The following is a 144,179-nucleotide window of genomic DNA, read 5'->3' on the forward strand; positions in this document are numbered from 1 at the left end:
AGTGGCCATTTGCGCGGCTGTGCATTTCGCAGTTCCTCAATAGCGCAGATTACCATTTGTGCAAATTTTCCTATTTGCGCATTTTTGTTTCCGCAGTTTTCTCATTCGCGCAGTTCTCCATTTCCGCAGTCATAAATAACCGAGACGGCTTCCAAAGAAGAATGTTGTTCTGCCATATAAGCTCCTAAATGTGATTTCTATTAAGTCTTGTTTAAATATTTCAGTGAAAGGTTAGATTTTGATCGTTAATGCTAGGCCCCAAGAACAAAAGCAAAGGGAAGATAATAATAATACTTATTTGCTTCCCATACAGAGGGTCCCTTATAGATCAGGGAGGAACTTTTATGCAAAAAAATTCGCAAGCGCTGTTCACTTTAGATAAAAAAAACTAGAAGTTAATGCAAAAATTAGTATAAAATACAATTAAAATATTTGGATATAGTAACACATCACACAAAAATATCATCAACAGCAGAGCCGAGTGTCGAAGAAAGCTCCTTACGTCATCGTTAGCCCCCTTCAAAAGACGCTTCTTTGTTTCGGCTATTATTGACCAACTGTACGGTTGTACAAAACCCAAGCATTCGACCAAGCTAGCATCGTGTGGTGGGGCAAAGAAGATTTTATCACAGTTGAATAGTACGTGTTCAATATCTTCAGATAAAGATGCAGGTTTTAATTGTAAAATTGAGAATACCCTTGCTAGAACTCCCACAATAAACCTTGAAAATATCATAAGCGGGAATGGAAACGCTTTCGACTCAATTGCATCTCTCTAATATATATCGTTTAACATTTCGCCCCGAAAAAATCTACATTTTGAATATCGTTATTTACTAAACTTCTCGGAGTTTAGGAAAAAATCGAGCTTATTTTTTATATCTAAAGCAAAGAAAAACATTTAAAATATTCTCGATCAAATAAATAAATACGTCGTGTTACTAAAGATATATGCCATGTTAATTTCTATATACGTCATGTTTATAGAGAAATATGTTCCAACTGTTAATTGCGCGTTCATTGTGAAATAAAATAACCTAAAACTATTTAAAATCGTTTCAATAAAAAAATACAAAAATAGTCGTAGTTTTTTGTATGTTACAAGCCCTCCGTTATCAGCCGCATACATTCGAACACTGATGTATGTTTCAAAAAATTTGGCCAACCACGACCAAATTCCAAATATTTTTCATACTTTTATTATAAATTTTTTAATATAATATAATATAATATAATGTTAAATAAGATACTACCTAATAGACATCCATTGTTTTAGATTTTACATAAATAATCGTTTAAAATGGTATTATAGAAATTTTTTTCTGTTTTAAATCGCGAAGAAGTGTAAATTGGTGGTATGTGACATAAATAAAAATATTAAGATCGAACGCCAAAGGCCTTTCCTCTAAATGTTCGTTTCCCCTTAAGTAAGATTCGAATCAGTCTATACGCACGATACTGGCGGTACAAACATTTTATTATTAAAATTGGCTTACATACGTACGTGTTGTATAAATTCTACAACTCCCAGCGTAAGTTGAAATATACAAATTTAGTAAGATGTAAATATTAAGATAAAAGTCATAATTTTGCCGAAGCCCCTACTATATTAAAAAGGATATTTCCTTTAAAAACTCTACTACATGAAGAGATATTATTTTATTTTGTTTTATTATCACAAAAATTAATAGTGTTTTGCTTTCATTAGTCCTAATTTGCATATGGTTTGTAAATTTAGGGGTATTTACCTAATTTTTATCGACCAGGCCTTAAGGTTTATAAATAAAAAAGCAGAATACACAAACAATCAATGATAGATAAAACTTTCTCCTATAAACAGTCATTAAGTGTCTGTTTTATACTCCTGCTCCACGGTATATAAAAATATCCATACTACAGGAGTTATAAATTACTAATAGGAGAAGTACAAAGGCCAATAAAACGGCAAATTGAGAAGTACAGAAAAGATTACAGGAAAGAAAGCCAAAAGGCCGAAAGGGGAGGGCCAGGAGGACCCAGGTTCAAATGGGGAAACTAGAGAAAAGAAATAGAAGTAAAATGAGTTGAAGAGAGGGTTAGAATAAAAGCAGAAGAGAGAGTACCGGTAGTGGAGGTGTTACTCAGAGAGCTCCACATAGCCGGTACGTTATTTCCGGAGTTCCATCTCCCTTTTGTAAAGGGGGCAATTTGGGTAGATGGATTTGAAACCAGTTTTGAAGGAAGTGCCACGGGTCAGGTTGTTTTGATGGCAAGCACGACCACATTTAGTTGTGGCTTTACACTCTTTACAGCCATGATTTTCACCACATGACGTACAGAGCTGCTCGGGAGCAGTGCAAGATTTTTGCGTATGCCCCAAGAGGCAACACTTGAAACAACGAGGTACAAAAAAGTACTCCTTGAGCGGGCACATTGACCAATCGATGTGTATTTTCTGAAGTGCCATGAGGGTTTTATAGAGAGCCGGAGAGCACTCAAAAACCCAATTATGAGTTCCATTGCGACCCTGGAGGCAAAATTTTGCCTCCATTTCGTCATCGCCAAATGAGAGATTGTTTTGGTCGAGAATCAGAGAACTAACGTCCTCCTTTTTAATGTCTCCATCAACCCCAAAGATAATCACATTTGGTTTAGCCAAAGTCGGATGGCTAGTGCTGACCTTTTTGTTAAGAACTGGCAGCTTTCAGATTAGTGGCATCCGCCGCCGTAGGGCAACGGACCACCAACCCAGTACGTCCAGGGCGGATGGACTACACAGCGATACGCTCTTTCTAAGGTGAAATTTGGGAGCACAAGTTCTTTTGGAGTTCAGAAGTAGAAATTTTTGTATCCGTGGACTTAACCAGGATGACGTGGTCATTATTCAATAGACGAGTCTGGGGACCCTTAGGTTTAGCAGCCTTTGCGATAGTAGTGCTAACCGGGCCCTTGGCAGGGGCACCGGAACGACGAGCAACCTCGACAAAGCGTGGTTGGGGGAGTGAAATTAATTTGTCCACGAAGGACTCGTTTTCAGTATTTTTAGCAGCCAGGTTTGCGATTTTGCACTCCTGGGCTGCAACTATGTCAGCCATAGCATTAAAGTTCGACCGTATTTCACGGCGAAAGTCGACGGTAATACGGCCGTCTCGTTGTTCGAGAAGCAAATCAACAGTCTCACGAATGAGACTTAATTGAGCTATGTTAGAATGCAAATAAGGCGTTACACGAATGAAACATTTTGTTTAAAAAAAACTAACTTATTTGTTTTCAGCCAAAGCTAGCCAAAAACTTTGGCGGTTTTTGGGCTATTTTAGAAATATTATTTTTAAATTTCAAACGAATTTTTCTTTAAAATGCGCGGAGATCAACGCGTGAAAGTAATTACAACGTAATGTTGGGGTATTGTACTAGGAGACGTCGTTAAACTTTTGAAAAGGTACCTGCGGGTTTTTGAGAAAAACCTCTACCAACATGGACGAAAATGGGGTTTTTCACTTTTCTTACGGTGGCGGCAACAAATTGGGCAGTGGAAAAATTCTGAAAATTTTAAAAATGACTAGCCCGATGGCAAACTACAGATTGTGATAAGTGTTGTTGCGATATTCCGCCAGGGGGGCTAGTTTCGGCGCCAGGGGTCGCAGAGAATAGAAATTTCTGTGGGTGAAATCTGATTTTACACTGATTCATAATATGTAAAAAGTTTTTTTAAATATTCTATGGGGAATTTTAGCCGTTTTTTGGGCGTTTCGGAACATAGTGCACTGGCTCCGCACATTCGCTGATGTCGAGTCAAGATGCTGAAGGGGTTCTCAAGATGGATGCGTTGGAAACTAAATCATTTTCCGGTCACAAGATTGACGAAGTCACTGTATCGTACCACGGGCACGAAGAGATACTTCCAATTATCGTATCTAACAGACGCGGATCGATGCTCTGCGGTAGGTTATGTATATATTCGTCACTTACAATCCTCCAAGAAAGAATTCTTCCTCAAGCAAGCACGGTCAACAGTATTTCTAATCGGGATCAGTCGCTACAGGATATCTTGAACAAACACGAGTCCGACTTCAACCCGAAGCAAAGAGGGTGTTTAAAAGGTGTGTAGGTACATCTCCACCAAATACCTGACGCAGAACCCAGATTCTTCAAAGCAAGAACCATCCCGTATGCATATAAATACAAAGTCGAGCAGGAGCTTCCACAGTTGGAGAAATACAATATCATATCGCCATACCCTTGGCTGAGTTGGCTCCCACCGTTTCTGTGATGAAGTCTTATCAGAATCTTCTGAGATTTCAAAGTCACGGCCAATCGGCAGATCAAGAACAAGAAATGCCCACTCCCGCAGAATGTAAAGTGTTTGCCCGACTCGAGATGCGTGATGCTTATAGTCAGCTGGAACTGGACAATTTTTCAAAAGATCTTTTAGTCATCAAACACTTCAAGAGGGCTGTTCCAGTACAACTATTTACCATACGGAATATCACAGGGGCGTAGGAACGTTCTAGAAGTTGGAGGGGGCAAAAGAAACGAAAAGGGTCTGGAGAATATGGTTTTGAATGTAGCTTCTCCAAATGCATGTGTACTTTTTACCACTATGTAAATTGGCGGGAAAAGATTGAATTTTAAACACAGTTTAGGTTCTATAAGCTTTATATGCTTTTAAAATGATAATTTGAGCTTTTTGAAGATTTCAACTGACCAAAAAGTTGGAGGGGTCAATAACATTATTTGCCCCTCCCAGAAAAATTCTAGGGAGAGGAATTGCCTCCCCTACCCCTTTACCCCCGGTTCCTATGTTCCAGGAATATCATCCGCATCTGCTGTGTTTAAAAAACGCATGGGAGACTATGCTTCGAAATCAACAAGGCGTCATACCATTCCAGGACAACATACTGCTTGGAGGAACAGACAACAAAGATCATATAAAGAAAATGGACCAGATACTTCAATTCATTAAAGCTGTGACTTGAAAAGTGCCAATTTGTGAAGAAAGCTATAGACTTACATGGCTACCATCTAGATCACGAAGGGCTTCATCCACAAAAGACGAAAATGACTGCCATATCCAAAGCACCGGAGCCGAAGAGCGTGGAAAAACTAAAATCATTTATTAGTCTCCTAAACTACTACCCGAAGATTATACCCAACTACGCCTCGCATTTTACTCCACTGTATCGCCTAATAGAGATGGCTACCGAATGGACATGGAGACAAGAAGAAAGCCAGACTTTCAAGAAAGCCAGATTTTAAAGAAAGCCAGATTTTAAAGAAAGCCAGAGTTTCAAAAAAGCCAGACTTTCAAAAAAGCCAGACTTTCAAAAAAGCCAGTCTTTCAAAAAAGACCGACTTTCAAGAAAGCCAGTCTTTCAAAAAAGACCGACTTTCAAAAAAGCCAGTCTTTCAAAAAAGACCGACTTTCAAAAAAGCCAGTCTTTCAAAAAAGACCGACTTTCAAAAAAGCCAGACTTTCAAAAAAGCCAGTCTTTCAAAAAAGACCGACTTTCAAAAAAGCCAGTCTTTCAAAAAAGCCAGACTTTCAAAAAAGACCGACTTTCAAGAAAGCCAGTCTTTCAAAAAAGACCGACTTTCAAGAAAGCCAGTCTTTCAAAAAAGACCGACTTTCAAAAAAGCCAGACTTTCAAAAAAGACCGACTTTCAAGAAAGCCAGTCTTTCAAAAAAGACCGACTTTCAAAAAAGCCAGTCTTTCAAAAAAGCCAGACTTTCAAAAAAGACCGACTTTCAAAAAAGCCAGACTTTCAAAAAAGACCGACTTTCAAGAAAGCCAGTCTTTCAAAAAAGACCGACTTTCAAAAAAGCCAGTCTTTCAAAAAAGACCGACTTTCAAAAAAGCCAGACTTTCAAAAAAGCCAGTCTTTCAAAAAAGACCGACTTTCAAAAAAGCCAGACTTTCAAAAAAGCCAGTCTTTCAAAAAAGCCAGACTTTCAAAAAAGCCAGTCTTTCAAAAAAGCCAGACTTTCAAAAAAGCCAGACTTTCAAAAAAGCCAGTCTTTCAAAAAAGCCAGACTTTCAAAAAAGACCGACTTTCAAGAAAGCCAAAGACATGCGGATAAAACTTTCTTGCACATTTCTACCTAAGTAAGGAATTCCAACTAGCGTGCGTCGCTTCACTCGATGGGATCGGCAAAGTTATATCACACTCGATCGACGAGGAAGGGCGACCAATATCGTTCGCTTCCCGTACACTCTCTGCAGCCGAAAAGAACTATTCACAGTCGGAGAAAGAAGCGTTGTCGCTTGTCTACTGGATCACGAAATTCGGAGATTACCTACTGGGTCGACGTTTCAGTCTTCTCTCAGAAACTGTCGGAGAGGTTGCAGAGATGGGCACTATTGTTATCTACCAGATCGAGCATGAGAAGGGGAGTCTACATTCTAATGCAGACGCTTTGAGCTGTTTACCACTTCAAGTTCATCTCAACGAAGCACCGTTACCGACAAGGTACGTAGTACTCATTGATAAAATCAACAATAGCCCAACGACCGTTTCCGACATCAGAAGAGCCACACAAAATGTGAACAAGCTTCAAAGAATCATGTCATGGGAAATCAATGGATGCAGACGTGTAGACAGAGACGATCCGGAACTGAAATCGTATCATACCAGGTGCAACGAACTATCGACGATGCAAGGTGTACTTATGCTTGGTTTGAGAGTTTCCATAATATCCCTCAGAGTGAATACGTTGGAAGTCCCTTGCAAGATCTAGGTAATGTTTGCCTGGAATCGACCGAGATATTGAAGAATATAGCAAGTTATGCGCTACTTGTCAGTCAACTGCACCGGAACCACCGAAACAATTATCGCAATGGACCATCGCCACAACACCTTGGCAAAGACTCCACTTCGATTTAACCGGTCCCATCGATAATAAATGGTTATTCATCATCGTCAACGCCTATTCCAAATGGATTGAAGTAGAAGTCGTACCAACAACCTCAACAGATGAGTCTGAAAACTCGAACAACGATTGCCTCGGATTCTGATGTCCTACAGACGAACACCTCTAGCAAACGGCAAGTCAACCAAAGAACTCATCGCTCACCTAGAACTATGTCATCCTCGTAACCAGCTAACCATCAATGACACCACCTTTGTGCCAGACTGGTGACGCAGTCTTTGTTCTAAACTACTTACGTGGTTCTAAATGGATACTTGGTAACTTCAAACCAAAGATTGGCAAGGCCATGTACGAAATAATCCATTGAAACATATCCTACGTAAACATCGCAACCAACAAAAGCGACAGTAACGGATACTATACCAGGCGCAACTCTGAGAGACTTCGATGGGTTCCCTCCACCTGTTTCATAGACCACTACCCAGAACGACGCTGTTGCACCTGTATCATTAAGCACCACTAAAAATAATACAGTTGCACCAGTCATATTCACAACTCAGAACAACGCTGTTGCACCTGTATCATTAAGCACCACTAATAATAATACAGTTGCACCAGTCGTATTCACAACTCAGTCAAGCCAGTCTTCCACGAAAGAGACAAACCCAGAAGACATTCAACAACGACGCTCACAGCGACAACATTAACCAGTTATTTGACCTTATCTAAAACGAACTGTATAAATAGTCGTCTCCCTATTGTAACGCAAGTAACTTACCGAGCACTAGCATGTATAACTCTCTACTTCTAGAATAGATATAAAGTGTCATTAAATATATCATAATAATAATAAATGATTCTACTGATTATTTGTTTAACACAACAAAATTGTAAATATTTTAATGAGTTTAGAGATAGTTACGATATAGCGTTGTAAATTAATTGGAATGATGTCTTATAAACTGAGGCCTCTAGTTTATTGAACTTAACTATAACGTTAAGTATTTCACGTTCTATTCTCCCAACCAATTGTTTTACGTTAAAGTCTGTTTCGACATTGCCAACTTCATTTATCAAAGTTAAATCTCCGCGCGTTGTTACTAATTTTGGTAACTGCCAGGTACTAATGCCCGAGAAATCTCCGCCGCTGGCTTTTTTACAAGATCAACCAAGGCCTAGTCAAAATTTAAACTTTTAAAATCATGAATAGTAACATAAAAAGTACTATATAAAAAATCGCTTCGTTTCTGTCTGTAGAAAGTTTCGTATATGAGACTTAAACGAATTTTGCCTGTATTTTTTGGCCATCAAACTAATCGGGCAGTTATTCATCCAATAAAATTCGTAGGGCGTGTAGAGTTTTGGAAACTTCCGATTACGCGATCGCTTTGCGACAGACTGTCATCAAGCATATCGTTTAATCTAATTCATATAATTAATATGTTACTCATGATATTATTTTAAATTGCCTAAATAAAAAATAAAACGTATTAAAATAAACTAATAAGTAATAATATAGCTAGCCGACGGAGCAGTTTAAAAATGTCGTCTCTGTTTCATTGGTCTTGGGGTATGGTTCTCGCTTCGGGTGCGAGAGGCCCTGGGTTCAAATCCCGGACGAACCCAACGGTTTCGGTTTTTAACTTTTGAAATAGATTAAAATGCCGACGGAGCAGTTTAAAGATGTCGTCTCTCTTCCGTTGGTCTAGGGGTATGATACTCGATTCGGGTGCGAGAGGTCCCGGGTTCAAGTCCCAAAGGACACAACGGTTTCTGTTTTTAACTTTTGTTATAGATTAAAATGCCGACGGAGCATTTTTAATAGCACCATAGTGGTCCGTTGGTCTAGGGGTATGTTTCTCGCTTCGGGTGCGAGAGGTCCCGGGTTCAAATCACGGACGGACCCAACGGTTTCGGTTTTTATTTTTTGAAATAGATTAAAATGTCGACGGAGCAGTTTAAAGATGTCGTCTCTGTTCCGTTGGTCTAGGGGTATGATACTCGATTCGGGTGCGAGAGGTCCCGGGTTCAAATCCCGGATGAACAAAACGATTTCGGGTTTTAACTTTTGATATATATTTAAATGCCGACGGAGCAGTTTAAAAATGTCGGCTCTGTTCCGTTGGTCTAGGGGTATGATACTCGATTCGGGTGCGAGAGGCCCCGGGTTCAAATCCCGCACGGACCGAACGGTTTCGGTTTTTAACTTTTGATATAGATTAAAATGCCGACGGAGAATTTTAATAACTCCATTGTGGTCCATTGGTTTAGGGGTATGATTCTCGATTAGGGTACAAGAGGTCCCGGGTTCAAATCACGCACGGACCCAACGGTTTCTTTTTTTAACTTTTTGAAATAGATTAAAATGCCGACGGAGCATTTTAATTAACTATATAGTTGTCCGTTGGTCTAGGGGTATGATTCTCGCTTAGGGTGCGTGAGGTACCGGGTTCAAATCCCGGACGGACCGAACGGTTTCGGTTTTTAACTTTTGATATAGATTAAAATGCCGACGGAGAATTTTAATAACTCCATTGTGGTCCATTGGTTTAGGGGTATGATTCTCGATTAGGGTACAAGAGGTCCCGGGTTCAAATCACGCACGGACCCAACGGTTTCTTTTTTTAACTTTTTGAAATAGATTAAAATGCCGACGGAGCATTTTAAGTAACTATATAGTTGTCCGTTGGTCTAGGGGTATGATTCTCGCTTAGGGTGCGTGAGGTACCGGGTTCAAATCCCGGACGGACCCAACGATTTCGGGCTTAAACTTTTGATATAAATTAAAATATCGACGGAGCATTTGAAATAATTCCATAGTTGTCCGTTGGTCTAGGGGTATGATTTTCGCTTCCTGTGCGAGAGGTCCCGGGTTCTACCACAGAACCACCGACACTTGTTAGGCCTTATTGAAAATTAGACCTTCAGCTTTATCGGAAGCGTATTTAATAGAGTACGAAATTTTGGTTTCATTGAAATAGAATTGAAATTGAAATTATTGCATCGAAGAAATTCTAATTTAGCGTTTCTCTATTGATTAAAAACAAATGCGCCACCCAGGTTTCGAACCCAGACCATTCGGCTTGGCAGTCGAGCGCTCTACCACAGAACCACCGATAGCTCCTTAGGTTCACTGAAATTAAGACACGCATCGTAAGCATAATAGGTAATAAAGTCTTTTTTATTAATGAATTTATGAAGGCCTAATCTGGTTTTTTTAAAGGTTAAATCTTGTTTTAGCGCATTCAGCCGAGATAAGAGGGTTAAAGGGTAGACCCTGTGGGTGGTCCACTTTGTTAGTTTTTTTGTTATTTATTTACGGGTATTCTTAACGACCTATATATAGTTGTGTTAATTCAAAGGAGATAATTTAACGTTAATTGCTTTAAGAGCTGGCGGTTAGTCAAGTGGCTCTCTGTGCTTTGTTGATGGTAAGGTTTTTGCTTCTTGTAAATATATTTGGTGTGGATATTTGGATATCTACGATTTCTAACGCAGTCAATGATTTCCTGGGTGTGCGAGTCATTATATGATATTGGAAATTGGACGGCATTGGTCTTTTTCATGCGGTATGTGTCACAACGTCAACTGGAAGTCTACGAGTGTTGAAATAAAATGAGCGTTAAAGATGCGGCAAGTATTTCGTAAGCGAGAAAAGTACAATTACCATCTGTAGATATTTCTTTCATTAAAATTTGCTTAGTATCATATTCAACTGATAAACATGTACTGTAAAAAGGGTTAAATTCAATTGTGCATTGTTTTAGTAAGTCTAACTCGCTGTTGTAACTACTTAATTTATAATATTCTGAATAAATTAAACTCGATTGTTTCGTCTCAATTATTTAAATTAAAATTAAAATTTTTACCGGGCAGGGTTTGAACCGAGAATACGTTTTTCGTAAATAACTCTGAATTGCGGAGATATCTTTGGGGGTCGTGTCGAGAAATTAATACCACTAGGGACAATGCTTCCGAGGAGAGGTATATTTTGGCTTGCCAACTTGTTAACTTTTGATATAGATTAAAATGCCGACGGAGCAGTTATAAATGTCGTCTCTGTTTCGTTGGTCTTGGGGTATGGTTCTCGCTTCGGGTTCAAATCCCGGACGGACCCAAATTTGTAGGTTAATAATTTTGATATCGATTGCAATGACGACGCTTCAATTAAAATGATTTTTAGTGGACCGTTGGTATAGGGGTATGATTCTCACTTAGGGTGCGAGAGACCCCGGGTTCACGTCCCGGACGGACCCAAGGTGGTTGTTTTTCAACTTTTGAGTTAGATTAAAATACCGACGGAGCATTTTTAACAACTCCGTAGTAGTCCGTTGGTATAGGGGTGTGATTTTCGCTACGGGGGTGGCCGAGTGGCTCTCGGAGTGTGCAGGTCGTTCGATTTCGCTCTCCGTGTTTCGTCACGCTACGCCTAAGCTTGCTTTTTGCCGGTTTATTTGTTATCTGTTGTTATTCGTTAATTTAATTTAATTTACTAGTTGTTAATTTTTTAATCTCGTCAGCCCTCCTGGGTGTTTGTACCCAGGATGGACGCATTAAAACGGTCGGTTTTAATTGATTTTAAACGAAATCTACCGAGTTTTGAAGTTGTGTCTACGGCGGTTATTGCGAACTTTGGTACGGAGTGTGCTTCTTCTCTAGTTGCTACTGATGACGGGGGTTATATTCTGACCTTGAAGACTTTGGCTGATGTCGCTGGTGTTATAGATTCTGGCTTGGATATTGATGGTGAGATATATGAAATTTCAAGCGTTTCTGCGAAGACTTTGACTGTCGCTTTTTCGGATTTACCTGAGTTCGTGACTGATGACGCCATTCTCTCGAAGTTTACGTCGCTTGGCTGCGAAATTAAAGGTCCGCTCATTTGGCATAAAAAAGCATCTTTCTATTATGTAATGCGTACCGTTCGATTAACCTTACCTGAGGGTCTGTCTTCGTTACCGTATCGCCTGAAGGTAGCCGATGCTGTAGGTCGGGAAAAGTTTTACGCGGTACGGCACGATTCTCATTTAAAAATTTGTAATAAGTGTTATTCTCCTGACCATATTTATCGGCAATGTCCGGATTTCAAGTGCTTGAAGTGCCAGAAGCAGGGACATGTTGTTCGGGAGTGTCCATTATGGCCCCGGATGGCGTCTCGCGATTTAGAAGCGGCGTCTGGCGGTGATGGTGACGGTGAAGCGATGGTCGTCGATCCTGCCTCAATAGCTATTCCTCAAGGTTCTCCGGTCCGGGATGGTAGCGGTGACTCTTCCGTCGTCGGTGCCGGTCTCAAGTCTGATCCGCGTCGGAGTGCTAAGCATTCGTTGTCGTCTAGTGATGGTGATTTCGGTAAGGAGTTGTCTTCTAAATCTGGCTCTGCTTCGAAAGTTTCAAAGGTTCCCAATGCAATGCGTCTGTACCCTTTCGAGGGTCATCGCCGGCCTCCTTGGTGGCCCAAGGAGGTAGTTTGGCCTCCATCTTCGGAGAACGAATATACTGCTCGGTTGTGTCGGTATCAGGGGCAGCCTGTTACCAGTCCTCTGTATAAGGACTTTGTGATCCCGGACGATTACGGCTTTAAAATGTGAGACTTTCCTATTTCCTAAGTATTCTCGGTAGTTGCTTTTCTTGTCCGGATTATCGTTGTTCAATTGATTTATAGGCCATTTTTGTTTCTGCCATTTTTTGTTTTTTAAGTTATTGCACTACTTGTTTTTGCCTGCTGTTACTGTAACTATTTGCCTTTTCTGCTTTTTACTAATTTTTTTGGTTGTCGATAAATATTAATGTCCGTTTCGTTTTTTATATCCATTGTTCATTATTATTTCGGTTATTTTGTTACTTTACCCGCCATGCCAAGGGTCACGTTGCGATCATTGTACCCTTTCTAACCGTGGTAATTAAGTATATTTTTTTGGTTTTTTGTACGAAGACTATTTAATATTTCTATTAATTCTTGTTATTTATTTCGATTGTCTGTACCATACACTAACAGTGTACTTTTAATGAGATAGTTAAAAAAATTCTCGCTTCGGGTGCGAGAGGTCCCGGGTTCTAATCCCGGACAGACCTAACGTTGTCAGTTAACAACTTTTGAGTTAGATTTAAATACCAACGGAGCATTTTAAATAACTCCGAAGTGGTCCGTTGATCTAGGGGTATGATTCTCGCTAAAGGTGCAAGAGGTCCCGGGTTCAAATCCCGGACGGACCCAACGTTGTCGGTTTTCAACTTTTGAGTTAGATTAAAATACCGACGGAGCATTTTAAATGATTTTAGAGTGGTCTGTTGGTCTAGGGGTATGATTCTCGCTTCGGGTGCTAGAGGTACAGGGTTCAAATCCCTGACGAACTCAATGACTTTGGTTTTAAACTTTTGAAATAGATTAAAATGCCGACGGAGCATTTTAAAAAACCCCATGGTGGTCCGTTGGTCTAGGGGTATGATTCTCGCTTCGGTTACGAGAGGTCCCAGGTTTAAATACCGGAGGACCCAACGGTTACGGTTTTAAACTTTTGAAATAGATTACAATGCCGACGGAGCATTTTAAGTAACTTCATAGTGGGCCGTCGGTCTAGGGGTATGATTCTCGCGTAAGGTGCGAGAGGTCCCGGGTTCAAATCCCGGACGGACACGGCGACATCGGTTTTTAACTTTTGAAATAGATTAAAATGCCGACGGAGCATTTTAAATTATTCCATAATGGTCCGTTGGTCTAGGGGTATGATTCTCGCTTCGGTTACGAGAGGTCCCAGACGGACACAACGGTTTCTGTTTTTAACTTTTGTTATAGATTAAAATGCCGACGGAGCATTTTTAATAACACTATAGTCGTCCGTTGGTCTAGGGGTGTGATTCTTGCTTCGGGTGCGAGAGGTCCCTGGTTAAAATCCCAGACGGACCCAACGGTTTCGGTTTTTAACTTTTGAAATAGATTAAAATGCCGATGGAGAAGTTTAAAAATATCGTCTCTGTTGCGTTGGTCTAGGGGTATGATACTCGATTCGGGTGCGAGTGATCCCGGGTTCAAATCCCAGACGAACCCAACGATTTCGAGTTTTAACTTTTGATATCGATTAAAATACCGACGGAGCATTTTAAGTTGCTCCATAGCGGTCCGTTGGTCTAGGGGTATGATTTTCGCTTCGGGTGCGAGAGGTCCCGGGTTCAAATCCCGGACGGACCCAACGATTTCGGGTTTAAAGTTTTGATATAGATTAAAAAGCCGACGGAGAATTTTAACTAACTGCATAGTGGTCCGTTGGTCTAGGGGTATGATTCTCGCTTCGGGTGCGAGAGGTCCCGGGTTCAAATCCCGGACGGACCCTGCGGTTTCGGTTTTAAACTTTTGAAATACATTAAATACATTAAAATGCCGACGGAGCAGTTTAAAAATATCAACTCTGTTCCGTTGGTCTAGGGGTACGATACTCGCTTCGGGTGCGAGACGTCCCGGGTTCAAATCCCAGACGGACAAAACGGTTTCGGTTTTAAACTTTTGTTATAGATTAAAATGCCGACGGAGCAGTTTAAAAATGTCGTATCTGTTCCGTTGGTCTTAGGATATGGTTCTCGCTTTGGGTGCGAAAGGCCCCGGTTTCAAATCCCGGACGGACCCAACGGATTCGGTTTTTAACTTTTGATATAGATTAAAATGCCGACGGAGAATTTTAAATAACTGCATTGTGGTCCATTGGTCAAGGGGTATGGTTCTTGCTTGGGGTGCGAGAGGTACCGGGTACAAATCCAGAACGGACCCAACGTTTTCGGGTTTTAACTTTTGATATATATTAAAATACCGTCGGAGCAGTTTAACGAATGTCGTCTCTGTTACGTTGGTCTTGGGATATGGTTCTCGCTTCGGGTGCGTAAGGTCCCGTGTTCAAATCCCGGACGGACCAAACGATTTCGGGTTTAAACTTTTAATATAAATTAAAATATCGACGGAGCATTTGAAATACCCTGTAGTGTTCCGTTGGTTAAGGGGTATGATTCTCGCTTCGGGTGCGAGAGGTCCCGGGTTCAAATCCCGGACGGACCCAACGTTGTCAGTTTTCAACTTTTTAGTTAGATTTGAATACCGACGGAGCATTTAAAAAAACTCTACAGTGGTCTGTTGGTCTAGGGGTATGATACTCGCTTCGGGTGCGAGAAGTCCCGGGTTCAAATCCCGGACGGACCCAACGGTTTCGGGTTTTAACTTTTGATATATATTAAAATGCCGACGGAGCAGTTTAAAAATGTCGTCTCTGTTTCGTTGGTCTTAGGATATGGTTCTCGCTTTGGGTGCGATAGGCCCCGGTTTCAAATCCCGGACGGACCGAACGGATTCGGTTTTTAACTTTTGATATAGATTAAAATGCCGACGGAGAATTTTAAATAGCTGCATTGTGGTCCATTGGTCAAGGGGTATGATTCTTGCTTGGGGTGCGAGAGGTCCCGGGTACAAATCCCGAAAGGACCCAACGTTTTCGGGTTTTAACTTTTGATATATATTAAAATACCGTCGGAGCAGTTTAACGAATGTCGTCTCCGTTCCGTTGGTATTGGGATATGGTTCTCGCTTCGGGTGCGTAAGGTCCCGTGTTCAAATCCCAGACGGACCAAACGATTTCGGGTTTAAACTTTTAATATAAATTAAAATATCGATGGAGCATTTGAAATAATCTTGTAATGTTCCGTTGGTTAAGGGGTATGATTCTCGCTTCGCGTGCGAGTGGTCCCGGGTTCAAATCCCGGACGGACCCTACGTTGTCAGTTTTCAACTTTTTAGTTAGATTTGAATACCGACGGAGCATTTAAAAAAACTCCAAAGTGGTCTGTTGGTCTAGGGGTATGATACTCGCTTCGGGTGCGAGAAGTCCCGGGTTCAAATCCCGGACGGACACGGCAACATCGGTTTTTAACTTTTGAAATAGATTAAAATGCCGACGGAGCATTTTAAATAATTTAATATTGGTCCGTTGGTCTAGGGGTATGATTCTCGTTTCGGTTACGAGAGGTCCCAGGTTCAAGTCCCGGACGGACACAACGGTTTCTGTTTTTAACTTTTGTTATAGATTAAAATGCCGACGGAGCATTTTTATTATCACTATAGTGGTCCGTTGGTCTAGGGGTATGATTTTCGCTTCGGGTGCGAGAGGTCCCGGGTTCAAATCCCGGACGGACCCAACGATTTCGGGTTTAAAGTTTTGATATAGATTAAAAAGCCGACGGAGAATTTTAACTAACTCCATAGTGGTCCGTTGGTCTAGGGGTATGATTCTCGCTTCGGGTGCGAGAGGTCCCGGGTTAAAATCCCGGACGGACCCTACGGTTTCGGTTTTAAACTTTTGAAATACATTAAATACATTAAAATGCCGACGGAGCAGTTTAAAAATGTCAACTCTGTTCCGTTGGTCTAGGGGTACGATACTCGCTTCGGGTGCGAGACGTCCCGGGTTCAAATCCCAGACGGACCCAACGGATTCGGTTTTTAACTTTTGATATAGATTAAAATGCCGACGGAGAATTTTAAATAACTGCATTGTGGTCCATTGGTCAAGGGGTATGATTCTTGCTTGGGGTGCGAGAGGTCCCGGGTACAAATCCCGTACGGACCCAACGTTTTCGGGTTTTAACTTTTGATATATATTAAAATGCCGACGGAGCAGTTTAAAAATGTCGTCTCTGTTCCGTTGGTCTTAGGATATGGTTCTCGCTTTGGGTGCGAAAGGCCCCGGTTTCAAATCCCAGACGGACCCAACGGATTCGGTTTTTAACTTTTGATATAGATTAAAATGCCGACGGAGAATTTGAAATAACTGCATTGTGGTCCATTGGTCAAGGGGTATGATTCTTGCTTGGGGTGCGAGAGGTCCCGGGTACAAATCCCGTACGGACCCAACGTTTTCGGGTTTTAACTTTTGATATATATTAAAATGCCGACGGAGCAGTTTAAAAATGTCGTCTCTGTTCCGTTGGTCTTAGGATATGGTTCTCGCTTTGGGTGCGAAAGGCCCCGGTTTTAAATCCCGGACGGACCCAACGGAATCGGTTTTTAACTTTTGATATAGATTAAAATGCCGACGGAGAATTTTAAATAACTGCATTGTGGTCCATTGGTCAAGGGGTATGATTCTTGCTTGGGGTGCGAGAGGTCCCGGGTACAAATCCCGTACGGACCCAACGTTTTCGGGTTTTAACTTTTGATATATATTAAAATACCGTCGGAGCAGTTTAACGAACGTCGTCTCTGTTCCGTTGGTCTTGGGATATGGTTCTCGCTTCGGGTGCGTAAGGTCCCGTGTTCAAATCCCGGACGGACCAAACGATTTCGGGTTTAAACTTTTAATATAAATTAAAATATCGACGGAGCATTTGAAATAATCCTGTAGTGCTCCGTTGGTCTAGGGGTATGATACTCGCTTCGGGTGCGAGAAGTCCCGGGTTCAAATCCCGGACGGACCCAACGTTGTCAGTTTACAAATTTTGGGTTAGATTTGAATACCAACGGAGCATTTTAAAGAACTCCATAGTGGTACGTTGGTCTAGGGGTAAGATTCTCGCTTAGGGTGCGAGAGGTCCCGTGTTCAAATCCCGGACGGACCCAACGGTTTCGGTTTTTATATTTTGAAATAGATTAAAATGCCGACAGAGCAGTTTAAAAATATCGTCTCTGTTCCGTTGGTCTAGGGGTATGATACTCGATTCGGGTGCGAGAGGTCCCGGGTTCAAATCCCGGATGAACCCAAAGATTTCGAGTTTTAACTTTTGATATCGATTAAAATACCGACGGAGCATTTTAAGTTGGTCCATAGCAATCCGTTGGTCTAGGGGTATCATTTTCGCTTCGGGTGCGAGAAGTCCCGGGTTCAAATCCCGGACGGACCCAACGGTTTCGGGTTTTAACTTTTGATATATATTAAAATGCCGACGGAGCAGTTTAAAAATGTCGTCTCTGTTTCGTTGGTCTTAGGATATGGTTCTCGCTTCGGGTGCGAAAGGTCCCTGGTTCAAATCCCAGACGGACAAAACGGTTTCGGTTTTTAACTTTTGAAATACATTAAATACATTAAAATGCCGACGGAGCAGTTTAAAAATGTCAACTCTGTTCCGTTGGTCTAGGGGTACGATACTCGCTTTGGGTGCGAGAGGTCCCTGGTTCAAATCCCAGACGGACAAAACGGTTTCGGTTTTAAACTTTTGTTATAGATTAAAATGCCGACGGAGCATTTTTTATAAGATCATAGTGGTCCGTTGGACGATGGGTATGATTTTCGCTTCGGGTGCGAGAGGTTCCGGGTTCAAATCCCGGACGGACCCAACGTTTTCGGGTTTTAACTTTTGATATATATTAAAATGCCGACGGAGCAGTTTAAAAATATCGTCTCTGTTCCGTTGGTCTTAGGATATGGTTTTCGCTTTCGGTGCGAAAGGCCCCGGTTTCAAATCCCGGACAGACCCAACGGATTCGGTTTTTAACTTTTGATATAGATTAAAATGCCGACGGAGAATTTTAAATAACTGCATTGTGGTCCATTGGTCAAGGGGTATGAATCTTGCTTGGGGTGCGAGAGGCCCGGGTACAAATCTCGAACGGACCCAACGTTTTCGGGTTTTAACTTTTGATATATATTAAAATGCCGATGGAGCAGTTTAAAAATGTCGTCGGAGCAGTTTAGAAATATCGTTTCTGTTCCGTTGGTCTAGGGGTATGATACTCGATTCGGGTGCGAGTGATCCCGGGTTCAAATCCCGGACGGACCCAACGATTTCGGGTTTCAGTTTTGATATAGATTAAAATGCCGACGGATAATTTTAAATAACTCCATGGTGGTCCGTTGTTCTAGGGGTATGATTCTCGCTTAGGGTGCGAGAGGTTCCGGGTTTAAATCCCGCACGGACCCAACGGTTTCGGTGTTTAACTTTTGATATAAATTAAAATATCGACGGAGCATTTGAAATAACTCCATAGTGGTCCGTTGTTCTAGGGGTATGATTCTCGCTTCGGGTGCGAGAGGTCCCGGGTTCAAATCCCGGACGGACCCTACGGTTTCGGTTTTTAACTTTTGAAATACATTAAATACATTAAAATGCCGACGGAGCAGTTTAAAAATGTCAACTCTGTTCCGTTGGTCTAGGGGTACGATACTCGCTTCGGGTGCGAGAGGTCCCTGGTTCAAATCCCAGACGGACCAAACGGTTTCGGTTTTAAACTTTTGTTATAGATTAAAATGCCGTCGGAGCATTTTTTATAACATCACAGGGGTCCGTTGGTCTAGGGGTATGATTCTCGCTTAGGGTGCGAGAGGTTCCGGGTTTAAATCCCGCACGGACCCAACGGTTTCGGTGTTTAACTTTTGATATAAATTAAAATATCGACGGAGCATTTGAAATAACTCCATAGTGGTCCGTTGGTCTAGGGGTATGATTGTCGCTTCGGGTGCGAGAGGTCCCGGGTTTAAATCCCGCACGGACCCAACGTTTTCGGGTTTTAACTTTTGATATATATTAAAATACCGTCGGAGCAGTTTAACGAATGTCGTCTCTGTTCCGTTGGTCTTGGGATATGGTTCTCGCTTCGGGTGCGTAAGGTCCCGTGTTCAAATCCCGGACGGACCAAACGATTTCGGGTTTAAACTTTTAATATAAATTAAAATATCGACGGAGCATTTGAAATAATCCTGTAGTGTTCCGTTGGTCAAGGGGTATGATTCTCGCTTCGGGTGCGAGAGGTCCCGGGTCCAAATCCCGGACGGACCCAACGTTGTCAGTTTTCAACTTTTTAGTTAGATTTCAATACCGACGGAGCATTTAAAAAAAACTCCAAAGTGGTCTGTTGGTCTAGGGGTATGATACTCGCTTCGGGTGCGGGAAGTCCCGGGTTCAAATCCCGGACGGATCCAACATTGCCAGTTTTCAACTTTTGAGTTAGATTTGAATACCAACGGAGCATTTTAAAAAACTCCATAGTGGTCCGTTGGTCTAGGGGTATCATTTTCGCTTCGGGTGCGAGAAGTCCCGGGTTCAAATCCCGGACGGACCCAACGGTTTCGGGTTTTAACTTTTGATATATATTAAAATGCCGACGGAGCAGTTTAAAAATGTCGTCTCTGTTTCGTTGGTCTTAGGATATGGTTCTCGCTTCGGGTGCGAAAGGCCCCGGTTTCAAATCCCGGACGGACACAACAGTTTCTTTTTTTAACTTTTGAAATAGATTAAAATGCCGACGGAGCAGTTTAAAAATGTCGTTTCTGTTCCGTTGGTCTAGGGGTATGATTTTCAATCGGGTGCGAGAGGTCCCAGGTTCCAATCCCGGACGGACCCAACGTTTTCGATTTTTAACTTTTAATATATATTAAAATGCCGACGGGGCAGTTTAAAAGTGTCGTCTCTGTTCCGTTGGTCTTAGGATATGGTTCTCGCTTCGTGTGCGAAAGGCCCCGGGTTTAAATCCCGGACGAACCCAACGGTTTCGGTTTTTAACTTTTGAAATAGATTAAAATGCCGACGGAGCAGTTTAAAAATGTCGTCTCTCTTCCGTTGGTCTAGGGGTATGATACTCGATTCGGGTGCGAGAGGTCCCAGACGGACACAACGGTTTCTGTTTTTAACTTTTGTTATAGATTAAAATGCCGACGGAGCATTTTTAATAACACTATAGTGGTCCGTTGGTCTAGGGGTATGATTCTTGCTTCGGGTGCGAGTGGTCCCTGGTTCAAATCCCAGACGGGCCCAACGGTATTGGTTTTTAACTTTTGAAATAGATTAAAATTCCGACGGAGCAGTTTAAAAATATCGTCACTGTTCCGTTGGTCTAGGGGTATGATACTCGATTCGGGTGCGAGAGGTCCCTGTTTCAAATCCCAGACGGACAAAACGGTTTCGGTTTTTAACTTTTGAAATACATTAAATACATTAAAATGCCGACGGAGCAGTTTAAAAATGTCAACTCTGTTCCGTTGGTCTAGGGGTACGATACTCGCTTCGGGTGCGAGAGGTCCCTGATTCAAATCCCAGACGGACAAAACGGTTTCGGTTTTAAACTTTTGTTATAGATTAAAATGCCGACGGAGCATTTTTTATAACATCATAGTGGTCCGTTGGACGATGGGTATGATTTTCGCTTCGGGTGCGAGAGGTTCCGGGTTCAAATCCCGGACGGACCCAACGTTTTCGGGTTTTAACTTTTGATATATATTAAAATGCCGACGGAGCAGTTTAAAAATATCGTCTCTGTTCCGTTGGTCAAGGGGTATGATTCTCGCTTCGGGTGCGAGAGGTTCCGGGTTCAAATCCCGGACGGACCCAACGTTTTCGGTTTTTAACTTTTGAAATAGATTAAAATGCGGACGGAGCAGTTTAAAAATGTCGTCTCTCTTCCTTTGGTCAAGGGGTATGATTCTCGCTTCGGGTGCGAGAGGTCCCGGGTTCAAATCCCGGACGGACCCAACATTGTCAGTTTTCAACTTTTGAGTTAGATTTGAATACCGACGGAGCATTTCAAAAAACTCCATAGTGGTCCGTTGGTCTAGGGGTAAGATTCTCGCTTAGGGTGCGAGAGGTCCCGGGTTCAAATACCGGACAGACCCAACGGTTTCGGTTTTTATTTTTTGAAATAGATTAAAATGCCGACGGAGCAGTTTAAAAATGTCGTCTCTGTTCCGTTGGTCTAGGGGTATGATACTCGATTCGGGTGCGAGAGGTCCCGGGTTCAAATCCCGGACGAACCCAAGGATTTCGAGTTTTAACTTTTGATATCGATTAAAATGCCGACGGAGCATTTTTAATAACTCTATAGTGGACCGTTGGTCTAGGGGTATGATTCTCGCTTCGGGTGCGAGAGGTCCCGGGTTTAAATCCCGGACGTACCCAACGTTCTCAGTTTTCAACTTTTGAGTTAGATTAAAATGCCGACGGAGCATTTTTAATAACTCCAAAGTGGTCCGTTGGTCTAGGGATATGGTTCTCACTTCGGGTGCTAGCCAGGGTTCAAATCCCGGACGGAACCAATGGTTTCGGGTTTCGACTTTTGATATATATAGATTAAAATGCCGACGGAGCATTTTAAGTAATAATAATAATCAGCTAGGCTAATACCCAAGGCACCACCTTAGGCCGAAGTCATCGAGCGACTTTTAAAGCCTTTTAATTCAGGTGGCCGGGTTACAATGCGTAGGAGGGTGGTGGCAAGCCCTGCATGCCACGCGTTCGAGCCAACAGCTCCCTACACTAACTATTACCGTTAACCTCAACAAGTTTTTGTGGAAGGGGAAACCGAAGATCTCGGGGGAAAACCCCTTTAAGCCAGTGGGGATAGAACTTGCAAACTCTACGCAGAAGGAGTTGTTCCGAGTGTTCACCAAGTGCCACAAGCTGGGATCGAACCCGGCTCCTCTTGCTGCGAGGCGAAAGTGCTAACCACTCCGCCACTCCACCTTAAGTAGTGGTCCGTTGGTCTAGGGGTATGATTCTCGCTTAGGGTGCGAGAGGTCCCGGGGTCAAGTCCCGGACGGACCCAACGTTGTCGGTTCATAATTTTGTAATAAAATGAGCGAATAAGCAGATTAGTCCATTAAGAAGAGGGATAAAAAAGTTAAACACTAAACAAGTTTGAAGAAATTTAAAAACTTACAAATAGCTCGTACCGATAGGTCTTTGATCGAACAAAATGACGCGAAACTCGGACCAAATAGATCTTTGAGGGAAAAATTAAATGAAATAAAATAGCCAAAATTTCCAACGGTAGACCGGTTTCGTTCTATTTGGGACTTGTCAGTACCGTGCGGTAAGGCTGGCTTGCGACTTTTACATTTCATAACTTTGATATCGATTACAATGCCGACGGAGCATTTAAAATAACATATTCGTGGTCCGTTGGTCTAGGGGTATGATTCATGCTTCGGGTACGAGAGGTCCCGGGTTCAAATTCCGGACAGACTCAACGTTGTCGGTTTCTAATTTTGATATCGATTAAAATTCCAACGGATAATTTAAAATAATTTAATAGTGGTTCTTTGGTCTAGGGGTGAGATTCTCGCTTCGGGTGCTAGGGTTCCCGCCTCCCAGGTTGAAATCCGGAAAAGAAAACCGTTCTCGGTTCGAGTCGACTTACATGTACGCTATCTAGAAAGGTTAATCAACATGCCTTGGACTTTACAGAACGGAAAGTATAAATTGATAAAAAATTTACTATTTCAATTTAACTTTAATAAAGCTGAGGGAGACTTTATACAAACGAATTTGCTAAGAGCAATTTTGATTTCGTTTATACAAAATGGAAGGAATTTACAACGAAAGGCAATAAATTAATCATCCTCTTCTTCTTCATCACTGAAATACGCGCTTTTCCTAATTTTCTTTACAGGAATCGATGATGAGGCAATTTCGTAGTCGCCAGTTGCAACTTTCAGCCGATATTCTTCCTCGTCAACCTTTTGCTGTTGAAATTTAATGGCAGCGCTTAAGCTATCTATGTCTTCCTCGGAGGCCGCATCCTCGTCTTCTTCCTCTTCTTTGCATTCCTCCAACTGCTTCCTCTTCTTCTTTTCTTTCTTTTTGGGTTGCTCCCGTTCCCCCAACAAGTTTTTAGGACATTTATAACTTAAATGGCCAATTTCGCCACATTCGTAACATCGACTTTTATCAAAATAATCTTTCCTCTTAATGAACTCTTTCGCCCGGCCGTTGTCTTTCGCGATGTTGCATTTCAAAGTCCGCCCGCAAAACTCTTGGTTATTTAGAGCTTGAACGCATCTGTAGGCCGAAGTTCGTTCCAAATATAAAATAAAAGCGACTCCTTTACTTCTGCGCGTATCCCTGTCTTTCATAATAGTTACTTTGATAACTTTGCCATATTTCTCGAATACTTTATGCAAATCATTATTAGTTAATGAAAATGGCAAGTTACTAACGTAAACCGTACTTTTACTTGGAGCTAACCCTCCACTCATTGGACTGTGATGATAATATCCGCTAAATTTTCAAGCGTAAAATATCACACATTTCAACTTCATATTTTTAATGTCACTTTTGGTCATTTTGAATGACGCGTTCTCATTAATCATTGTCCAGGAAAACGTTCTTGCTAATGGTATCATTTGGTCACATCAAAGTTGGAAGAGAAAATTCTATTCCAGTCTGTAAGGGAAAAATAAATGTGGATTAATATAAATAATGTAATATTTTTAATGCTTAATTTGTTTTTGCACAAAAATATAGTGTGTATAAAGAAAATAGCATCATAACAGCATTGCCCCGTCTCAAATTTAGGCCAATCGCCAGATCGACACTGAGTCTTTATAATAGATAAAGCCATGAGCCTCAGATGAGATCATCATAATTTTCCGTAATGGGAGTTTACTCAGTTTTGACAATGTCAAATTCCCTTCACTCATAAAAATATCTTATAAGCTTTTTCAAAAATTACGTCACTACCAACTCCGTGACGAAAACTGTGTCATCAACATAATACAATCGCTAGTTTAGATCAACAGCCCAAGGAATACAAGAAATTTCAATTTTTGGGTCTACTAACAATTTAAGGTATGAGCCCCAAAAGAGCAAATCTAGTCTACTGTTGTAATTTATTTTGGTTCTAAATCATGTAAATTAAACAATAATAAATAATAATAATCAGCTAGGCTAATAACTAAGGCACCACCATAGGCCCAAGCAGTGGCGTAGCGTGGGCCATTGTCGCCCGGGGCGGAATCATAATAGGCCTTTCCATAAATTCGCTACGACTGCCCAACTTGTTCTTGAAATTGTGCAGTCAAACCTATGGACGAATTCATTAGCTCTCTTTAGTGGGAGAGATTGGGAAGCATTGTAGAAGTTAGAAAAATAGTAAACACGAAGGCCACGTTATTTTATGGAAAAGCCTATTTCAACGAGCATAGGACTAGAGGCGAAGTAGAAGGGATGAACGCGCCAAAATGATCCTTGTAAAAAGGGGCAATCTACTGGCTTATTTATAACTAAAAGAACCAAATAATTTCGTGGAAAAAGGATTGTAGTAAAAACAAATGACCAAATAAAAAATTCTATAATATTTATATATTTATATAATAAGCTCCTTTCCAATTCCAAAGTTCAAACTTCAGACATACATTCCTGAAAATTAACCCCGAAACATAACACCCCCGCCTTTATTTTTTACCTTCAACACTAATTCAAATAAGTCGACTACATACTTCTGAAATAAAAACAGGCAATTTTATCACTTTAAAATAATTTCAGGGTTATATCATGTTAAATTAATTTTATATATTTTTTCACATGAAGTACAGTTGCGTGGTTTATCTAGAAATAGTGTTAATCCCAAATCTAATTTTACTTAATTGATAAATGGTTTTCGGGCAAGAATTATTGAGGATGTATCCCTTACCAAAAAATAAGTTGGATTTCAGTTTGTATTTAGTTTGTATACACATTATTAGTTGATATTGAGTTGGTATTAAGTAGGCTCAAGTTGTCAGCATATTTCAAGTTACTATTAAAGGGGTAATAAGTTGTTTTTCAGTTGGTAGGAAAATACTGCTTTTGCTAAGTTTGTAATTAGTTGGTTTTTAGTAGTCAGGAAATTACATAATATTTTTAAGTTGGTTTTTCCCTAGTAGGATTTAAGTTGCTTTTAAGTAGTTAAATGTAAATGTTGATTCTGGTTTAGTTGGAAATAAGTTGATTAATAAAGAGGATTTAAGTTATTTTTAAGTAGGCATTTGTCCCAAATAGAAACTGAAAACCAAGTTGAAATACAAGTTGTCCTAAGTGGTTTTTAGCCAACTTATTTTTTGGTAAGGGTAATATTGCAGTTGTAGTTCTAAACATTAAATCCATTGCCAATTGACACTTTTGAAAGCTGTGAGGTAAAAACAATACATGAAGTGGTAAATTTTTACGGGGGTACGAGAGCAACGAACTTGGGCAAATTCATTAGTTCATTAACTTTAATGTCAAATAATTTTCATTACTACTTGTAATTGGGTTTGCTTTGAATTAGTATAGCTACAAACATTTTTGAACATTTTCATAAATACATTGAAGTATGATAGAATATTTAAATCAATGATATTTTTTTATAAATCAGGATTTAACTTAAAGCCATTATATGCTTGGAACTGTATCTGAAAAATATAAAGTATTTTGAAGAAATAATAATAATAAAAAGATTTATTAGGAACATCTCTTAAGTAGCTTACAATACTTTTTACAAATGAGTCCTGGGTGTACTTCCCTAATTACATTAAATTAACACCAACAATAAAATCAAAGTAAAAATGATAGAATTACGGTTTAAAATTTAAGAATAAAATAACTATTACAATATTTTCTAAAATAAAATAACACTCGTTTTTAAATTAAAGTTAACTTCTAATTAACTAACTTATAATAGCTAATACATTTTTCGTCCCACAACTAATTACATGGAATCAAAATGCCCAAATTTTAATATAGTATTTAATTTTCAGCACTTTGGAATTATTCCTTTTTAAGACTTTGGTGTTCTCAGTAAGATTTCTTAGCTTAGGAATATTCAAAAACCTTGTTGTTGTTAAAAATGAACCCAATTTAGAAAGGGTATGATGTCTAATTCCTTGTAGTTAAAAATGAAAATATTTAAACAGTATCTAATTTCCAATTACATGTAGGTAAAAATGAGCCAAATTAAAATAGGGTAAATGTATCTAATTTCTATAACCTGTTGTTAAAAATGGACAAAAATTAGATACAGTATCTATAATTACAAGTTCCTTGTAGTTAAAAATGTACAAAAATTAGATAAGCAGTATTATGCCACTTATGGCGGTATCTATAATTACTAGTTGTAAGTAACTTGTAGTTAAAAATGAACCAAACAATTAGGGCATTGAATATCGAATTCCCTGTAGTTGAAAATTTATAACATTTAGACAGGGTAGTCAACTTCCAATTCCCTTTAGTAAAAAATGAACCAATTTTAAATGATACTTAATTTCCAATTTCCTGTAGTTAAAAATTACTAAAATTTAAATAGGGTATCTAATTTCCAATTCCCTACAAAAGATTATAACCATTAATACAAAATAACTCATCCAGAAATATATTCAATTTTATATTTACCTTAACTTTAGCCCACATCCTAAAGACATGGGGTTTTATTACACCAAGTGTTAAGTTTCAATGTAGACTACAAATCTTTTTATTTAGCTATCTAATTTTTAAATTATCTACCATACTTCAGCAAGCCAATTTTTTTTATTTTACGTCTGGAGATAAATTATCACATTTGACCTTGGAAATAAAACGAACCTCAAAAACAGGCCCCTCTACATATCGAGAAAAAATTTCATTAATAATCTCTCTTCTGCTTTTAAAAATCTAGTGGCAAGAAGTCTCTATAAACTTCTACAATAAATATGGCTTTACCAATAAGTCAAATAATATATAAAATTGAAGTAAAAGATATAAGATTTCCAACATCTTTAAGTGCAGATGGATCAGATGCTATGGTAAATACCCAATAATTTACTTTTAAACTAGAGAAATGACAAAATTATGTACATGATTAATTGTAAGTGGAATATAAATTTGCATTTCGAGTAGGCTCCTGTATTTCTCAACGTAAGAACAAAATAAAAAAAGCAAGTCGCACATTCAAAATTAGCTCTACTAAATTTTCATTTACACCACAAGTGTAAAATTTCTCTACGAGAAATGTTTCCATCCAGGCCGTAGCAATAAAACATGTACCTGCGAAGGCCCAAGACAGTTTTCAATGGGAAAACATATCTTACCCATACACAGCATACAGAGCATCACAACTCTCTAAATGTACAGTAATGATGTAAAATGTCAAATTTAAATCCAGGATATTTACTTATCTATAACCCATTATTTTACTATCTTTTTTTTAAATAGTCAGTTTATGATGTATTTAGCTTCACACTATTTTCGTTTCTTCTGAAACTTACGTTGAAAAGTCTTCTACACATGTTTCAACCATATCAGAAGTTGGAACTCTAAGAGCTATATTTTATAGTTCTTTTTACAATAGTAGTAGAAGAATTGTGTACAAATTGTTTATCCATCTAGTCCATAACCGTAACTCAAAATGTACCTTTGCAGGTTATTATTCGGTGCAAATTTCTCACAGAATAAATCAGGAATTTAAATATATCACTTATATTACTGTAACGGCATAAAATGTAAAAACCACAGTGTACAATTTTTTTTAGATATAAATGTTTATAGTCATTATAGTATGTCTACAAAATATTAACGGAAGTAGGATCCAACTGAAAAATCATTTGGTAACATTCGCTACTACTGGTTTTTAATAAGCTAGCATCAGAAGTTTAGTATGTATCTCTTATTTTATCTATGGGCGAAACTAGCAGAATCTGTTAGGCCTAGTTTCTGCACTATTATGCCAGTTACAAGATGTAAAATGAAAAAAATTATCTGTGTAGGGATATATCTACCTATTGATAAACAATATTTTATTGAGGAAATAATATTAGAAAATCAATACATGACAGTCTTTGCACCACACTATTTTTCTTCCCTTCCCAAAACATTTTTTGAGAAATCAACAGGAGCTAGCGTAGATACATGTTTCAGGTGAATAACATCAGCAAGATAAGTAGGTGAATAATTAATTATCTCATAAGATATATATGATATATTTCTGCTAGCAAATATCACCCCTAGCTTCTGTTAAACCTAATTCCAGAAATTTTAATTTCTTTGACCCATCATAAATATGGAAGTTCATACTTCCTTTAACAGCAAAAAAATTATAATTTAAAAATGTTCAATAACGGAATATGAAAGGGAGCCATATTTAAGTTTGGTAATTTACCTTCAGAATTTGCCAAGCACACTATGGTAGATGTTTATTAAAATCTGGGACAGTCGCTATTTCATTTCTACTATTAGTACAGCCTGATTGGCAGGATGAAATTATATTCCTTTAATTCTTTGAGAGGTTATTTTCCCTTTAAGCAGTTAAATTATTTCGGCTGCCCCATGGCAAAACCTTATAACCAACAAATTTTTGAAAAATTAGATTTATACGCATCATTATTACTAAGGGATGTACAAAAGTACAGTAAAAGTTTCAGGTAAAAGTCATAAATATTTAACTTTTTATGACTTAAAAAATGGTTTTGGATTTTATAATTTTCGCATTAAAAACCACGTTAAAATCTTATAACTTAGGTTTTGAAAAAGTTAAATATCTCAAAATTACGATCGTGTTGGTTAAAAGGTTTTGCCATGGGACAGCCGTTTTGATAAAAGTTTTTCTTTTTGGGTTATTATCAACCCCAGTATATAAATATTTGTATTGAGAAAAATTATTTGTTTTAAAGTCACAATGACCATGTTGCCCAATTTTTAAGTTCTAGAATTACAAAAAGGATGCATAAATTTAAGGAGTTAAAGTGAGAGAAAAACATCTGTAACAAGAACATAATAGAGGGAGATAGTGTAATGTAGAAGAATATATAATAATAATTCTGAAAAACAAATATTTTGTAATATCGAGACTGTACTTTTTTATACTTAGAGAGAGTATAGGGATGATTATTAGAGTTGTTCCCAATCCTCCCTCTGATGCTCGAAAAGTAAGCTCCTTCAATTTAAAAAAATCTGATCAGCAAGGTATCTCATTGGTTCCCTAAAGAGGAATTCATATATACCAGAAAGAGACAAGAAAGCAATCTTAAGCGTTATAATTGGGTGTGATGGCTTTTATCAATTGCAAGGTGACAGGTTGACATTGCAGCTCTAATGAGATAATTAAAATTTTAAATTTTCATTTTTTAAACCTTTATTAAATTAACATAATTATGATGTTTTATCACAAATATTTCCTTAAAAATTATCAGTCCTTAACGGTTTTCAAACCCGCGCCATCTCATTAGACAGGAGCTTAGGCTTCAATGCACACATAACTTAGTTTGATTTTAAATTTTTGATGCTGTAATTATGAAATTTGGTTTGATACCAATACTTCCTAGAAAATTAATAATTTGAGTGTAGCAGTAATGTAAAAAAAATTTAAATTAATCATCATTAAAAATGATTAAATAGAAATGAAATTTTATTGAGTTTGCTCTGAATTGACAAAGCTAAATAACCTATATGTTCGTAAATTTTCATAAATACATAGAAGTAATAGGTGATTTAAATTAATTATACTATATAAAAATATTTGAAATTTATGTTACAATAATTACATTCAATATACTATCATAATCACTACCTTAGGCCCAAGTCATAGAGCGTCTTTTAATGCCTTTAAAAAGGTGGACAGGTTACAATGCGTAAGAGGGTGGCGCCAAGCCCTTCATGCCACGCGAGCCAACAGCTCCCTACACTTACTATTACCTTTAACTATTTGTCCCCGCTTGCTACAATGTGAGGGCACATCTGTACTATTATCAAAAGTAACAACTTATTTTTCTAACTATAAATATTAAATCTTTTAGCCATGGTTTATTTTAAATTGTTAAATTTTAAAAAAGCTGCTACTTCATGACTTATAAAGTTTTTTTTCTAAGTCATGAAGTAGCAGCTTTTTTAAAATTTAACAATTTATTTTTCTAACCCATTTTTAATGGCAGTCTGTTTTGTTAATGACTTTATAAAATGTATAATTTATATTATAAATCTAGCTAGGGAATACTGCTGAGATTTAAATAGTAATAACTTGCGGAGAGCTCCACAAGTTATTACTAGTCTTTAAAACTCTCAGGGTAAGGATTCCAGAGAAATCACTGCCACCAAAAATTTTGTACATCCCAAACTAGAAAAAAACTTATTTTAAAAAAATAATAAAGAATTGTTGAATTGGAATATAAAATTTATTATTTTAAACACTCATTTTAACACATAAAACTTATTTTTAAAAAATAATAAAGAATTGTTGAATTGGAATATAAAATTTATTATTTTAAACAGTCATTTTAACACATTTTAGCTCGTGTTTATCAAACAAACATGGAAGTAATTTTACCAAGGAAGAGAGTAACGAAGTTTCTTTTCCAAAATGTGCAATTATGCAATCACTCAATTTCAAACTATCACAATTGTCACACAGTTAAATTTCGTTAAAATCTAAATTTTTCTCTATTAAAAAAATTAAAATATAACCGATGGATAAACCTGTACACTATTTTTCCTTATTTAAAATATTGAAAAAAATACAATGACATGGTTCCTTTGAATTAAGAATATATCTCTTTAGCACACAGATCCTGACTACTCCGCAGCGTATGTAATTCTTTATGCTGGAAGTAATCTTAAGGGACATGGATTTACTTTCACTATAGGAAGGGGAACAGAAGTTGGTAAGATAAATACTTCGTTTCCATCGTAACTCTACCCTAATTGAAATCAGTTTTATAATAATTAACTTAAATTTTTAATAGTTGTTGAGGCTATTAAAGCATTAGCACCCATTTTTATGGGAAAAGATGTTAACAAAATATTTGACAAATTTGGCAAATTTTATCGGGAAGTAACCAGTGAAACACAACTAAGATGGGTGAGCCATATATATTTATGAACATAATAAAATAGGAATGCAAATCTGGAGGTTCCCTTCATTAGCACTTTGCCATACGCGTGAATCTATAACAGTGCTACACTGTTGTATCTCTCGTAGGAAAAAACATAGCTAGATACAAAGGTAATGCAGTAATAAATAAATTTCAGGTTGGACCAGAGAAAGGTGTAATTCACTTGGCCTCTGCAGCTCTTTTGAATGCGTTATGGGACATGTATGCTAAAAAGGAGAAAAAGCCTCTCTGGAAGTTACTTGTTGAAATGGTTAGATAACACATTTAAAAATTAATAAAAAGTTAAAATAATTTAAAATATCACTATAAAGGAACCTGAGAAGTTGGTTTCAATCATAGATTTTCGTTATATGTAAGTATTTCTTTTATAAATTTTTCTCTTGACTTGATTTTTTTATTAATAAAAAGCATTTTAGTGAAGATGTCTTGACGAAAGAAGAAGCCATTGGTACCATTAATTATCTCAATTTTATTTGAGCGTAATTGTTTGAAGTTTTTTATTTTTAATAGACATTTTAATTCAGAAGAGTAAAGATAAAGAAAAAAGAGGCATGTGACAGTGGAATCTCATTTAGATCTGATTCACTTGAAGAGAGATATTTTATATTTTTAGAAAAAGAAATTCTGAAAGTTGGTTATCCAGCATACACTACTCAAATTGGATGGTTGGGATACGGAGATGCTAAGTTGAGAAAGGTTAGATTCATTAGAGTTCCACCAGCCTCATAAGGAGAGAAACAAGTGCCGCCTCCCGAACCTCTACGAAGAGGGAAAACCAAAAGAGAATGGAGGAATACAAAGTGACATTTTCCATTAACAGGAAAAACCTAAACAAACATACAGATTGGCTGAGGGTGGACGCGTGTTTCTCCCCTATCGTGTTTAGTGGATCCATTTATCCCCATATTAAATTATAATGTACTTAACTTTTAATAAATCTATTTGCTCAAATCAGCTTTGTAAGCAATTTCTAGCTGAGGGATTTACTATGTAAGTATTTGCTAACGCTAAATAACTTTTCAATGACTCCAAAATCTCCATTTTGAAACGCTAGCAATCAGATTTTCAATGCTAGCCCCTTTATTGAAACTATCTTAAGAAATTCAGGGCAGTAACCTTTTTTGTGCAGCTGATGCAAAGTTTATTTTCAGTACTATTTTCATTGTTCTTTTCTAAGAACATGGTAGCGAATGCTAAGGCATTTTTCATTATTTCTCCAAAAAACAATTAGGGGTCAGCATTGAAGATAAAATGGGAATTCTCAAAATACTTGATTTTGTGCCTCTTAATTTTTAATTAAAAGGTTTAAAGCCAAAGTTGGAGCTGACTTAGCTGACGATAAAAGAAGATTAAAAATTATAAGGGAAGAAATTGGTTGGGACAATATTTTGGTAGGTGATAATGAATAAATTTTTTGTTGCACAGTGTAACAGTATTTATGTTTCTTAATAAATTTTAAGATGGTCGATGCTAATCAGCGATGGGGCACTCAAGAAGCTATTGACTGGATGGTAGAATTAAAGGATTTTAAACCACTTTTTATAGAGGAGCCCACAAGCCCTGACGATATTCTTGCGCATAGTCAAATAGCTAAAGTTTGAGAACTTTTAACTTTTTATAATATTGTTGGTATATTTAAAACAGTAAATATCTATAACGAAGGAATTGAAACCTTATGGGATTGGAGTAGCGACTGGAGAGCAATGTCAAAATAGAATCATGTTCAAGCAATTTTTACAGGCCAAAGCTTTGAATTACTGTCAAATTGATAGCTGTCGTCTTGGAAGCATAAACGAAATTGTTTCAGTTTACTTAATGGCAACAAAATTTGGAGGTGCTATTTCAAGCATAAAATAACAATACGGTTTCATACATATAATTCTTCTTTATAGTTCCAGTTTGCCCTCACGCTGGAGGAGTTGGCCTGTGCGAATTAGTGCAGCATTTAGCGGTTTGGGATTACATCAGCCTTAGTGGCACTTTTGAAAATAGATTTACAGAATTTGTAGACCACTTACACGAGCACTTTCTGTACCCAGTTGACATGAAGAATGCCCATTATATGCCCCCCAAAGTAAAAGCGATTATTGAGTATAATTTTTAAAGATATAATTGTGCTTGTTTTAGTTCCCAGGCTATTCAACTCAAATGAAGGAATCATCCTTGCTTGAAAATGAATATCCCAAGGGAAAAGTATGGCTTAATATGAGAACTAAAGGACTGATCAAGAGTGCTGTCCCAGGCCCTGAACGTTTCCCAGATGCCGAATGGATTGATAATGTTTGGGCAATACCAGAACTTGTAGATTTCACAAATTTCTATTATTAGTCTATTTTTACCTTTAAACCATGATACTTAAAAAAAAACTATTTACTTTAGGTTTTTAAGTTAAGAAAAATTAAAATAACCAATTATTTACTGAGCTCTACAATTTGAATGAAACTTATTACCAAATATATTTAGGGAACTATTGTGAATATCAATAAAAGAAGCTATTCTGTTATTTTCTATCTATATTAATGAGAAACCGACTTAAAAATATTAAAACTTACCTTAAATCTTTGCGTATGAAGAAATGCCATTAAAAAAACTTACAACATCGATCATCTAAAGTTAAAAAAAATAAAGAAATTTAGATGAAAATTAGTTTTTGAAATAAAGTTTTAGAATAATATGCAAAAGCTATGAAATTTCCAATACTTCCAAGAATCTCTAATTCAGAACAAAATCATATACACTACTGTTATGATAGATAACTTTAATATATCGGCGGTGCCCAAATCAGTGATTCCATAAAAATCTTTATTTAAAAATTGAAGCAGGTATGTTTTGTTTTAGTAAAAATTAGGCATAGGGCAGTGCAGAGGGGGGAGGGGGGCAAAGTAAGTGTCCATGCAATGATAGGGCCCAATACTGCAATGTAAAAAATTACTTTATCACCATCTATGTCTTAATGCCATGGTCAACCTAATCGGGTTACAACCACAAGAAAGCTACGAACTGTCAGTCTCATGTGCAAGAAAGTATAAATGTACTTCCACAGTTCAGACAGAATTTACAATTTCATTACCAAGTTCAGAAAGTTTTACACAGCAACTCCTAAATATATTATCAGTGTCAACCGTAACATAATAACAATAATAATAATTATTATTATTATCAGCTAGGCTAACACCCAAGGCACGATCTTAGCCCCAAGTCATCAAGCGACTTTTAAGGCAAATGAACTTAGTAATATATTATCATTCTTGGCATTAGTATATTTCTATTTTGGCATATTTTATATACAAGGGGGCTCTGTGCTGAAAAAAACATGGATTGCGCAATAACTGTAATAATCAGTTTGGTGATAATCAAGGCTCTTTGACATACTTATAGTTAATATGTTACTTATGTCAGTGTGAATGTGCATGCCAAATTTTATTGCCTATACAAAAATAGATAAATGGCAGGTACTTGCTACAACATTTTGAAAACCAAACTGATAGATTCTTACAGGCGTTCACGTTTCAAAGTTACGGTGCTATACTGTCTACATTCCCAAGCTCAAATGTATTTTTTACATTGCTATTCCATTTCTATAGCTCCCTCTTCCTCCTATTTAAGCCTTGGTTAATGTCCTAAAATTAAAAAAAAAATTAAGAATCTTAACCAACACATATTTGTTTTACACAGAATTAAAATAATTTACCAAGATTAGACTAAAAACCAGGTTAAAATAAAGAATATTAAGATTACGAAGTTGAATTTAATTATAATTGTAATTATATGGTGACAGCTGGGAAACCTTGAGAGAGGTAGGAGCAGCGTTGCCAGATCGAAAATCTGAAATTATCGTATCTAGGCCAAAAAATTATCGATTTTCCTGATAATTATCGTACATTACTTTTTGGCGATAAATTTTAATTCATACATAAATGCGTTGAATTTAGATGATTTTTTAATGCACTACAGGAGTTTTATTTCAGGGAAATAAACAAAATGTCTATTATCATTATTAACTGAACTTAATATGTTTAAAAATGTTTTAAATGTTGAGGTAATAGCTAGGAGTAATAAACTCACACTCTGGACTACGCGTACAGAAAATGTATATAATTCATTTTTAAGTAGAAAAGTTATAAAAATTAATAATAAAATAAAAATCGTTCGTAGGTTTTTAAAAAAATCTAAAGATTATCGTACATTATACTACGTTGAGGCAGAATTATCGAAATAATGGTACGATATCGTACGCCATGAAAATTATAGTACGCTCTTAAAATTTTGATTAAATTATCGCACTGTGCGATAATTATCGTACGTCTGGCAACGCCGGGTAGGAGGAACCACGGCCAGCTTAGATTCACTGCTAATCGCAGAAGTTGCAGAGCTCGCGGTAGCAGTGAATCTAAGTTGGCCGTGCTTGGACCCAAATAGGTACACAAATCGGTGTCGACCCAAGGCCTTAGACACCAGCACACAAATAACTGATTAAGCAAGGTGAAATATGTGTAACAGCACGGCCGTCTCGAGATCTGCTTCGCGCTCAAAGCGGCCCAGGCAAAGATTTCCTCTCCTATGTATTTCCGCGAATACCTTCTTTTAACACTAGGAGCGCTGTCTGAGCCCCCCCCCCCCTTAAATGTAAAAAATTAGCGGGATATTTAATAGTTTTCTATGGCGGTAAATTCAACTAGTTAATCCTTTTTGCATTGTTTTTCAAAAACTTCTGGAAAGTTTGGGATATACATCTTATGATTTGATCTTTATCTAATAAGTTTTCATTTAAAACATTTATTTAATTAAAGTAATATGCTTATATTGAGTTTTATTAGTTAATTGCTAAGCCTAACCAAAGTTTCTTTTGTTTTTCAAAATTTTCAAACCAGTATTCGCATTTTTTTATCAGAATTTTAAATAAATAACCACAATATTATTCATATTATTTAATAAATACCTTTATTATTCTTTAAATTAAGTTCATATTTCTCAAACTTTAGTTTTAAAATATTGCCTATTTTTAATTTGCAAAAATGCCCACCACAAAAATTTGTTGTGTTCCATTCTGTGAATCTAAGAAGAATATCCTGTATAATTTCATCAGTTTCCAGTTGATGAAAGTTTATGCAAATTATGGACTAAGAACATATCTAGAAAAGATTTTGGGGTCCATGAAGCTTACGCATCACGCAAGATTTGTTTGTAGTGGGACATTTTAAGGAAAGTTATTACTATCAAGGTCTAAAGATTCGCAAATTAAAGAAAATATTGACAAAGGAAACATATGAATCTATAATATCTATTAGAATAACTTCATTGTCTACAATATCTTGCGTGTCATACCTCCTTAAATCTGGTTTCCAATTTGTCTTGACAAGAAATTTAACGAGCGATGCTATTGAAATGTTTTTCAGCATTCTCAGGAAAATGGCAAGAGAAACTATATTCAGTTTGGAATCCTACCTTAAGAGAGGCACTATATCATTAACAAAACCTAAAACATCTAACGTTCCCCAAGACAGCTTCACAGATCTATCAGCCATGATTGATACTAGACTCGATGGATTTTCAACTATTTTTAACGGCAATGAAGTTACGTTACCATCTGAAGTTATGAGTACCCAGATACACAGAGATGCGCCTTACGGCTAGCAAGTATCGCATACTTGGCTGGTTATGTAGTACAAATCCTAGAGGAAAAATTTTTTTGCGAATTGTGCCTTGAAAATGTATCACAGCCTAATTCTGACTCACCATTAGTTGGATTGATAAAATTGTCCGACAGAGGAAACCTTAGGTATCCGCAGCAAAGCTTTATCATGTTAATGGCTATAGTAACAACATTCATAGAGAGAGCTGTACCCTATCTCCGGGATTCACCTGCCATTTTAAAAAACATTGAAATCCATTTGTGGCCAAAATTGCTCTATGCCCTTACATCCAATGTGATTTGAATAATAATCACCGAATGAAATTGCTGATTTAATTTGTTGAAAGGTTGTACTTCCAATTATCACAAATATTACCAAAACTCTGTCCGCAAAATTTGAGAAAGTGAATGAACTTGTGCATAAGTTGTAAATTCTAGTTTTCTAAATTTTTAGTTGTGTATCATTCAGTGGGAAATTCACATTGGTTTATTATATTTATCAGATTTAAATACCTTCCAAGTTCCCATCACTATTTTCATTCATAGTGATTTTCCAAGTGACAGTTAGTTAATTAAAATTCATTTATTTCACTACTTTAATTAAAATAAATTTTTAAACATTAATACAAAACAAAGGCCTCTGGAAGTTACTACATAGCAAAAATTCAGCTGTAAGGAGAACCATGTGTTTATGTTTACATTTATATACAGAAAACGTCGACGGCGACTTCTGGCTCCAGAATGACCAAATTTTAATAACGTTTTTCAAAACTTTACTTTGCGTTAAAAAATCTCAAGAGGTGTTTAACTTTTTTATTATTAATTAACTTAAATATTACTAAAAAAATATTTTACAAAAAATTACACATTACGCGATAATAATTGAAATTCCAAAGTTCCGCGCAGTTCCTCCCATTCGATAACATGGCTGCGAATTTTCTCAAGGGGGGGCTAGACTAGCGCCAGAAAACGATGTGAGAAGTTTTTGAACTAATTTCCCATACGCGATTTTCGTACGATCGCCTGGGCCGCTATGAGCGCGAAGCAGATCTCGAGACGGCCGTGGTAACAGCCACGCCAACGTTGGGATACGTAGGGACAGGGCGGCTGTCCCATGGCAAAACCTTTTAACCAACACGATCGTAATTTTGAGATATTTGACTTTTTCAAAACCTAAGTTATAAGATTTTAACGTGGTTTTTAATGCGAAAATTATGAAATCCAAAACCATTTTTTAAGTCATAAATAGTTAAATATTTATGACTTTTACTTGAAACTTTTACAGTACTTTTGTACATGCCTTAGTAATACCAAGAATGTATTGAAGTTACTAAGAATATTGGACTACGGGATTCTGATTCCCATCCTCGCAGCCTTTGTAGCTTAAATTCGTCTGCTTTCCCATTCAAAATTGCTATATGGTATGACTTTGAATGCCCCTTAAATGCAGACGAACTTTCTCCACCAAAGCTGTGAGGATGGTACCAGGGGTTAATGCTATGCTGAAATATTCTTACTAACTTCAATACATTCTTGGTAATACTGATGCGTTAAAATCAAATTTTTCAAAAAATTGGTGGTTAAAAGGTTTTGCCATGGGGCAGCCGAGGGGTGGTGAAACCCACGGCGGAAGTATTCCGACCATCCGTTGAAGAGTTTGCTAATTTTCTTGACCAAAGAGCCCGAGCCCTTAGCGTATCGGAGACGCTACAAGACAAGCAGAGGTCATCGTCATCCATACTGACCAAAAGAGCGATTCATCACACTGGCGCAGTTCGAGAATCCTGTCTTGTCTGTGACGAACCACATTCAATCTATAAATGTGGTACGTTCCTGGCGGCACCCATTCCAGAACGGTGGAACTCTGTTTCAACTGTTTGAAGTCAGATCATCGATCGTCCGATTGCAAGGCAGGTAAATGCAAAAATTGTGGTTCAAGGCATAATACTTTACTACACACAAACAAGGAATGGAAACGGGTCCATGCCAACTAGTCAAATCAAGAAGGTAATGACATCAAGATCCTCTACTGGAGTCTCGCTATCAACAGCTTTAGTCCAAGTAATGGACTACAACGGTCAATTCCACGCCGTCAGAGCCTTGCTAGATTCCGGTTCGGAAGTAAGTTTCATCACGGAACGTTGCGCTCAAGGCCTTAACTTGAAGAGAACCAAGGTCAATATCGCCATCTCTGGAATCGGATCAACTGGAGCTGGGTCCTGTCACAGTGCAACCTCACTGAGAATCAAATCACGTATCGACAGCAACATCATATTAACCGTTGAAGTCTACGTTCTCAAAAGAGTAAACGGTGACCTACCAAGCCATACCGTCAACCCTCGGAACTGGCCACACCTAAAGAGACTCAACCTAGCAGATCCAGATTTCTACAAGACAGGAGCAATCGACATTCTACTTGGCAGCGATACATTCGTCGACGTCATACGAAATGGTCAATGCAAGGGTCCACCAGGTTCACCAGGTGCCTTCAATACCATATTGGGTTGGGCAGTATCCGGACCAGTATCCACAAAGGACAGCGAACGGTCAATATCGGTTAATCATTGTCAACTAGACGACCAGATTCAGAAGCTCTGGGAATTAGAATAATTTCCTCGCAGGAAAATCTTGACAAACACCGAAATTCAATGCGAAGAACATCTCAAATCAACGCATTCTCGAGAAGATACGGGAAGATACATCGTACGTCTACCTTTTCGGGACACAACTGAAGTTTATGGAGCATCGAGAGATATAGCAAAACGTCGATTCATGCAGACCGAACATCGACAACAATCAAACCCCCACATCTACGAACAATATCGTCAATTCATGGACGAATATTTGGGCCATGGGTCACATGGCGCTGGCTCAACCTACGAAAGAAGCAGCACCATGCCGTATTGAAGGAAGCCAGCACAACTACGAAACTACGGGTCGTTTTCAAAGCCTCGGCGAAAACAACGAATGGACTGTCATTGAATGACACTCTTATATTTGGGCCAAAACTACACGACGATCTTGTCAAGCTACTTATTCGATTTCGACTACCAGCCATCGCTATAACCGCTGATCTCGCTAAGATGTATCGCCAAACCTGGATTCATTCTGACCATACTGACTACAAAAGAATTTTTTGGCGACGAACAAGGACGAGCCGCTTAACGAATACCGTCTACTAACCGTCACGTACGGTACCGCTTCAGCACCATTTCAAGCCACGAGAGTCCTGAATCAACTTGCTCATGACGAAGCTACAGAATTTCCGTTAGCTTCGAAGAGTCTCTCGGAAGATTTCTATATGGACGATCTTATGTCCGGGACAGATACGACATCAGATGCACTAAAATTACAATCTCAATTATTACAGCTCACAAGCAAAGGTGGATTTTCTCTTCGCAAATGGGCATCCAACGATCAAGCGTTACTCGATTAATTGCCAGCCGAACTGAGAGAAATTCAAGGCCCACTGAAAATCGAAGAAGACGAATCAATAAAGACTCTTGGACTCCACTGGCACCCAGCAGGCGATTATTTCTCGTACGCCGTCTCATTTTCGCTGAACCGGACAACTGAAACGAAGCAGACATCACGAGAGTCTTCGACCCACTTGGACTTTTCGCGCCTGTTACAATCAATAGTAAGCTACTAATTCAAGATATGTGGAGAGAGAAGATCGACTAGGATGGAGCGTTACGACCAGAGCTTATCCACAAATGGCAGAAGTTCAAGTCAGAGCTTCCAGAAATTGAAGACATTCATGTTCCCCGACACGTATCTCAACCAAATTACCAAGATATCAGCCTGCATGGGTTATCTGATGTGTCCGAGAAGGCTTTAGCCGCAGCGGTATATCTACGAAATCGCACCGACGACGGAATTACGAAGGTCCAACTTATCGCAGCAAAGACGAAGTTAGCTCCAATGAAACAAGTCACTATACCGAGATTGGAACTATGCCGTGCTGTACTTTTGGCAAATTTGATCGTTCTGGTCCAAGAAGCGCTGAAAATCGATATCAAGGACGTCCACGCTTGGTCCGACTCAACCGTCGTCTTGGTATGGCTCTCTTCTTCTCCGCAACGGTGGACAACATTCGTTGCTAACAGAGTCTCCGAAGTCCAACAGCTAATACCAAACGCAAAATGGCATCATGTCCCAGGCGAATCGAACCCCGCAGACTGTGCTTCTCGAAACATTTATGTACAAGAGCTCAAGAACTACCCACTCTGGTGGCAAGGACCGCAATGGTTGAAGGAGTCTGATCTAATTATCAAACCAACAACCTTCGAACCTGAAGAATGCAAGACAGAAGAAAAAAAAAGACATTGGCGGTAAATTATTCAAAACTCGATAATTCATTTCTAATGATGGTCTCTTCACTAAGAACGCTCAAGCACGTCACTGCGTACATGATACGTTTCAGCTTCAACACTCGTACCAATAAAGAATCCAGACGTAGCAGACCACTATCAAAAGAAGAAATTGACTTGGCATTGAACCAATGGATTAGAATAACCCAATATGAATACTTTGGTACTGAGATCGAACTGCTCAAGAAGACCAAGGTGTTATACAGCAAAAGCAAACTTCTTCCACTAAATCCATACATCGATTCGAACGGGCTCATCCGCGTAGGAGGACGTCTGAAACATGCAAATCTACCATTGGACCAAACTCACCCGATCATATTACCTCGTCGAAGTAAATTAACGGATCTACTGATGAACGACACTCATATCAGAAATCTACATGGTGGTCCTCAGCTACTCATCACCACGCTCCAGAAACGATATTGGATCTTCGGCATTCGAGACGCTGTCAGATATCATGTTCGAAGATGTATCCACTGCGTTCGACTCCAAGCAAAACTGTCTACGCAAATGACGGGGGATCTTCATGAAGCAAAAGTCAATCCTTCTAGAGCGTTCCTGAGATGGGGCGTTGACTACGCAGGGCCGTTCCTGTTACGAGTTCTCAAGGGACGTAGATGCAAATGTTCAAAGCATACGTTGCCGTCTTTGCCTGTTTTTCAACTCACGCAATTCATCTCGAGCTGGTCAGCGATCTGACGTCACAAGCCTTTCTAGCAGCTCTCAAACGATTTGTCGCTCGCCGTGGAAAAAGCAGAGAAATCTTCAGCGACTGTGGAACTAATTTTATCGTAGCCGATCGAGAAATGAAAGAATTCCTGAAATCAGTCATGAAAACTACGACCGACGACGAGGTAGCGAGGTGGATGGCGGACGAAAGGATATCACGGCGGTTCAATCCACCAGGGGCGCAGCACTTCGGAGGACTATGGGAGGCAGGCGTTAAATCAGTAAAGTATCATTTACGCAGAGTCGTCGGAACTACCAATCTAAATTATTGAGGAGAAGCAAACGCTTTTGTGTCAGATTGAGGCGTGTCTCAACTCTAGACAGCACTAAGCACCGATCCTAACGATCTCACGGCATTAACTCCAGGACTTTTCATTATTGGAGATGCGTTGACGGCGATCCCGGAGCCAGACCTTGTTTCCGTCCGAACGAACCGACTTACTTGATAGCAAATCGGCCAGCAACTACTTCAAAATTTTTGGAAGCGCAGGGGGAATGAATACCTTGCTCGATTACAGCAACGACCCAAGTGGACAGCAGTTAAGAAGAATTTAGCAGTCGGCGACCTTGTACTGGTAAAAGATGAAGACTTCCCACCGCTAAAATGGAAGCTCGGACGTATCTTGCGACTCCATCCTGGCCCAGACGACTTTGTTCGGGTAGTCACACTTAAAACCCAAGATCGAGAAACCCAAAGACCAGTAGTAAAACTTTGCAAATTACCATTAGACTGAAAATTCGTCATATTTTAAATTGATAAATCAAGGTGGGCGGAATGTTGGAGACAAAATTATAAAAACAATCTCTGCAAAAAAAACATTTTATAAGCCCGTGTTAGTGGTCGTTATATATTTTTTACGCACGATATGAAATCATATAAATAGTAAACGTAACCCGTAAATATAGTCATTCAGTTCCTTCAATCGATCTGTTCCAGTCATTCGTTTTAATTATGTAAATCTTTTTTTTACCATTTTTAAATAAAAGTTACTGTTGTTGCGAACGATTGCCATTTAATTCAACCTCAAGTTCACGAACAGGTATTTTCTCTCCAACTTCTTCTTATTGACTTTTGGGACGGCCCGAGTGCTGAGGGTTACGGTAAACGTAAGAAATTAATACCACTAGGGACGATTCTTCCGAGGAAAGGTATATTTTGGCTTGCCAACTTGTTATTTCCTTATTTTAAAAAGCGCCGATCTTAGAATCCTGACCAATATTATTTTGAAAGGTTTTGTTTGTATCGTGAGTCCTCTGACTTTTTATTATTCAATTTAAATTTATATTTATTGAACCATCTGAAGTTTCTTAAATCTGGCAAAAGCAATACTTATTACGTACTCTAGTGTTGTAAATTGTATGAATTTAGAGCAGTTCGGGAGACATTTCCGGGGGTCCGGCAAAGAGTTCCAAACAAAGCTAAAAGGGTTTTCCTCCAAGTTCTTCAGTGTCCCTTTTCCATAAATTCTGGTAGAAGTTAACGGTAATAGTGAGTGTAGGAAGCTGTTGGCTCGCGTGGCATGAAGGGCTTGCAACCCCCTCCTACGCAATTTAACCTGGCCAGCTGAATAAAAGGCAATAAAAGTTGTTAGATAACTTGGGCCTAAGGTGGTGACTTGGGTAATAACCATGTTTTTGATCATCTGGATGGTTCGCTCAGTCAACCCATTAAACTTTCGGTAATATGGTCTTGACATAACGAGCTGTATGCTCCACTGTTGGAGAAAATGAGCGAATTCAGCCTAGTTAAACAGTGGTCCTCCATCAGAAATAAGTCGATATGGGGAAAAAAGGAGCTTTCTGACCGCTGCTGCGTTGGTGGTTTGTAATTAGGCAGCTTCATAAACTTTTTTAAGTAATCCAGCTGTAGGATTAGTTTTTATCTCGCACATGAAACAAGTCTGTACCCACTATTTCCCAGGGTAGTGTCGACACGGTATGAGGTTGAATTGGTAGGGGAAGATTTTTTGGATCACGTGCTTGATGCGGCCGAAATGGGCGCAAGGTTGAGTGAAGTTTGTCAATGGATGGTGGCCACCCGCGGCGGCAGTAGTGTAGAAGGGTTTGGTATGTAGCGTCCTGTTCAATGTCGTCTTGGAAGGCAAGTTGCCTGGGCTGTAAAAGCACCGTCATGGAAAGAACTGCGGCATTGGGGCCCTCCAGGAATTCGACGTTTAGGCTCATTTGTTGGCGGGGTGCCCGAGAGAGTGTGTGCCACATGTAATTGGGTACCAGGAACGTAAACCATTTGTACACTGTACCACATCAAGCGGAGAACCAAGCGTTGGAGCCGTGGGGGTAGCAATTAGAGTGGTTTGTTTATTATTGACGTAAGTGGTTTGTGATCAGTCTGTACAGTAAATTGGGTACCCGCAACGTAATAGTGGAAACGTTAACAGGCGTAGATGATGCCCCAGAGTTCTTTTTCTATCTGTTCATAGTTCTGTTGGGTAGTATTGAAAGAGGTCGAAGCATATTCAATCAGCCGTTGATTCAGGGCTCGCATACACCGAGATGGTAGTATGTGCCTTGGGATTGAATAGAGCTAGTACCGGTGTTGTGGACAAGAGCAATTTCAGGTCCTGATACACCTATTCAGAATTGGAATCCCATTGGAACACCGCATCTTTATTATGGAGAGCACGGAGCGGAGCAGTTTTCTCGGACTGACCTGGTAAGAATTTCGCTAAGTAATTGATCATCCCCAAGAAACGCATTAAAGTGGTGCGGTCAGTTGGAGAGGGAAAGCTTTCAATTACCTTCGTTTTGTTGGGATCCACGTGGAGTCCCGTGGGAGATATGATATGGCCCACGTACCGTATAGTCCGGACAGCCAGTTGCATTTTCGAGGTGCTCAACTTTAATCCGTTTAAACGGGCTTGGTCCCAAGCTTTGATGAGCAGGGAGTGGTGGTCGGACGTGTTTGACGTTGAGATACAGTTGCGGTGGGTAAATGTAAATTTCCGATGCAGTGCAGATGCCGTAAGGGAGGCGTAGAAAACAATTTCCCTTGAAAGTCGTGCTGAAGGTGCATAAGAATGAGCTGTTGGTGTCAAGTTTTATGTGCCAGAAGGGACTATTGGCGTCAAGAACGGTGTAGAGGGCAGATTCATTGATGAAAGAAAATATCCCTTGCGCAGTCAGTATCGGATATGGTTCACATTTTTTAATTCTCGGGGTTCGAGACAAATGCCAAATGATCCGTCAGGTTTCGCAGCAACAACCATTCCGTTCACCCAGCCGGTGTGTTTGGTGACCGGCGTGATGATACCATTGTCTTGTATGTGTTGGAGTTCGTCACGCACACGACCGTGATAAACCTGTGGGAAGGTACGAGCAGCTGAAACGAAAGGAATGGCGTGAGGCTTCAAATGAATGGTATGTTGCCCTGATAATTTACCAATAGTGTCAAAGCATTCTTTTTAGGCAGATACGGTTTGTTCAGTAGAGAGTGCTGCTGCAGTGGATGGAAACTGTGCTGCCATAGGCGCGGGAGGTGGAATAAGATGCGAAGCGTCGGTACTGTCAGTGCGAGCATAATTTTGGTGTGAGGCGGATGTTTGGCGTGCAATGAAACGAAATTCGACAGTGGTGCTTGCGCCAAAGGATGGTAGTTGAGCACTCTGATATGATGAAGAAGTGACCGCATATGGAAGGACGTAAGTCAGAGGAGAAGTATAGAGCTATTACACCCAATATTGGCACACAGTGGTCAGAGTATGATGAGATGGTACAGCGGGATGGCTGTAGAGGCGGTTGCGCATTCAAAGTGTCGTAGAGAGATTTAGGTAGGATATTGACCTGAGAGCCAGTGTCCAATTTGAAGGAGACATTTACCTTAGTCAAATAGACAATGTCAAACATTCATCGGCCTGGCGCATATCAGTGGAGGTGGTGTCGCAGTAAAAAGTCACGGTCAGTCTTTCCAAGTACAGGGTGTCGAGATCGTGTACCAAGACGGAGTGTGCGTCGGTCGGACCACGGGCGTTATTGTAGAGATGGGGTTAATTGCCTCTCCAGAAGGCAGAGTCATGGGAGGGGTGGAGGATATTCAATTCAATTCATTTTTATTTTATTTTATGAGACAAAATAGAGTGATTAGATGGCCAGGTCTTCTGCCGACTTAAAGCCCTCCAAGGTAGGGTCGAGACCGGCTGTCAGATCAGGTGGTCTTGGTGGGTGCCATCGTGTTAGCATGCCAAATAGTGGATTCGTCGGCCTAACACATCAAGGTAACTTCATCTAGAGTAATGGCACGTTCCGTAAGAATGTTTTTGCGAAGATCATCACTCCGAATGCCCATTGCGACGAGAGCGCAGAGAAGGACATCGTTCGCAGCACCGAGTTCTCAGTAACGGGTCTTAGTTTTGATGAGTGTTAAATAGTTTTCAAAAGATTGATTGTGAGTGAGCATCAAAGGTAGAAAAAATCCGCTCAAGCGTAAACTCACCCTCGGAACAGAATGAAATAGCAAAAGTTTCATAGGGCTGGCGGGCTTTCAGGCCCACAAAGTACAGAAATTTCGCTACTTGCTTGGCATGAGGGGCATCATCAGACCCATTCGCAGCGGCGTAAATCTGGTAACTGGCACGGTAATCCTAGCATGATTGAGCAGGGTTATTAAAATCCGGAACATAGGCTTCGGGGTCAATAAAGGCTGTGGTCGCCGCCATGTGGGTGAAAATGCTTTAATGGAGCTGTAGTGTATGACATCATAGACTCTGTAGATAGACACCGCTAGGTGGCGCATATAGTAGAGGCAGTCAACGAGATAGATAGGAAACTAGAAGTTAGTTAGTTAGTCCGGTACTACGACACAAGCGTCATGCATCATTTCATATTATGTATATATTCATCAATGTAATAAATCAGTTATATCCATATACGTTAAAGCTCATTCCGTAAATATACAAGAACTACACACAAAAGGAGCCAAACACAAGGTGGACTGTAATGAGAAATTTTACAGAAAATTCGATACTGAGGAACAGAAAAAGATCCCACTTCTGAACACCATGTTGTGTTAGTTTGGTAATGGTCCAATTGCCCAGTTGTCACTTGCGCAGTTTCTCATTTCCACAGTTTTCAATTTGCCCAGATATTTTCCATTTGCGTGGTTTTCCGTTCTCGAGGCTCCTCATGACTTAAATAATATATATTAAGCCTTTTTTCCTTGGAAAAAGGTATTTCGTGTCGGTTTTTTTGTCATAACTTTGTATAGCATCCAGCTAGTGTATGTTTTATGTTCGTTCGTGCTGTAAATACCAATAACTTTAATGTTTTTCTACGGTTAAATATTGTTAAAATATTCATCAATGTAATAAATCAGTTATATCCATATACGTTAAAGCTCATTCCGTAAATATACAAGAACTACACACAAAAATGGCGACGGGGATAAAGGAAACAAGCTTTTCCACGGAAGAGGTAGTGCAATAACAAAACATCAAGGAAGGTAACAAGGCATTGGATAATCAAGCGAGAAATAGGCTTTGGCTTAGGTGACAGGCAACGTAACGGAACGTCGAGAAGAAAAGGACGCCATTTTCGAATATTCTAGAAGAAATTCACTGCGCAGATCCGCAACTCGTAAGCCTCGCCGGGACGCCATATTGTTTTTTCAAGCTCAAAATTTAAGCCTAACCAACCTGACATCATGCCAACTTACGGACATTTAGATAAATATAACTCGCATGAAGAATCATGGATATCATATACGGAACGGATGGAACAGTATTTTATTGCAAATGAAATAGATGAACCAGGTAGAAGAAAAGCGATCCTACTATCTTCTGTTGGAGCAGAGACATATGGAATTTTAAGGAATACTCTCTTGCCAGAAAAACCTATCGATAAGACTTTTGATGAATTAGTAGAGATACTGAAGAAACGTTTTAACCCTGTACCATCAGAAGCAGCTCAGAGACTGAAGTTTAGAAACAGACAACGTCAAGCCAATGAAACATTAACCATCTATGTTGCAGAACTGCGAAAGTTATCTGAATATTGTAATTACGGAACAGAATTAGACAACATGATAAGAGACATGGTCGTTGCCGGTATCCAGGATGAACGTACTCAGATCCGATTATTGGAGGAAGAAGCATTAACGCTCGACAAAGCATTAACCATAGCTCAGGCAATGGAAGCTGCCACAAGGGATTCTAGAGAAATGAATGCAGTTAATGGTGGAGGAAATAACAAAGAGAACATCAATAAGATTTATGGCCGATCGCATACCTATCGAAATAGGCAAACGAGATCGCATCACGATAGGAATGAGATTCCACAGCCACGTACAAATAGATTTCAACAGCGGAATTCAGCAGAGAACAATCAGTGTAACAGATGTAATAATACTGATCACGGTTCATCTGCATGTCCATACTTGCAATCCATATGCAGACATTGTCAAAAGAAAGGACATTTAGAACGTGCTTGCTTTCAGAAAGGAAACTCTAATGCGGGACGAGCAAGATCTCGAAGTACCAGACATCGTGGTTACCAAAGAAGAGCACCTCAGCGAGGAGGAAATACTCACGCTAGCACTCATTACATGGCACCGAGTGAAGACATTGTGTCTGATTACCAATTGTACCATATTATTACAGACAAGACAACTCCTATGGTGGAAGACTCAGTCGAGGAGGAAAATGAGGATAACAATAATGCCAATAGCCGTCAAACTCAAGCATTTACCGACGAATACCATGATAGAGTGAATGTAGTCGTACGTGACATTACAAGTGATTCAGATATACCAGAACCTTGGATGGTCTTTTGTAAAGTTAATGGAAGAGACGTTGAACTCAGAACAGTTTGCCACGACAATACCAAACCTAAAAGAACTAGAAGACTTTCACATAACTCTAGGAGATTTTCATAAGAAGACCTTACAAGTTAAAGGGCGAACCACTGTCAAGCCACAATATGAAGGTAGATCAGCTGAGTTAACGTTGGTCATATATCAAGGCAATGGTCCGACCTTGTGTGGACGAAAATGGATTCAAACATTGAAGATATATCCTAAGTGGGTGTTGAAGGATAGACCCCACCTCAAGACAGTTGCACACTTAAATAGCGCAAACCCAACCTTGACGGCAATACTAGAGAAGAATGAAGCAGTGTTCTCTAGTGGTTCTGGAAAATTACTGGGTTATAAAGTACATTTGTACAGGAAGAAAGATAGTCAACCAGTATTTTGTAGAGCTCGAAGTATGCCATTCGCAATGAAGACTAAAGTGGAAGCTGAGTTAAAGCGATTAGAGGATTAAGGACTTATCACTAGTATTCTTCACTCAGAATTTGGCGCACCAATAGTGACAGATATGAAGACTGATGGGACTGTTAGACTGTGTGGAGACTTTTCGATAACAGCGAATCCAAATATCGACATTGAACAATACCCTATGCCCAAACCTGAAGCCATATTTTCAAATTTAGCCGGATGCAAAGTCTTCAGTAGATTGGATATGATAGAGGCTTATAGCTAGCTCGAATTGGATGATGTATCCAAAGAATTGGTAGTAATTAATACCTCAAAAGGGTTGTTTCGAAACAATCGCCTACCGTATGGAGTAGCCTCCGCATCCGCCGCTTTCCAACGTGCCATGGAAACGTTGCTTCAAGGATTGAACAGGGTATCCCCTTTTCAAGACGATATCTTGTTGGGAGGTGTTGATGAACAAGATAACCTAAATCCATTGGAAGCTGTGCTTGAACGATTTAGAAAGGGTGGACTCAAACTACGTAAAGAAAAATGCGCTTTTCTGTGAAATTCATTAGATTTCCTGGGTTATCGGCTGGATGAACATGGGTTGCACCCACAGGAAGCTAAAACGAAGGCAGACAGAGACGCACCACAACCAAATAACGTAGAAGAACTCAGAGCATTTTTAGGGCTCGTAAATTACTATAGAAAGTTTATTCCCCATTGTGCTCAACTACTGTCACCTTTATACGAACTTGTACGCAAAGACGCCAAGTGGTATTGGAGAAAGGAGCAAAAAGAAGCATTTGAAGGAGCCAAGAAAGCCCTAGTGTCATCAAATCTTATCATTCATTACAATCCAGAATTGGACTTATACCCTGCATGCGACGCGTCTCCAAAAGGCGTCGGTGCAGTTCTCTCACAAATAATTGATGGTCAAGAAAAACCTGTGGCATACGCAAGTCGATCTTTGATGCCAGCATAACTTAACTACGCTCAAGTGGACAAGGAAGCCCTTGAAATTATTTTCGGAGTGATAATATTCCGTGACTATCTACTTGGAAGAAGGTTCATATTATTGACTGATCACCAGCCATTGATCACTATATTCTCACAGTCAAAGCTAATACCTCAGACAGCAGCAAGCCGACTTCAACGTTGGGCACTCATGTTGGGAGCATACAGTTATGAGATACGGTATAAAAAGGGAAGCAATCATTCGAATGCAGACGGATTAAGTAGACTACCACTGTTATTGGAGCCAGCAAAGACACCTATCCCGTGTGAATATGTATTCGCACTATCACAGTTGGAAGAAGGACCTGTGTCTGCAAGCAAAATTGCTGAAGAAACTCTCAACGATCCGATTTTTAAACAAGTATACCAACACGTTGAGAATCGATGGCCTGACAATGTCAGAGAACCTTTCAAACCATATTGGAAACGACGATATGATTTTACAATCCATCAAGGTGTTATACTAGCCTCCGACAAAGTAGTTATTCCAAAGATATGCCAAGAAGCTATACTCAATGAATTGCATAGTACTCACCAAGGCATCGTACAAACCAAGCAGTTAGCCAGAAGTAAAGTTTGGTGGCCTAAATTAAATCGGGATATAGAAGATAAAATTAAGACATGTTCAATTTGCCAAAAGAACGCAGCATTACCAAGAGCTGAATATTCTAAGTGGAAAGAAGAATTACAACCATGGACGCGAGTTCATATAGACTTCGCTGGACCAATAAATGGGAAATACCTATTAATAATGGTTGGTTCAACATCAAAATGGTTGGAGATTGGAGTAACGAATAACACAAGTTCGCATTCCGTTATTACATTTCTGCGACAAAACTTAGCTCGTTACGGAATAATGCATACTTTAGTCAGCGATAACGCAACATGTTTCACTAGTGGTGAATTTAAGGACTATATGGAGAAAAATGGTATTTTACATGGAACAATTACACCGTATCATCCTGCCTCCAATGGACAAGCGGAGAGGGCTGTTCGAACAGTAAAAACCACACTGAAGAAATTAGACGGAACTTCTAATGAGACAATTCAAACCGTTGATCAAGGACTTCAACAATTTCATGAAGGAACCTTAGACCGGAGGATAGCAAGATTTCTTATTAACTACAGGAGAACTCACCAGAAATCCGGAAAATCACCTGCAGAAATCATGTTTGGTAGAACTATCCGAACTAAATTGGACATAATACAACCAAATCACTCAAACGAAGAAAGATGGGAGAAAAGTAGTTCTCAGAATCATCAAGGTAGACAAAACAACTATCAGTACAATTACGGGAAGTATCAGATCGAAGAAATGGTATTGGTCAAGAATGACGATAGAGGAGACAAATGGTTAAAAGGAGTCACAAAGAGAAGACTAGGAAACATGATGTACGAAGTTGCGACCGGAAGAGGTATAGTCAGAAGACACCAGAATCAGATGAGACCGAGAAGAGTTATGCAGAAAACCCATCTCGAGATACCTCATAGAAGAGAAAACCAAAAATGTGCACTCTATCCGAGAGATGGTGAATCCTGTCATAATCCTGATGCCGGATACCGATCTGTAACTAGAGCGCACCCAAATATCAGTAACCAGTCATCACTAAGTTCTAGTAACCAGTCATCACCGAATTCCAGCTATCAGACAATCCCAGGCAGTGATCTTGAATCCGATCATGAGATTGCCAACCGACCAGATCCAGACATAGAGAATCATAGCATTCATTCTCGAGACAACGATCAATTCAGGGAAGAATATCCAATCCCAGTAGAACAGATTCCCGGAACCAGTAAGCCTGACATTCCAGTGAACAATCAATCATCACGACAACATGACCAGAGTAATCATGAGAGAGAACTCAATCAATTAGACTACATCAGCGAGACTAGACCCAGAAAAGATCCTGAAGACCAAAGAGATGAGGACAATCATACCCAGAATGTGGCCAGTACATCAACAGCATCATTACGATCAAATCGTGACGCAAAATCGACAATCCAAATTCGAAGAGACTTTTCCAAAGACATTTCAGAAACAGTGTACAAACCATGTAAGAGAAGAAGTACGCGAAAATCAAAACCAATTGTTAAATTGAATTTGTAAAGTGAAAAATTGAACTCTCAAGCTATTGATATAGATAACTTTAATTCTTATAAAAAAAAAGAAAGTGGTTGTAGTGTATGACATCATAGATTCTGTAGATAGACACCGCTAGGTGGCGCATATAGTAGAGGCAGTCAACGAGATAGATAGGAAACTAGAAGTTAGTTAGTTAGTCCGGTACTACGACACAAGCGTCATGCATCATTTCATATTATGTATATATTCATCAATGTAATAAATCAGTTATATCCATATACGTTAAAGCTCATTCCGTAAATATACAAGAACTACACACAAAAGGAGCCAAACACAAGGTGGACTGTAATGAGAAATTTTACAGAAAATTCGATACTGAGGAACAGAAAAAGATCCCACTTCTGAACACCATGTTGTGTTAGTTTGGTAATGGTCCAATTGCCCAGTTGTCACTTGCGCAGTTTCTCATTTCCACAGTTTTCAATTTGCCCAGATATTTTCCATTTGCGTGGTTTTCCGTTCTCGAGGCTCCTCATGACTTAAATAATATATATTAAGCCTTTTTTCCTTGGAAAAAGGTATTTCGTGTCGGTTTTTTTGTCATAACTTTGTATAGCATCCAGCTAGTGTATGTTTTATGTTCGTTCGTGCTGTAAATACCAATAACTTTAATGTTTTTCTACGGTTAAATATTGTTCGTTGAACTATTCTCTAGGGTATATATTTTTAGTCGAACAGAAAATCGTAGTTTTTCGGCCTTTCGGCTAAGATGAAAATGTAGTAACTGTTACGCTGTAACAATTGCATTAGACCTAATTCAGCTGTATTTTGTAGAGGTTAAGCTTATACTAAGGTGGAAAATTGAGCAATCTAAACGGCACCAGCGATAAAAATGAGCGCTTACTTAAATGGGAACATCGTAATTATCAGGGACAAGAATATTTAGGGATTTTTGAGAAGGTTAAACCTACCCTCATATAAGCTGAAGATACCCGAAAATAAGCTTTACCGAACCGAAAATTAGTAAATTCGTCGTAATTGTTTTTTATTTCAAATTCAAAAATTCCTTTTTATTGCTTGTTATTTATGGGGACCAACTAATTTAACATTTCAGCCACCAGGTTTAGCAAAAACTACGAATAATTGGCGCTCGTCACATTAGAAAGCTAACAATTTTACGATTTATTATATACTCTCTTTTTACGATACGTTAGGTCATTAATAAGTTGGACAATACTAGGTTCGTTATGGCTATGTACTGTCCTCTGGGTCGCGTTGTAGAAGGCCCATCGTGACAGCAAGAATGAGGTTGGTGTGGCGCCGCACCGTCAGGCGCCAATACATAACGTATGATACTTAAGATTGTCTCACCTTTCCAGCATAATACAACCTATAGTTTCGGTTGAGCTTAGGTTTTATTAGGTGGCCGCCGCAAGCTTAAGCTAGGTAAGGTAAGATAACTGCCGCAGGCCTAAGCTAGGCACCAACAGAAGCTCCAGGACAAAGTTTATTCCCAGTCAGTTTGGAGTGCGTCCTAGTCATTGGGAAAGCAAATCGTTTGCGTAATTAGAGAGCCTAGAGACAACCCCAGAGCTAACTTCGTTATCTTAGACTCGAAAGAGCAAAAGCCCAGGGGTACACCAGATGAAACAGGATACAATAAAAAGATTCTGATATTGGACAAACCACGTGAAATTATGTACATAATGATAGTAGGATTCTTACAAAAGATAATAACTGTGAACTCTGTAGCTACGTAGTTTAGTAAGAATAAGTCATGGTGTCCAACCCCTGAAATCCAGAAAGAGAATGTTCACTTGAGGAGCAGTCTCAAGCGTAGCACTCTTAAAATCATCATGCAAGATAAGTTGTGTTTCCGTGCTAAGGCCACACCGAAGCCCATACTGAGCGTGGGTGATAGCATTTTGAAGCTTTTTAGAGATTTTCTGATAGTCTTCAGGGACGTCTGTCTTATGAACCAGCCTTTGCACACGGCGTTACGATAACGCGTTTCAAGTCCATGAGAAGCTCAGCGGAGGAGATAAAATGATAAATCGGGTCCGCGACTGAAGCAGCTATGGATTTAGAACAGCGTTTCAGAATGTCCTGATTGGCCAAAATCTTTGTGCAATTGATGGAGCAATTTTAAATCATAATTTTCTGTTATTTCAATGTCCGCTATCGGAGTACATACCAAAGGAAGAAGGGGAAGCGACCGGGATTTTACACCTGGTATGCACATTTGAAAATTCCAAGAGCTTGGTATTCTTGGCTGAAGACAAGAAAAAGCGAATCTTGAGTTCGCTGTTTCCAAAAATTCTGTTTCAACCACTTTACTGGAAATATAATTTGTAGGAACTAGATTGCTGAATTTGTAATTGCTACACATCTTTCCTAATAAATTTTATGATGGCAAAATACACGAATACAGTTACGGTGCATTGGAACGCTTACGGAATATTTCTCTTGACGATCGCGAATCGGTACAGTGGAAGGTTTCACCAGCGCGACTCCCACTTTAATATCGAAAAAGGAGAAGAAACGCATACACTCCCTGGACTAAAGCAAGCCAGCACCTAATTTAATGTGCAAATGTAATAAAACCGACAAAGAATCATTTGTTTCAAAACAAATTTTTATTTTCTCGAGGAAAACGATATTAATTTTTTTGGATTTAATATCCTTGGTTTGAAATGGGCCCTTCCTTCCCACCGAAGAGCATCACTGATGCTAGTACTTTCTTGTGGCGTTTTTGGGAAAGTTTCGTTTCTCTGTAAGCGCAGCGACTTCCAGCGACTTGTTGAGTTAAGAGTACTCCACTGGTGACTCGTTACGAGCAGCTAAAAGTTGATCTGAAAAATTCGGGGGATCAACAGCAGGTTTTATCATCCAATGGCGATCCATACTGGAAAACTTGAATTAGAGTGGCTTTCGAGCACTCTTAAAACTCACTCGGCTTTGCTGTTTGGAAATATCCCTCATAAGTATGAATTCGCAAGCAATTGCTCTCGATCGAGCTACCCAATAGAAATCGTTTTAACTTAACTGCTAGAGTTTTGTTTTGACTGCTTGAGATTTGCTTAAATGCCAATGACCTAGTGAGGACGGATATCCCAAATCAAGAGCAGTACGGTAAAACAACGAAATCCTTTGATATCCAAAATAATCTCACCTCGATGGAGAAACTTTCATTTTTCGAAAATTCCAGAGTAACACGTGAAAAAATTGCTCCGAGTGGACTGAGCGCCTTCGAACATTTAAAAGTTAGGTTCTAAGTGCGATCTCGATCTGTTAATCGGTGGAAATGGGTAGGACCAGGTGTAAATAGGAGTAGTTGGCATTTGTGTAATTTTTGCGGGACTGCACATTTCCAGGATTTTCTCCGGGTACGTACCCTCCATGTGTATTTTCCGCTTACGAATACACCTAAAGAGGCAGTAACAATGAGCGACGCCCCGAGAAATAAAAACGCCGTACATTGACTCTAACTCTAGTCCCTTTTGTAGTGATATTTTTCATCATACTTGAAAATATATGTATACAGACTATTTTTACGAGGTTACGCTGGACCCAGACCTATTTTTATCTTGAATTCCCTCTTCTCTGATTTTTGAAATCACCCGCCTCTCCAGGGCCGTGCTTAGGGGGGGGGGGGGCAAGCCGGGTGGTCGCCCAGGGCCGCTAAAATTTTACCATAGGGATGTATATACCGTAGGGCCGCTACACTCACAATGTCAGTTTCGACCTTACATTTCGCCCAGGGCCGCGAGACCTTAGGCACGGCCCTGCGCCTCTCGCATTGCATTTCCTTAGTTCGCAACTGCACTCACTTACCATTCAACTACTATCCTCCTTTTAAAATAATTTACGGTACAGTTTTAGGGGAGTTAAGCAGATCCTTTACTCTCTTTTGAAGATTTTTATCAGTAGAACCACGACTTTTTTCTAGGAGATTTGAACTGCTAGCCCTATTTTTCCTGGAAGGATCTTTCCCTCTTTTGGACAGAATTTCTTTAGCAAGCGCGAAAGCCTTTATGAATGAATCATGAATGAATGGTTTTATTTGGTTTTCGTATAAAAACGAACCCTTTTACAACAGGGCGGCTCCGCTAGGGGGAGCTCAACCAGCATTTTGAAAATGAAATATATATTGAAATTACAGAGATTAAAATATTAAAATATTAAATAGCTACATTCAAATTTAGAAAATTATTTCTCCTTTAATGTTCGTTGTTTCTGCCAGTACCACTTAGTCAACATGTGCTTCAGAAAAGGTGGGTGCCATGTAGAATCGGTGAAGCCAAGAAGATCTTCCAAATGTAGGTAGAAACAGGATAGAAACAGGATTATCTCCAGGTCGGAACCCCTTCGATATCATTCAAGGCTGAACACCCCCAAAGAACGTGTAGCAAGGTTTCCCTCTCCTCTCCGCACTGTAAGCATCTAGGTGAGCAACCAAATAGCTGCGCACATCGTTCACCAGTTAGCAATGCACCTGTCTTTGCCTGAAAGAGAAGCCCACTTGCGAAACTGCCATCGTAAAAATCCTCCGTGCACGGCTTGCTTTTGTTCCTATACACCTGAAGAGACCTGTGTCCCGCCATCTTATTACGCCACTTCAGCTCCTCGTGTCTCTCGACATCACGGGCAACGTCAAGACTCCCCTGTTTCTCTGACGTCGCGGTGTCTCTCTCCGTACCCACACCATATTCTCGATCCAGTTTATCCGCTCTTCTTGTGAAACGGGTATTGAAATGACTCAAATTTCGCGTAACGACATATACTTTTTTTGGCCAATCGTGTAGGCGCCATGAATTTCAATCGTCCCACGTAATTGAGTTTGCTCCGTGCCTCTCGTTCGACCATGAGACTCCAACCCATTTCGCCCCTGATGGCTGCGTGTGCCGCCATCGGTCCCGCACCTAACGCGTAACGACCCACCTCGCACTGAGCGTATTCAAGGGAGTCTAGGGCCGTCGTGGAAACTTCTAAAACTTCATTTGCGTATGTTAAGACTGATACAGCCAGCGTTTTCCAAAGTGTCCATACAACTGTGTACGAGTTATACGATTTCTCTGCCAAATTCCGAACCATCCACCGGAGCTTGTTGCCTTTAGCCACTAACGCGGATTCCCATTTCTCAATGTAATTCTTCCCAGAAGAGAGCTCGACTCCTAAATATTTGTACGATTCTACAACATTCATTTTGCTTCTCTGAAGAACGAAGTCACCATTCAAGGCGGACTCAGATGAAAAAAGCGGAATTACGTTTGACTTTTCAATGCTGAACGAAAGTCCTTTGTTCTCCGCGAAACTCGTACACTCGTCTAATAGTAGCTGTAGATCAGCACCACTATTCGCTAACAAGACAATATCGTCCGCATACATGAGACAGGGTATAATGGTCACTTCTCCCTCCACTGACTTTTCAAATTCATCGTACATTGGGATACGAGCACCCACTCCTAAGAGCGACAACCTGACCGCCAGCTCATCGAGAAAAACCACGAACAATAACGGGGATAATGGGCAGCCTGGACGCAGCCCGACACTGCTCTCTATGGGCTCCGTTGAGATGTCGTTCAGAGTATACGTATAGGAGCAACTAACATATAGACTCTTAATCATTTCAACACTGTTAGGAGTGACACCTTTCATCTCCAGACTTTTCCATAAACGTCTTATATCCACACTATGATAGGCTTTGGCTATATCGAGAAAACCCAGGAAAAGATCCAATTGGCGGTGACGAGTGATTTCTATTAGGTGGTAAGGACAAATAAATTATCAGCGATTCTCCTGTCACTTCTGAATCCACCCTGCGCTTCGTGCAGACAATTTCCGCTCTCAAGTTCCGTACTAAGAAGCTCACGTATCAGCATCGCGTATACGTTGTATAAGACTGAGGTAACGGCTATTGGCCTATACGAGTTCAATTCCTCCTCCGGTTTGTCTTTTCCCTTATGGATGAGAGTAACTCTCGCTTCGCTCCACTCTTTCGGGATATTATACTTTCCATTGTGTGGGAGGGGGGGATACGTGTAACAGCGACTGCGCAAGTGCGAAGGCATCAAAAGGAGTGAACATTTTTCAGAAATAGTAGACGCCAAAGCCAGGAGGAACACCCTCAGGAAATGAGCACTCGTCTAAATTTACTAAAGGCGGTAAGAAATATTGGGCTCCTTCAGATTTTTCACCCTGAAAGCCAATCAACAATGCTCTTAGTGGCCAAAACTTGATTTTTATCGATCCGTACTCGGAAGTCCTCCTTTCTACTGCCTTTTTAGAAAAATGTCTCAAGAGTTTCGATGCTATCTCAAATTATCTTTTATTTACTTCTGATAATTACAAGGAATTACACACAATTGAATTAAACCAACATGGAAAAAATTATGTTCCGAGAGGATACTAAAAGAGAAGTGTTCATAAGCGCTGCAGTGTTATCAAGTAATAACAAGAAACTATAGAGGTATACACTTGGAATGTGTAAGGTTCCATTGGGACGGTGATAAGAAAGCGCGTCGAGGAAAAGGCGGGGCTTAACTACGTCAAGTGTAGGACGTAACATGACATTTCAAATTCATTGGCTCGAGGTTTGACGCGAAAAGAATGCGTCGTCATGGTAACAAATAGGCGATCTCCCCGCGCAAAAAAGGCTTATAAAATAATGGATTTTAAAACCTCAATTTGTTATCGTACTTAATATTGTAAGTAATTATAACGTTCTTCGTGAAAGAAGGTATTTGTATGTTTATAAAGGAGATATTCAGGTAAGCTAATAATATAATAACCATGACTAGACTTAATGACGAGTTTTCGTCGAATGAGGGTAGAGAGGCGAGAGAGTTTTTCCCGTGAGTTTTCCCGCTTTAAGACACGCCCGTTTCTACGAGCTTCATCACGGCCGTAAAAATCTTCCTTAGACATTCCCAGTGTATACCTATATAGTTTCCTGGTAATAATAATAATAATATTTATTTTGCAAAAAAAAACAACTTTGCTGGCAACCACTGAGGCAATGCCTATACGTAGTGGTAACCAAGACAATACAAACATATAAATTAAAATTATGATTAGAAAACGCTACAAAAATTATTAAATAAAAATTTAAAAAAAAACACATAACAAATTAAGAATTTTGAGAGAGGCAAACGCCGAAAAGGAATTCTTATACTAAATTACGAAATTGTGGAAGTACGAGAAACTCCTGGAATTTGTAACAAAATTGAGTATTACCTATTAATTTATCTGTGACAAAATAATTCCACCTTTAGTTGATAATATAACACGGATAATTACGAGAAACTTAAAGAACTTACTTTTAAGCTGCAATCGAGAAAGTTTCTCAATATGTGAAAAGTTCAATACAACATTTACGGCAGTCATTCCTGGAAATATGTAAATAATTACTGTGTTTAAACTTCTCCGTGGTATGGATTGTAAATATTTAAATAATATCTTCCTTTCAATTTCTCAGTTATTAAAATATTTACTATTACTAATAGAGTTACATTAAAATGACCACATTTCTTTCTAGAAAGGCCTGATGAAATGTGTGCAGTTACACTGCAGTAGCCTGTTTGAATTGTTAAAGGGACTTTCAAGAAAGACTTAGTCAAATTGAAATAAGTCATTCAGTCGTAACTTTGGGTTTACAATGTACGGCATGTTACCTTTAATAACTTTCTTGATTAAATTGATTGCAAATCTCTTTTATTAATGACTTCTTTACTAGTTTAGTTTCTATAATGAGTTTCAGTAATTTAAATGCTGTAATTTTACACGTAATCCTTTACAATTTAAAATTTTCTCAGTTTACTATTACAGTTTCAAGACTCAAATTTAAGGAAATGGTTTTAAAATATATAAAAGGTGAGGGAAAATTTATGAAAATTATTTTAGAAATATATTTTGCTTTTTAAAATAATTCCAAAAAATAACTCTTTAATCTAAAACATTTCCAATATCTGTGCCTTCATAGATCCAAACTACCCCTTAAATCAACCTTCCAACTGCTTTGATAAAAGCATTATTTATTTAATAGCTGTCCCTTTGCTCTGCATCATAGGGCAAATTTTGACTAAAATTTATAATTGAAAATAAAATCCATAAGTTAGAAAATAAATAGGTTTTATTTTTAAAAATATTTTGTACAGACATTTTAATACTATTGAATGTAATTTAATATATTGAATATTATTTTAAATATTTTACTTAACATTGGGAAATAAAGATGATAATTGGTTATGTCAAATTCATGTTTAATTTGCCATTAAGACTTAGATAACAAGATAATAGGTGTACAACTGGTTCTAGTAAGCAAGTGAAATATGCTAATTTTAGTAAAACTTTCAACACAAAAACATACCTTTGATGAGATAGTGTTTATGGGTAGCATAGCGTGATTTGTGTTACTTATAGAAATGAACAATTCCGATTTCCCGCGCAGAAACTCATTCAAACAAATACACTTTCTTCCCGGAATACTGATTTAACCCACCCGCTACTTAAAGACGTTTAGAGATAAAAATAGGAAAAAGTACGTACAAAGAAATACAATTTGTCTCTCTGACCTACCCATTTTGCCATTCTACCCTCATTTTTAAAAAATGGACTATAAATAACAGACTTGGAAATAGCGGGAGTCCTGGGGCCAATGACTCTTTAAAAAAATCAGGGGGCCCTTAAAATAAATCATTCGATAAGGGGTTGCGGGCCACCTGGGCCCCTAAATCTTATAAAAATGTCTATAAAAAATATTTCCGGGAAATAATTTTTTACGCCGTCTTAGAAACGCTGTTTTCCCACCCTAGTCGTGAGCGAAATCTAGAGTTAAAGCTAACGTTTTAAAGTCAATAAATGTTTGCGTTAGTGACGTAACCAATTTTGATTCTCGGATTTTCCCCCATTTTAACCCCCCCTAGGCCTTGGGTCCCTCCAATGCCAAGTTAGAATATTTTGCTAATTTTCTGTCCGAGAGCGAGAAAACCCCCGCGTCGCGAAATTCCGAACAATAATATTGTGTTCCGGACGGTATAAAAACCGAACCCCTGCCCCACAACTGTACCTTAACCGATTTTCGCCTCCTCCACGGCAGTACAGTTTCAAATATCACCAGTAAGTCCTTAAGAAGAGTAGTTAATTTAAGCGCCTAACGCAAAATTCGCCCGTCCACCATGGCTGCCAAGTATCCCGAAGATACTCCAAATATATGTAAGAAAACCTAATTTTTTTTGGCATTTTTGGTTATTTTTGTGGTTTATTAATAAAGACATTTCAATTACGTTTCATTGAGTATCCTAATCACTGTCCAACATCACCTTTCTTTTACTTATTGCTGCGAACTACCTCGTCGTAATAAACGAGGTCGGTAAGCGTAATATATGTTACACTAGTAGATAGAAACATACGTCACTATTTAAACGCAATTATAATTGACATTAAAGTTAATCAGCACTTGAACGACGTATAAGAACTGAATATAATTAATACGGATTAGAATATGGTAAACCTTAGCTTTTCCAGATAAAATTAAGCTAGTTAATTAAGTTACCAATGAACTGTGTCTCAACTACATCTATATTCCGTTTGTGGCTTGAAGGTAGCTTTTAAAATTATTTTACGCTTAGTAACGTTACTATACACTTTTTATAACACTAATAAACAAGTTCTACAAAAACAATATTGAAAACGTACACTGGAGTTAAGGGGATTCGGTCAACAGCCTTAGGCAACTCCACTTCCATTTACTACACCAAAGGGACAGACACGAAACGAATTGTTCGCGACCAAGAGATATTTACAGTATATATAGTATAAATAGAAGAACATGTACGAAATTAGACCACCCCATGTTTGTTGCCATTCATTCTTTCGATTTCGCCCAATAGATGGCGGTAAAATGCTAAAAGATATACATACATACATTTTTTAACCATTTGAGTTCCTGTCCAAGTATATTTTCCGGTTCGATTTTAGTTACTTATTTGCAATGTAAATAGAAGAACTGAGTTCGAGTCATTTTAGTAATGTCTGGCAGCTTGTAACTGGGCCAATAGTGTCACTGGTGGTGGTGGAGGTAGGCTTCACCCACAGAAATTGATGAGACAGACTAAGGTTGACATTGACCAGTAATTTGGAAAAGCTTATGTCTAAGAGTGGTCGCCAGTCGCAACGCCGTAGACGCTGCTTTTAGTCTGTTAAAAATCGAATTACGATCAATTAAAATTTAATTGAAATGTTTGTATATAAAACAAAATAGTTATGGGTTTCTGTGTATTTTGTAAAAATTGTATTAATTTTATTCTATCTGTTTTATAATTTACTCGATTTTGCTGTGTCATTCTACATTTACTGTATTTTTCGGGGGTTCGTGTCAACTTCGTGTATATAAATATTCTTGTATTTCTTCCGACAAAGGATGCGAGGAAAGTTGTCGGGGGCTCGTTGGAATTTGAGTGAAAGAGTGGGTTTTTCCCCATTACTGCGGGTATAGGCATCGTGCGCCTCTTAATTTTTTGTATCTTGAAAATTAGTTATTAAACTTGTGTTATGTTTTTAAATTGTGGAGTAAATCTATTACGCGCATAATTACGTGCCAGTTCCTAGTTATTATTTAAGCGCCGTTAGAATTCGATGTTTCAGTCCGTTGGATTTTAACTTAAGTTTAGCTCTCCCAATTAAAGCTACGTCGGACCAAGGTAAAAGTAAGATTATTTTGGTGCCGAAACCCGGGAAATCGCGATAGATTTATAAAGTGGACAGTTACGATATCAGACAAGGATGACGAGCTTAGCGCTTTTGGAAAAGCAAAGAAGGACATTACGAGCCGGAGTGACGAGAGCCTGCAACGTTATTGACGTTGAATTGCAGAAAACCTCGTTCATTTGCGAAAAGGTTTTGAGCGACGCTATTGCGCAGCTAGATGCGAAAGAACCCAAGTTAGACGAATTGGACGTAAAAATACTGGAATGCATGACCGATGCAGAGCAGGACGACGAATTGTTACAAATAGACTTGTACAGTGAATAGTCAGTCCTTTGGCGAGCACGAGCGAAAAAGTGGATCAACGAGAAGAAGCAACCCGCAACCAGATCTCGCCATTCTTCGGGCGGCGAGACCGATGTCATCGTACCAACAGCGTCGGCGGTTCGACTCCCGAAGTTAGAAATAAAGAAGTACGACGGCAGTTATGAAAAATGGCAAACGTTTTGGACTCAGTTCGAAGGTGCACTCGAATCAAAAATTATCGAACAAAGATAAGTTTAATTATTTGAAATCCTATTTAAAGGGACGTGCTGAAGTAGCTATCGAAGGATTAACCTTAACAGATGGTAATTATTTAACAGCTATAGAAATTTTAAATCAAAATTGTGGTCGTCCATAGAGCGGGACCATCGCAAACAAAATCAACCAATAGCCAATTAGAAAAGCAGAATGTTAAAAGTGGACAATCTAGTAAAATTTATTCTAATAAGCCAAATTCGGCAACCCCGTTTAATAAGCCATTTTCGGCAGCCGCGCTAAATACCGGTGCTGTTAACGATCAGAATAATCAAAGAAATTGTGTTTTTTGTGCTAGTACTGAGCACCCATTTTATAATTGTACCGGAATTTCAATATCAGAGAAAAGAGCAATTGCTAGTAAGAAAAGGCTATGTTTCCTCTGTTTAAGGTCCGAGCACCCCGCTCACCTATGCCGAGGTAGAATACAAAATTGTAGAATTTGTAGGCGCAAACATCATCAAATAGTATGCGATGAAAATGAAAACAAGAATGTAGAATTCACTAGACAAGGGCAGAGCGACAATAAGCCAGTGCAAAATGACCAGATTAAAGCGAAATCTGATAACCCAAATTCAGCGACCCTAACTACGGGTTTAGATGCCTCGAGCGTCATTCTCTTGCAAACCGCCCAAGCCAATATTAGCGATAAGGCGGGAAATAACGTTAGGGTAAGGTGCGTCCTAGATGGAGCCAGCCATCGCAGTTTTATTACGGAGGCATTATCAAATAGATTACAATTAGAGGAAGTCGGTAAAGTCAATATGAGTCTGTTTCCCTTTGAAAGTGAGACCCCAATCAAATTTACGCGCAGAGAGGTCAAAATTACCCTTAGAAATGTAATCACCGGTGAGAAGGTGAATATTATAGCCTTAGAAACTCCCTTTATCAATGGGGCAGTATTTGCAGTGCCAGGCGAAAAAGTTAAGCTAGAAATGAGAAAAAGAAATTTAGAGTTGTCCGATGTGATTGGTGAAACTGACAAGGGAGTTGGTCCCCCCATTGAAGTTTTAATTGGGGCGGATTATTTTTGGAGGGTGGTAGCCAACGACGAATTCAAGTGTCTTTCTCCAGATTTGATGGCCATAAACACTATATTAGGGTGGACTGTGCAGTGAAGGTCGGAAGAAGAAGGATCCTTTATAGCGGTTAATTCCGTGGGAGCTCTCCACGTAGCGGCCCAATCCGAGGAAAACTTAGTATCAGAACAATTGCGCGCGTTCTGGAATTTGGAGTCAATGGGAATTAACGATAGTGACGGGACAAAATCCGATCAATTCGAATCGGTCTTAAGTGATTTTGGGCAAAATATCAATTTCATAGACGGACGCTACGAGTTAGCGCTCCCTTGGAAGCCTAATCGAGATTTGATGGGAGATCATTTAGGGGTAGCCAAGAGGCGAACAATTAACTTATTGGGCAAGTTAGAAACGAAACCCCAAGACATGGCGCAGTATGACGAAATCATACGAGAACAGATAAAATCAGGGATAGTGGAAAGGGTCGAAGAAAGGGAAAATGGTGCTAAGCCCAGTGGATGTTATTATCTGCCCCATAGGGGTGTTTTTCGTGAGAGTAGCGTAACTACCAAATTGAGAATTGTGCTTGACGGGTCAGCCTTCGCGAAGGGATTCCTCTCTCTTAATAGTTGCTTGGAGTCAGGACCCAATTTCTTACCATTAATTTTTAAAATGTTAGTACGTTTCCGCAAACACCGAGTAGCCTACACCAGCGATGTAAAAAAAGCATTCCAGGGTTTGTCAGGTGCAGATAGAACCGAATTAGTGGTTTATAGATTTACTAGAATTCCATTCGGTTGTACGGCGAGCCCATTCTTATTGGCCGCCATTATAAAATATCATGCCAAAAATATGTAGACAATTTTCCCAAAGCTAGTGCCGTGTTGAATGACGACCTATATGTCGACGATTTAATCTCAGGAGAACAAGAGGTTGCGGAAGTAGATAAAATGATGTTAGACATCGGGTATCTTAAGTGAAGCTGGGATGAGATTGAGAAAGTTTCATAGCAACTCCAGAGAAATCAGAGAGAAATGGGGGGAGGATAAAGTTGCCAAAGTTAGCGGAGAACACCCCAACGATAGCGAGAAAAATACAAAAGTTTTAGGGATGACTTGGAATGAAGCGAGAGATACCTTCAGTTTTGACATGAGCCACATGTTGCAATTTTTGTTAAAAAGGGAGAGTACAAAGCGCTGGGTCTTAAGGGCCGCAGCGAAATTTTTCGACCCCCTGGGTCTATTGTCCCCTTTTACTATCAGAGCGAAGTTGATTTTCCAGGAATTGTGGAGTAAGAGGCTAGAATGGGACTCTCATTTACCGAGTGACCTTTCCCAGGAATTTGAGGCGTGGTGCGCGGAGCTCCCCCACCTGGTTAAAATAGAAATTCCTAGGTATTATTTTGCGAATGAGTCAACTAAAACGGAACCGGAAATAGAAGTGCACTGTTAGGTTGACGCGAGTAAAACTGCTTACGCTGCCGTTGTTTACTTGAAAAGTGAATACCCAGATGGTCAGGTGCTCACCTCTATGGTAGCGTCGAAGACTAGAGTTGCTCCGCTGCAAACCTTGACATTACCCCGAGTAGAATTAATGGGTGGGGTATTGGGTGCTAGGCTTGTTACGAGCTTAATTGAATCATTAGAGTACTCTCCACGGGCGGTTCGAATGTGGACTGACTCGACCATAGTTTTACACTGGGTTCGGGATAATGCAGCGCGGTGGAAACCTTTTGTGTCAAACAGGGTGAGGGAAATTCAGAAGTTAACCGCCCCCTCTTGTTGGAAACACGTTTCGGGTAAAGATAACCCTGCCGATATACCATCACGCGGTACCACGATTGAAGAGCTGGGAACCTCTAAACTTTGGCTTTACGGACCTCCTTGGTTATCCGATAATAAAAAAGTAGATTCTGATTTAGAACCAATTGACGAGGAAAACCCCGATATTAAAAGTGAAAAGAGAGCGAAAGGCGATGCTAAAACAGTTTTTAGGCTCACTGCTTGGATTAAGCGCTACGTTCAAAATTTAAGAGAAGCCTCTAAAAAGGTTGGGAAAACGCTCGGACCATTGTCAGCGGATGAGATAAATGACGCTGAAATATATTTTGTGAAAATTGCGCAAGAGGAAGATTATTTTGAGGACCTGAATTGTTTAAAATCCGGAATTGGAATTTCGAAAAATTCCAAAATTTTGTCATTGTCGCCCTTAATTGATCAGGATGGTTTATTGCGTTTAGGCGGACGTTTAGACGCCGCAGATATCAGTTACCAAGAGAAACACCCCTGGATTTTATCGCGTGAAAATAGATTAACCGAGTTGATTGTTGACGACTGTCATATCAAATTAAAGCATGCCGGAGTCGATGACGTTTTAGTGGAAATAAGAGAAAAATTTTGGATTAATAAAATAAGGAGGCAAATTAAAAGAGAGATACAAGGTTGTCCTAGGTGTAAGCGATTCCGAGCTAAAGCTCCAGTAGCGGTAATGGTACGCCTACCCGAGGCCAGAATTAATCCGTCCCCTCCTTTCTCTGTTTGCGGAATCGACTTTGCCGGTCCATTATATGATAGAACTGGAAATAAATGTTATATCGCGCTTTTCACATGTGCGGTAACGCGCGCCGTACATTTGGAGGTCGTGTCAGACCTATCCACTGATAATTTTTTGTTGTCGTTCCGGAGATTTTGCGCGAGACGTGGAATTTGTAGAATTATATACAGCGACAATGCGAAGACTTTTAAAAGGGCCGAAACTGATTTAAATGAACTTTTATAAAATCTAAGACATCCAGAGGTAGTGGATTGTTTTGGCTCCCTACGAATACAGTGGCGCTACATAGCGGACAGGGCGGCCTGGTGGGGAGGGTTTTGGGAGATGATGGTTCGTTCTGTCAAATCATCCCTTCGCAAAACCCTCGGAAAGGCTCGATTAAGTTACGAAGAACTCGAAACCATTTTAGTTGAGATTGAAGCGAAGATAAATTCTAGACCCATAAGTTTTGTATATGAAGGAGCGGAAGAACCGACTCCATTGAGCCCCGCGCAAACCTCGCTGCCCTCCCGAGTGTATTCTAACAATGAAGCGCTAAACCCAACTAGGCAAGAGTTGAATAGGAGACTAAAGTACCGACAAACATTGTTAGATAGATTTTGGTCCAGGTGGAAGCGTAATTATTTGTTAGAACTACGTTCGGCACATCATAAGCCAGCTCGTAGTCCTACAGAAAGTTTAAAAATCAACGACGTTGTTTTACTAGAAGAAAATAAACTCCCGAGATTGATGTGGAGAATAGCAGTCGTAGAAGAGGTAGTTGAGGGTAGAGATATGTTGTAAGATCGTGCATGGTTCGTTTAGCAAATGGTAATCGAGTAAAGCGACCTATCCAAATGTTGTACCCCCTAGAGATTTATAGGTTTTGAACACTGTTTAAAAGGGGGGAGAATGTTAAAAATCGAATAACGATCAATTAAAATTTAATTGAAAAGTTTGTATATAAAAAACAATGGTTATGGGTTTCTGTGTATTTTGTAAAAAGTGTATTAGTTGTATTCCATCTGTTTTATAATTTACTCGATTTTGCTCTGTCATTCCACAATTACTGTATTTTTCGGTGGTTCGTGTATATAAATATTCTTGTATTTCTTCCGACAAAGGATGCGAGGAAAGTTGTCGTGGGCTCGTTGGAATTTGAGTGAAAGAGTGAGTTTTTCCCCATTACTGACTGCGACTGAAGGTCGCCAAAGGGGAGACAAAGCCCCATGAAAAAGAAGCGAGTCATCGGGAGCTTTCCTCGGTCCCTCGAAAAGAAAGGCAAGGCAGAATTGATTTGAAAGCCGACTGTGTGGGTATAGGCATCGTGCGCCTCTTAATTTTTTGTATCTTGAAAATTAGTTATTAAAGGGAATATAACCTCAGGTATTTGGTGTGGAACACCAACGGTTGCAGCTCTGGCCGCTCTTGCCTTTGGCTTTAAAAATGTTTGGCGCCACTGTACGGGAAATTTGAAAAATTGAAGGGGTCTTCCATAAAGATTTTTTTGCAGGTTATATTCCCTTTAAACTTGTGTTATATTTTTAAATTGTGGAGTAAATCTATTACGCGCATAACTAAGTGCCAATTCCTAGTTATTATTTAAGCGCCGTTAGAATTCGATGTTTCAGTCCGTTGGATTTTAACTTAAGTTTAGCTCTCCCAATTAAAGCTACGTCGGACCAAGGTAAAAGTAACATAGTCCAGGGGGCCTACTCTGTAAATATTCAAAATCCAATTTTCGATCGAAAACTACATTTCGAACTTCGAGATCTCGACGAATGGTATTCGGTAAAGATTTCGAATAAGCATAAATCAATGCAAATTGTCGAAGTCGATCTCGACATGGTATAGGGTATCGAGATCGAATTCCCATTCGATTTTTTACAGAATCGCCCCCCAGGGTAGAGTTCCATTATTTGGGGGGAGAAGTGCAAAAAATACGCTACAGCCGCAAATTTCAGAATCGAAAGGGATTAGGGTCGTATACCACCTCCCAAAAGTCCCTTTGCCTCCAACGCCGGTTTTCGCCGCCATCTTGGAAAATGTTCGTCGTACCGGAATTGCATATATCTCTGGAAATACTTATTCGATTTCGATGTTTTTGGTGTCAAAATGAGCGATATAGTTCTATTATTACAGTTCAGTATTTATATGTCCGAGTTTAAGTAAACGTAATTAGTGAAATTTAATTCTTTCAATTTTTTGCTAAAAAATGTTTTAGATTTAGACCACAAAATTATAAATTAACTTTTTAAATTTCTATAAAATAATTTTAATAAGAGCCTGGTTGTGCGTAATACACATTGTCAAAATTGGTTACATATAACATGATTTATTTAAGGAAACAATACACCCCACCTTTCCGCGGTGGCCTCTCAGTGGTTTCGTAAACCCCGCGGTCTCCGCACGGTGTCTGTGGTGCCTCCGGGATTCCGTATCGCGTGCCGCAAGCACTCATTCCTTCCCTCGTCCATTCGGGACTGGAATTCCTTGCCAGATCATCTTAAGGGCTTTCCCGTGCAAACTCAATTCCGGAAGGTGAACTATCTGGAACTCTATGACTAACATTGTAAGTGTTCATAATCTCTCAAGCTATTATATTTCACAATTTTATTACCCTTTTCGTTGTATGTATACAGGGTGTTACGGATAAGAGTACTGAAACTTAAATAATGTGTTCTGTGGGTCAATACGAGTTGAAAATGGCAAATGAACCATGGTCCTAAAATGTACCGTTTGGGAGATACAAGCTTTCAAAATTTTACCTAAAAAACACCGAAATTCACGCAAATGTGAAATCCTTATTATGCCTTGATCACAATTGTTGTCTTAAAGTGATCGGTTGTTTTTTAGAGATAAAGTGATAAAAGGATCGCCGAATATTAAAAGATCATTACAATATCATCCGGAAGTATGCACCTCCAGATTGTGAATTTACGAAGAAGCTTTAAAAACAAGACTTGTAATAATTTTCGACGTTTAACTGTAACCTAGTCGTGTTTGATAGTACAAAAACCAGCAGCACATAATTAATGGTATGTTTTTATTTATCAAAACAGAACAATTATTGACATTGTTACACGCACCGTTCACATTATTTACAAGAGTTGTTCGAAATGCCCACCTTGAACTCTAATGCACAAACGACAACGTCATACAAATGATTGACGAACGTTTTCCCAGATGTCTGGTGTGTTTCGAATTGTCTCAAATGCATCGATAATACGCTGGCGCAAGTCGTCGACATCTCGGACCTCTGTTTTATAAACTACGTTTTTCAGATGTCCTCAAAGATAGAAGTCACAAGCGTTCAAATCGCGAGATCGTGCTGGCCATGGAATAGTTCCTCCTCGTCCTATCCACCTTAAAGGAAATGTCGCATCGAGGTGGTCTCTCACGGCACGGCTGAAATGTGGTGGCGCCCCATCGTGCAAGAACCACATCCGCTGTCTAGTCGCTAACGGAACATCTTCCAGAAGCTCTGGTAGGGCTCGTTTGCAGAAATTCCAGGTACGACTCTCCATTCAATCTTGGCGGAAGGAAAAAGGGTCCCACTAAGTTGTCTCCAACAATGCCACACCAGACGTTTAGGCTGAATCTTTCTTGGTGAGCTGCGACCACAGTTCCGCGAGGGTGGTTTTGGCTCCACTGATGGGTATTGTGTAATATAGTAGTTTCTAGAACAATGCATCTGTAAAATACAGTGCAGTTTCTACAAAATTTTAACATTTAATATCGTTTGTCGAAGTAATTCACGCGGTAAATATTGATTCGTGATGAGGTTTACGCTTCCGCGGTTTGGCGAGAAAGTTTCACCCACTGAAAACTATCTCGATCTCGCGAAGGATCGTGTTTCATGTTTTACGTATTAAGGGATACTCTTCGCGTACAACATTTTTTGGAAGTTAAAACTGGGAGAGCAGGCAATCAGCCTGGGAAAGGAGGGGGGACGCTTTAAGTGGCAGATAGGTGCCGTAGTGACGGTGCAACCTGTTGTTTCTCGACCAATTTGTATTTTTCACTAGAAGGAATCCGTTGGTTTTTCCGCGAAGTTTCCAAACCATGAAAATTATGTCCATTTGTCTAAAGAAATCTTTTTTTAAATTAATTAAAAAAAAGGATTGAATTAAAAATTATAGTTTCAATAAGTGTGGCTCTCTCGATCTTCAAATTTGTGGGTTATAGGTCAACCCCAAAAATGGTGGACATCAGCTAGGCCTAAGTCATCAAGCGACTTTTAAAGCCATTAATTCAGGGGCCGGGTTACAACGCTTATTAGGGTGGTGGCAAGCCCCGCATGCCGCACGAGCCAACAGCTCCCTACACTCACTATTACCGTTTAACCTCAACAAGTTTTTAAGGAAAGAGGAAACCGAAGAACTTGAGGGAAAACCATTTAAACCAGTGGGGAGAGAACTTGCAAACTCAGCGCAAAACGAGTAGATCTATGTTTTTCACCCAGTGCCACAAGTTGGGATCGAACCCGGCTCGACTTGCTGCGAGGCGAAAGCGTTAACCACTCCGCCACTCCACTTTTGGTCATCTGCCAAGATTGAATAAACCCTTTTATATGAAACGTCAAATAATGGCTCTTGAAGCCTGCGGCGTCACCTGCGGTTGTGAAGTGGGTTGCTAAATGAACTTTCTCGAAATTTTAAAGCAACCTCCAAATCTTACCAAAGAGGTCCAACTTTTTCAAATTTGCTAAAATATTTGAGATTTACGTTAAAATGTATTTTAATTTATTTAAAAAATAAAGGGCCAAACAATAAACTGGGAGGCCCCACTTACTGGGCCTAACTGACCAAAAACGCCTCTGCTACAGGCGGATAAATTCGGATCTACTCGAATGAGTTCATTATCATTTCATAATTTCGTGATTGTTATTTAAGAAAAACTTTATTACAGTTAAACTTTCCTTTTGATAATTAATTTTTATGGCTAATCAGTTAACTTAATTATATGGATATTAACGCACAAATTAAAGTTTTGTCAAATCCTTTTATAAATTTGGTCGTGTATTATCTCGCCGTGGAAGAAAATAGGTTTCTAGTTTAGGGTCAAATTTGCCAAGCAAGGAGTATTCAACTCTGAACAGCATCCAGATAGCCCAATCTTTGGAATAAATTCCACGAAATATAATGTAGAAATATTTTTATTTATTATAGTTCAGTACACTGTACGTTTTACTATAATACAAGATCGGAAGACCTGCGACCCCTTGTGGCGGAACTAACTTTCGTGAAGATATATCGAAAAACCGCCGATGGAAATGTATAGCACACCATCAAATTAGCCAATTTGGACATTTTCAGCTTCTTACATGTAGTTATGTTGAACCTTTCTGCACAGACGAAATAATAGTGTAAAAACTCATTTTCGGCCATATTCAGATCTGGAAATTTTATCAACAATTTCAAGAACACTGCACTCATTTTAATTCCATTTACTAGAATGTGTTGATCTACGGTTTAAAGTTTTGATTGTATAGGACAACTGACAGTCTTCATTTTCATTTTATACAATTGGCGCAATATCTTTATTGAGATTTTATAACATATATATAAAAAAAGAAAAGTTATATTTTTTATCTTGGAAAATGGCTGCCTTTTTATAAACGCGAATATCACACAAACTATCAAGCCTAATGATGATAATTTTTTCTGTTTTGTATACAGTACATACCTATCGTCTGAATCTCTAATAATAATAATTGTTTTCACCTCTCCGAGGGGACAAAGTGTCTGTGTGTCTGTCCTGCGAGCGCGTTCGCATTTTCCGTGCAAAGGTTAATCACTGCGTACGCAGTTTCTCGAAATCTCTGCGTTCACAGTTGCTAGGACTGTCGAAGGGTTGGTAAAAACCACCATTCGACGGTGAGCGTTAACGGATTAATTTGCGGTTGGGTTGGGTTTGAATGGTGTTTTTCGTTAACGCTCACCGTCCCGAGTGTTTTGATTCCGTTTGATTGAATATTTCGTTTTTGTAATGTTTATCTGTAGGGTGTGATCATTGAGTTTGTGTTATGACGGTTGTGGGTGTTTAGTTTGTTTGTGATTGTACGGGCGTTTTCTCTCTAACTTTTTTTAATTGACTTTTGGGACGGACTGAGTGCTATGCAACCTCTCAACGTCCAATGGCAGGGTTCCATCGATTGCACACCGTATTTGTCTTAGTATCAATTTGCGATTTATTGGCGCCGGCCGGGAATCGAACCCGGGTCTGATGCGTGCAAGAGATTTACTCTAACCACTCAGCCACCAACGCTTTTTAACTTACGGTGTTTTTCTAAAAAACAGCTCTGGCGAATGTCCTTTACGAAGTTATAACGTTAGGTACTATAATTTATTCTACATCATTTTAAATATTTATAAATTATATTAATATTAAATTTAATTAAATATTTATAAATTATATTCATCTTATATTTAATTAAATATTTATAAATTATATTAATCTTATATTTAATTAAATATTTATAAATTATATTAATCTTATATTTAATTAAATATTTATAAATTATATTAATCTTATATTTAATTAAATATTTTTAAATTATATTAATCTTATATTTAATTAAATATTTTTAAATTATATTAATCTTATATTTAATTAAATATTTATAAATTATATTAATATTATATTTAATTAAATATTTATAAATTATATTAATCTTATATTTAATTAAATATTTATAAATTATATTAATTAAGTAGCTTCCTCAATAAAAAGGTGGAGAGGAAGCATATTCAGGAGAATTTCCAGAGAAGCGCTTGGGGCTGTTCTCATGGCTCCTGTAATGCCGACACAAGCCAGCCTTTGTAGAGTGCTCAGATTAACTTGCACAGTCCTTAAAGTAACTCTTGGTCACCAGACCACAGCTGCATAAGACAGGATAGGTTTGATGATCATAGTATACAGCCAGTACACAGCTCTGGGGCTTAGGCCCCAAGTCTTGCTAACTGTACTTCTGGTTCTCCAAAATAACATTTTGCCCTTCTTGACTATATAGTCAAGGTGTGGCTTCCATGTTATTTTGCTATCCAAGATGACCCCGAGGTACTTCACCTCGGTGCTCTCCACTAGGTCCTTTCCAAATAAGGAAATACCCTCGAACATGCCTTTTATCCTTTTACGAGTAAAAGGAACCATGACATCAAGCTCATCCACCACCAGGCACCAAAGAAGGGGTGAGAGAACCCCCCCTGTGGGCAACCACGACTGGTGGAGACCATAAGGGAGTCACCCAGCAAGGAGGATGTCACTTTCCGGTCAGTTAACATAGATTTGATCCAAATGTGTCATTGATACCAAATCTTTTCGCAGCCTTAAGTATAACTGCGCTTGAGACCTTATCAAAGGCTCCCTCAATATCAAGAAAAACTGCTAGCGCAATTTCCTTGTATTCAATTGCCTTTTCCAGGCAGCTGCTGATACCATGCAGGGCGGTCTCAGTAGACCTGCCTTTCTGATAGGCATGCTGAGCAGCCGACAGAGGAGAATTACAAAGAACCTCCTCCCTAATATGGTTGTCCACCATTTTTTCCAGAATTTTTAGGAGAAAAGAGGTAAGACTAATTGGCCTAAAAGCCTTAGCATCCAGGTAATCAGATTTACCAGGTTTGGGTATGAAGATTGCTTGAGACAACTTCCAGGTGCTAGGTAAATGCCCTGTAGATTCTCAGCAGCAGAGGGCAAAGAATATCACTGCCCTCCTGTAAAAGGATAGGAAATATCAAATCCGGCCAGGGGACTGATAGGGTTTAAAAGACTTTATAGCCCACATAAGTCGAGAATGCGTGACGACCTTATTCACCACTGCCCAATCTTCCCTTTTGGTTCGATTGATCCTCAAAGGGAGAGTGCCAGTGCCACCATTGCTGGTGACCTTACATATGTGTCAGAGTGTCCTTACCGGATGTGGAAAAACTACCATCTTTAAACTTAATGGTGTCAAGATGCTTAGTATTATCATGTGCCAAAATTTTCATTAATTTGGCCGTACTGGGAACATCCACTATGTTCTCGCAGAATTCCCTCCACGAAGCTTTCTGGGCATCGCGGATAGATTAGTGGTAGGTGGTGAGGGTGCGTTTATAGGCATCCCAATCACCCCCCTTCTTGGCCCTATTGAAGAGCCTACGAGTTTCTTTGCGCAGCCTGCCAATCTCGTTGTTCCACCAAGGCACTAACCTTGGCCGGTTGGCAGGCTTTGCCGGACAATTGCGGTGATAGGAGTCGATAATGCACTGTTGAACGCGGTCAACAGCCAAATCTAAATCCAACACCGATGACAGCCGTGGCTTATCACCCTTAAGGAAGAAGCTTAGGTCTTCCCTGTAACCAGACCAATCTGTGCCCCTTGGGATACGAATAGCGGTACAAGCCCATGCAGGTTTGACCAGAATATTAAAGCAAATGTGTCTGTGATCCAACAAAGACGGTTCATTAGACACATGCCAGTTCTTGATTTTATCTGCGACATTTGCTGTACACAGTGTGAGATCAATGACCTCACTTCTGTTAGAGGTAACAAAAGTTGGTACATTGTTCCTATTTAGAATGTGAAGTCTGGTACTAACCAGATATTCAATTAAGTGGTTACCACGCTGGTTGCAGTCTGAGCTGTTCCAGATTTCGTGGTGAGCATTAGCATCACAACCGATGACCAGCTTCCTCTTCGAACTCTCACCATAGTTGACCAATCTGGCCATCCCGTGCGAGGGGGGGGGGGTTAGAGCATCGTCGTACGGTAGGTATGCCGATGCCATAGTAACCTCCCCACCACCATCCGTGATGAGTTTTACCGTGGCAATAACCCTGGAGGTGTACATTGAGAGCGGAAGGGCATGAATGCCCTTGCGTATCAGTGCACAAGCCCTGGGTGTAGCTGAGTTATAATCATAGAATATATTGCCTGCATTTTGGAGACCAAGTATCTTCTAATTGGCTGTCCATGGCTCCCGTATGAGAGCGACGTTGAAGCTCTCCTTTGCGAACCTCCTACAGAAAACTGCAGTGGCTGCCTTGCAGTGGTGCAAATTAATTTGCAGCACCTTTACACTCATCTTGGTTAAGGTGAGCTCGGTTGCTGGCCTTAGATGTCTATTCAGACCCCAACACACCCACCGGTCCGACTTGCATCCCCAGCCTGCCCCCCTGTTGCACCCTCCAGTGGTACAACAAGTCAAAGGCCTTTGGCTCCTCCACGAGAGTATCTTCCATTGGAATGTCCTCTCCGAAGTCCCCGCCATCCAGAGCCTCGTCTTCCATCCTTGAGATCTCCAAGGCAGAGGGTTCGACTGAACCACCCTCCTTTACAGGATCGACCGGAGCTGTCGGGTCAGGTTCATGAAGTATCTTAAAGATACCACTGTCCAGACCCGTTAAGGCTCGGTGTCCTGCCTCCTTGATAGCCTTAACCGACTCTCCATCCACCTGGAAAATCCAGCGGATAGCAGTAGGCTCATCGGCTTTATTTACGACCTTCCAACATTGCGTATTTAGCGCGTTGTTGTAGGTCCTGAGTCTACGAAGGAGGACATTACCATCCTTGGTGTAGACGTCCTTGGTGCGGAAGGCTACCTTGAAGGGCTTCGGTATGTCGACGGCCTTCATTACTAAAAGCCGTGACCCCCCGGAGACCAATTCCTTCTGGTCAAATCCTCCCACCAACCAATCCGCTGTAAACGCATCCTTACAGAGGTAGTGAATGGCACCCCCAACCAGCTAAAAGTTCCCAAAACGAGGTAGAGGGTCTCCCGAAGGTGACCCATCTATCCGCTTCAGGATCTCACGCTGGATGGTGCCCATTTCCTCTGCGGAGATGGTTTTCACAGGATAGCCTTCTTTAACGATGGCCATCTTTGTGGAGCTTAAGGTTTCACTATAGGTTTGGTCGTGAGACTTCATTTTTTTGGAAACCTGAGACTGGGAGTCGGGGGAGTAATTTTCCCTAGAACGTTTTGAAAGTGATGGCGGGGGGTTCTTCCTTACCAGAGACCTCCTCCTGCATCAATCTTTCCCTGCGGCGTCGATTCCGCTTTTGACTTTTATTGAGGGGCTTATCCCCCTTGAACCCTTGCTCCACCGACTGGTTCTTGCCAGAGGCAGACCCTTGAAGGCTAGGCCGAGTTCCTACAGGGGTAAGTCCCCCCTCAAGGTTAGGAACAGGGGGGCAACATCAGAAGATGAACCCGCCCCTTGATTTGGGTCGGGTTCTTTCGAACCCTCCCCTTGCTTTGGGTTGGGTCCTTTCAAACCCTCCCCCTGCTTTGGGTTGGGTTATTTCGAACCCTCCCCCTGCTTTGGGTTGGGTTCTTTCGAACCCTCCCTTGCTTAAGGCCGGGTTCTTTCGAACCCTTGCCCGGTTTTTGTTTTTTTTTGTTAGTTTTTTGTGTTTCCATATTTGGTCCCACGAGAAAAGAGGAAAGTAAAAAGTCACCGCCCTTAATCATCTGTCCAGGCGGAAGGCTAAAATACAACGGGGTGTCGCCTGGTGCCCCGAGGGGATCGTTCACGATACCGTATTTTCGCTTCCCCGGTACCACTCAGTCCTCAGCACGATACCTCACACCTTAGCTTAAGGAAGAAGCAGAGCCTTAGTTGGCCAGCACGAAGGGTTGCCCCTCCACCTGTTACTCCCTTCCACCACGAAGAGGTACAAGGTTGCAGTTTATGGAAGGGATTAAGATGTTTAATGCAGTTCATCAATTGGGTTCGTTTGTCTTATTTATAAAGAGCCCTAACTATTCCGTCTACGGTCATTTATTGATATACGAGCTGTCGTTTAGTCAAGGGGCATTCTGTGCTTTGTGAATGGTAAGTTTTTCGCTTCTTGTTAATTCATTTTTTATTGGTGTGGCTATTTGAACATCTACGATTGCTAATGCAGTCATTGATTTCCTGGGTGTGCGAGTCATTATGGGATATTGGAAATTGAACGGTATTGGTCTTTTTCATTTTGATGAAATTGAACACCTTTTTCAAGGTCATTCACAAGTTATCTCTATTATCAACAAAATCAAAAATTCAATTCGAACTAGAATTTTTCTTATAAATTTTTAACCAAACATTTCTCATTGTTGAAACATTAAATGTGTGCTTCTTTGGTCAATAGCTAAAAAATATAAAAAAAATGAAAAAAAGCGAAGGTGACGTCATTTCCGTTTTTTGGGGGTTTCTTAAACCCCCGAAAACGTTAATATCTTCCAAACCAATATCTGCAGGTAATTTTTGAAGCAAGAATACGATTCCTTGTCTAAAATACACCTAGAAATCCAATTTGCGATAGTTTAAAGGTATTTCGCTGGAAGATATGGTCAAAAATTTTGATTTTTGGGTCGGCGGAGCCTTTGATGTGGGAAAATTTCAATTGTTCATAAAATGGCCAATTTTATCGATAGAGGGCCAAATTTTTGGAAATGGTCAATATTTCAAGGCTACTTACGCACCAAAATTTGATGTACAAATCGGTGAGGTAGTGCCTCCCAACCTCTCGATTTGACATGGACTGACCCAACAGCGAGTTAGACGTACTAAAACAATGAACAATTGAATTTACCAATTTTTACAGAACAATTTTATCAGATAAATATATTACAAAGCAAATTTTAATGAAAGAAATATCTACAGAGGGTATTTGTATTTTTCTCGCTTACAAAATACTTGCCGCATCTTTAACGCTTTTGCTATTTCAACACTTGCCCTTAGAATAGCTATATTCGACATCTGGTAGTGGACGATTCGTAGACTTCCTGTTGACGTTGTGACACATGCCGCATGAAAAAGACCAATACCGTTCAATTTCCAATATCCCATAATGACTCGCACACCCAGGAAATCAATGACTGCATTAGCAATCGTAGATGTTCAAATAGCCACACCAATAAAAAATGAATTAACAAGAAGCGAAAAACTTACCATTCACAAAGCACAGAATGCCCCTTGACTAAACGACAGCTCGTATATCAATAAATGACCGTAGACGGAATAGTTAGGGCTCTTTATAAATAAGACAAACGAACCCAATTGATGAACTGCATTAAACATCTTAATCCCTTCCATAAACTGCAACCTTGTACCTCTTCGTGGTGGAAGGGAGTAACAGGTGGAGGGGCAACCCTTCGTGCTGGCCAACTAAGGCTCTGCTTCTTCCTTAAGCTAAGGTGTGAGGTATCGTGCTGAGGACTGAGTGGTACCGGGGAAGCGAAAATACGGTATCGTGAACGATCCCCTCGGGGCACCAGGCGACACCCCGTTGTATTTTAGCCTTCCGCCTGGACAGATGATTAAGGGCGGTGACTTTTTACTTTCCTCTTTTCTCGTGGGACCAAATATGGAAACACAAAAAACTAACAAAAAAAAACAAAAACCGGGCAAGGGTTCGAAAGAACCCGGCCTTAAGCAAGGGAGGGTTCGAAAGAACCCAACCCAAAGCAGGGGGAGGGTTCGAAATAACCCAACCCAAAGCAGGGGGAGGGTTTGAAAGGACCCAACCCAAAGCAAGGGGAGGGTTCGAAAGAACCCGACCCAAATCAAGGGGCGGGTTCATCTTCTGATGTTGCCCCCCTGTTCCTAACCTTGAGGGGGGACTTACCCCTGTAGGAACTCGGCCTAGCCTTCAAGGGTCTGCCTCTGGCAAGAACCAGTCGGTGGAGCAAGGGTTCAAGGGGGATAAGCCCCTCAATAAAAGTCAAAAGCGGAATCGACGCCGCAGGGAAAGATTGATGCAGGAGGAGGTCTCTGGTAAGGAAGAACCCCCCGCCATCACTTTCAAAATGTTCTAGGGAAAATTACTCCCCCGACTCCCAGTCTCAGGTTTCCAAAAAAATGAAGTCTCACGACCAAACCTATAGTGAAACCTTAAGCTCCACAAAGATGGCCATCGTTAAAGAAGGCTATCCTGTGAAAACCATCTCCGCAGAGGAAATGGGCACCATCCAGCGTGAGATCCTGAAGCGGATAGATGGGTCACCTTCGGGAGACCCTCTACCTCGTTTTGGGAACTTTTAGCTGGTTGGGGGTGCCATTCACTACCTCTGTAAGGATGCGTTTACAGCGGATTGGTTGGTGGGAGGATTTGACCAGAAGGAATTGGTCTCCGGGGGGTCACGGCTTTTAGTAATGAAGGCCGTCGACATACCGAAGCCCTTCAAGGTAGCCTTCCGCACCAAGGACGTCTACACCAAGGATGGTAATGTCCTCCTTCGTAGACTCAGGACCTACAACAACGCGCTAAATACGCAATGTTGGAAGGTCGTAAATAAAGCCGATGAGCCTACTGCTATCCGCTGGATTTTCCAGGTGGATGGAGAGTCGGTTAAGGCTATCAAGGAGGCAGGACACCGAGCCTTAACGGGTCTGGACAGTGGTATCTTTAAGATACTTCATGAACCTGACCCGACAGCTCCGGTCGATCCTGTAAAGGAGGGTGGTTCAGTCGAACCCTCTGCCTTGGAGATCTCAAGGATGGAAGACGAGGCTCTGGATGGCGGGGACTTCGGAGAGGACATTCCAATGGAAGATACTCTCGTGGAGGAGCCAAAGGCCTTTGACTTGTTGTACCACTGGAGGGTGCAACAGGGGGGCAGGCTGGGGATGCAAGTCGGACCGGTGGGTGTGTTGGGGTCTGAATAGACATCTAAGGCCAGCAACCGAGCTCACCTTAACCAAGATGAGTGTAAAGGTGCTGCAAATTAATTTGCACCACTGCAAGGCAGCCACTGCAGTTTTCTGTAGGAGGTTCGCAAAGGAGAGCTTCAACGTCGCTCTCATACGGGAGCCATGGACAGCCAATTAGAAGATACTTGGTCTCCAAAATGCAGGCAATATATTCTATGATTATAACTCAGCTACACCCAGGGCTTGTGCACTGATACGCAAGGGCATTCATGCCCTTCCGCTCTCAATGTACACCTCCAGGGTTATTGCCACGGTAAAACTCATCACGGATGGTGGTGGGGAGGTTACTATGGCATCGGCATACCTACCGTACGACGATGCTCTAACCCCCCCCCCCCTCGCACGGGATGGCCAGATTGGTCAACTATGGTGAGAGTTCGAAGAGGAAGCTGGTCATCGGTTGTGATGCTAATGCTCACCACGAAATCTGGAACAGCTCAGACTGCAACCAGCGTGGTAACCACTTAATTGAATATCTGGTTAGTACCAGACTTCACATTCTAAATAGGAACAATGTACCAACTTTTGTTACCTCTAACAGAAGTGAGGTCATTGATCTCACACTGTGTACAGCAAATGTCGCAGATAAAATCAAGAACTGGCATGTGTCTAATGAACCGTCTTTGTTGGATCACAGACACATTTGCTTTAATATTCTGGTCAAACCTGCATGGGCTTGTACCGCTATTCGTATCCCAAGGGGCACAGATTGGTCTGGTTACAGGGAAGACCTAAGCTTCTTCCTTAAGGGTGATAAGCCACGGCTGTCATCGGTGTTGGATTTAGATTTGGCTGTTGACCGCGTTCAACAGTGCATTATCGACTCCTATCACCGCAATTGTCCGGCAAAGCCTGCCAACCGGCCAAGGTTAGTGCCTTGGTGGAACAACGAGATTGGCAGGCTGCGCAAAGAAACTCGTAGGCTCTTCAATAGGGCCAAGAAGGGGGGTGATTGGGATGCCTATAAACGCACCCTCACCACCTACCACTAATCTATCCGCGATGCCCAGAAAGCTTCGTGGAGGGAATTCTGCGAGAACATAGTGGATGTTCCCAGTACGGCCAAATTAATGAAAATTTTGGCACATGATAATACTAAGCATCTTGACACCATTAAGTTTAAAGATGGTAGTTTTTCCACATCCGGTAAGGACACTCTGACACATATGTAAGGTCACCAGCAATGGTGGCACTGGCACTCTCCCTTTGAGGATCAATCGAACCAAAAGGGAAGATTGGGCAGTGGTGAATAAGGTCGTCACGCATTCTCGACTTATGTGGGCTATAAAGTATTTTAAACCCTATCAGTCCCCTGGCCGGATTTGATATTTCCTATCCTTTTACAGGAGGGCAGTGATATTCTTTGCCCTCTGCTGCTGAGAATCTACAGGGCATTTACCTAGCACCTGGAAGTTGTCTCAAGCAATCTTCATACCCAAACCTGGTAAATCTGATTACCTGGATGCTAAGGCTTTTAGGCCAATTAGTCTTACCTCTTTTCTCCTAAAAATTCTGGAAAAAATGGTGGACAACCATATTAGGGAGGAGGTTCTTTGTAATTCTCCTCTGTCGGCTGCTCAGCATGCCTATCAGAAAGGCAGGTCTACTGAGACCGCCCTGCATGGTATCAGCAGCTGCCTGGAAAAGGCAATTGAATACAAGGAAATTGCGCTAGCAGTTTTTCTTGATATTGAGGGAGCCTTTGATAAGGTCTCAAGCGCAGTTATACTTAAGGCTGCGAAAAGATTTGGTATCAATGACACATTTGGATCAAATCTATGTTAACTGACCGGAAAGTGACATCCTCCTTGCTGGGTGACTCCCTTATGGTCTCCACCAGTCGTGGTTGCCCACAGGGGGGGTTCTCTCACCCCTTCTTTGGTGCCTGGTGGTGGATGAGCTTGATGTCATGGTTCCTTTTACTCGTAAAAGGATAAAAGGCATGTTCGAGGGTATTTCCTTATTTGGAAAGGACCTAGTGGAGAGCACCGAGGTGAAGTACCTCGGGGTCATCTTGGATAGCAAAATAACATGGAAGCCACACCTTGACTATATAGTCAAGAAGGGCAAAATGTTATTTTGGAGAACCAGAAGTACAGTTAGCAAGACTTGGGGCCTAAGCCCCAGAGCTGTGTACTGGCTGTATACTATGATCATCAAACCTATCCTGTCTTATGCAGCTGTGGTCTGGTGACCAAGAGTTACTTTAAGGACTGTGCAAGTTAATCTGAGCACTCTACAAAGGCTGGCTTGTGTCGGCATTACAGGAGCCATGAGAACAGCCCCAAGCGCTTCTCTGGAAATTCTCCTGAATATGCTTCCTCTCCACCTTTTTATTGAGGAAGCTACTTAATTAATATAATTTATAAATATTTAATTAAATATAAGATTAATATAATTTATAAATATTTAATTAAATATAATATTAATATAATTTATAAATATTTAATTAAATATAAGATTAATATAATTTAAAAATATTTAATTAAATATAAGATTAATATAATTTAAAAATATTTAATTAAATATAAGATTAATATAATTTATAAATATTTAATTAAATATAAGATTAATATAATTTATAAATATTTAATTAAATATAAGATTAATATAATTTATAAATATTTAATTAAATATAAGATGAATATAATTTATAAATATTTAATTAAATTTAATATTAATATAATTTATAAATATTTAAAATGATGTAGAATAAATTATAGTACCTAACGTTATAACTTCGTAAAGGACATTCGCCAGAGCTGTTTTTTAGAAAAACACCGTAAGTTAAAAAGCGTTGGTGGCTGAGTGGTTAGAGTAAATCTCTTGCACGCATCAGACCCGGGTTCGATTCCCGGCCGGCGCCAATAAATCGCAAATTGATACTAAGACAAATACGGTGTGCAATCGATGGAACCCTGCCATTGGACGTTGAGAGGTTGCATAGCACTCAGTCCGTCCCAAAAGTCAATTAAAAAAAGTTAGAGAGAAAACGCCCGTACAATCACAAACAAACTAAACACCCACAACCGTCATAACACAAACTCAATGATCACACCCTACAGATAAACATTACAAAAACGAAATATTCAATCAAACGGAATCAAAACACTCGGGACGGTGAGCGTTAACGAAAAACACCATTCAAACCCAACCCAACCGCAAATTAATCCGTTAACGCTCACCGTCGAATGGTGGTTTTTACCAACCCTTCGACAGTCCTAGCAACTGTGAACGCAGAGATTTCGAGAAACTGCGTACGCAGTGATTAACCTTTGCACGGAAAATGCGAACGCGCTCGCAGGACAGACACACAGACACTTTGTCCCCTCGGAGAGGTGAAAACAATTATTATTATTAGAGATTCAGACGATAGGTATGTACTGTATACAAAACAGAAAAAATTATCATCATTAGGCTTGATAGTTTGTGTGATATTCGCGTTTATAAAAAGGCAGCCATTTTCCAAGATAAAAAATATAACTTTTCTTTTTTTATATATATGTTATAAAATCTCAATAAAGATATTGCGCCAATTGTATAAAATGAAAATGAAGACTGTCAGTTGTCCTATACAATCAAAACTTTAAACCGTAGATCAACACATTCTAGTAAATGGAATTAAAATGAGTGCAGTGTTCTTGAAATTGTTGATAAAATTTCCAGATCTGAATATGGCCGAAAATGAGTTTTTACACTATTATTTCGTCTGTGCAGAAAGGTTCAACATAACTACATGTAAGAAGCTGAAAATGTCCAAATTGGCTAATTTGATGGTGTGCTATACATTTCCATCGGCGGTTTTTCGATATATCTTCACGAAAGTTAGTTCCGCCACAAGGGGTCGCAGGTCTTCCGATCTTGTATTATAGTAAAACGTACAGTGTACTGAACTATAATAAATAAAAATATTTCTACATTATATTTCGTGGAATTTATTCCAAAGATTGGGCTATCTGGATGCTGTTCAGAGTTGAATACTCCTTGCTTGGCAAATTTGACCCTAAACTAGAAACCTATTTTCTTCCACGGCGAGATAATACACGACCAAATTTATAAAAGGATTTGACAAAACTTTAATTTGTGCGTTAATATCCATATAATTAAGTTAACTGATTAGCCATAAAAATTAATTATCAAAAGGAAAGTTTAACTGTAATAAAGTTTTTCTTAAATAACAATCACGAAATTATGAAATGATAATGAACTCATTCGAGTAGATCCGAATTTATCCGCCTGTAGCAGAGGCGTTTTTGGTCAGTTAGGCCCAGTAAGTGGGACCTCCCAGTTTATTGTTTGGCCCGTAAAGGGTTTAGCCACCCTTTATTTTTTAAATAAATTAAAATACATTTTAACGTAAATCTCAAATATTTTAGCAAATTTGAAAAAGTTGGACCTCTTTGGTAAGATTTGGAGGTTGCTTTAAAATTTCGAGAAAGTTCATTTAGCAACCCACTTCACAACCGCAGGTGACGCCGCAGGCTTCAAGAGCCATTATTTGACGTTTCATATAAAAGGGTTTATTCAATCTTGGCAGATGACCAAAAGTGGAGTGGCGGAGTGGTTAACGCTTTCGCCTCGCAGCAAGTCGAGCCGGGTTCGATCCCAACTTGTGGCACTGGGTGAAAAACATAGATCTACTCGTTTTGCGCTGAGTTTGCAAGTTCTCTCCCCACTGGTTTAAATGGTTTTCCCTCAAGTTCTTCGGTTTCCTCTTTCCTTAAAAACTTGTTGAGGTTAAACGGTAATAGTGAGTGTAGGGAGCTGTTGGCTCGTGCGGCATGCGGGGCTTGCCACCACCCTAATAAGCGTTGTAACCCGGCCCCTGAATTAATGGCTTTAAAAGTCGCTTGATGACTTAGGCCTAGCTGATGTCCACCATTTTTGGGGTTGACCTATAACCCACAAATTTGAAGATCGAGAGAGCCACACTTATTGAAACTATAATTTTTAATTCAATCCTTTTTTTTAATTAATTTAAAAAAAGATTTCTTTAGACAAATGGACATAATTTTCATGGTTTGGAAACTTCGCGGAAAAACCAACGGATTCCTTCTAGTGAAAAATACAAATTGGTCGAGAAACAACAGGTTGCACCGTCACTACGGCACCTATCTGCCACTTAAAGCGTCCCCCCTCCTTTCCCAGGCTGATTGCCTGCTCTCCCAGTTTTAACTTCCAAAAAATGTTGTACGCGAAGAGTATCCCTTAATACGTAAAACATGAAACACGATCCTTCGCGAGATCGAGATAGTTTTCAGTGGGTGAAACTTTCTCGCCAAACCGCGGAAGCGTAAACCTCATCACGAATCAATATTTACCGCGTGAATTACTTCGACAAACGATATTAAATGTTAAAATTTTGTAGAAACTGCACTGTATTTTACAGATGCATTGTTCTAGAAACTACTATATTACACAATACCCATCAGTGGAGCCAAAACCACCCTCGCGGAACTGTGGTCGCAGCTCACCAAGAAAGATTCAGCCTAAACGTCTGGTGTGGCATTGTTGGAGACAACTTAGTGGGACCCTTTTTCCTTCCGCCAAGATTGAATGGAGAGTCGTACCTGGAATTTCTGCAAACGAGCCCTACCAGAGCTTCTGGAAGATGTTCCGTTAGCGACTAGACAGCGGATGTGGTTCTTGCACGATGGGGCGCCACCACATTTCAGCCGTGCCGTGAGAGACCACCTCGATGCGACATTTCCTTTAAGGTGGATAGGACGAGGAGGAACTATTCCATGGCCAGCACGATCTCGCGATTTGAACGCTTGTGACTTCTATCTTTGAGGACATCTGAAAAACGTAGTTTATAAAACAGAGGTCCGAGATGTCGACGACTTGCGCCAGCGTATTATCGATGCATTTGAGACAATTCGAAACACACCAGACATCTGGGAAAACGTTCGTCAATCATTTGTATGACGTTGTCGTTTGTGCATTAGAGTTCAAGGTGGGCATTTCGAACAACTCTTGTAAATAATGTGAACGGTGCGTGTAACAATGTCAATAATTGTTCTGTTTTGATAAATAAAAACATACCATTAATTATGTGCTGCTGGTTTTTGTACTATCAAACACGACTAGGTTACAGTTAAACGTCGAAAATTATTACAAGTCTTGTTTTTAAAGCTTCTTCGTAAATTCACAATCTGGAGGTGCATACTTCCGGATGATATTGTAATGATCTTTTAATATTCGGCGATCCTTTTATCACTTTATCTCTAAAAAACAACCGATCACTTTAAGACAACAATTGTGATCAAGGCATAATAAGGATTTCACATTTGCGTGAATTTCGGTGTTTTTTAGGTAAAATTTTGAAAGCTTGTATCTCCCAAACGGTACATTTTAGGACCATGGTTCATTTGCCATTTTCAACTCGTATTGACCCACAGAACACATTATTTAAGTTTCAGTACTCTTATCCGTAACACCCTGTATACATACAACGAAAAGGGTAATAAAATTGTGAAATATAATAGCTTGAGAGATTATGAACACTTACAATGTTAGTCATAGAGTTCCAGATAGTTCACCTTCCGGAATTGAGTTTGCACGGGAAAGCCCTTAAGATGATCTGGCAAGGAATTCCAGTCCCGAATGGACGAGGGAAGGAATGAGTGCTTGCGGCACGCGATACGGAATCCCGGAGGCACCACAGACACCGTGCGGAGACCGCGGGGTTTACGAAACCACTGAGAGGCCACCGCGGAAAGGTGGGGTGTATTGTTTCCTTAAATAAATCATGTTATATGTAACCAATTTTGACAATGTGTATTACGCACAACCAGGCTCTTATTAAAATTATTTTATAGAAATTTAAAAAGTTAATTTATAATTTTGTGGTCTAAATCTAAAACATTTTTTAGCAAAAAATTGAAAGAATTAAATTTCACTAATTACGTTTACTTAAACTCGGACATATAAATACTGAACTGTAATAATAGAACTATATCGCTCATTTTGACACCAAAAACATCGAAATCGAATAAGTATTTCCAGAGATATATGCAATTCCGGTACGACGAACATTTTCCAAGATGGCGGCGAAAACCGGCGTTGGAGGCAAAGGGACTTTTGGGAGGTGGTATACGACCCTAATCCCTTTCGATTCTGAAATTTGCGGCTGTAGCGTATTTTTTGCACTTCTCCCCCCAAATAATGGAACTCTACCCTGGGGGGCGATTCTGTAAAAAATCGAATGGGAATTCGATCTCGATACCCTATACCATGTCGAGATCGACTTCGACAATTTGCATTGATTTATGCTTATTCGAAATCTTTACCGAATACCATTCGTCGAGATCTCGAAGTTCGAAATGTAGTTTTCGATCGAAAATTGGATTTTGAATATTTACAGAGTAGGCCCCCTGGACTATGTTACTTTTACCTTGGTCCGACGTAGCTTTAATTGGGAGAGCTAAACTTAAGTTAAAATCCAACGGACTGAAACATCGAATTCTAACGGCGCTTAAATAATAACTTGGAATTGGCACTTAATTATGCGCGTAATAGATTTACTCCACAATTTAAAAATATAACACAAGTTTAAAGGGAATATAACCTGCAAAAAAATCTTTATGGAAGACCCCTTCAATTTTTCAAATTTCCCGTACAGTGGCGCCAAACATTTTTAAAGCCAAAGGCAAGAGCGGCCAGAGCTGCAACCGTTGGTGTTCCACACCAAATACCTGAGGTTATATTCCCTTTAATAACTAATTTTCAAGATACAAAAAATTAAGAGGCGCACGATGCCTATACCCACACAGTCGGCTTTCAAATCAATTCTGCCTTGCCTTTCTTTTCGAGGGACCGAGGAAAGCTCCCAATGACTCGCTTCTTTTTCTTGAGGCTTTGTCTCCCCTTTGGCGACCTTCAGTCGCAGTCAGTAATGGGGAAAAACCCACTCTTTCACTCAAATTCCAACGAGCGGAAATGGAAAACTGCGGAAATGATAAACTGCGCCAGTGAAACTCGCTCAAATGGAAAACAGCACAATTGCATATGCACTAATGGGAAATGCGCAAATGAGAAAACCGCGCAAACGGAAAACTGCGGAAATGGGTAACTGCGCGAGTGAAACTCGTGCTGATGCTCTCGGGCTCACCTTGGTCTCACCAATTATTTGCCGGGTCGTGGGCTCGAGCTCGCAATCTAAATTTACTCGCCAATTGGAGGTCTCGAGATCAGTCGATTTAAAACCTACAAACGGTCTCGGGCTCGGACTCACTGTAGTTATAAATATACGGGCAGTCTCGGGCTCGCGCTCACTATACTTACAAATCGATGAGTGGTCTTGCACTCGGTCTCGCAACAATTACAATTCGAAATGTGATCTCGGGCTAACTATAGTTACTTACATATAAAATGGTGGCCTCGAGCTCGTTCTCACTATATGTTTTAAAACTTCTGAAGGCCCAAGCTCGATCTCGATGTTTCAAAATACTCAGACAAGCTAAAGCTCGGTATCACTGTATTGTAGCTCTGCTCAACATGATAAAATTAAACCCCCCTCGATAGCTCTGTACTCTAGAGTTGGTCAAGTTGCTCAAGTTGCTCAACCCGATTTTTCGTCGCACAATTTATTTACCAAATAGCGCAATTAATTTTTTCGAGCTCTATTCCGGCATCACTGGCACACCTGGAAAACATTCGGAGGTGGTCAGGCAGCCACGAGCCCGGGAATCCAGACGGCACTAGGCCACGCTAACTTATAATGCTTTTTTTGTGAGCCTGAGCCTGTTTACCTATGGTAATATGTTCTAAGAATTTATAGAAATTTGTTTGATTCCAAAGTTATAGCATTGAAGAGTATGGTTGATAACGGATTACCCGAGAAAGCCGCTGAGTGTCGCGGGTATATTTCGAAATAAATAGCTTCAGCAACTTGACTGAAATTGTGGCTTTAGATGAAGTGTTAGGTGTTTCAAATTATTTAAATTCGTTTTAACGGAAACCATTGCTATTTGTGAAGCTACAGTAGCTAGCTTAGGTGTTAGAAGGTCTGAACGGTTTGAGTCACACAGCCCTTCGAACCGAGAAACTTATTCACAGCGTAACAGATACTAAAATTGTTTATTTTGGAAAACGAAAAAAGCCTTACATAGCCTCAGCGGCCAAAAACAAAGCTAAAAAAATTAAAAATTCAAACAAAATCAAGGTCATCGACGCAGGGCACCAGCGGCCGAACGGGATCACACCAACGAGACAGGAACATTGGACGAGCCATTAAACTGAAACCGTTAACTGGCGTTGCGGAACAATAGCCATGGCGAAAACTAACACAGACGCCGAAACGAAGCCAAAAAAAAGGGAGAAGTACGATGTTCCCATTTAAGTAAGCGCTCATTTTTATTGCTGGTGCCGCTTAGATTGCTGAATTTTCCACCTGAATATAAGCTTAACCTCTACAAAATACAGCTGAATTAGGTCTAATGCAATTGTTACAGCGTAACAGTTACTACATTTTCATCTTAGCCGGAAGGCCGAGAAACTACGATTTGCTGTTCGACTAAACATATATATCCTAGAGAATAGTTCAACAAACAATATTTAACCGTAGAAAAACAATTATTGGTATTTACAGCACACCACCGAACATAAAACATACACTAGCATTTCAGCTGGATGCTATACAAAGTTATGAGACGAAATTCCTTTTCCCAAGGAAAAAAGGCTTAAAATATATTACTTAAGTCATGAGGAACCGCAAATGAAAAATATCTGCGAAAGTGGAAAACGCGGAAATGAAAAACTGCGGAAATTATAAACTGCGCCAGTGAAACTCGCTCAAATGGAAAACAGCACAATTGCATATGCACTAATGGGAAATGCGCAAATGAGAAAACCGCGCAAACGGAAAACTGCGGAAATGGGTAACTGCGCGAGTGAAACTCGTGCAAATGGAAAACGCGCAATTGCATATGCGCTAATGGGAACTGCGCAAATGAAAACTGCGCAATTGGACCTATTACCATTTTGATCGGGTCGAGTTGTCGAGTATTCGATTATTTCAAAATTTTCCTTGTTCGAGTAGTCAAGTAGTCAGAAAACCCGGTCGGATACTCGAGTACTCGAGTAGTTAGAAAAATCGTTCGGGTACTTGATTAATCGACGAGTTCTATTCACGTAGTCGAGTTATTAAGAAAAATTTAAAATAGCCTACTAGTTACTATTTAAATGGATGTTAGTAGAGGGAAAGTAAGGGCGAGACATCGATCCCGGGTTCGGGTTTGGGTTCGGGATCGAAATCCGGAATTTAAGGGATGAAATGGGGGTAAAATCGTCAAAAAGTCAATGTATTTATGATATTTCTCGCGACGATTTGTTTTTTCGTATATCAACATATTGTGTCCAGGCCAACTTGTTCATTTATCTACGCTTATCTCGAAAGATACTTGAACGTATATCTTATCAAGTTTTATCGTACGGAATAAGTTGAAATGATGTAAAAATTGATAACCTAGGCGACGCGTGCGCAGATTACCCCGGGGGACGCGGTTAATTTGAATTTAAGAGTGTTTTGACGTCATGGAATATTCGTTGTTAAAGTAGAATGGAAATATTTTTTCACTTCATTTTAATATCATTGTAGTACTTAAATATGCTTGACACTTGAACCAATCTCACGAGTATTTCTTAAAACGAATATCTCGATCGCGTTTTATCGTACGAAATAAGTGGAAATTATGATTAATAACCTAGGCAGGAAGATAGCGCGCGCGTGCGCGGATTACCTGGGAGGCGCGGATTGCCCGGGCGCGCGGTTAATTTGAATTTAAAACATGGATTCCCTCTCCGAAATAATTCATGTACCCAAAATTGGACCGCAAGTTTTTTTCTTTTAGGGAATCTCTATGGGAGTTTAACATTACAATAAAGCTAATAGGTCCAGTTTGGGGTACTTTTGGTCCGAAATGGGGTACATAGGGCCGAAAATGGTGACTTTGGTCGTTTTAAGGGTACTTTTGGTCTATTTCGGTCCATTTTTGGGTACATCAGAAAAGCAGTTGGAAAAACGAAGAGCCTTATTTTTTTTTTCCACCCATCTCCAAACTCCAAAAATGTATTGCTATAATTTATTTATCCCTTCCGTAGGTATAAAATAAGATAAAAACCACTGACCTATATTTTAATTACGGTAAATTAAAAATACTTAATTAGTGTACTAAGTTACGTTTAAAAGAACCTTTTGTAACAATTCCAATATGTAAATATAGGTATAAGGATTGAAAAAATACTTAAAATGGTTTTACTGATAAACTCTAAAGGAATTTAACTTTAAAGGGTATCTTAGATTATTGTTTTTAATTTTATTCAAGTTGAAAACGTTTTAAGAGTCCTTCAAAGTACTATAAAAGGATTTTATTTACGAACTTAATTCATATTTTCTTCAAACTTTCAATTCGCTTTTATTACTATTTAAATACGGTAAAATATAATTCTTATACACAAATATAGTCAGAAAGATACTATAAAACACTAAAATTAAAATTAAATTAAATTTGTGTGGATAAGATTTGTAAATATCATTTTGAAACTAATAACTTTCACGCTTTATTTAAGTCAAGCCAATAAAAACAATTACCTATATTTTAAATACGGTAAAATATAAATACATTTCCGATATGTAAATAGGTAGAATAACACTATGAAAAGTTCCTTTTTCTTCTTTTAATACGACAACACACAACTCTGATACGCAAATATATAAAGAAAATATAAAAACAAATTTACTCTACGTTCGATACGTTAAAATACATTTCCGATACACAAATATAGATAAAGAAATACTATAAAATGTAAAAAGGTAGAAAAATACTACACATTAACCATTGTGAATTTAAGCTTACAACATCCTCTATACTCTAAATTCAACACGCTAAAATATACTTCCGAAATGCCAATATAGGTAGTAAAATACTACAAAATCTCTATACTTTACCTTCAATACGTTAAATTACATTCCAATATGTAAATATAGGAGGAAAAATACTACAAAAGCCTTTTTTCTTGGCGTTCAATATGTTAAAAAAGATTTCTGAAATGCAAATGTAGGTAGTAAATACTACAAAATCTCTATACTCTACCTTCAATACGTTAAATTACATTCCAATTTGTAAATATAGGTAGTAAATACTACAAAAGCCTCTTTTCTTGGCGTTCAATCATGGACACTGTATCTCTAACCGGACGGGAAAAGCAGCATAAAAGAGGTACCCCCTCACTGTCCGTTTGCGGCCTACTTCGTATTAGCTGAAATAGTCGGCCGTACTCGATTTGCAGGGCCATCAAGGTCATTCGAAAGAATGTAAACCTTATTTCTTTATCGTTCGAAATGCGCCATCTACTGGGGATTCGCTAGGTATTATGGGTATCAACATTTTCGCGATTTCTGTCTGCTTAGCTAGGACTGTATAAATCGTCTGCTACTTAAGTTATCGGTAAGGCTTAATAAGTTTAGGTGTAAAATATGATTTTCAAATGAGATCGAGAGACAAAACAGGTAATTTATAATAAATAATTTCGCCTATTTTATTGAATGTTCAATTTTTAATGATAGTATATTATTTACAGTTCTTCAGAAACTCCCAAAAGGGGAGGAACAAGATGTTGTGTTATCGGTTGTGGGAAAAACAGCTACAAGAGTAAAGCTAGCTTTCATTTGTTTCCAAGGGACAAGACTTTGAAAGAGGAATGGATTAGTAGGATTCAATCAGCTCCTCATGATTTCTAAACCATGCACAAGTTCAAAAGCAAATTTTGAAACTGGATTCCTTCAGCAACTAGCAAAATCTGCAGATACCATTTCAACCCAGCTGGAGTCAAACATTACAATGATTTTCTCCCTTGTTACTTTCCTTGGAAATCTTTTGAACATATTGTTTTAAAGCCTTTCAAAGGTTGGAAATTAACTTATAATTATTTATTTATAATAAATTATAACATTTTTACCTTGTTTTTATTCACAGTACGGTTAGGTTATAACTATCTGGTTCTTCCTCCGGATGAAACGTTGTCGCTAAGAGCAGATGTTGTTATTAACAACGAGGAAAGTACGTTACCAGTACCACAAATGAGCATGAAGAATGAGTTTACCATCAGCCACTGTGAACATTCGTGTATAATAAAATACCATTACTCATCAATTATTAATGAAAAGGTTGATATTTGAAAATAAGGAGCTTAAAGAGAAGTCTTCAACCCTGGAAAAAAATAACGAAGACACTTTAAATGAATTAACGAATAAATGTAAACAATTAATAAATCTTGAGATGCAATTTAAGGTTTCCAACGCCACTAACAAGTCATTCAGCGTAACCACTAATCTACAAATAAAAACATTGTCATATTAAAAACTACATAGCAATAGCAACGGTAACTATATTTACACCACAGTCTATCCACTATAGACTCTGTTTACACTGTAAATGCAACTTACTTGTTTTGGTTTTCCATGTTTGAAATATGTATAATAGATTTCTATTCCTCACATTACCACCTTGGCTTAAATTTCAACTTTAACTATAAAAATTTAATATTTTGTATAATTTTATGTACGAAAACTATAAAGAATAGTTTACGAATAAATTGCTTACCTGTTTAAAGTATTCAACTTTTTCATTATCATTAAATAACCCTTTAAATTACGAAGATAATGCAGGAACGATTTAAAAAAACTATTCCTAAGCAGACGATCTTTCTGAAAAAATTTCAAAGAACTCTTGGGAAAATTCGATTTCCCATAATTCTCAGAATAATTTGAATTTATTTCACCAGGTGTCGTATTCAAACGATAAAGAACGTTTTTTCGACCACGTTACGAATTATATGGCCTTGACAGCCCCGAAACTTTAAAAATTCTTGAACCTCCCCCCCTTTAGAGAGAGACGGTGGCGGCGGCAGGTGATTTTGTATGGTGGAAGCTACAGCCTTTCCCGTCCGGTTAGAGATACAGTGTACATGGTTCAATATGTTAAAATAGATTTCTGAAATGCAAATATAGGTAGTAATTACTACAAAAGCCTCTTACTCTACGTTCAATACGTTAAATTAATGATATGCCTCCGATCGAATCGTTCATTTTTTCCTATTTAAATATACGCATTTAAATTAGAATTGCTTCTAGTGTTCGGCAGTCGATTAATTTTTATCCACAAATTTTCCGATTTATTTAAAAAACGTTGGTAAAAAAATATCATTTTAACTTATTTAATTGTGTTTTTTACCCAACCAAGCATTTATTTGAATAAAAGTGGTATTTATTTAAATAACCAATAGTTAAATAAAAATTGTTAAATGTTTAAATAATCGAAAGTGAACAAGCCTATTTTTTAAATAAAACAAACAGACTTTAGAGTTGATAAGATTTGTAAATATCATTTGAAACTAATAATTTTCACGCTTTATTTAAGTCAAGCAATTACATTTTTAAAAATGAAAGAAGTTAAACAATATAAAAATTTTTAAATATTGTAAATATTTTTAGGTAATAAAGAAATTAAGAAATGTTTTAATTAAAATATCTTTCATTTTCTACTACATTTTTAAAAATGAAAGAAGTTTAACAATATAATTATTCTAATATAATTTCAAAATCAGGTATTATTTAAAGTACAAATGCATAATTTAGTGAAGCAATTCTTATTTAAATACTTTTATTTAATTAATTTGTGTATCTGAAATGTATTTATTGAAAAATAAGTGGGTTTTACTATTTATCACGGTTTTATATATATATATATATATATATATATATATATATATATTGGAATTGTTACAAAAGGTTCTTTTAAACGTAACTTAGTACATTAATTTATTTTGGAAGTTCAAAACGTATTAAGAGCCCTTCAGAGTACTATAAAAGGATTTCATTTACAAACTAAATTAATATTTTCTTCAAACTTTCAATTCGTTATAATTTGAATTTAAATGAAAACACCATGGATTATAGGTGCGTAATCTACTATTAGACCGAACGGATTAAAAAATACTTAAAGTAAGGGGTTTTACTGATAAACTAAAGGAATTTAACTTTAAAGGGTATCTTAGATTATTGTTTTTAACATTATTCAAGTTCAAAACGTATAAAGAGTCCTTCAAAGTAATTTAAAAGAATTTTATTTACGAACTAAATCCATATTTTAGAAGTTAGTTTGTATGAAATACTTACTAATACCTGAAAAATGGACTTTAGGATTGATAAGATTTGTAAATATCATTTGAAACTAATAATTTTCACGCTTTATTTAAGTCAAGCAATTACATTTTTAAAAATGAAAGAAGTTAAACAATATAAAAATTGTAAATATTGTAAATATTTTTAGGTAATAAAGAAATTAAGAAATGTTTTAATTAAAATATCTTTCATTTTCCACTACATTTTTAAAAATGAAAGAAGTTTAACAATATAATTATTCTAATATAATTTCAAAATCAGGTATTATTTAAAGTACAAATGCATAATTTAGTGAAGCAATTCTTATTTAAATACTTTTATTTAATTAATTTGTGTATCTGAAATGTATTAATTGAAAAATAAGTGGTTTTTACTATTTATCACGGTTTTTTATATATACATATATATATATATATTTGAATGGTTACAAAAGGTTCTCTTAAACGTAACTTAGTACATTAATTTATTTTGGAAGTTCAAAACGTATTAAGAGCCCTTCAGAGTACTATAAAAGGATTTCATTTACAAACTAAATTAATATTTTCTTCAAACTTTCAATTCGTTATAGAATTTAAATGAAAACATCATGGATTATAGGTGCGTAATCTACTATTAGACCGAACTAATTAAAAAAATACTTAAAGTAAGTGGTTTTACTGATAAACTCTAAAGGAATTTTGGAATTTTCTAGAATAGCAAAGTAAAACTAAAACGTAAACCAAGTTTAAAACGAAACTAATAACTGGGAGAAAGGTTGAAGTAAGTAATTTTTTTTGATTTTTCGTTTTTTAATTTTTGAGTTCCCTATATTATTATAAACTAAATTGAATATAATTTTTGAAAATTTGTGATAAAAGATCTGCTCCTTCGTGTTTTAAATATATTTAAAAACTCGAGATTTTAATGACTAATAAAATATAAATTATACATTTGGTTTAGTATTTTACTATTGCAAGTAAAATTAATAGTAATTTCAATTACTTTTTTAGTTTTTTTTTTTGACAAATATGCAAACTATTTAGTTATTTCAAAAACAAATACGTCGAATTATTTGGTATTCGAAATACTATTGGTTAGTTTTAATATCTTTAATTTTATTTTTCAGAACAATTTCTCTTTGTCTAGCTTCTTCTAACTTTAATTTAGATGGCCTTAAAGCCAAGTATTTAACAAATTTTGTAACCAAGTAGATGGAGCTTTAAACAATTTTTCAGTCATGTAGTCAAGGAAATGTTCAAATATACGTGTATTTGGTCATTTTGATGGTCAAATAGCCCAGTATGGAACTGCGAGATGATAGTCAGACATTGAGACGCGGGTGGCGCCCGTGCCCCAGCGTCCACGCCAGCCAGAGACCGTAGTTGCTTTTGGCGTCGGGGGAATGTCCCATTCTAGCGAAAGGTACTTTTTTTCCGATGGTGAATTATCCCTAGCCGGACAGTTTGGAAAGAATCTAGCATGTTCAAGTTCTGGTACGTCTCCTGATTTCCATCCTTCTAATACGCCATGGCATTTGTAACATCGTACTTCATCGCCCCGCTGAATATAGTAGAATCCAGCCTTCGCTAGTTGCTCCTTAGTGACGTGCGGATTTTTCCAGTGACGAAACGTTTCCAGTCGATACACTTCAATGTCCATAGCTGATCTAGACCAAATACGTTCTATAGTTTCAAATGATACATTCTCTAAGTCTACATTTACCCCTAAGTCTACTAAACCTAATTTTATCAATATGGTTAAATTTCTACGCTAAAATTCTCAATATAAACGCTTTTTTCAATATGCAAATTGTTTTAAATATGTCTAAAAATATAGTCTATTACCAAGAAAAAATAGTTACTTACTTTACGGGTAGAAATTTAACCATATTGATAAAATTAGGTTTAGTAGACTTAGGGGTAAATGTAGACTTAGAGAATGTATCATTTGAAACTATAGAACGTATTTGGTCTAGATCAGCTATGGACATTGAAGTGTATCGACTTGAAACGTTTCGTCACTGGAAAAATCCGCACGTCACTAAGGAGCAACTAGCGAAGGCTGGATTCTACTATATTCAGCGGGGCGATGAAGTACGATGTTACAAATGCCATGGCGTATTAGAAGGATGGAAATCAGGAGACGTACCAGAACTTGAACATGCTAGATTCTTTCCAAACTGTCCGGCTAGGGATAATTCACCATCGGAAAAAAAAGTACCTTTCGCTAGAATGGGACATTCCCCCGACGCCAAAAGCAACTACGGTCTCTGGCTGGCGTGGACGCTGGGGCACGGGCGCCACCCGCGTCTCAATGTCTGACTATCATCTCGCAGTTCCATACTGGGCTATTTGACCATCAAAATGACCAAATACACGTATATTTGAACATTTCCTTGACTACATGACTGAAAAATTGTTTAAAGCTCCATCTACTTGGTTACAAAATTTGTTAAATACTTGGCTTTAAGGCCATCTAAATTAAAGTTAGAAGAAGCTAGACAAAGAGAAATTGTTCTGAAAAATAAAATTAAAGATATAAAAACTAACCAATAGTATTTCGAATACCAAATAATTCGACGTATTTGTTTTTGAAATAACTAAATAGTTTGCATATTTGTCAAAAAAAAAAACTAAAAAAGTAATTGAAATTACTATTAATTTTACTTGCAATAGTAAAATACTAAACCAAATGTATAATTTATATTTTATTAGTCATTAAAATCTCGAGTTTTTAAATATATTTAAAACACGAAGGAGCAGATCTTTTATCACAAATTTTCAAAAATTATATTTAATTTAGTTCATAATAATATAGGGAACTCAAAAATTAAAAAACGAAAAATCAAAAAAAATTACTTACTTCAACCTTTCTCCCAGTTATTAGTTTCGTTTTAAACTTGGTTTACGTTTTAGTTTTACTTTGCTATTCTAGAAAATTCCAAAATTCATTTAGAGTTTATCAGTAAAACCACTTACTTTAAGTATTTTTTTTAATTAGTTCGGTCTAATAGTAGATTACGCACCTATAATCCATGATGTTTTCATTTAAATTCAAATTATAACGAATTGAAAGTTTGAAGAAAATATTAATTTAGTTTGTAAATGAAATCCTTTTATAGTACTCTGAAGGGCTCTTAATACGTTTTGAACTTCCAAAATAAATTAATGTACTAAGTTACGTTTAAAAGAACCTTTTGTAACCATTCAAATATATATATATATATATATGTATATATAAAAAACCGTGATAAATAGTAAAACCCACTTATTTTTCAATTAATACATTTCAGATACACAAATTAATTAAATAAAAGTATTTAAATAAGAATTGCTTCACTAAATTATGCATTTGAACTTTAAATAATACCTGATTTTGAAATTATATTAGAATAATTATATTGTTAAACTTCTTTCATTTTTAAAAATGTAGTAGAAAATGAAAGATATTTTAATTAAAACATTTCTTAATTTCTTTATTACCTAAAAATATTTACAATATTTACAAATTTTTATATTGTTTAACTTCTTTCATTTTTAAAAATGTAATTGCTTGACTTAAATAAAGCGTGAAAATTATTAGTTTCAAATGATATTTACAAATCTTATCAACTCTAAAGTCTGTTTGTTTTATTTAAAAAATAGGCTTGTTCACTTTCGATTATTTAAACATTTAACAATTTTTATTTAACTATTGGTTATTTAAATAAATACCACTTTTATTCAAATAAATGCTTGGTTGGGTAAAAAACACAATTAAATAAGTTAAAATGATATTTTTTTACCAACGTTTTTTAAATAAATCGGAAAATTTGTGGATAAAAATTAATCGACTGCCGAACACTAGAAGCAATTCTAATTTAAATGCGTATATTTAAATAGGAAAAAATGAACGATTCGATCGGAGGCATATCATTAATTTAACGTATTGAACGTAGAGTAAGAGGCTTTTGTAGTAATTACTACCTATATTTGCATTTCAGAAATCTATTTTAACATATTGAACGCCAAGAAAAGAGGCTTTTGAAGTATTTACTACCTATATTTGCATTTCAGAAATCTATTTTAACATATTGAACGCCAAGAAAAGAGGCTTTTGTAGTATTTACTACCTATATTTACAAATTGGAATGTAATTTAACGTATTGAAGGTAGAGTATAGAGATTTTGTAGTATTTACTACCTACATTTGCATTTCAGAAATCTTTTTTAACATATTGAACGCCAAGAAAAGAGGCTTTTGTAGTATTTTTCCTCCTATATTTACATATTGGAATGTAATTTAACGTATTGAAGGTAAAGTATAGAGATTTTGTAGTATTTTACTACCTATATTGGCATTTCGGAAGTATATTTTAACGTGTTGAATGTAGAGTATAGAGGATGTTGTAAGCTTAAATTCATAATGGTTAATGTGTAGTATTTTTCTACCTTTTTACATTTTATAGTATTTCTTTATCTATATTTGTGTATCGGAAATGTATTTTAACGTATCGAACGTAGAGTAAATTTGTTTTTATATTTTCTTTATATATTTGCGTATCAGAGTTGTGTGTTGTCGTATTAAAAGAAGAAAAAGGAACTTTTCATAGTGTTATTCTACCTATTTACATATCGGTAATGTATTTATATTTTACCGTATTTAAAATATAGGTAATTGTTTTTATTGGCTTGACTTAAATAAAGCGTGAAAGTTATTAGTTTCAAAATGATATTTACAAATCTTATCCACACAAATTTAATTTAATTTTAATTTTAGTGTTTTATAGTATCTTTCTGACTATATTTGTGTATAAGAATTATATTTTACCGTATTTAAATAGTAATAAAAGCGAATTGAAAGTTTGAAGAAAATATGAATTAAGTTCGTAAATAAAATCCTTTTATAGTACTTTGAAGGACTCTTAATACGTTTTCAACTTGAATAAAATTAAAAACAATAATCTAAGATACCCTTTAAAGTTAAATTCCTTTAGAGTTTATCAGTAAAACCATTTTAAGTATTTTTTCAATCCTTATACCTATATTTACATATTGGAATTGTTACAAAAGGTTCTTTTAAACGTAACTTAGTACACTAATTAAGTATTTTTAATTTACCGTAATTAAAATATAGGTAAGTGGTTTTTATTCTATTTTATACCTACGGAAGGGATAAATAAATTATAGCAATAAATTTTTGGAGTTTGGAGATGGGTGGAAAAAATAAGGCTCTTCGTTTTTCCAACTGCTTTTCTGATGTACCCAAAAATGGACCAAATTAGACCAAAAGTACCCTTAAAACGACCAAAGTCACCATTTTCGGCCCTATGTACCCCATTTCGGACCAAAAGTACCCCAAACTGGACCTATTAGCTTTATTGTAATGTTAAACTCCCATAGAGATTCCCCTAAAAGAAAAAAACTTGCGGTCCAATTTTGGGTACATGAATTATTTCGGAGACGAAATCCATGTTTTAAATTCAAATTAACCGCGCGCCCGGGCAATCCGCGCCTCCCAGGTAATCCGCGCACGCGCGCGCTATCTTCCTGCCTAGTTTATTAATCATAATTTCCACTTATTTCGTACGATAAAACGCGATCGAGATATTCGTTTTAAGAAATACTCGTGAGATTGGTTCAAGTGTCAAGCATATTTAAGTACTACAATGATATTAAAATGAAGTGAAAAAATATTTCCATTCTACTTTAACAACGAATATTCCATGACGTCAAAACACTCTTAAATTCAAATTAACCGCGTCCCCCGGGGTAATCTGCGCACGCGTCGCCTAGGTTATCAATTTTTACATCATTTCAACTTATTCCGTACGATAAAACTTGATAAGATATACGTTCAAGTATCTTTCGAGATAAGCGTAGATAAATGAACAAGTTGGCCTGGACACAATATGTTGATATACGAAAAAACAAATCGTCGCGAGAAATATCAGAAATACATTGACTTTTTGACGATTTTACCCCCATTTCATCCCTTAAATCCCGGATTTCGATCCCGAACCCAAACCCGAACCCGGGATCGATGTCTCGCCCTTACTTTCCCTCTACTAATGTTAGATAACAACTAACAAGTTAAAATAGATGAAAATAATTAGAGAAACCCTTTAGAACGTTACTCAGGCACTCACGGCAGAGAGAATTCTGAGCTCTCTCAAAACCAAAACTTATGTACGAATCCAGCCAGCCAATCACTCAAGGTCATTGAAGGATATGCTTTTTTTAATTTATTTCTTTCCTTTTTCTACCCGGGCGACTGGCTATGATTATTGTCTAGTACCCGACGAGTGGTCGATTACCCGAATATTGTCAGCGGGAAAAACAATTCGGCGAGTTTTACATATAGACATATGAAACAGGATAGACCCACGATTCTAAGGAAGGGTAGTATGGTGGTGACTGCTAGCAGACCACACTAATTTGCTCAAAATTAAATTTAATTTAAATTTAAATTTGGAAATATATCTTTTCATGGTACGAAACCGATAACAAAGGAAAGTTAATCTTTTAATTGTCGATACATATATATCTATATAAATATAAATAAAATTCATCTAATAATTAAGTCTTCTTTTGTATGTATTTCATCTAATATTAACGAGAAATAATGTTGATGTCCGGTTAAGACATGTTTACTTTTTCTCTCATTTCTTTTAACACGTCTTCATTGAAACCACTTTTTGCACTTAAATCTTTAGAGTAATTATGAAGATTTATTTGTGATGGGAGAACTAAATTTTCTTTCAACGCCTCGTGAGTGGTAGGAGATTTAGCTTTTATATACTGAATGATGGCGCGTTTCCATTTCATTGGGCTCGAAATGTTTGCGATTGAAGATAGGTAAAGTACGTTCCAAAAGCTATTTGATGACTAGATGTTTCCGAATCAAAATGCTTGACGAAATTTTTGCTCGCGTTTTTCCAATCAGAATAACCACGTGTAAACACACCCTCTTTTGATCGCGAAAAATGCCGGCAACAGAAACAGAATATTTTGTCACTTAATACTGAATACTCGATCATTTCATATTTTTTGTAACAACAAACGCTAAAACTTCCGAGAACGGCCACCAATCTTTGATTTTGGGAATGAGTCTAATTTCGGTTGCTCAATATCTGATATTAACGTTGACTTCGGCAAGGTAGCATTTCCTAATTGTGACAAATTCTCTGGATTTTCATAATTTTCATTAGTAGACTTAGAGGGTATAGGAACAATTTGGGTTTGAAGACTATTTACGAAGTCAATTGACTCATTGAAATCACTAGTTTTGGTTTGAAGACTATTTACGAAGTCAATTGACTCATTTTAATCACTAATTTCAGTTTGAAGACTATTTCCGAAGTCTATTGACTCATTTAAATAACTAATTTCGGTTTGAAGACTATTTCCGAAGCCAATTGACTCATTTTAATCACTAATTGTGGTTTGAAGACTATTTCCGAAGTCAATTGACTCATTGAAATCACTAATTGTGGTTTGAAGACTATTTACGAAGTATATTGACTCATTTAAATCACTAATTTTGGTTTGAAGACTATTTCCTAAGTCAATTGACTCATTTTAATCACTAATTTCGGTTTGAAGACTATTTCCGAAGTCTATTGACTCATTGAAATCACTAGTTTTGGTTTGAAGACTATTTACAAAGTCAATTGACTCATTTTAATCACTAATTTCGGTTTGAAGACTATTTCCGAAGTCTATTGACTCATTTAAATAACTAATTTCGGTTTGAAGACTATTTCCGAAGCCAATTGACTCATTTAAATCACTAATTGTGGTTTGAAGACTATTTCCGAAGTCAATTGACTCATTGAAATCACTAATTGTGGTTTGAAGACTATTTACGAAGTATATTGACTCATTTAAATCACTAATTTTGGTTTGAAGACTATTTCCGAAGTCAATTGACTCATTTTAATCACTAATTTTGGTTTGAAGACTATTTCCGAAGTCTATTGACTCATTTAAAATAACTAATTTCGGTTTGAAGACTATTTCCGAAGTCAATTGACTCATTGAAATCACTAATTGTGGTTTGAAGACTATTTCCGAAGTATATTGACTCATTTAACTCACTAATTTTGGTTTGAAGACTATTTCCGAAGTCAAATGACTCATTTTAATCACTAATTTTGGTTTGAAGACTATTTCCGAAGTCTATTGACTCATTTAAAATAACTAATTTTGGTTTGAAGACTATTTCCGAAGTCTATTGACTAATTTAAATAATTAATTTCGGTTTGAAGACTATTTCCGAAGTCTATTGACTCATTTAAATAACTAATTTCGGTTTGAAGACTATTTCCGAAGTCAATTGACTCATTGAAACACTAATTGTGGTTTGAAGACTATTTCCGAAGTCAATTGACTCATTTTAATCACTAATTTTGGTTTGAAGACTATTTCCGAAGTCAATTGACTCATTTTAATCACTAATTTTGGTTTGAAGACTATTACCGAAGTCAATTGACTCATTGAAATCACTAATTGTGGTTTGAAGACTATTTCCGAAGTCAATTGACTCATTTTAATCACTAATTTCAGTTTGAAGACTATTTCCGAAGTCTATTGACTCATTTAAATAACTAATTTCGGTTTGAAGACTATTTCCGAAGCCAATTGACTCATTTTAATCACTAATTGTGGTTTGAAGACTATTTCCGAAGTCAATTGACTCATTGAAATCACTAATTGTGGTTTGAAGACTATTTACGAAGTATATTGACTCATTTAAATCACTAATTTTGGTTTGAAGACTATTTCCTAAGTCAATTGACTCATTTTAATCACTAATTTCGGTTTGAAGACTATTTCCGAAGTCTATTGACTCATTGAAATCACTAGTTTTGGTTTGAAGACTATTTACAAAGTCAATTGACTCATTTTAATCACTAATTTCGGTTTGAAGACTATTTCCGAAGTCTATTGACTCATTTAAATAACTAATTTCGGTTTGAAGACTATTTCCGAAGCCAATTGACTCATTTTAATCACTAATTGTGGTTTGAAGACTATTTCCGAAGTCAATTGACTCATTGAAATCACTAATTGTGGTTTGAAGACTATTTACGAAGTATATTGACTCATTTAAATCACTAATTTTGGTTTGAAGACTATTTCCGAAGTCAATTGACTCATTTTAATAACTAATTTTGGTTTGAAGACTATTTCCGAAGTCTATTGACTCATTTAAAATAACTAATTTCGGTTTGAAGACTATTTCCGAAGTCAATTGACTCATTGAAATCACTAATTGTGGTTTGAAGACTATTTCCGAAGTATATTGACTCATTTAAATCACTAATTTTGGTTTGAAGACTATTTCCGAAGTCAATTGACTCATTTTAATCACTAATTTTGGTTTGAAGACTATTTCCGAAGTCTATTGACTCATTTAAAATAACTAATTTCGGTTTGAAGACTATTTCCGAAGTCTATTGACTCATTTAAATAACTAATTTCGGTTTGAAGACTATTTCCGAAGCCAATTGACCCATTTTAATCACTAATTTTGGTTTGAAGACTATTTCCGAAGTCAATTGACTCATTTTAATCACTAATTTTGGTTTGAAGACTATTTCCGAAGTCTATTGACTCATTTAAATAATTAATTTCGGTTTGAAGAGTATTTCCGAAGTCTATTGACTCATTTAAATAACTAATTTCGGTTTGAAGACTATTTCCGAAGTCAATTGACTCATTGAAACACTAATTGTGGTTTGAAGACTATTTCCGAAGTCAATTGACTCATTTTAATCACTAATTTTGGTTTGAAGACTATTTCCGAAGTCAATTGACTCATTTTAATCACTAATTTTGGTTTGAAGACTATTACCGAAGTCAATTGACTCATTGAAATCACTAATTGTGGTTTGAAGACTATTTCCGAAGTCAATTGACTCATTTAAATCACTAATTTTGGTTTGAAGACTATTTCCGAAGTCTATTGACTCATTGAAATCACTAGTTTTGGTTTGAAGACTATTTACGAAGTCAATTGACTCATTTTAATCACTAATTTCGGTTTGAAGACTTTTTCCGAAGTCTATTGACTCATTTAAATAACTAATTTCGGTTTGAAGACTATTTCCGAAGCCAATTGACTCATTTTAATCACTAATTGTGGTTTGAAGACTATTTCCGAAGTCAATTGACTCATTGAAATCACTAATTGTGGTTTGAAGACTATTTACGAAGTATATTGACTCATTTAAATCACTAATTTTGGTTTGAAGACTATTTCCGAAGTCAATTGACTCATTTTAATCACTAATTTTGGTTTGAAGACTATTTCCGAAGTCTATTGACTCATTTAAAATAACTAATTTCGGTTTGAAGACTATTTCCGAAGTCTATTGACTCATTTTAATCACTAATTTTGGTTTGAAGACTATTTCCGAAGTCTATTGACTCATTTAAAATAACTAATTTCGGTTTGAAGACTATTTCCGAAGTCTATTGACTCATTTAAATAACTAATTTCGGTTTGAAGACTATTTCCGAAGCCAATTGACTCATTTTAATCACTAATTGTGGTTTGAAGACTATTTCCGAAGTCAATTGACTCATTGAAATCACTAATTGTGGTTTGAAGACTATTTACGAAGTATATTGACTCATTTAAAATAACTAATTTTGGTTTGAAGACTATTTCCGAAGTCAATTGACTCATTTTAATCACTAATTTTGGTTTGAAGACTATTTCCGAAGTCTATTGACTCATTTAAAATAACTAATTTCGGTTTGAAGACTATTTCCGAAGTCTATTGACTCATTTTAATCACTAATTTTGGTTTGAAGACTATTTCCGAAGTCTATTGACTCATTTAAAATAACTAATTTCGGTTTGAAGACTATTTCCGAAGTCTATTGACTCATTTAAATAACTAATTTCGGTTTGAAGACTGTTTCCGAAGCCAATTGACTCATTTTAATCACTAATTTCGGTTTGAAGACTATTTCCGAAGTCTATTGACTCATTTAAATAACTAATTTCGGTTTGAAGACTATTTCCGAAGCCAATTGACTCATTTTAATCACTAATTGTGGTTTGAAGACTATTTCCGAAGTCAATTGACTCATTGAAATCACTAATTGTGGTTTGAAGACTATTTACGAAGTATATTGACTCATTTAAATCACTAATTTTGGTTTGAAGACTATTTCCGAAGTCAATTGACTCATTTTAATCACTAATTTTGGTTTGAAGACTATTTCCGAAGTCTATTGACTCATTTAAAATAACTAATTTCGGTTTGAAGACTATTTCCGAAGTCAATTGACTCATTGAAATCACTAATTGTGGTTTGAAGACTATTTCCGAAGTATATTGACTCATTTAAATCACTAATTTTGGTTTGAAGACTATTTCCGAAGTCAATTGACTCATTTTAATCACTAATTTTGGTTTGAAGACTATTTCCGAAGTCAATTGACTCATTTTAATCACTAATTTTGGTTTGAAGACTATTTCCGAAGTCTATTGACTCATTTAAAATAACTAATTTCGGTTTGAAGACTATTTCCGAAGTCTATTGACTCATTTTAATCACTAATTTTGGTTTGAAGACTATTTCCGAAGTCTATTGACTCATTTAAAATAACTAATTTCGGTTTGAAGACTATTTCCGAAGTCTATTGACTCATTTAAATAACTAATTTCGGTTTGAAGACTGTTTCCGAAGCCAATTGACTCATTTTAATCACTAATTTTGGTTTGAAGACTATTTCCGAAGTCTATTGACTCATTTAAATAACTAATTTCGGTTTGAAGACTATTTCCGAAGTCAATTGACTCATTTTAATCACTAATTTTGGTTTGAAGACTATTACCGAAGTCAATTGACTCATTGAAATCACTAATTGTGGTTTGAAGACTATTTCCGAAGTCAATTGACTCATTTAAATCACTAATTTTGGTTTGAAGACTATTTCCGAAGTCTATTGACTCATTGAAATCACTAGTTTTGGTTTGAAGACTATTTACGAAGTCAATTGACTCATTTTAATCACTAATTTCGGTTTGAAGACTTTTTCCGAAGTCTATTGACTCATTTAAATAGCTAATTTCGGTTTGAAGACTATTTCCGAAGCCAATTGACTCATTTTAATCACTAATTGTGGTTTGAAGACTATTTCCGAAGTCAATTGACTCATTGAAATCACTAATTGTGGTTTGAAGACTATTTACGAAGTATATTGACTCATTTAAATCAATAATTTTGGTTTGAAGACTATTTCCGAAGTCAATTGACTCATTTTAATCACTAATTTTGGTTTGAAGACTATTTCCGAAGTCTATTGACTCATTTAAAATAACTAATTTCGGTTTGAAGACTATTTCCGAAGTCTATTGACTCATTTTAATCACTAATTTTGGTTTGAAGACTATTTCCGAAGTCTATTGACTCATTTAAAATAACTAATTTCGGTTTGAAGACTATTTCCGAAGTCTATTGACTCATTTAAATAACTAATTTCGGTTTGAAGACTATTTCCGAAGCCAATTGACTCATTTTAATCACTAATTGTGGTTTGAAGACTATTTCCGAAGTCAATTGACTCATTGAAATCACTAATTGTGGTTTGAAGACTATTTACGAAGTATATTGACTCATTTAAAATAACTAATTTTGGTTTGAAGACTATTTCCGAAGTCAATTGACTCATTTTAATCACTAATTTTGGTTTGAAGACTATTTCCGAAGTCTATTGACTCATTTAAAATAACTAATTTCGGTTTGAAGACTATTTCCGAAGTCTATTGACTCATTTTAATCACTAATTTTGGTTTGAAGACTATTTCCGAAGTCTATTGACTCATTTAAAATAACTAATTTCGGTTTGAAGACTATTTCCGAAGTCTATTGACTCATTTAAATAACTAATTTCGGTTTGAAGACTATTTCCGAAGCCAATTGACTCATTTTAATCACTAATTTTGGTTTGAAGACTATTTCCGAAGTCTATTGACTCATTTAAATAACTAATTTCGGTTTGAAGACTATTTCCGAAGCCAATTGACTCATTTTAATCACTAATTGTGGTTTGAAGACTATTTCCGAAGTCAATTGACTCATTGAAATCACTAATTGTGGTTTGAAGACTATTTACGAAGTATATTGACTCATTTAAATCACTAATTTTGGTTTGAAGACTATTTCCGAAGTCAATTGACTCATTTTAATCACTAATTTTGGTTTGAAGACTATTTCCGAAGTCTATTGACTCATTTAAAATAACTAATTTCGGTTTGAAGACTATTTCCGAAGTCAATTGACTCATTGAAATCACTAATTGTGGTTTGAAGACTATTTCCGAAGTATATTGAATCATTTAAATCACTAATTTTGGTTTGAAGACTATTTCCGAAGTCAATTGACTCATTTTAATCACTAATTTTGGTTTGAAGACTATTTCCGAAGTCTATTGACTCATTTAAAATAACTAATTTCGGTTTGAAGACTATTTCCGAAGTCTATTGACTCATTTAAAATAACTAATTTCGGTTTGAAGACTATTTCCGAAGTCAATTGACTCATTGAAATAACTAATTTCGGTTTGAAGACTATTTCCGAAGCCAATTGACTCATTTTAATCACTAATTTTGGTTTGAAGACTATTTCCGAAGTCAATTGACTCATTTTAATCACTAATTTTGATTTGTAGACTATTTCCGAAGTCTATTGACTCATTTAAATAATTAATTTCGGTTTGAAGACTATTTCCGAAGTCTATTGACTCATTTAAATAACTAATTTCGGTTTGAAGACTATTTCCGAAGTCAATTGACTCATTGAAACACTAATTGTGGTTTGAAGACTATTTCCGAAGTCAATTGACTCATTTTAATCACTAATTTTAGTTTGAAGACTATTTCCGAAGTCAATTGACTCATTTTAATCACTAATTTTGGTTTGAAGACTATTACCGAAGTCAATTGACTCATTGAAATCACTAATTGTGGTTTGAAGACTATTTCCGAAGTCAATTGACTCATTTAAATCACTAATTTTGGTTTGAAGACTATTTCCGAAGTCAATTGACTCATTTTAATCACTAATTTTGGTTTGAAGACTATTTCCGAAGTCTATTGACTTATTTAAAATAACTAATTTCGGTTTGAAGACTATTTCCGAAGTCTATTGACTCATTTAAAATAACTAATTTCGGATTGAAGACTATTTCCGAAGTCTATTGACTCATTTAAATAACTAATTTCGGTTTGAAGACTATTTCCGAAGTCAATTGACTCATTTTAATCACTAATTTTAGTTTGAAGTATATTTCCGAAGTCTATTGACTCATTTAAAATAACTAATTTCGGTTTGAAGACTATTTCCGAAGTCAATTGACTCATTGAAATCACTAATTGTGGTTTGAGGACTATTTCCGAAGTCTATTGACTCATTTAAATAACTAATTTTAGTTTGAAGACTATTTCCGAAGTCAATTGACTCATTTTAATCACTAATTTTGGTTTGAAGACTATTTCCGAAGTCAATTGACTCATTTAAAATAACTAATTTCGGATTGAAGACTATTTCCGAAGTCTATTGACTCATTTAAATAAATAATTTCGGTTTGAAGACTATTTCCGAAGTCAATTGACTCATTTTAATCACTAATTTTAGTTTGAAGACTATTTCCGAAGTCTATTGACTCATTTAAAATAACTAATTTCGGTTTGAATACTATTTCCGAAGTCAATTGACTCATTGAAATCACTAATTGTGGTTTGAAGACTATTTCCGAAGCCAATTGACTCATTTTAATCACTAATTTTGGTTTGAAGACTATTTCCGAAGTCTATTGACTCATTTAAATAATTAATTTCGGTTTGAAGACTATTTCCGAAGTCTATTGACTCATTTAAATAACTAATTTCGGTTTGAAGACTATTTCCGAAGTCAATTGACTCATTTTAATCACTAATTTTGGTTTGAAGACTATTTCCGAAGTCTATTGACTCATTTAAATAACTAATTTCGGTTTGAAGACTATTTCCGAAGTCTATTGACTCATTTAAATAATTAATTTTGGTTTGAAGACTATTTCCGAAGTCTATTGACACATTTAAATAATTAATTTCGGTTTGAAGACTATTTCCGAAGCCAATTGACTCATTTTAATCACTAATTTTGGTTTGAAGACTATTTCCGAAGTCTATTGACTCATTTAAATAATTAATTTCGGTTTGAAGACTATTTCCGAAGTCAATTGACTCATTTTTATCACTAATTTTGGTTTGAAGACTATTTCCGAAGTCTATTGACTCATTTAAATAATTAATTTCGGTTTGAAGACTATTTCCGAAGTCTATTGACTCATTTAAATAACTAATTTCGGTTTGAAGACTATTTCCGAAGTCAATTGACTCATTTTAATCACTAATTTCGGTTTGAAGACTATTTCCGAAGTCAATTGACTCATTGAAATCACTAATTGTGGTTTGAGGACTATTTCCGAAGTATATTAACTCATTTAAATCAATAATTGTGGTTTGAAGACTATTTCCGAAGTCAATTGACTCATTGAAATCACTAATTGTGGTTTGAAGACTATTTCCAAAGTATATTGACTCATTGAAATTACTAATTTTGGTTTGAAGACTATTTCCGAAGTCAATTGACTCATTTTAATCACTAATTTTGGTTTGAAGACTATTTCCGAAGTCTATTGACTCATTTAAATAACTAATTTCGGTTTGAAGACTATTTCCGAAGTCAATTGACTCATTTTAATCACTAATTTTAGTTTGAAGACTATTTCCGAAGTCAATTGACTCATTTTAATCACTAATTGTGGTTTGAGGACTATTTCCGAAGTATATTGACTCATTTAAATCAATAATTGTGGTTTGAAGACTATATCCGAAGTCAATTGACTCATTGAAATCACTAATTGTGGTTTAAAGACTATTTCCGAAGTATATTGACTCATTGAAATCACTAATTGTGGTTTGAAGACTATTTCCGAAGCCAATTGACTCATTTTAATCACTAATTTTGGTTTGAAGACTATTTCCGAAGTCAATTGACTCATTTTAATCACTAATTTTGGTTTGAAGACTACTTCCGAAGTCAATTGACTCATTGAAATCACTAATTGTGGTTTGAAGACTATTTCCGAAGTCAATTGACTCATTTAAATCACTAATTTCGGTTTGAAGACTATTTCCGAAGTCAATTGACTCATTGAAACACTAATTGTGGTTTGAAGACTATTTCCGAAGTCAATTGACTCATTTTAATCACTAATTTTGGTTTGAAGACTCTTTCCGAAGTCAATTGACTCATTTTAATCACTAATTTTGGTTTGAAGACTATTTCCGAAGTCAATTGACTCATTGAAATCACTAATTGTGGTTTGAAGACTATTTCCGAAGTCAATTGACTCATTTAAATCACTAATTGTGGTTTGAAGACTATTTCCGAAGTCAATTGACTCATTTAAATCACTAATTTTGGTTTGAAGACTATTTCCGAAGTCAATTGACTCATTTTAATCACTAATTTTGGTTTGAAGACTATTTCCGAAGTCTATTGACTCATTTAAAATAACTAATTTCGGATTGAAGACTATTTCCGAAGTCTATTGACTCATTTAAATAACTAATTTCGGTTTGAAGACTATTTCCGAAGTCAATTGACTCATTTTAATCACTAATTTTAGTTTGAAGTATATTTCCGAAGTCTATTGACTCATTTAAAATAACTAATTTCGGTTTGAATACTATTTCCGAAGTCAATTGACTCATTGAAATCACTAATTGTGGTTTGAAGACTATTTCCGAAGCCAATTGACTCATTTTAATCACTAATTTTGGTTTGAAGACTATTTCCGAAGTCAATTGACTCATTTTAATCACTAATTTTGGTTTGAAGACTATTTCCGAAGTCTATTGACTCATTTAAATAATTAATTTCGGTTTGAAGACTATTTCCGAAGTCTATTGACTCATTTAAATAACTAATTTCGGTTTGAAGACTATTTCCGTAGTCAATTGACTGATTTTAATCACTAATTTTGGTTTGAAGACTATTTCCGAAGTCTATTGACTCATTTAAAATAACTAATTTCGGTTTGAAGACTATTTCCGAAGTCAATTGACTCATTGAAATCACTAATTGTGGTTTGAAGACTATTTCCGAAGTATATTGACTCATTTAAATCACTAATTTTGGTTTGAAGACTATTTCCGAAGTCAATTGACTCATTTTAATCACTAATTTTGGTTTGAAGACTATTTCCGAAGTCTATTGACTCATTTAAAATAACTAATTTTGGTTTGAAGACTATTTCCAAAGTCTATTGACTCATTTAAATAACTAATTTCGGTTTGAAGACTATTTCCGAAGCCAATTGACTCATTTTAATCACTAATTTTGGTTTGAAGACTATTTCCGAAGTAAATTGACTCATTTTAATCACTAATTTTGGTTTGAAGACTATTTCCGAAGTCTATTGACTCATTTAAATAATTAATTTCGGTTTGAAGACTATTTCCGAAGTCTATTGACTCATTTAAATAACTAATTTCGGTTTGAAGACTATTTCCGAAGTCAATTGACTCATTGAAATCACTAATTGTGGTTTGAAGACTATTTCCGAAGTATATTGACTCATTTAAATCACTAATTTTGGTTTGAAGACTATTTCCGAAGTCAATTGACTCATTTTAATCACTAATTTTGGTTTGAAGACTATTTCCGAAGTCTATTGACTCATTTAAAATAACTAATTTCGGTTTGAAGACTATTTCCGAAGTAAATTGACTCATTTAAATCAATAATTGTGGTTTGAAGACTATTTCCGAAGTCAATTGACTCATTGAAATCACTAATTGTGGTTTGAAGACTATTTACGAAGTATATTGACTCATTTAAATCACTAATTTTGGTTTGAAGACTATTTCCGAAGTCAATTGACTCATTTTAATCACTAATTTTGGTTTGAAGACTATTTCCGAAGTCTATTGACTCATTTAAAATAACTAATTTCGGTTTGAAGACTATTTCCGAAGTCAATTGACTCATTGAAATCACTAATTGTGGTTTGAAGACTATTTCCGAAGTATATTGAATCATTTAAATCACTAATTTTGGTTTGAAGACTATTTCCGAAGTCAATTGACTCATTTTAATCACTAATTTTGGTTTGAAGACTATTTCCGAAGTCTATTGACTCATTTAAAATAACTAATTTCGGTTTGAAGACTATTTCCGAAGTCTATTGACTCATTTAAAATAACTAATTTCGGTTTGAAGACTATTTCCGAAGTCAATTGACTCATTGAAATAACTAATTTCGGTTTGAAGACTATTTCCGAAGCCAATTGACTCATTTTAATCACTAATTTTGGTTTGAAGACTATTTCCGAAGTCAATTGACTCATTTTAATCACTAATTTTGATTTGTAGACTATTTCCGAAGTCTATTGACTCATTTAAATAATTAATTTCGGTTTGAAGACTATTTCCGAAGTCTATTGACTCATTTAAATAACTAATTTCGGTTTGAAGACTATTTCCGAAGTCAATTGACTCATTGAAACACTAATTGTGGTTTGAAGACTATTTCCGAAGTCAATTGACTCATTTTAATCACTAATTTTGGTTTGAAGACTATTTCCGAAGTCAATTGACTCATTTTAATCACTAATTTTGGTTTGAAGACTATTACCGAAGTCAATTGACTCATTGAAATCACTAATTGTGGTTTGAAGACTATTTCCGAAGTCAATTGACTCATTTAAATCACTAATTTTGGTTTGAAGACTATTTCCGAAGTCAATTGACTCATTTTAATCACTAATTTTGGTTTGAAGACTATTTCCGAAGTCTATTGACTTATTTAAAATAACTAATTTCGGTTTGAAGACTATTTCCGAAGTCTATTGACTCATTTAAAATAACTAATTTCGGTTTGAAGACTATTTCCGAAGCCAATTGACTCATTTTAATCACAAATTTTGGTTTGAAGACTATTTCCGAAGTCTATTGACTCATTTAAATAATTAATTTCGGTTTGAAGACTATTTCCGAAGTCTATTGACTCATTTAAATAACTAATTTCGGTTTGAAGACTATTTCCGTAGTCAATTGACTGATTTTAATCACTAATTTTGGTTTGAAGACTATTTCCGAAGTCTATTGACTCATTTAAAATAACTAATTTCGGTTTGAAGACTATTTCCGAAGTCAATTGACTCATTGAAATCACTAATTGTGGTTTGAAGACTATTTCCGAAGTATATTGACTCATTTAAATCACTAATTTTGGTTTGAAGACTATTTCCGAAGTCAATTGACTCATTTTAATCACTAATTTTGGTTTGAAGACTATTTCCGAAGTCTATTGACTCATTTAAAATAACTAATTTTGGTTTGAAGACTATTTCCAAAGTCTATTGACTCATTTAAATAACTAATTTCGGTTTGAAGACTATTTCCGAAGCCAATTGACTCATTTTAATCACTAATTTTGGTTTGAAGACTATTTCCGAAGTAAATTGACTCATTTTAATCACTAATTTTGGTTTGAAGACTATTTCCGAAGTCTATTGACTCATTTAAATAATTAATTTCGGTTTGAAGACTATTTCCGAAGTCTATTGACTCATTTAAATAACTAATTTCGGTTTGAAGACTATTTCCGAAGTCAATTGACTCATTGAAATCACTAATTGTGGTTTGAAGACTATTTCCGAAGTATATTGACTCATTTAAATCACTAATTTTGGTTTGAAGACTATTTCCGAAGTCAATTGACTCATTTTAATCACTAATTTTGGTTTGAAGACTATTTCCGAAGTCTATTGACTCATTTAAAATAACTAATTTCGGTTTGAAGACTATTTCCGAAGTCAATTGACTCATTGAAATCACTAATTGTGGTTTGAAGACTATTTCCGAAGTATATTGACTCATTTAAATCACTAATTTTGGTTTGAAGACTATTTCCGAAGTCAATTGACTCATTTTAATCACTAATTTTGGTTTGAAGACTATTTCCGAAGTCTATTGACTCATTTAAAATAACTAATTTTGGTTTGAAGACTATTTCCAAAGTCTATTGACTCATTTAAATAACTAATTTCGGTTTGAAGACTATTTCCGAAGCCAATTGACTCATTTTAATCACTAATTTTGGTTTGAAGACTATTTCCGAAGTAAATTGACTCATTTTAATCACTAATTTTGGTTTGAAGACTATTTCCGAAGTCTATTGACTCATTTAAATAATTAATTTCGGTTTGAAGACTATTTCCGAAGTCTATTGACTCATTTAAATAACTAATTTCGGTTTGAAGACTATTTCCGAAGTCAATTGACTCATTGAAATCACTAATTGTGGTTTGAAGACTATTTCCGAAGTATATTGACTCATTTAAATCACTAATTTTGGTTTGAAGACTATTTCCGAAGTCAATTGACTCATTTTAATCACTAATTTTGGTTTGAAGACTATTTCCGAAGTCTATTGACTCATTTAAAATAACTAATTTCGGTTTGAAGACTATTTCCGAAGTAAATTGACTCATTTAAATCAATAATTGTGGTTTGAAGACTATTTCCGAAGTCAATTGACTCATTGAAATCACTAATTGTGGTTTGAAGACTATTTACGAAGTATATTGACTCATTTAAATCACTAATTTTGGTTTGAAGACTATTTCCGAAGTCAATTGACTCATTTAAATAACTAATTTCGGTTTGAAGACTATTTCCGAAGTCAATTGACTCATTTTAATCACTAATTTTAGTTTGAAGACTATTTCCGAAGTCAATTGACTCATTTTAATCACTAATTGTGGTTTGAGGACTATTTCCGAAGTATATTGACTCATTTAAATCAATAATTGTGGTTTGAAGACTATATCCGAAGTCAATTGACTCATTGAAATCACTAATTGTGGTTTAAAGACTATTTCCGAAGTATATTGACTCATTGAAATCACTAATTGTGGTTTGAAGACTATTTCCGAAGTCAATTGACTCATTTTAATCACTAATTTTGGTTTGAAGACTATTTCCGAAGTCTATTGACTCATTTAAAATAACTAATTTCGGATTGAAGACTATTTCCGAAGTCTATTGACTCATTTAAATAACTAATTTCGGTTTGAAGACTATTTCCGAAGTCAATTGACTCATTTTAATCACTAATTTTAGTTTGAAGTATATTTCCGAAGTCTATTGACTCATTTAAAATAACTAATTTCGGTTTGAATACTATTTCCGAAGTCAATTGACTCATTGAAATCACTAATTGTGGTTTGAAGACTATTTCCGAAGCCAATTGACTCATTTTAATCACTAATTTTGGTTTGAAGACTATTTCCGAAGTCAATTGACTCATTTTAATCACTAATTTTGGTTTGAAGACTATTTCCGAAGTCTATTGACTCATTTAAATAATTAATTTCGGTTTGAAGACTATTTCCGAAGTCTATTGACTCATTTAAATAACTAATTTCGGTTTGAAGACTATTTCCGTAGTCAATTGACTGATTTTAATCACTAATTTTGGTTTGAAGACTATTTCCGAAGTCTATTGACTCATTTAAAATAACTAATTTCGGTTTGAAGACTATTTCCGAAGTCAATTGACTCATTGAAATCACTAATTGTGGTTTGAAGACTATTTCCGAAGTATATTGACTCATTTAAATCACTAATTTTGGTTTGAAGACTATTTCCGAAGTCAATTGACTCATTTTAATCACTAATTTTGGTTTGAAGACTATTTCCGAAGTCTATTGACTCATTTAAAATAACTAATTTTGGTTTGAAGACTATTTCCAAAGTCTATTGACTCATTTAAATAACTAATTTCGGTTTGAAGACTATTTCCGAAGCCAATTGACTCATTTTAATCACTAATTTTGGTTTGAAGACTATTTCCGAAGTAAATTGACTCATTTTAATCACTAATTTTGGTTTGAAGACTATTTCCGAAGTCTATTGACTCATTTAAATAATTAATTTCGGTTTGAAGACTATTTCCGAAGTCTATTGACTCATTTAAATAACTAATTTCGGTTTGAAGACTATTTCCGAAGTCAATTGACTCATTGAAATCACTAATTGTGGTTTGAAGACTATTTCCGAAGTATATTGACTCATTTAAATCACTAATTTTGGTTTGAAGACTATTTCCGAAGTCAATTGACTCATTTTAATCACTAATTTTGGTTTGAAGACTATTTCCGAAGTCTATTGACTCATTTAAAATAACTAATTTCGGTTTGAAGACTATTTCCGAAGTAAATTGACTCATTTAAATCAATAATTGTGGTTTGAAGACTATTTCCGAAGTCAATTGACTCATTGAAATCACTAATTGTGGTTTGAAGACTATTTACGAAGTATATTGACTCATTTAAATCACTAATTTTGGTTTGAAGACTATTTCCGAAGTCAATTGACTCATTTTAATCACTAATTTTGGTTTGAAGACTATTTCCGAAGTCTATTGACTCATTTAAAATAACTAATTTCGGTTTGAAGACTATTTCCGAAGTCAATTGACTCATTGAAATCACTAATTGTGGTTTGAAGACTATTTCCGAAGTATATTGAATCATTTAAATCACTAATTTTGGTTTGAAGACTATTTCCGAAGTCAATTGACTCATTTTAATCACTAATTTTGGTTTGAAGACTATTTCCGAAGTCTATTGACTCATTTAAAATAACTAATTTCGGTTTGAAGACTATTTCCGAAGTCTATTGACTCATTTAAAATAACTAATTTCGGTTTGAAGACTATTTCCGAAGTCAATTGACTCATTGAAATAACTAATTTCGGTTTGAAGACTATTTCCGAAGCCAATTGACTCATTTTAATCACTAATTTTGGTTTGAAGACTATTTCCGAAGTCAATTGACTCATTTTAATCACTAATTTTGATTTGTAGACTATTTCCGAAGTCTATTGACTCATTTAAATAATTAATTTCGGTTTGAAGACTATTTCCGAAGTCTATTGACTCATTTAAATAACTAATTTCGGTTTGAAGACTATTTCCGAAGTCAATTGACTCATTGAAACACTAATTGTGGTTTGAAGACTATTTCCGAAGTCAATTGACTCATTTTAATCACTAATTTTGGTTTGAAGACTATTTCCGAAGTCAATTGACTCATTTTAATCACTAATTTTGGTTTGAAGACTATTACCGAAGTCAATTGACTCATTGAAATCACTAATTGTGGTTTGAAGACTATTTCCGAAGTCAATTGACTCATTTAAATCACTAATTTTGGTTTGAAGACTATTTCCGAAGTCAATTGACTCATTTTAATCACTAATTTTGGTTTGAAGACTATTTCCGAAGTCTATTGACTTATTTAAAATAACTAATTTCGGTTTGAAGACTATTTCCGAAGTCTATTGACTCATTTAAAATAACTAATTTCGGTTTGAAGACTATTTCTGAAGTCTATTGACTCATTTAAATTACTAATTTCGGTTTGAAGACTATTTCCGAAGTCAATTGACTCATTGAAATCACTAATTGTGGTTTGAGGACTATTTCCGAAGTCTATTGACTCATTTAAATAACTAATTTTAGTTTGAAGACTATTTCCGAAGTCAATTGACTCATTTTAATCACTAATTTTGGTTTGAAGACTATTTCCGAAGTCAATTGACTCATTTTAATCACTAATTTTAGTTTGAAGACTATTTCCGAAGTCTATTGACTCATTTAAAATAACTAATTTCGGTTTGAATACTATTTCCGAAGTCAATTGACTCATTGAAATCACTAATTGTGGTTTGAAGACTATTTCCGAAGCCAATTGACTCATTTTAATCACTAATTTTGGTTTGAAGACTATTTCCGAAGTCTATTGACTCATTTAAATAATTAATTTCGGTTTGAAGACTATTTCCGAAGTCTATTGACTCATTTAAATAACTAATTTCGGTTTGAAGACTATTTCCGAAGTCAATTGACTCATTTTAATCACTAATTTTGGTTTGAAGACTATTTCCGAAGTCTATTGACTCATTTAAAATAACTAATTTCGGTTTGAAGACTATTTCCGAAGTCTATTGACTCATTTAAATAACTAATTTCGGTTTGAAGACTATTTCCGAAGTCTATTGACTCATTTAAATAATTAATTTTGGTTTGAAGACTATTTCCGAAGTCTATTGACACATTTAAATAATTAATTTCGGTTTGAAGACTATTTCCGAAGCCAATTGACTCATTTTAATCACTAATTTTGGTTTGAAGACTATTTCCGAAGTCTATTGACTCATTTAAATAATTAATTTCGGTTTGAAGACTATTTCCGAAGTCAATTGACTCATTTTTATCACTAATTTTGGTTTGAAGACTATTTCCGAAGTCTATTGACTCATTTAAATAATTAATTTCGGTTTGAAGACTATTTCCGAAGTCTATTGACTCATTTAAATAACTAATTTCGGTTTGAAGACTATTTCCGAAGTCAATTGACTCATTTTAATCACTAATTTTAGTTTGAAGACTATTTCCGAAGTCAATTGACTCATTTTAATCACTAATTGTGGTTTGAGGACTATTTCCGAAGTATATTGACTCATTTAAATCAATAATTGTGGTTTGAAGACTATTTCCGAAGTCAATTGACTCATTGAAATCACTAATTGTGGTTTAAAGACTATTTCCGAAGTATATTGACTCATTGAAATCACTAATTGTGGTTTGAAGACTATTTCCGAAGCCAATTGACTCATTTTAATCACTAATTTTGGTTTGAAGACTATTTCCGAAGTCAATTGACTCATTTTAATCACTAATTTTGGTTTGAAGACTACTTCCGAAGTCAATTGACTCATTGAAATCACTAATTGTGGTTTGAAGACTATTTCCGAAGTCAATTGACTCATTTAAATCACTAATTTTGGTTTGAAGACTATTTCCGAAGTCAATTGACTCATTTTAATCACTAATTTTGGTTTGAAGACTATTTCCGAAGTCTATTGACTCATTTAAAATAACTAATTTCGGATTGAAGACTATTTCCGAAGTCTATTGACTCATTTAAATAACTAATTTCGGTTTGAAGACTATTTCCGAAGTCAATTGACTCATTTTAATCACTAATTTTAGTTTGAAGTATATTTCCGAAGTCTATTGACTCATTTAAAATAACTAATTTCGGTTTGAATACTATTTCCGAAGTCAATTGACTCATTGAAATCACTAATTGTGGTTTGAAGACTATTTCCGAAGCCAATTGACTCATTTTAATCACTAATTTTGGTTTGAAGACTATTTCCGAAGTCAAATGACTCATTTTAATCACTAATTTTGGTTTGAAGACTATTTCCGAAGTCTATTGACTCATTTAAATAATTAATTTCGGTTTGAAGACTATTTCCGAAGTCTATTAACTCATTTAAATAACTAATTTCGGTTTGAAGACTATTTCCGTAGTCAATTGACTGATTTTAATCACTAATTTTGGTTTGAAGACTATTTCCGAAGTCTATTGACTCATTTAAAATAACTAATTTCGGTTTGAAGACTATTTCCGAAGTCAATTGACTCATTTTAATCACTAATTTTAGTTTGAAGTATATTTCCGAAGTCTATTGACTCATTTAAAATAACTAATTTCGGTTTGAATACTATTTCCGAAGTCAATTGACTCATTGAAATCACTAATTGTGGTTTGAAGACTATTTCCGAAGTATATTGACTCATTTAAATCACTAATTTTGGTTTGAAGACTATTTCCGAAGTCAATTGACTCATTTAAAATAACTAATTTTGGTTTGAAGACTATTTCCAAAGTCTATTGACTCATTTAAATAACTAATTTCAGTTTGAAGACTATTTCCGAAGCCAATTGACTCATTTTAATCACTAATTTTGGTTTGAAGACTATTTCCGAAGTAAATTGACTCATTTTAATCACTAATTTTGGTTTGAAGACTATTTCCGAAGTCTATTGACTCATTTAAATAATTAATTTCGGTTTGAAGACTATTTCCGAAGTCTATTGACTCATTTAAATAACTAATTTCGGTTTGAAGACTATTTCCGAAGTCAATTGACTCATTGAAATCACTAATTGTGGTTTGAAGACTATTTCCGAAGTATATTGACTCATTTAAATCACTAATTTTGGTTTGAAGACTATTTCCGAAGTCAATTGACTCATTTTAATCACTAATTTTGGTTTGAAGACTATTTCCGAAGTCTATTGACTCATTTAAAATAACTAATTTCGGTTTGAAGACTATTTCCGAAGTCTATTGACTCATTTAAATAACTAATTTCGGTTTGAAGACTATTTCCGAAGCCAATTGACTCATTTTAATCACTAATTTTGGTTTGAAGACTATTTCCGAAGTCAATTGACTCATTTTAATCACTAATTTTGGTTTGAAGACTATTTCCGAAGTCTATTGACTCATTTAAATAATTAATTTCGGTTTGAAGACTATTTCCGAAGTCTATTGACTCATTTAAATAACTAATTTCGGTTTGAAGACTATTTCCGAAGTCAATTGACTCATTGAAACACTAATTGTGGTTTGAGGACTATTTCCGAAGTCTATTGACTCATTTAAATAACTAATTTTAGTTTGAAGACTATTTCCGAAGTCAATTGACTCATTTTAATCACTAATTTTGGTTTGAAGACTATTTCCGAAGTCAATTGACTCATTTAAAATAACTAATTTCGGATTGAAGACTATTTCCGAAGTCTATTGACTCATTTAAATAACTAATTTCGGTTTGAAGACTATTTCCGAAGTCAATTGACTCATTTTAATCACTAATTTTAGTTTGAAGACTACTTCCGAAGTCTATTGACTCATTTAAAATAACTAATTTCGGTTTGAAGCATATTTCCGAATTCAATTGACTCATTTTAATCACTAATTTTGGTTTGAAGACTATTTCCGAAGTCAATTGACTCATTTTAATCACTAATTTTGGTTTGAAGACTATTTCCGAAGTCAATTGACTCATTTAAAATAACTAATTTCGGATTGAAGACTATTTCCGAAGTATATTGACTCATTGAAATCACTAATTGTGGTTTGAGGACTATTTCCGAAGTCTATTGACTCATTTAAATAACTAATTTTAGTTTGAAGACTATTTCCGAAGTCAATTGACTCATTTTAATCACTAATTTTGGTTTGAAGACTATTTCCGAAGTCAATTGACTCATTTAAAATAACTAATTTCGGATTGAAGACTATTTCCGAAGTATATTGACTCATTTAAATCAATAATTGTGGTTTGAAGACTATTTCCGAAGTCAATTGACTCATTTAAATCACTAATTTTGGATTGAAGACTATTTCCGAAGTTAATTGACTCATTTTAATCACTAATTTTGGTTTGAAGACTATTTCCGAAGTCTATTGACTCATTTAAATAACTAATTCCGGTTTGAAGACTATTTCCGAAGTCAATTGACTCATTTTAATCACTAATTTTAGTTTGAAGACTATTTCCGAAGTCTATTGACTCATTTAAAATAACTAATTTCGGTTTGAATACTATTTCCGAAGTCAATTGACTCATTGAAATCACTAATTGTGGTTTGAAGACTATTTCCGAAGCCAATTGACTCATTTTAATCACTAATTTTGGTTTGAAGACTATTTCCGAAGTCAATTGACTCATTTTAATCACTAATTTTGGTTTGAAGACTATTTCCGAAGTTTATTGACTCATTTAAATAATTAATTTCGGTTTGAAGACTATTTCCGAAGTCTATTGACTCATTTAAATAACTAATTTCGGTTTGAAGACTATTTCCGTAGTCAATTGACTGATTTTAATCACTAATTTTGGTTTGAAGACTATTTCCGAAGTCTATTGACTCATTTAAAATAACTAATTTCGGTTTGAAGACTATTTCCGAAGTCAATTGACTCATTGAAATCACTAAATGTGGTTTGAAGACTATTTCCGAAGTATATTGACTCATTTAAATCACTAATTTTGGTTTGAAGACTATTTCCGAAGTCAATTGACTCATTTTAATCACTAATTTTGGTTTGAAGACTATTTCCGAAGTCTATTGACTCATTTAAAATAACTAATTTCGGTTTGAAGACTATTTCCGAAGTCTATTGACTCATTTAAATAACTTATTTCGGTTTGAAGACTATTTCCGAAGCCAATTGACTCATTTTAATCACTAATTTTGGTTTGAAGACTATTTCCGAAGTCAATTGACTCATTTTAATCACTAATTTTGGTTTGAAGACTATTTCCGAAGTCTATTGACTCATTTAAATAATTAATTTCGGTTTGAAGACTATTTCCGAAGTCTATTGACTCATTTTAATCACTAATTTTGGTTTGAAGACTATTTCCGAAGTCAATTGACTCATTTTAATCACTAATTTTGGTTTGAAGACTATTTCCGAAGTCTATTGACTCATTTAAAATAACTAATTTCGGTTTGAAGACTATTTCCGAAGTCTATTGACTCATTTAAAATAACTAATTTCGGTTTGAAGACTATTTCTGAAGTCTATTGACTCATTTAAATAACTAATTTCGGTTTGAAGACTATTTCCGAAGTCAATTGACTCATTGAAATCACTAATTGTGGTTTGAGGACTATTTCCGAAGTCTATTGACTCATTTAAATAACTAATTTTAGTTTGAAGACTTTCCGAAGTCAATTGACTCATTTTAATCACTAATTTTGGTTTGAAGACTATTTCCGAAGTCAATTGACTCATTTAAAATAACTAATTTCGGATTGAAGACTATTTCCGAAGTCTATTGACTCATTTAAATAACTAATTTCGGTTTGAAGACTATTTCCGAAGTCAATTGACTCATTTTAATCACTAATTTTAGTTTGAAGACTATTTCCGAAGTCTATTGACTCATTTAAAATAACTAATTTCGGTTTGAAGACTATTTCCGAAGTCAATTGACTCATTTTAATCACTAATTTTGGTTTGAAGACTATTTCCGAAGTCAATTGACTCATTTAAAATAACTAATTTCGGATTGAAGACTATTTCCGAAGTCTATTGACTCATTTAAATAACTAATTTCGGTTTGAAGACTATTTCCGAAGTCAATTGACTCATTTAAATCACTAATTTCGGTTTGAAGACTATTTCCGAAGTCAATTGACTCATTGAAACACTAATTGTGGTTTGAAGACTATTTCCGAAGTCAATTGACTCATTTTAATCACTAATTTTGGTTTGAAGACTATTTCCGAAGTCAATTGACTCATTTTAATCACTAATTTTGGTTTGAAGACTATTTCCGAAGTCAATTGACTCATTGAAATCACTAATTGTGGTTTGAAGACTATTTCCGAAGTCAATTGACTCATTTAAATCACTAATTTTGGTTTGAAGACTATTTCCGAAGTCAATTGACTCATTTTAATCACTAATTTTGGTTTGAAGACTATTTCCGAAATCTATTGACTCATTTAAAATAACTAATTTCGGATTGAAGACTATTTCCGAAGTCTATTGACTCATTTAAATAACTAATTTCGGTTTGAAGACTATTTCCGAAGTCAATTGACTCATTTTAATCACTAATTTTAGTTTGAAGACTATTTCCGAAGTCTATTGACTCATTTAAAATAACTAATTTCGGTTTGAATACTATTTCCGAAGTCAATTGACTCATTGAAATCACTAATTGTGGTTTGAAGACTATTTCTGAAGCCAATTGACTCATTTTAATCACTAATTTTGGTTTGAAGACTATTTCCGAAGTCAATTGATTAATTTTAATCACTAATTTTGGTTTGAAGACTATTTCCGAAGTCTATTGACTCATTTAAATAATTAATTTCGGTTTGAAGACTATTTCCGAAGTCTATTGACTCATTTAAATAACTAATTTCGGTTTGAAGACTATTTCCGTAGTCAATTGACTGATTTTAATCACTAATTTTGGTTTGAAGACTATTTCCGAAGTCTATTGACTCATTTAAAATAACTAATTTCGGTTTGAAGACTATTTCCGAAGTCAATTGACTCATTGAAATCACTAATTGTGGTTTGAAGACTATTTCCGAAGTATATTGACTCATTTATATCACTAATTTTGGTTTGAAGACTATTTCCGAAGTCAATTGACTCATTTTAATCACTAATTTTGGTTTGAAGACTATTTCCGAAGTCTATTGACTCATTTAAAATAACTAATTTCGGTTTGAAGACTATTTCCGAAGTCTATTGACTCATTTAAATAACTAATTTCGGTTTGAAGACTATTTCCGAAGCCAATTGACTCATTTTAATCACTAATTTTGGTTTGAAGACTATTTCCGAAGTCAATTGACTCATTTTAATCACTAATTTTGGTTTGAAGACTATTTCCGAAGTCTATTGACTCATTTAAATAATTAATTTCGGTTTGAAGACTATTTCCGAAGTCTATTGACTCATTTAAATAACTAATTTCGGTTTGAAGACTATTTCCGAAGTCAATTGACTCATTGAAACACTAATTGTGGTTTGAAGACTATTTCCGAAGTCAATTGACTCATTTTAATCACTAATTTTGGTTTGAAGACTATTTCCGAAGTCAATTGACTCATTTTAATCACTAATTTTGGTTTGAAGACTATTTCCGAAGTCAATTGACTCATTTTAATCACTAATTTTGGTTTGAAGACTATTTCCGAAGTCTATTGACTCATTTAAAATAACTAATTTCGGTTTGAAGACTATTTCTGAAGTCTATTGACTCATTTAAATAACTAATTTCTGTTTGAAGACTATTTCCGAAGTCAATTGACTCATTGAAATCACTAATTGTGGTTTGAAGACTATTTCCGAAGTCAATTGACTCATTTAAATCACTAATTTTGGTTTGAAGACTATTTCCGAAGTCAATTGACTCATTTAAATCACTAATTTTGGTTTGAAGACTATTTCCGAAGTCTATTGACTCATTTAAATAATTAATTTCGGTTTGAAGACTATTTCCGAAGTCTATTGACTCATTTAAATAACTAATTTCGGTTTGAAGACTATTTCCGTAGTCAATTGACTGATTTTAATCACTAATTTTGGTTTGAAGACTATTTCCGAAGTCTATTGACTCATTTAAAATAACTAATTTCGGTTTGAAGACTATTTCCGAAGTCAATTGACTCATTGAAATCACTAATTGTGGTTTGAAGACTATTTCCGAAGTATATTGACTCATTTAAATCACTAATTTTGGTTTGAAGACTATTTCCGAAGTCAATTGACTCATTTTAATCACTAATTTTGGTTTGAAGACTATTTCCGAAGTCTATTGACTCATTTAAAATAACTAATTTCGGTTTGAAGACTATTTCCGAAGTCTATTGACTCATTTAAATAACTAATTTCGGTTTGAAGACTATTTCCGAAGCCAATTGACTCATTTTAATCACTAATTTTGGTTTGAAGACTATTTCCGAAGTCAATTGACTCATTTTAATCACTAATTTTGGTTTGAAGACTATTTCCGAAGTCTATTGACTCATTTAAATAATTAATTTCGGTTTGAAGACTATTTCCGAAGTCTATTGACTCATTTAAATAACTAATTTCGGTTTGAAGACTATTTCCGAAGTCAATTGACTCATTGAAACACTAATTGTGGTTTGAAGACTATTTCCGAAGTCAATTGACTCATTTTAATCACTAATTTTGGTTTGAAGACTATTTCCGAAGTCAATTGACTCATTTTAATCACTAATTTTGGTTTGAAGACTATTTCCGAAGTCAATTGACTCATTTTAATCACTAATTTTGGTTTGAAGACTATTTCCGAAGTCTATTGACTCATTTAAAATAACTAATTTCGGTTTGAAGACTATTTCTGAAGTCTATTGACTCATTTAAATAACTAATTTCTGTTTGAAGACTATTTCCGAAGTCAATTGACTCATTGAAATCACTAATTGTGGTTTGAGGACTATTTCCGAAGTCTATTGACTCATTTAAATAACTAATTTTAGTTTGAAGACTATTTCCGAAGTCAATTGACTCATTTTAATCACTAATTTTGGTTTGAAGACTATTTCCGAAGTCAATTGACTCATTTAAAATAACTAATTTCGGATTGAAGACTATTTCCGAAGTCTATTGACTCATTTAAATAACTAATTTCGGTTTGAAGACTATTTCCGAAGTCAATTGACTCATTTTAATCACTAATTTTAGTTTGAAGACTATTTCCGAAGTCTATTGACTCATTTAAAATAACTAATTTCGGTTTGAATACTATTTCCGAAGTCAATTGACTCATTGAAATCACTAATTGTGGATTGAAGACTATTTCCGAAGCCAATTGACTCATTTTAATCACTAATTTTGGTTTGAGGACTATTTCCGAAGTCTATTGACTCATTTAAAATAACTAATTTCGGATTGAAGACTATTTCCGAAGTCTATTGACTCATTTAAATAACTAATTTCGGTTTGAAGACTATTTCCGAAGTCAATTGACTCATTTTAATCACTAATTTTAGTTTGAAGACTATTTCCGAAGTCTATTGACTCATTTAAAATAACTAATTTCGGTTTGAATACTATTTCCGAAGTCAATTGACTCATTGAAATCACTAATTGTGGTTTGAAGACTATTTCCGAAGCCAATTGACTCATTTTAATCACTAATTTTGGTTTGAAGACTATTTCCGAAGTCAATTGACTCATTTTAATCACTAATTTTGGTTTGAAGACTATTTCCGAAGTCTATTGACTCATTTAAATAATTAATTTCGGTTTGAAGACTATTTCCGAAGTCTATTGACTCATTTAAATAACTAATTTCGGTTTGAAGACTATTTCCGTAGTCAATTGACTGATTTTAATCACTAATTTTGGTTTGAAGACTATTTCCGAAGTCTATTGACTCATTTAAAATAACTAATTTCGGTTTGAAGACTATTTCCGAAGTCAATTGACTCATTGAAATCACTAATTGTGGTTTGAAGACTATTTCCGAAGTATATTGACTCATTTAAATCACTAATTTTGGTTTGAAGACTATTTCCGAAGTCAATTGACTCATTTTAATCACTAATTTTGGTTTGAAGACTATTTCCGAAGTCTATTGACTCATTTAAAATAACTAATTTTGGTTTGAAGACTATTTCCGAAGTCTATTGACTCATTTAAATAACTAATTTCGGTTTGAAGACTATTTCCGAAGCCAATTGACTCATTTTAATCACTAATTTTGGTTTGAAGACTATTTCCGAAGTCAATTGACTCATTTTAATCACTAATTTTGGTTTGAAGACTATTTCCGAAGTCTATTGACTCATTTAAATAATTAATTTCGGTTTGAAGACTTTTTCCGAAGTCTATTGACTCATTTAAATAACTAATTTCGGTTTGAAGACTATTTCCGAAGTCAATTGACTCATTGAAACACTAATTGTGGTTTGAAGACTATTTCCGAAGTCAATTGACTCATTTTAATCACTAATTTTGGTTTGAAGACTATTTCCGAAGTCAATTTTCTCATTTTAATCACTAATTTTGGTTTGAAGACTATTTCCGAAGTCAATTGACTCATTTTAATCACTAATTTTGGTTTGAAGACTATTTCCGAAGTCTATTGACTCATTTAAAATAACTAATTTCGGTTTGAAGACTATTTCTGAAGTCTATTGACTCATTTAAATAACTAATTTCTGTTTGAACACTATTTCCGAAGTCAATTGACTCATTGAAATCACTAATTGTGGTTTGAGGACTATTTCCGAAGTCTATTGACTCATTTAAATAACTAATTTTAGTTTGAAGACTATTTCCGAAGTCAATTGACTCATTTTAATCACTAATTTTGGTTTGAAGACTATTTCCGAAGTCAATTGACTCATTTAAAATAACTAATTTCGGATTGAAGACTATTTCCGAAGTCTATTGACTCATTTAAATAACTAATTTCGGTTTGAAGACTATTTCCGAAGTCAATTGACTCATTTTAATCACTAATTTTAGTTTGAAGACTATTTCCGAAGTCTATTGACTCATTTAAAATAACTAATTTCGGTTTGAATACTATTTCCGAAGTCAATTGACTCATTGAAATCACTAATTGTGGTTTGAAGACTATTTCCGAAGCCAATTGACTCATTTTAATCACTAATTTTGGTTTGAAGACTATTTCCGAAGTCAATTGACTCATTTTAATCACTAATTTTGGTTTGAAGACTATTTCCGAAGTCTATTGACTCATTTAAATAATTAATTTCGGTTTGAAGACTATTTCCGAAGTCTATTGACTCATTTAAATAACTAATTTCGGTTTGAAGACTATTTCCGAAGTCAATTGACTCATTTTAATCACTAATTTTGGTTTGAAGACTATTTCCGAAGTCTATTGACTCATTTAAAATAACTAATTTCGGTTTGAAGACTATTTCCGAAGTCTATTGACTCATTTAAATAACTAATTTCGGTTTGAAGACTATTTCCGAAGTCTATTGACTCATTTAAATAATTAATTTTGGTTTGAAGACTATTTCCGAAGTCTATTGACACATTTAAATAATTAATTTCGGTTTGAAGACTATTTCCGAAGCCAATTGACTTATTTTAATCACTAATTTTGGTTTGAAGACTATTTCCGAAGTCTATTGACTCATTTAAATAATTAATTTCGGTTTGAAGACTATTTCCGAAGTCAATTGACTCATTTTTATCACTAATTTTGGTTTGAAGACTATTTCCGAAGTCTATTGACTCATTTAAATAATTAATTTCGGTTTGAAGACTATTTCCGAAGTCTATTGACTCATTTAAATAACTAATTTCGGTTTGAAGACTATTTCCAAAGTCAATTGACTCATTTTAATCACTAATTTCGGTTTGAAGACTATTTCCGAAGTCAATTGACTCATTGAAATCACTAATTGTGGTTTGAGGACTATTTCCGAAGTATATTGACTCATTGAAATCACTAATTGTGGTTTGAGGACTATTTCCGAAGTATATTGACTCATTTAAATCAATAATTGTGGTTTGAAGACTATTTCCGAAGTCAATTGACTCATTGAAATCACTAATTGTGGTTTGAAGACTATTTCCAAAGTATATTGACTCATTGAAATCACTAATTTTGGTTTGAAGACTATTTCCGAAGTCAATTGACTCATTTTAATCACTAATTTTGGTTTGAAGACTATTTCCGAAGTCTATTGACTCATTTAAATAACTAATTTCGGTTTGAAGACTATTTCCGAAGTCAATTGACTCATTTTAATCACTAATTTTAGTTTGAAGACTATTTCCGAAGTCAATTGACTCATTTTAATCACTAATTGTGGTTTGAGGACTATTTCCGAAGTATATTGACTCATTTAAATCAATAATTGTGGTTTGAAGACTATTTCCGAAGTCAATTGACTCATTGAAATCACTAATTGTGGTTTGAAGACTATTTCCGAAGTATATTGACTCATTGAAATCGCTAATTGTGGTTTGAAGACTATTTCCGAAGCCAATTGACTCATTTTAATCACTAATTTTGGTTTGAAGACTATTTCCGAAGTCAATTGACTCATTTTAATCACTAATTTTGGTTTGAAGACTATTTCCCAAGTCAATTGACTCATTGAAATCACTAATTGTGGTTTGAAGACTATTTCCGAAGTCAATTGACTCATTTAAATCACTAATTTCGGTTTGAAGACTATTTCCGAAGTCAATTGACTCATTGAAACACTAATTGTGGTTTGAAGACTATTTCCGAAGTCAATTGACTCATTTTAATCACTAATTTTGGTTTGAAGACTATTTCCGAAGTCAATTGACTCATTTTAATCACTAATTTTGGTTTGAAGACTATTTCCGAAGTCAATTGACTCATTGAAATCACTAATTGTGGTTTGAAGACTATTTCCGAAGTCAATTGACTCATTTAAATCACTAATTTTGGTTTGAAGACTATTTCCGAAGTCAATTGACTCATTTTAATCACTAATTTTGGTTTGAAGACTATTTCCGAAGTCTATTGACTCATTTAAAATAACTAATTTCGGATTGAAGACTATTTCCGAAGTCTATTGACTCATTTAAATAACTAATTTCGGTTTGAAGACTATTTCCGAAGTCAATTGACTCATTTTAATCACTAATTTTAGTTTGAAGACTATTTCCGAAGTCTATTGACTCATTTAAAATAACTAATTTCGGTTTGAATACTATTTCCGAAGTCAATTGACTCATTGAAATCACTAATTGTGGTTTGAAGACTATTTCCGAAGCCAATTGACTCATTTTAATCACTAATTTTGGTTTGAAGACTATTTCCGAAGTCTATTGACTCATTTAAATAACTAATTTCGGTTTGAAGACTATTTCCGAAGTCAATTGACTCATTTTAATCACTAATTTTAGTTTGAAGACTATTTCCGTAGTCAATTGACTGATTTTAATCACTAATTTTGGTTTGAAGACTATTTCCGAAGTCTATTGACTCATTTAAAATAACTAATTTCGGTTTGAAGACTATTTCCGAAGTCAATTGACTCATTGAAATCACTAATTGTGGTTTGAAGACTATTTCCGAAGTATATTGACTCATTTAAATCACTAATTTTGGTTTGAAGACTATTTCCGAAGTCAATTAACTCATTTTAATCACTAATTTTGGTTTGAAGACTATTTCCGAAGTCTATTGACTCATTTAAAATAACTAATTTCGGTTTGAAGACTATTTCCGAAGTCTATTGACTCATTTAAATAACTAATTTCGGTTGAAGACTATTTCCGAAGCCAATTGACTCATTTTAATCACTAATTTTGGTTTGAAGACTATTTCCGAAGTCAATTGACTCATTTTAATCACTAATTTTGGTTTGAAGACTATTTCCGAAGTCTATTGACTCATTTAAATAATTAATTTCGGTTTGAAGACTTTTTCCGAAGTCTATTGACTCATTTAAATAACTAATTTCGGTTTGAAGACTATTTCCGAAGTCAATTGACTCATTGAAACACTAATTGTGGTTTGAAGACTATTTCCGAAGTCAATTGACTCATTTTAATCACTAATTTTGGTTTGAAGACTATTTCCGAAGTCAATTGACTCATTTTAATCACTAATTTTGGTTTGAAGACTATTTCCGAAGTCAATTGACTCATTGAAATCACTAATTGTGGTTTGAAGACTATTTCCGAAGTCAATTGACTCATTTAAATCACTAATTTTGGTTTGAAGACTATTTCCGAAGTCAATTGACTCATTTTAATCACTAATTTTGGTTTGAAGACTATTTCCGAAGTCTATTGACTCATTTAAAATAACTAATTTCGGATTGAAGACTATTTCCGAAGTCTATTGACTCATTTAAATAACTAATTTCGGTTTGAAGACTATTTCCGAAGTCAATTGACTCATTTTAATCACTAATTTTAGTTTGAAGACTATTTATGAAGTCTATTGACTCATTTAAAATAACTAATTTCGGTTTGAATACTATTTCCGAAGTCAATTGACTCATTGAAATCACTAATTGTGGTTTGAAGACTATTTCCGAAGCCAATTGACTCATTTTAATCACTAATTTTGGTTTGAAGACTATTTCCGAAGTCTATTGACTCATTTAAATAACTAATTTCGGTTTGAAGACTATTTCCGAAGTCAATTGACTCATTTTAATCACTAATTTTAGTTTGAAGACTATTTCCGAAGTCAATTGACTCATTTTAATCACTAATTGTGGTTTGAGGATTATTTCCGAAGTATATTGACTCATTTAAATCAATAATTGTGGTTTGAAGACTATTTCCGAAGTCAATTGACTCATTGAAATCACTAATTGTGGTTTGAAGACTATTTCCGAAGTATATTGACTCATTGAAATCACTAATTGTGGTTTGAAGACTATTTCCGAAGCCAATTGACTCATTTTAATCACTAATTTTGGTTTGAAGACTATTTCCGAAGTCAATTGACTCATTTTTATCACTAATTTTGGTTTGAAGACTATTTCCGAAGTCTATTGACTCATTTAAATATTTAATTTCGGTTTGAAGACTATTTCCGAAGTCAATTGACTCATTTTTATCACTAATTTTGGTTTGAAGACTATTTCCGAAGTCTATTGACTCATTTAAATAATTAATTTCGGTTTGAAGACTATTTCCGAAGTCTATTGACTCATTTAAATAACTAATTTCGGTTTGAAGACTATTTCCGAAGTCAATTGACTCATTGAAACACTAATTGTGGTTTGAAGACTATTTCCGAAGTCAATTGACTCATTTTAATCACTAATTTTGGTTTGAAGACTATTTCCGAAGTCAATTGACTCATTTTAATCACTAATTTCGGTTTGAAGACTATTTCCGAAGTCAATTGACTCATTGAAATCACTAATTGTGGTTTGAGGACTATTTCCGAAGTATATTGACTCATTTAAATCAATAATTGTGGTTTGAAGACTATTTCCGAAGTCAATTGACTCATTGAAATCACTAATTGTGGTTTGAAGACTATTTCCAAAGTATATTGACTCATTGAAATCACTAATTTTGGTTTGAAGACTATTTCCGAAGTCAATTGACTCATTTTAATCACTAATTTTGGTTTGAAGACTATTTCCGAAGTCTATTGACTCATTTAAATAACTAATTTCGGTTTGAAGACTATTTCCGAAGTCAATTGACTCATTTTAATCACTAATTTTAGTTTGAAGACTATTTCCGAAGTCAATTGACTCATTTCAATCACTAATTGTGGTTTGAGGACTATTTCCGAAGTATATTGACTCATTTAAATCAATAATTGTGGTTTGAAGACTATTTCCGAAGTCAATTGACTCATTGAAATCACTAATTGTGGTTTGAAGACTATTTCCGAAGTATATTGACTCATTGAAATCACTAATTGTGGTTTGAAGACTATTTCCGAAGCCAATTGACTCATTTTAATCACTAATTTTGGTTTGAAGACTATTTCCGAAGTCAATTGACTCATTTTTATCACTAATTTTGGTTTGAAGACTATTTCCGAAGTCTATTGACTCATTTAAATAATTAATTTCGGTTTGAAGACTATTTCCGAAGCCAATTGACTCATTTTAATCACTAATTTTGGTTTGAAGACTATTTCCGAAGTCTATTGACTCATTTAAATAATTAATTTCGGTTTGAAGACTATTTCCGAAGCCAATTGACTCATTTTAATCACTAATTTTGGTTTGAAGACTATTTCCGAAGTCTATTGACTCTTTTAAATAACTAATTTCGGTTTGAAGACTATTTCCGAAGTCAATTGACTCATTGAAACACTAATTGTGGTTTGAAGACTATTTCCGAAGTCAATTGACTCATTTTAATCACTAATTTTGGTTTGAAGACTATTTCCGAAGTCAATTGACTCATTGAAATCACTAATTGTGGTTTGAGGTCTATTTCCGAAGTATATTGACTCATTTAAATCAATAATTGTGGTTTGAAGACTATTTCCGAAGTCAATTGACTCATTGAAACACTAATTGTGGTTTGAAGACTATTTCCGAAGTCAATTGACTCATTTTAATCACTAATTTTGGTTTGAAGACTATTTCCGAAGTCAATTGACTCATTTTAATCAATAATTTTGGTTTGAAGACTATTTCCGAAGTCAATTGACTCATTGAAATCACTAATTGTGGTTTGAAGACTATTTCCGAAGTCAATTGACTCATTTAAATCACTAATTTTGGTTTGAAGACTATTTCCGAAGTCAATTGACTCATTTTAATCACTAATTTTGGTTTGAAGACTATTTCCGAAGTCTATTGACTCATTTAAAATAACTAATTTCGGATTGAAGACTATTTCCGAAGTCTATTGACTCATTTAAATAACTAATTTCGGTTTGAAGACTATTTCCGAAGTCAATTGACTCATTTTAATCACTAATTTTAGTTTGAAGACTATTTCCGAAGTCTATTGACTCATTTAAAATAACTAATTTCGGTTTGAATACTATTTCCGAAGTCAATTGACTCATTGAAATCACTAATTGTGGTTTGAAGACTATTTCCGAAGCCAATTGACTCATTTTAATCACTAATTTTGGTTTGAAGACTATTTCCGAAGTCAATTGACTCATTTTAATCACTAATTTTGGTTTGAAGACTATTTCCGAAGTCTATTGACTCATTTAAATAACTAATTTCGGTTTGAAGACTATTTCCGAAGTCTATTGACTCAATTAAATAACTAATTTCGGTTTGAAGACTATTTCCGAAGTCAATTGACTCATTTTAATCACTAATTTTGTATTGAAGACTATTTCCGAAGTCTATTGACTCATTTAAAATAACTAATTTCGGTTTGAAGACTATTTCCGAAGTCTATTGACTCATTTAAATAACTAATTTCGGTTTGAAGACTATTTCCGAAGTCTATTGACTCATTTAAATAATTAATTTTGGTTTGAAGACTATTTCCGAAGTCTATTGACTCATTTAAATAATTAATTTCGGTTTGAAGACTATTTCCGAAGCCAATTGACTCATTTTAATCACTAAATTGGTTTGAAGACTATTTCCGAAGTCTATTGACTCATTTAAATAATTAATTTCGGTTTGAAGACTATTTCCGAAGTCACTTGACTCATTTTTATCACTAATTTTGGTTTGAAGACTATTTCCGAAGTCTATTGACTCATTTAAATAATTAATTTCGGTTTGAAGACTATTTCCGAAGCCAATTGACTCATTTTAATCACTAATTTTGGTTTGAAGACTATTTCCGAAGTCTATTGACTCATTTAAATAACTAATTTCGGTTTGAAGACTATTTCCGAAGTCAATTGACTCATTGAAACACTAATTGTGGTTTGAAGACTATTTCCGAAGTCAATTGACTCATTTTAATCACTAATTTTGGTTTGAAGACTATTTCCGAAGTCAATTGACTCATTTTAATCACTAATTTCGGTTTGAAGACTATTTCCGAAGTCAATTGACTCATTGAAATCACTAATTGTGGTTTGAGGTCTATTTCCGAAGTATATTGACTCATTTAAATCAATAATTGTGGTTTGAAGACTATTTCCGAAGTCAATTGACTCATTGAAACACTAATTGTGGTTTGAAGACTATTTCCGAAGTCAATTGACTCATTTTAATCACTAATTTTGGTTTGAAGACTATTTCCGAAGTCAATTGACTCATTTTAATCAATAATTTTGGTTTGAAGACTATTTCCGAAGTCAATTGACTCATTGAAATCACTAATTGTGGTTTGAAGACTATTTCCGAAGTCAATTGACTCATTTAAATCACTAATTTTGGTTTGAAGACTATTTCCGAAGTCAATTGACTCATTTTAATCACTAATTTTGGTTTGAAGACTATTTCCGAAGTCTATTGACTCATTTAAAATAACTAATTTCGGATTGAAGACTATTTCCGAAGTCTATTGACTCATTTAAATAACTAATTTCGGTTTGAAGACTATTTCCGAAGTCAATTGACTCATTTTAATCACTAATTTTAGTTTGAAGACTATTTCCGAAGTCTATTGACTCATTTAAAATAACTAATTTCGGTTTGAATACTATTTCCGAAGTCAATTGACTCATTGAAATCACTAATTGTGGTTTGAAGACTATTTCCGAAGCCAATTGACTCATTTTAATCACTAATTTTGGTTTGAAGACTATTTCCGAAGTCAATTGACTCATTTTAATCACTAATTTTGGTTTGAAGACTATTTCCGAAGTCTATTGACTCATTTAAATAATTAATTTCGGTTTGAAGACTATTTCCGAAGTCTATTGACTCAATTAAATAACTAATTTCGGTTTGAAGACTATTTCCGAAGTCTATTGACTCATTTAAATAACTAATTTCGGTTTGAAGACTATTTCCGAAGTCTATTGACTCATTTAAATAATTAATTTTGGTTTGAAGACTATTTCCGAAGTCTATTGACTCATTTAAATAATTAATTTCGGTTTGAAGACTATTTCCGAAGCCAATTGACTCATTTTAATCACTAATTTGGTTTGAAGACTATTTCCGAAGTCTATTGACTCATTTAAATAATTAATTTCGGTTTGAAGACTATTTCCGAAGTCACTTGACTCATTTTTATCACTAATTTTGGTTTGAAGACTATTTCCGAAGTCTATTGACTCATTTAAATAATTAATTTCGGTTTGAAGACTATTTCCGAAGTCTATTGACTCATTTAAATAACTAATTTCGGTTTGAAGACTATTTCCGAAGTCAATTGACTCATTGAAACACTAATTGTGGTTTGAAGACTATTTCCGAAGTCAATTGACTCATTTTAATCACTAATTTCGGTTTGAAGACTATTTCCGAAGTCAATTGACTCATTGAAATCACTAATTTGGTTTGAAGACTATTTCCGAAGTCTATTGACTCATTTAAATAATTAATTTCGGTTTGAAGACTATTTCCGAAGTCTATTGACTCAATTAAATAACTAATTTCGGTTTGAAGACTATTTCCGAAGTCAATTGACTCATTTTAATCACTAATTTTGTATTGAAGACTATTTCCGAAGTCTATTGACTCATTTAAAATAACTAATTTCGGTTTGAAGACTATTTCCGAAGTCTATTGACTCATTTAAATAACTAATTTCGGTTTGAAGACTATTTCCGAAGTCTATTGACTCATTTAAATAATTAATTTTGGTTTGAAGACTATTTCCGAAGTCTATTGACTCATTTAAATAATTAATTTCGGTTTGAAGACTATTTCCGAAGCCAATTGACTCATTTTAATCACTAATTTGGTTTGAAGACTATTTCCGAAGTCTATTGACTCATTTAAATAATTAATTTCGGTTTGAAGACTATTTCCGAAGTCACTTGACTCATTTTTATCACTAATTTTGGTTTGAAGACTATTTCCGAAGTCTATTGACTCATTTAAATAATTAATTTCGGTTTGAAGACTATTTCCGAAGTCTATTGACTCATTTAAATAACTAATTTCGGTTTGAAGACTATTTCCGAAGTCAATTGACTCATTGAAACACTAATTGTGGTTTGAAGACTATTTCCGAAGTCAATTGACTCATTTTAATCACTAATTTCGGTTTGAAGACTATTTCCGAAGTCAATTGACTCATTGAAATCACTAATTGTGGTTTGAGGACTATTTCCGAAGTATATTGACTCATTTAAATCAATAATTGTGGTTTGAAGACTATTTCCGAAGTCAATTGACTCATTGAAATCACTAATTGTGGTTTGAAGACAATTTCCAAAGTATATTGACTCATTGAAATCACTAATTTTGGTTTGAAGACTATTTCCGAAGTCTATTGACTCATTTAAATAACTAATTTCGGTTTGAAGACTATTTCCGAAGTCAATTGACTCATTTTAATCACTAATTTTAGTTTGAAGACTATTTCCGAAGTCAATTGACTCATTTTAATCACTAATTGTGGTTTGAGGACTATTTCCGAAGTATATTGACTCATTTAAATCAATAATTGTGGTTTGAAGACTATTTCCGAAGTCAATTGACTCATTGAAATCACTAATTGTGGTTTGAAGACTATTTCCGAAGTATATTGACTCATTGAAATCACTAATTGTGGTTTGAAGACTATTTCCGAAGCCAATTGACTCATTTTAATCACTAATTTTGGTTTGAAGACTATTTCCAAAGTCTATTGACTCATTTAAATAACTAATTTCGGTTTGAAGACTATTTCCGAAGCCAATTGACTCATTTTAATCACTAATTTTGGTTTGAAGACTATTTCCGAAGCCAATTGACTCATTTTAATCACTAATTTTGGTTTGAAGACTATTTCCGAAGTCTATTGACTCATTTAAATAATTAATTTCGGTTTGAAGACTATTTCCGAAGTCTATTGACTCATTTAAATAACTAATTTCGGTTTGAAGACTATTTCCGAAGTCAATTGACTCATTGAAACACTAATTGTGGTTTGAAGACTATTTCCGAAGTCAATTGACTCATTTTAATCACTAATTTTGGTTTGAAGACTATTTCCGAAGTCAATTGACTCATTTTAATCACTAATTTCGGTTTGAAGACTATTTCCGAAGTCAATTGACTCATTGAAATCACTAATTGTGGTTTGAGGACTATTTCCGAAGTATATTGACTCATTTAAATCAATAATTGTGGTTTGAAGACTATTTCCGAAGTCAATTGTCTCATTGAAATCACTAATTGTGGTTTGAAGACTATTTCCAAAGTATATTGACTCATTGAAATCACTAATTTTGGTTTGAAGACTATTTCCGAAGTCAATTGACTCATTTTAATCACTAATTTTGGTTTGAAGACTATTTCCGAAGTCTATTGACTCATTTAAATAACTAATTTCGGTTTGAAGACTATTTCCGAAGTCAATTGACTCATTTTAATCACTAATTTTAGTTTGAAGACTATTTCCGAAGTCAATTGACTCATTTTAATCACTAATTGTGGTTTGAGGACTATTTCCGAAGTATATTGACTCATTTAAATCAATAATTGTGGTTTGAAGAGTATTTCCGAAGTCAATTGACTCATTGAAATCACTAATTGTGGTTTGAAGACTATTTCCGAAGTATATTGACTCATTGAAATCACTAATTGTGGTTTGAAGACTATTTCCGAAGCCAATTGACTCATTTTAGTCACTAATTTTGGTTTGAAGACTATTTCCGAAGTCAATTGACTCATTTTAATCACTAATTTTGGTTTGAAGACTATTTCCGAAGTCAATTGACTCATTGAAATCACTAATTGTGGTTTGAAGACTATTTCCGAAGTCAATTGACTCATTTTAATCACTAATTTTGGTTTGAAGACTATTTCCGAAGTCAATTGACTCATTGAAATCCCTAATTGTGGTTTGAAGACTATTTCCGAAGTCAATTGACTCATTTAAATAACTAATTTTGGTTTGAAGACTATTTCCGAAGTCAATTGACTCATTTTAATCACTAATTTTGGTTTGAAGACTATTTCCGAAGTCTATTGACTCATTTAAAATAACTAATTTCGGATTGAAGACTATTTCCGAAGTCTATTGACTCATTTAAATAACTAATTTCGGTTTGAAGACTATTTCCGAAGTCAATTGACTCATTTTAATCACTAATTTTAGTTTGAAGACTATTTCCGAAGTCTATTGACTCATTTAAAATAACTAATTTCGGTTTGAATACTATTTCCGAAGTCAATTGACTCATTGAAATCACTAATTGTGGTTTGAAGACTATTTCCGAAGCCAATTGACTCATTTTAATCACTAATTTTGGTTTGAAGACTATTTCCGAAGTCAATTGACTCATTTTAATCACTAATTTTGGTTTGAAGACTATTTCCGAAGTCTATTGACTCATTTAAATAATTAATTTCGGTTTGAAGACTATTTCCGAAGTCTATTGACTCATTTAAATAACTAATTTCGGTTTGAAGACTATTTCCGAAGTCAATTGACTCATTTAAATCACTAATTTTGGTTTGAAGACTATTTCCGAAGTCTATTGACTCATTTAAAATAACTAATTTCGGTTTGAAGACTATTTCCGAAGTCTATTGACTCATTTAAATAACTAATTTCGGTTTGAAGACTATTTCCGAAGTCTATTGACTCATTTAAATAATTAATTTTGGTTTGAAGACTATTTCCGAAGTCTATTGACTCATTTAAATAATTAATTTCGGTTTGAAGACTATTTCCGAAGCCAATTGACTCATTTTAATCACTAATTTTGGTTTGAAGACTATTTCCGAAGCCAATTGACTCATTTTAATCACTAATTTTGGTTTGAAGACTATTTCCGAAGTCTATTGACTCATTTAAATAATTAATTTCGGTTTGAAGACTATTTCCGAAGTCTATAGACTCATTTAAATAATTAATTTTGGTTTGAAGACTATTTCCGAAGTCTTTTGACTCATTTAAATAATTAATTTCGGTTTGAAGACTATTTCCGAAGCCAATTGACTCATTTTAATAACTAATTTTGGTTTGAAGACTATTTCCGAAGTCAATTGACTCATTTTAATCACTAATTTTGGTTTGAAGACTATTTCCGAAGTCTATTGACACATTTAAATAATTAATTTCGGTTTAAAGACTATTTCCGAAGTCTATTGACTCATTTTAATCACTAATTTTGGTTTGAAGACTATTTCCGAAGTCAATTGACTCATTTTAATCACTAATTTTGGTTTGAAGACTATTTCCGAAGTCAATTGACTCATTGAAATCACTAATTGTGGTTTGAAGACTATTTCCGAAGTCAATTGATCATTTAAATCACTAATTTCGGTTTGAAGACTATTTCCGAAGTCAATTGACTCATTGAAACACTAATTGTGGTTTGAAGACTATTTCCGAAGTCAATTGACTCATTTTAATCACTAATTTTGGTTTGAAGACTATTTCCGAAGTCAATTGACTCATTTTAATCACTAATTTTGGTTTGAAGACTATTTCCGAAGTCAATTGACTCATTGAAATCACTAATTGTGGTTTGAAGACTATTTCCGAAGTCAATTGACTCATTTAAATAACTAATTTTGGTTTGAAGACTATTTCCGAAGTCAATTGACTCATTTTAATCACTAATTTTGGTTTGAAGACTATTTCCGAAGTCTATTGACTCATTTAAAATAACTAATTTCGGATTGAAGACTATTTCCGAAGTCTATTGACTCATTTAAATAACTAATTTCGGTTTGAAGACTATTTCCGAAGTCAATTGACTCATTTTAATCACTAATTTTAGTTTGAAGACTATTTCCGAAGTCTATTGACTCATTTAAAATAACTAATTTCGGTTTGAATACTATTTCCGAAGTCAATTGACTCATTGAAATCACTAATTGTGGTTTGAAGACTATTTCCGAAGCCAATTGACTCATTTTAATCACTAATTTTGGTTTGAAGACTATTTCCGAAGTCAATTGACTCATTTTAATCACTAATTTTGGTTTGAAGACTATTTCCGAAGTCTATTGACTCATTTAAATAATTAATTTCGGTTTGAAGACTATTTCCGAAGTCTATTGACTCATTTAAGTAACTAATTTCGGTTTGAAGACTATTTCCGAAGTCAATTGACTCATTTAAATCACTAATTTTGGTTTGAAGACTATTTCCGAAGTCTATTGACTCATTTAAAATAACTAATTTCGGTTTGAAGACTATTTCCGAAGTCTATTGACTCATTTAAATAACTAATTTCGGTTTGAAGACTATTTCCGAAGTCTATTGCCTCATTTAAATAACTAATTTCGGTTTGAAGACTATTTCCGAAGTCTATTGACTCATTTAAATAATTAATTTTGGTTTGAAGACTATTTCCGAAGTCTATTGACTCATTTAAATAATTAATTTCGGTTTGAAGACTATTTCCGAAGCCAATTGACTCATTTTAATCACTAATTTTGGTTTGAAGACTATTTCCGAAGCCAATTGACTCATTTTAATCACTAATTTTGGTTTGAAGACTATTTCCGAAGTCTATTGACTCATTTAAATAATTAATTTCGGTTTGAAGACTATTTCCGAAGTCTATAGACTCATTTAAATAATTAATTTTGGTTTGAAGACTATTTCCGAAGTCTATTGACTCATTTAAATAATTAATTTCGGTTTGAAGACTATTTCCGAAGCCAATTGACTCATTTTAATCACTAATTTTGGTTTGAAGACTATTTCCGAAGTCAATTGACTCATTTTAATCACTAATTTTGGTTTAAAGACTATTTCCGAAGTCTATTGACACATTTAAATAATTAATTGTGGTTTGAGGACTATTTCCGAAGTATATTGACTCATTGAAATCACTAATTGTGGTTTGAAGACTATTTCCGAAGTATATTGACTCATTGAAATCACTAATTTTGGTTTGAAGACCATTTCCGAAGTCAATTGACTCATTTTAATCACTAATTTTGGTTTGAAGACTATTTCCGAAGTCTATTGACTCATTTAAAATAACTAATTTCGGTTTGAAGACTATTTCCGAAGTCTATTGACTCATTTAAATAACTAATTTCGGTTTGAAGACTATTTCCGAAGTCTATTGACTCATTTAAATAACTAATTTCGGTTTGAAGAC

General features: G+C 36.1%; 9 protein-coding genes and 11 non-coding genes across 23 annotated transcripts in view; 18 read left to right on the forward strand and 2 right to left on the reverse strand.

Moving 5' to 3' along the window:
- LOC149934387 (sialin-like) overlaps positions 1-799 on the forward strand; it is a 20,541-nt gene extending 19,742 nt beyond the window's left edge. For both annotated transcript variants that reach the window (XM_090181513.1, XM_090181512.1), the window contains one exon: positions 1-799. This exon is cut by the window's left edge and continues 325 nt beyond it. The gene's annotated coding sequence lies outside the window, so the exon portion shown is untranslated.
- Positions 800-13,961: 13,162 nt separating this feature from the next.
- Positions 13,962-14,033, forward strand: TRNAP-CGG (transfer RNA proline (anticodon CGG)). Its single transcript has one exon. It is a non-coding gene; the product is annotated as a tRNA-Pro (tRNA).
- Positions 14,034-14,102: 69 nt separating this feature from the next.
- On the forward strand, positions 14,103-14,174 carry TRNAP-CGG (transfer RNA proline (anticodon CGG)). Its single transcript has one exon. It is a non-coding gene; the product is annotated as a tRNA-Pro (tRNA).
- Positions 14,175-14,957: 783 nt separating this feature from the next.
- On the forward strand, positions 14,958-15,029 carry TRNAP-CGG (transfer RNA proline (anticodon CGG)). Its single transcript has one exon. It is a non-coding gene; the product is annotated as a tRNA-Pro (tRNA).
- A 634-nt stretch (positions 15,030-15,663) lies between these two features.
- TRNAP-CGG (transfer RNA proline (anticodon CGG)) lies at positions 15,664-15,736 on the forward strand. The gene has a single exon. It is a non-coding gene; the product is annotated as a tRNA-Pro (tRNA).
- A 209-nt stretch (positions 15,737-15,945) lies between these two features.
- Positions 15,946-16,017, forward strand: TRNAP-CGG (transfer RNA proline (anticodon CGG)). Its single transcript has one exon. It is a non-coding gene; the product is annotated as a tRNA-Pro (tRNA).
- A 69-nt stretch (positions 16,018-16,086) lies between these two features.
- TRNAP-CGG (transfer RNA proline (anticodon CGG)) lies at positions 16,087-16,158 on the forward strand. Its single transcript has one exon. It is a non-coding gene; the product is annotated as a tRNA-Pro (tRNA).
- A 1,066-nt stretch (positions 16,159-17,224) lies between these two features.
- Positions 17,225-17,296, forward strand: TRNAP-CGG (transfer RNA proline (anticodon CGG)). The gene has a single exon. It is a non-coding gene; the product is annotated as a tRNA-Pro (tRNA).
- Positions 17,297-18,804: 1,508 nt separating this feature from the next.
- TRNAP-CGG (transfer RNA proline (anticodon CGG)) lies at positions 18,805-18,876 on the forward strand. Its single transcript has one exon. It is a non-coding gene; the product is annotated as a tRNA-Pro (tRNA).
- A 219-nt stretch (positions 18,877-19,095) lies between these two features.
- TRNAP-AGG (transfer RNA proline (anticodon AGG)) lies at positions 19,096-19,167 on the forward strand. The gene has a single exon. It is a non-coding gene; the product is annotated as a tRNA-Pro (tRNA).
- A 494-nt stretch (positions 19,168-19,661) lies between these two features.
- Positions 19,662-19,733, forward strand: TRNAP-CGG (transfer RNA proline (anticodon CGG)). The gene has a single exon. It is a non-coding gene; the product is annotated as a tRNA-Pro (tRNA).
- Positions 19,734-22,276: 2,543 nt separating this feature from the next.
- On the forward strand, positions 22,277-22,348 carry TRNAP-AGG (transfer RNA proline (anticodon AGG)). The gene has a single exon. It is a non-coding gene; the product is annotated as a tRNA-Pro (tRNA).
- Positions 22,349-23,029: 681 nt separating this feature from the next.
- On the reverse strand, positions 23,030-35,182 carry LOC149934399 (zinc finger CCHC-type and RNA-binding motif-containing protein 1-like). 3 transcript variants are annotated; one of them, XM_090180805.1, is made up of 4 exons: positions 35,090-35,182; positions 34,895-35,018; positions 33,951-34,005; positions 23,030-23,968 (listed from the first exon to the last, which is right to left on the reverse strand). In XM_090180805.1, the coding sequence occupies exon 4, from the start codon at positions 23,779-23,781 to the stop codon at positions 23,137-23,139; it is 645 nt and encodes a 214-aa protein (XP_090036931.1). In that variant the 5' UTR covers positions 23,782-23,968; positions 33,951-34,005; positions 34,895-35,018; positions 35,090-35,182; the 3' UTR covers positions 23,030-23,136. The 3 variants fall into 3 exon arrangements, with proteins under 3 accessions (XP_090036931.1, XP_090036932.1, XP_090036933.1); XM_090180806.1 differs by lacking the exons at positions 33,951-34,005; positions 34,895-35,018; positions 35,090-35,182 and adding an exon at positions 33,272-33,361; XM_090180807.1 differs by lacking the exons at positions 33,951-34,005; positions 34,895-35,018; positions 35,090-35,182 and adding an exon at positions 26,933-26,950.
- Positions 27,177-33,901, forward strand: LOC149934400 (mitochondrial enolase superfamily member 1-like). Its single transcript, XM_090180804.1, has 14 exons — positions 27,177-27,321; positions 31,065-31,167; positions 31,249-31,364; positions 31,535-31,648; positions 31,710-31,750; positions 31,815-31,846; positions 31,909-31,947; positions 32,012-32,094; positions 32,354-32,388; positions 32,702-32,789; positions 32,859-32,993; positions 33,061-33,232; positions 33,291-33,472; positions 33,526-33,901. The coding sequence occupies exons 1-14, from the start codon at positions 27,229-27,231 to the stop codon at positions 33,724-33,726; spliced, it is 1,434 nt and encodes a 477-aa protein (XP_090036930.1). The 5' UTR covers positions 27,177-27,228; the 3' UTR covers positions 33,727-33,901.
- A 3,831-nt stretch (positions 35,183-39,013) lies between the features above and the next one.
- Positions 39,014-39,640, forward strand: LOC149934401 (uncharacterized). The gene has a single exon (XM_090153440.1). The coding sequence runs from the start codon at positions 39,014-39,016 to the stop codon at positions 39,638-39,640; it is 627 nt and encodes a 208-aa protein (XP_090009566.1).
- Positions 39,641-39,881: 241 nt separating this feature from the next.
- LOC149934402 (uncharacterized) lies at positions 39,882-42,866 on the forward strand. The gene is made up of 7 exons (XM_090153442.1): positions 39,882-40,004; positions 40,161-40,413; positions 40,474-40,670; positions 40,715-41,364; positions 41,418-41,940; positions 42,021-42,257; positions 42,651-42,866. The coding sequence occupies exons 1-7, from the start codon at positions 39,882-39,884 to the stop codon at positions 42,864-42,866; spliced, it is 2,199 nt and encodes a 732-aa protein (XP_090009568.1).
- Positions 42,867-47,788: 4,922 nt separating this feature from the next.
- On the forward strand, positions 47,789-52,864 carry LOC149934403 (uncharacterized). The gene is made up of 7 exons (XM_090153443.1): positions 47,789-48,862; positions 48,921-49,347; positions 49,435-49,593; positions 49,678-49,866; positions 49,918-50,300; positions 50,652-52,413; positions 52,731-52,864. Exons 1-7 carry the CDS (start codon positions 47,789-47,791, stop codon positions 52,862-52,864), a joined length of 4,128 nt encoding a protein of 1,375 aa, XP_090009569.1.
- Positions 52,865-57,164: 4,300 nt separating this feature from the next.
- Positions 57,165-58,100, reverse strand: LOC149934404 (uncharacterized). Its single transcript, XM_090153444.1, has one exon. The coding sequence runs from the start codon at positions 58,098-58,100 to the stop codon at positions 57,165-57,167; it is 936 nt and encodes a 311-aa protein (XP_090009570.1).
- Positions 58,101-66,274: 8,174 nt separating this feature from the next.
- LOC149934405 (uncharacterized) lies at positions 66,275-67,522 on the forward strand. The gene has a single exon (XM_090153445.1). It carries the CDS (start codon positions 66,275-66,277, stop codon positions 67,520-67,522), a length of 1,248 nt encoding a protein of 415 aa, XP_090009571.1.
- A 102-nt stretch (positions 67,523-67,624) lies between these two features.
- Positions 67,625-68,080, forward strand: LOC149934406 (uncharacterized). Its single transcript, XM_090153446.1, has one exon. It carries the CDS (start codon positions 67,625-67,627, stop codon positions 68,078-68,080), a length of 456 nt encoding a protein of 151 aa, XP_090009572.1.
- Positions 68,081-144,179: the final 76,099 nt, after the last annotated feature.

This window comes from Leiobunum rupestre, chromosome 7 (assembly GCF_980474605.1).
Source record: "Leiobunum rupestre chromosome 7, qqLeiRupe1.1.hap1, whole genome shotgun sequence".
NCBI lineage: Eukaryota > Metazoa > Arthropoda > Arachnida > Opiliones > Sclerosomatidae > Leiobunum > Leiobunum rupestre.

Bases quoted from the DNA above. Each gene is read 5' to 3' on its own strand.
- LOC149934400 (XM_090180804.1), top strand. From the start codon at position 27,229: ATGGCTTTACCAATAAGTCAAATAATATATAAAATTGAAGTAAAAGAT. The intron at 31,649-31,709 runs GTTAGATAACAC...ATCACTATAAAG, and splicing joins GGAAGTTACTTGTTGAAATG to GAACCTGAGAAGTTGGTTTC. The intron at 32,994-33,060 runs GTTTGAGAACTT...TCTATAACGAAG, and splicing joins CGCATAGTCAAATAGCTAAA to GAATTGAAACCTTATGGGAT.
- LOC149934405 (XM_090153445.1), top strand. From the start codon at position 66,275: ATGGTAGCGTCGAAGACTAGAGTTGCTCCGCTGCAAACCTTGACATTA.
- LOC149934403 (XM_090153443.1), top strand. From the start codon at position 47,789: ATGCCAACTTACGGACATTTAGATAAATATAACTCGCATGAAGAATCA. The intron at 48,863-48,920 runs GTACGTGACATT...TCTTTTGTAAAG, and splicing joins ATGATAGAGTGAATGTAGTC to TTAATGGAAGAGACGTTGAA. The intron at 49,594-49,677 runs GTAGATTGGATA...ATACCTCAAAAG, and splicing joins AGCCGGATGCAAAGTCTTCA to GGTTGTTTCGAAACAATCGC.
- LOC149934399 (XM_090180805.1), bottom strand. From the start codon at position 23,781: ATGAGTGGAGGGTTAGCTCCAAGTAAAAGTACGGTTTACGTTAGTAAC.
- LOC149934404 (XM_090153444.1), bottom strand. From the start codon at position 58,100: ATGAAAGGTGTCACTCCTAACAGTGTTGAAATGATTAAGAGTCTATAT.
- LOC149934406 (XM_090153446.1), top strand. From the start codon at position 67,625: ATGGTTCGTTCTGTCAAATCATCCCTTCGCAAAACCCTCGGAAAGGCT.
- LOC149934402 (XM_090153442.1), top strand. From the start codon at position 39,882: ATGGGTCACATGGCGCTGGCTCAACCTACGAAAGAAGCAGCACCATGC. The intron at 40,005-40,160 runs GTCATTGAATGA...TGACTACAAAAG, and splicing joins GCGAAAACAACGAATGGACT to AATTTTTTGGCGACGAACAA. The intron at 42,258-42,650 runs GTAGCGAGGTGG...GCTCGATTACAG, and splicing joins AAACTACGACCGACGACGAG to CAACGACCCAAGTGGACAGC.
- LOC149934401 (XM_090153440.1), top strand. From the start codon at position 39,014: ATGCCAACTAGTCAAATCAAGAAGGTAATGACATCAAGATCCTCTACT.